Here is a 144,179-nt window from a genome sequence, read left to right as displayed (position 1 = left end):
CAAGAGGGACTGCAAAGTAATTTATCAAAAATAAGGGTACCGTGCACCCGGGGCACCGTAGCTTCGTCGGAGAGGCATCATTTTTAAAATTTTATTTTCGTACTTCTTGTGTTTTAAAAAGTTCCTGCCTTTTAATTAATTTTCTTTTTCTCTTTCATTTGTGACAAACAATAATAAATTAGAAGTATGTTTAGAGTTGGAGTGACAATCATCCTTTCTCGATTTTAGCACCAGGTAGTAGGGTTGCTTTTTTTTTATATATATATAATGGGTCTCTAAAAGGGTTAGGATAAAATTAGACGGGAATAAGCTACCCCATACATATCACGAGTGATAATTGAAGCCAAACTAGGAGGGGGGTTATAGAAAATATGAAAGCCCAAGGGAGCAGAGAGAGCATAATTCGCTAAGAAATCAATAGCATGATTTGTTTCACGAAAAACATGTCGAACGGTGATGTGCCAACTGTTGGGAAAATATGCTCTTTAAAAGCATATGTGTTTATTTAATTGTAATAAACTATTTTTCTGATTAATAAAATAAATGAGCTATTTTATTCAAATATCTTAATTGCATTAATACTTGTATTAAAGTCCATTTAATCATATTATATGTATTTATGTGATCACCATGTGGATTCACAGAAGACATAAATACAAGTTATCTTATGATTAAATAAATTTAGTTCGCAGTTGATAAATAAAGTTGGGCACTTTATTTAGGTATAGACTGTAATAAATTCATTGAATGATTTGTCTTAATCATGTATGAATTTATTGATGTAGTACAACTACATTGAACAGGATCACATATGAGATTTAATTAACTTTGTAATAACTGTCAGACTTATTAAATCTCATAGGCGTTGATTTTACTGTAATCTTAATCTTGAGTTAATTATGATTTCATGATTGTAATTGTTATTCCATTTGAGTTACCAATGGGCACGACACATCCTTGTGGTCAAGATTACCCGGTATCTTGGTGGGAGCAATTATGAGTATTGGAGTTATAGATTAACAATATAGAATTTGTACAACACATCTCTTGATGGGGTTTCGGCACTTGATCATAGAATTCTCTGGCCAGAGTGTGTCAACATATTTAGTATGTTGAAAATGATCATTAGAGAAAACCAGTAAGGATCAAGGAATAAGATGTTATTAAATTGATTGGACAGTTGAGATATCAATTTAATTAACGATGTGGTACAAAGGATTGTGCAGTAAAGAAATCAATGTGGCTTGGGACGAATTATTATTCGAGCATACAATTATGGAAGTCAGTTCCAATCTTTTAGTGGAGTAGATTTGGAATTAAATAATTGGGCTAGTTTAATTACATGCCTAATTATTGTAGCCACTATTGTATGTTCCCAAATGATCCCCGGGTTAGCTCATTTAATTGACTGCACCACTACTGGACTAATAAGTAAGATAACTAGCTATTTGGGTCAAAAGCCTAAATATATCATTTAGTGGGAGGCTCCATTTAATTAGCTTTTGTATAAGGGGCCTTATGTTATTTTACAAGGTGGGTCCCCTATTGAAAAAGCAAATAACGTGGGTTTTGGTTTTTGAATTATTTGGAGCCTAGGGTTTTCACTAAAGGGTGATATAAAAGGCTTATTTTTCTCTAAAGAAAAAGAGTGAAGCCACTTTATACAGATCGGAGAATAAGATTTTTCTCTCTATTGTTGAGAGAAAAATTTTCTCATGCTAGTTGCTTTGGTAGTGATAAAGGCGCCCACACGTCAAGTGCAGATCGAACCTGAGTCATAACCTGGAAGATCATTGGTGACAATTCGTGATCTAACAAGCGTGGTGGTGACGGATCGTGATCTAACAGGAGTGGTGGTGGGGGATCGTGATCTAGGAGCCTAAATCACTTCAGCGGAAAAAGCCAACTCGGATTTTCAAGGTACGATTTCTAGAATACGAATTCTTATATATTATATGAGAGCGATCTTCAAAAGGTTTTATATAAATTTAAAAACCTGATTTTTCCCCAACACCAACCTTGCTTGATGAGATCCTTTATGGCTTGAAGGAGAGGGGCATATTCATATGTGTGAGCCACTGGATTTGAGACTAGTTGTGTGACACAAGGCTATCCACTTCAACAGATATCCAACGACATCCTTGCTGCCAGGCCATGCACAGTCCTTGATAAAGACCCCAAAGTTCCGCCATTATAACTGAACACATGCCTATATTCATGCCAAAGCCAATAATCCATCTGCCATTCTGGTCTCGAAGTAGAGCACTCGCTGCTCCAGATTGCTTCCTAGTTCCATCGGTGTTTAGTTTGCACCAAGGCGAGGTAGGAGGAGTCCATCCAATCCATTTTTCAACACGTATGTTTCCCATAAGAAGAGGCATGGTAACAGTATGATGGATTTCCTCAGACCTTGTTTTAATATCATTAAAAATGGCTACATTGTCCCAAGCTCCATGATTAAAGAGGTAGTAGGGTTTCTTTTAAAAGCAATTTATGATATGATTTACCAGGATAATTGTAGTTGATGCATATTTTTATGTTCATTAACATATATATGTTCATTAACATATTCCTATGAATTATAAAGTTCAAAGAATTTTCAATTAGTGGTTTACTTTTTCATATTGTACAAATTTGAGTGTTAGAAAAATTTTAAAAAAAATGTGTGTGAGCAATTTATTCTTTGTTTCTTATGGTCATTATATCGCATCAAAACATTTTAATAACTAAATGCATACAAAGTGTTTTTGACGCTTATAGCACCTTTAACAATAAAATTAACCAAACTCCTAATTGTTGTATCGTATAATTGGTTATTTTTTCATCAGAGTATAAACAAATTATTCTTTAAATTACAGCAATTCCAAACATGCCCTCAATTTTCTTTATTTTAAAAGTATGTGTTGCAGAGTTCTAAGGCTAAGTACTAATTTTGGTACTTGATGCCAATATTATGCAATAGTTAAGGTAAGTGGTAAACACTAAACATACATTCTGTACTCCCAACAAAAAATTCTTTTCTTTTATTGTTTACGCACTGAATTTTTGCCAATGTGTGAAAAGGGCAAATATCCAAGGTCCTGTTTGGATTGAGGTGTTGTAACTTTTAAACCACAACTGTTATAAAAAAAAATTATAATTATGAAATAAAAGTTATTATTACGTAGTAAATATAATTTTTAAATAATAATTTTGGCAAATTTAGTAAAGATATAATAGATTTTTCACTATATAAATGTAAAATCAAATCAATTTAACTTTCAAATTAAGCAGCTAGTGTTTACCAAACAAACTACAAAAACCAATCATAAATAGCCGACAATACAACTATGTTAATTAAATTAAATTTTTAATTTTAGTCATTCTCATTAATTATACCCACCTCCCCTCACCGATTATTTACGCCATCCAATTTGTTCCAGCTTAAATAGATGATTTGACTTTGATTATCATCAAATCTCATGTTTTGCATGTTTCAGTTGATATTTCCACCCTCCTAACTCCTAAGGCTTCTCCTTTCAATTCAAAGTTTCTTAAAAATTAGAGTTTTTATTAAATTTTTTTTAATTATTTAGTTATCAAAGAGAATTTTTATTAAAAAATATAAAAAAATTATTTTCAATTGATAATTTTTCTAAAATTATATTATGAAATAAATGAAATAATATTGTGTAACAAATAAAGAATATTTTAGATAATTTAACTATTAAAAAATGCTTTTTAAGATCTACTTTCAAAAGCTCAGAATTTGAGTTGTTAATAGAGGTATAGTAGGTTATTTGGACTCTTTTTAGTATAACTTTTCAAATAAGGTTATTTAAAGCTTTTATAAATAAAGTTTTTACCAAAAAAGAAAAAAAAATTGGTTGTCAACAAGAGCTTTTATTGAAATTATAAAATTATTTTAATTGGTAAGCTTTTTTAAAAATATGTTATGAAAGGAATGAAATATGTTTGACAAATAAGTAAATGACATTTTAGGTATTTTAACATTTTAAAAAAGAGGCTGAACTATATGATATATAATTTAAAAATAAAATTAAACATCTAGTCTCAAAAACCTAAAATTCAAGCTCAATATAGCTCATTTAATCTTCAAAAGCTCTACTAAAAAAATAATTAAATAAGCGAAAAATTTAAAAAGAGCTTGTGGAATTACATAAGTATTTATGACCATTAGATAAATCATAGCAAATAGGTACTTAATCTCCAAAACTCCTCTCAAAGTACTGCTAGACAATACAAAAAAAATTTTAAAAAATTTAGAAATTACATAATCACTTATGATCATTAAATAAGTTATACTAAACCTGCATTTAATAAGAATCTTCTCTTGCAATTATGAGCAATAATAAATATACTTTCTCTAATATTATTAGAAGCATTTATATTTTCTTAAATATAAGGGTGAAGGCCTCATGTCCAGTAAATATAAATTTTCCAATTATACTCATATTTAATTTGTAGTAAAAGTACATGTATTTAAACTATTAGTAGACCGGTCTAACTACCCTACAACTGTTGTAAAATACCCCCAAATTTTTTTTTTTTTTGGTGTTTGTGTTGTCACCATTAGATTTTATGGAACAGTAGTTTTAGCAGGTGGATGCGTTAAATTGGTTATTAACATTGCAGCCCTTGTTGTGTACTGAAATTATAAATAATAAAACGTTTCAATAAATTTGGACTATTTCAAATTAATAAATAATTAGATAATTAAAAATTGGATGAGAGTATTTTCACCCTACAAAATACTCTGCAAACTAATATTTTATCAAAAATTTTAATTACAAAATACCCAAATGTGATTTGCAATTAAGGGCATTGCTTTTTTTTTTAAATGTTGACGCTAATTTCTAATCAACTAGAGAATTAAATAATGTGATGATATAAGAAAAAAAAACATAGAGAATTTATGTGGTTTAACACTTAGCTATATCTATGGGTATAGAAAGAGTAATGTTCACTATTAAATAAGAATTACAATGAAGCTCTTTTTTTTTTATTTTTTTTGGTCTAACTATTTACTCTTATACCTCTATGCATCATGGATTCTCTATTTATAATAAAATTTATATCTCGATTCCTCGATAATTCCTCTTGTTGATCATCTTTATCACTTAAACTTTTATCTAACATCAATATTTATCTCCTTCTTAGATTAAGTTTTATCTAATATCAATACTTATCTCCAACATCTATCTCCTTTTTTATCTCGCTTTGTGCTTCAAGAGCTTCTAATTTCTTTTACTAGGCTTTGATAATGTTTCCAACTATTGGTGCCTAGTTATTAGATTCACCAGCTGGGGTTTTTTAGTTAAACTCATTTCCCATGGTAGCGCTCTTGTGCTATTGGTGCCTAGTTTTCACAATGTTGTGTTGCAATCATTCTCTCTAACAGTTCTGCTCATTTGACTTTATGCTTTCATTTAATTGAGCTTAATTAACTTATTAAGCTTCTTACTGAGCTTGTATGCTCTTATGTAACTGTGTTTAATTGACTTATTAAGCTTCTTACTGAGTGTAGCTGTGCTTAATTGACTTATTAAACTTCCTACTGAGTGTAGTTGTACTTAATTGACTTATTAAGCTTTTTACTGAGCTTGTATGCTCTCATGCTCTGGTACATGCTCGCGTGCTCTCGTGATCCCATGGTCACATGCTCTCATGATCACGTGCTCTCATGGTCTCATGCTTTCATGTAACATGCTTAATTGATTTATTAGTTTCCTACTGAGCTTGCATGCTCTCATGCTAACATGTTTTTCATTATCTCATGATCATATACTCTCATGCTCGTATATAGTTATGTTTAATTGACTTATTAAACTTTCTACTGAACTAGCATGCTCACATGCTCTTCTGTTGTCATGCTTACATGCTCTCATTATCTCATGCTCACATACTCATATGCTCCCATGCTCACGTGCCCTCATGCTTACATGCTTAAATGTTCTCACGGTCTCATGCTCACATCCTTTCATGCTCTCATTATTTGACTTGCCACATTTTTCCTTACAATAGAAAAAATTCAACAAATTAATTATTTACCAAAAAAAGTAGTTTTGCAGTTAAAGTAGAAATAAAAGAAAATGAATAAAAAAAAGAAGCAACAATATCAGTGCAAGAAAATAGCATGGTGCAATTTAAAAAAAGAAGGAAATTAAGGGGCAAAATAAAAAAAATCAATCGATCATTAGAAGAATTGTGTTGTTGACTTTTTTTTGGGGGGGAGGGGTGGATGGGGGCAAAACATAAGTATGGGCAAATGGCTACCGGAGAAAAAAAAAACTGGAGAAAAATGGATTTGATTTAGAAAATTAAAACAAAAAATCATAATAGTTTTCGCAACTACTCTAAACGAAGGCATTTTGTAGACTAATAAATGTGTCAACATAGGAATTAGCTAAAGCCTAAATGTTTGATAAGTATTTTTATGGATGTTTGGAAAAAAAAAATAGTCTTATTTAGCTAATGCAATTTTGGTACTAACAGTGTTGTTAATAAATGTGTCGACATAAAAATTAGCTACATATGTTTAAATACTTTTATAGGTGTTAAAAGAAAAAAAAATAGTCTTATTTAGGTAAGGTCAATTTTGGCATTATCAATGTTGTACGGAGTAAAAATAAATGTTAATGATCAAGCTCTTGCAATTAAGGGAACGAACCAATAGTTGCAAAGAAGTTGGATGTTGTTAATTATAATTGGTTGATTAATACTGTTTTTTTAATCATAAGAGGTTCATCACTAGTGGTTGATTAATGATTAAACAGAGAAAATTGGGTAGAATATGGAGAAGAAGGGTAGAAGAATGGAAAAATAAAATTATCGTTGTCCTTATAAATAAATTAATAAGAAAGAAAATAAAGGGTTGAATCATAGAAAATAAAAGAGGATTACGATACCATGATTAGAACATAATTTTATCCTTAGTATACCCCATGTATTTTGAAAAAAAAAAAGAAATTTTTGCATTCCGTGATCAAAAAATTAAATTCAATCAAGAGTGGAGTTATTGTCACCCTTTAAAATCCCTTCTTTATATTTACTACTTAAGTCATGATTATAAGCATATAAAAGAATAACAATCATCTCTTTAATGCTGATTATGTTTTTTTGCAAAAACCAAGAACATCTAATAATTCATTATAAAATCTACAAGTTTACTTACTTCAATATTTAGTTTTAGTTAACTGGTTAATAAATTTTCTATAACCACTCCACTTTTATCATTAGGAAAATTACTCATAATAATTTGATAAAATAATTTTTTTTTAAAATCATATGGGTTTAAGTAGTGAAAAATATAGATAGACAAATTATAGATAATAATGTGGGTTTATTTTCAAATTTTAATGAAATTTTTTAATAAATAAAATTCAAAAGAAAGAAGACCATATTATGATATTGCACACTTATACAACGAAAAATGTGGGATTTTAGTAAAGAAGAAAATGAAAACAAGGGTATTTAAGTAATAAAAATAGGTGCAAACAAAAAGTTTAACTTATTCTAATTATTAAATGGGTGGCGTTAAGAAAAGAGTTTTAAGAAGTTATTAAAGAGGTGCCAATAGTTTCAAACTCTTCAATCAATTCAAATCTAACATTGGGAAATTAAGATTTTTTGGACGGCAGAAAAGAGCCAAATTAATTAAGAATTGATAATCTTTTATGACGAAAGAGGCATGTAACCTAATTGTTGGGGTGGGTCGTCAATGTGGGCAATGTGATAAGTCCTTCATATTTATACCGACACGCACTCACGCGTACGCGGAGAGATCATTCCAGAGTCACCGAGTTTTGCAAATTGCGGTCAATACATTCGCAATTGCTTATAGGTTTCCATATTCCAGCAAAAAATTTCTTAATAGAAAATTAGAAAACGGTTAATAACTTTAGATCTTTATTTTTTTTTTAAATTAGTCCACTAACTTCTCCATTTGAATGAATTTTAAGAATGTAAGACTATGCCAAAACTATTACAGAGTAAAGAGCATTTAGATACTTCTCAAATGGGGTTAGGGCCTTAATCTCCTTTTTTTTTCTTAAAAAATTAAGGGTCAAGAGAACCATCCAATAACCTAATAGTAAATTAATTCTCTTTCCACAAAGTTTGAGTTTACTTATGTGTATTTGTGAGGTTAATTTTCTTTTAATCATTCAAAAATAGGTTCCATTTATTCTAAATCCAAACAAAATATTTAAATTTTGCCATTATAGAATTGATTAAGAGATTGTGGTAATGTGATATTAAAAGAAGAAGAACAAAACAAAACTTGGGAGGAATCATGGACCTATTTGATGTAATTGGACGAGCTACATCCGTACTTGAAAAATAACATTGGAAACTACTGAACCGAAATGTTCTTATCCCAAAATTACTTCAATAAAAATTTCTCCTAAAAAAATTACATATTGTTTTTTTGATGATTGTATAAATAGCATGATTTTATTGAACGGTAGTAAAAATAAATATAAGCTTTATGTATACTCTCGGCAAGACATATATGTTCATATCCAATGAAATATTGTATCGTAGGAATAGTTAGATATAATGATAAAAGTTCTATTAAATGATCAACATATGCAAAATTGTCTGTGTACCAAAAGACTTTTCCATGCCAATGATTTGATGATTATGCATTAGCTAGGGCCAAGAGGCCCAAGCAGAACAATCTCTTTAACGAGTCAACCTACAGTGCAGCGCTGTATCTCATACAGCGCATGCACGCAACCAGTACAACCGGTTTTTAACCGGTTAACATAATAAATATTACATTTTAATTTGTTTTTAATGCGAAAAAAATATGAAAAAAATAGGGAAAAAAAGATAAAATTGTAATTAAATGAAGCAAAAGAATATAATAATTTTAAATTTATAAATAGTACAAGAAACTATACAAGTATTATAAACAAGTCACAAAATAACTATATTCCCACTTATTTTGTCACATTTCAATATTTATAGTGCATGTTTCGAGTTTACTTTTCAAATTCCTATTTTTTTGTTACGATTTATCTAAATTTTGGTAAGTTATTTCAACTCATTTTTCCACCAGTTTTTGGTTCTATATTTTCACTTTTTTCATTAAATTCCAACTTTTTACGTGGATATTTTAAGTTTACTTTCAACATTCCTACATTCCATTAGCCTTTATCTAATTTCTGGTAAGTTATTCCAACTCATTTTCCCACCACTTTTAAGTCCTAGATTCCAACTATTTTTATAGAGTTTCAACATTTTCGGTAGATATTTCTAGTTTACTTTTAGAGCCCTACTTCGTATTGGAATTTATCAAATTCTTAGTCCATTATTCCAATTTTTGAGTTGAGTTCATCAACTCTTGTTGCCACTACTTTTTGATTCTATATTCCTATTCTTTTTATTGAATTCTAATATTTTGGGTGAGAGTTTCAAGTTCACTTTTTAGATCCCCATTTCCTGTTAAAATTTATCAATTTCTTTGTTAGGTTATTCCGACTTTTAGGTTAAAGTTATCAACTGTTATTACCACCAGTTTTTCCTTTTATGTTTCTACTCTTTTTATGGAATTTCAATATTTTGGATGGATATTTTAAGTTCATTTTTAGATCCCTACTTCTCTTTAAAATATATCGATTTCTTGCTAAGTTATTCCAAGTTTTGGGTTAGGCTCTTCAATTCATATTCCCACTACTTTTTGGTTATTTATTCCTTCTCTTTTTATTAAATTTCAATATTTTGGGTGGATGTTTCAAGTTCACTTCTTATATCCCTACTTCCTGTTGAAATTTATCAAATTCCTGGTAAATTGTTCGTACTTTTCGGTTAAATTCATCAACTCTTTTTCCTACTAGTTTTTTGTTTTATATTTCTACTTTTTTTATTGAATTTTAAAATTTCGGGTGTATGTTTCAATTTCACTTTTTGGATCCCTACTTATAGTTGGAATTTATCAAATTGTGGGTGAGCCGTTTCCAATTTTGCGTTATGTTCTTCAACTCTTGTTCCCACCACTTTTTGGTTCTATATTTCTACTTTTTTTAATGAATTCCAATATTTTGAATAGAAGTTTCAAGTTTATTTTTTAGATTCCAACTTGTCATTAGAATTTATCAAATTGTTAATAAGTTATTCCAACTTTTGTGTTAAGTTCTTCAACTTTTATTTCCAGTACCTTTTAGTTATATATTCCAGGTTTTTTTTAATGAATTCCAACATTTTGGGTGAAAGTTTCAAATTCAATTCTTAGTCCCTATTTCCCATTGGAATTTATCAAATTATCGTTGTGTAATTCCAACTTTCAGGTTAACTCTCCCACTTTTTTCCCACTATTTTTTGGTTCTATATACCAAGACTTTTTATTGAATTCCAACATGTAGGTGTGTGTTTCAAGTTTATTTTTCATGTCTCTAATTCCCATTGAAATTTACCAAATCATCAGTAAGTCGTTCCAATTTATGGGTTCAGCTCTTTAATAGTTACTTCCACCATTTTTTTGGTTTTATATTCCAAATGTTTTTACGTATGCCAACATTTTAGGTGGTTGTTACGAGTCGCATTTTATTATAGTAAAACATTAAAATATTGAGGTAAATTACGTTTGACCCCGCTTTTTTTTAATAAATATCAACTTACAATATAATTTTGAAAAATCATTGTTGCAACCCTCAATTTTTTTCAACACTATGAATTTGTATAAGTCCACTCCCCTCCCCCCCGGCTCCCAACGGTCTTTGTTACTTCATGGTATTTCTTGAATTTAATCGTATGTATACTTTAAACTTTTGATCTTTTACATATTAATGCTCATTTTATTATTTTACATAATTGTGCTTAGATTTTTTTAAAAACAATTGTGCAACATATAATTTTCATCATTATATTTAGTTTTAAAAATTATTTCTTTAATCTCTCATCAATCTTTAGCTTAAGATTGACAAAGTAACATTGACTTAAATCCAGTTCTATTAAGTCGCCATTAATTTATCTTTACCAAGTACATTAAACACAATAAAAGTAACTCAAATTAAACAATAATTTTATAAACACATTAGAAAATCATTGCAATCAAGGAAAAAGAAAATATATTAAATATTAAAATTAATTTTCTCTAATAGAAAAATTCAATGCTATAATTTTTAAGAGAAATTATTTCTACACCATCTTTCTTTTGGAGAACAAATTAAAAAAAAAGTTCATTTACAACCAATGCCAATTCTTGTTCACTACTCAACTATGCACCATTAGAGAAAAAAAGATAAAATAATCCCAAGGGATTATAGAAAACTAATTTTATTATTTCTATTTCCCCTTTGATCTGGAGACAGCCAGCTGAAGCTTGGGCTGCTCACCAGCCTTACTTGGATTCAACCACTTGAGAGGATGCCAATAGCAGTTTCTGCGTCAAATGCTTTGCAATATTTTCCCTTGCCAATCATTCTATATTGGAAGCATAAAACATTAAAAAAAAAGACTTATAAAAAAATGAAATGACAATTCAAAATGTTATACAATTTAAGTTAATTACAAAACTTTAACAAGACAAGAAAAAAATTAAGAACATTAATCATGAAAAAAATTAATAATGATTAAAAAATATATATTTTAATGTATGAAGCGACAAACGAAACCTTAGGCCTAAAGGATATGTTTTTTGATGAAATTTTAAAAAATAAATTTTATATTTTCTTTTTAGGTTTCTGAACAATAAATAAAGTTATTTTGAAAAAAAAGTATCAAGAATAATAATATAAAATATGAAAATTTAAATAATATACAAAAATTATTAGAATTAAAAATTGTGAAAATGGGTAAATATGTTTTCATTTAGGCAGTAGTTTTCCTGCCTAGATGAAGCAAAATTCTTTTAGTGTTATATCAAAATAAAAAAAATTAATTGAATACTATTTAGAGTAATATATTATATAATATTTTTAAATTTACAATTTATATGTACATTATAAACTATAATTTAATGGTATTTGATAATCTGTATACATGCACTTTATGGTAAAGTCCAACGATCCACCGAATATTAACTCAAAAACCTACTCCCATAAATATACAAAGAGATACATACTTTATTTTAAATAACAATGTAATATTATAGTTACATTATTAATTATTTAGCTTTTATAATATAATGTCGACAATAATTTACAATGATAATTAGCAACATTTCTCAATAAATTATTAAAAAGTTTATTACGATAAAATGTTGTTATATTTAGAACATACGCTCATTTTGATTAAAAGAAAAGTGATATTGATAAAATTATCATATATGTGTTCAATTTACCAATAATAATAGTAAGGCTAACAAAGATACTTATTAACAACATTAGTAATGGATATTAAGAGTTATAGTATCATTAATCATAATACTAGTAATAAAACAATATCATTAAATATTAACATTACATGTAATCATGTATAAGCTCCTATAACAATTCATAGAATTTTTTGTGACTTCAAATTAGTGAGTAAATGAGACCATAAAAAGTAATTTAATGAATTTCTTAGAAATTTGTGTGAAATATTTTTAATAAGATTTTTCATCTTATAGTTACCCATATCCAGAACTAAATTGTACTATTTATATTAGTCACTAGTACAAATAATATTGAAAACAAAAATATTTTGAGTAATGACAATACTTGGTACTATCAATAATATAGAGTTGACCAAATAGGCAAAAATTTGCAAAAGAAAAAAAATTAAAGAGGTCTCACTAATTTTTATATTGCAAAACATTTGTAGATTTATAATGTCATAATAAACAATGATATAAGTTGTTTATGATCAATTTCATTATTAAAAATGATTGCATTGATTTATAATTAATATAGTTTACACTAATATAAATATTATTCACGTTATTTACAACATTACATGTTTTAAAATATATTATTATGTTAGGGGGTCTTTGATAGTCGTCTAAATTAAATGAAGTCTTTAATATTTAGTTAAAAGATGAGGGAGCAAAGTGATAATTACCAGGATATTTGCCGATTCCAGTGTTCCACCATCTGTTTCGGTGACCTATTTTATGCCTAAAATTACGAAGCCGTTGGATTGCTTATAAAGTAATCTAACGGCCAATAAATTTAGAATAAAAAATTAAACTTCCGCTGTATCTTATGCAGCGCTTTATTACAGGCGGACCCCTCTTGAACATGAATAATAAAAACTTTCAAGGGCGAACATTGTGGAATTTGATGGTGGCAATAAATGTTGAAGAAGGTGAAGTGGAGATAATAAATGCAGGACACGTGAATGAATGAATTGGATGAGTTTCATGGCCCCATACCTTATTGCATCAATGGTCAATGTATTATTGCACGGGCAGTGGGTACTGGGGATGGCAAAATTCGGATACAGGTATATCCGGATTGATATTTTTATATTTGGATTTGGATTCGTATCCGGAAATTTTTTTTTGCGGATCCAGATGTGGGTAATATTCGTCTGGATTGCAGGCGGATATACCGAATATCCGGATCAACAAAAATTAAATTTAATAATTTAAATATAATTTAAAAATTCAACACTTTTTTCAAATTAAAACCTAATCGAGGCGTGTAGCACGCAGCGAGGCGAGGCGCAGTAGCAACTAACTCAGGTCGAGCGTGTAGCGGCAACAACTAACTCAGATCGAGCATGTAGTGGCAGCAACTGACTCAGATCGAGGCGTGCAGCACGTAGCGACAGCAACCGACTCAGATCGAGGCTTGGACACGAGGCTTAGGCGAGGCCGTGAGGCAGACGACGACATCCTACGGAATTTGGGGGATTTGGGTGTTAGGGATTTGTGGGTTGTGGCTGCTGGTAAAGTGTTGTGAGCGTGTGTGTGAATGTGAGAGTTGGGTTAAATTTGTTTTTAAGTAAGTTAATATATATTTTTTAATTTAATATAAAAATTAATCGGATCCGGATATCCGACTTTCCAGATGCACTTGTATCTCAATCCGGATCCGAATTCGTGCAGATTTTAATTTCTTACATCCGGATCCGCATTTTTTAACATGGGATCCGAATTTTTTTGGATCCGGATCTTCCGGATCCTTGCGGATGCGGGCCGAATCCGAATTTTATTGTCATCCCTAGTGGGTGCCATACTACCATTACAAAAATCATTATTGGTTACGAATTATGTTGAAAATCATCAATCATGCGGTGGGTATTTAATGCTATTGATAACCTTATTTCAATTTTCAATTACAGCAACTGCCACAACGAGCGGCAAAGCAACATGACGTAGAAAATAAATACAATTAAGATAAACTGCTGCAGCAAATACAGATTACCACGAATATGTCAGTCAAACACCCATTAAGATCATTCATAACTCAACTACAATCAAATTTATTTCATGATTTGCGAAAGAAAAATAAATAAAAGAGTTTTAGCCACGAAATACATCCCCGTGAATAAATAAAAACAAGAAAAGAACAAGAATGACTGATTTTCAATGGATCTATGTGTTTTCTTCGCTAGTGCAGCCTTCAATCTCTCTCTTGAATTATGTTTTTCTTTTGTTTCTTTGCGGTTTTTCTCCTTGGGTGACGACTCTCTTCTTTTCTTTGAGTGTGGCTCCTTCTATATCTTAGAATTAGAGCAACCAAAAGTCTAGGGCGCATATCTTCCATTTTAGGAAACTCCATATCGCAATCTTCTAAGTATTTTGCGTGAAATCTTCTTTATCAATGCTCCAGAATTACTATAGCAACAGTGTTATAGTAATGGCTTCAGCACCTGCACTATTTTAGACTTGTTTCAATTCTTCTATAACCATGTTCTTTCTTTATTTTTGCAAGCCTATTGTAGCAGCATTCCTCCCTTGAAATTTGAGTTTCCGATCACCTACAATTATACATACGATCTAAGCACACAAATTATTATAAAACAACGTAATTTATTAAAAATAAACTAAAATGGATATTCATGCTAAATATAACTAAAATGCAATTAAAAAAATATCACTTACTCTCTAAGTAATCTTGATTTAAGTCTAATAGTGTCAGGATAACTCTCATTTTATAGAGTTATCAGCAAGATATTTTTGATATATTCTAAAATTTCTCTAGTGCTGAAGGCTCATAAGTTCGTACCAATTCGTTACAGCTAATTTACAGACATGAGTATCATGTGCACAATGCAATCTAGGTGTTATTGATAAGAGCAAAACTTTTGCAAGTAAATACAAGCAAATGCACATTCAATGCAACGTTTGCTAACTGCTTAATGTTTGGTGCATTGGAAAAGGAAAGTACTATGTTTATTCTAGCACGGTGTGGGAAGCGAACTTTTGTTAATCTCCCGCGGCCTTCCAATACATATTCGTTGGTTCCCGAAGTTATGGCTGGTTAATTAATTATAACTACGCATTTCGATTTCTATGTACTTCGTTTCCTCAACATTCTAGTTGTCTATTTGATAAGATTATGTTGACTCATAGGTCTATCGATAATAATTCATTCCAGTAATATGTTAGGGTCTCAGTATTTAAGTCTTAACTCTTATGCGGAGTCTAAACTCTTGAATTTCAATTTATGTGACAACCGATGTGATTAATAAATAATTTAGTGCGATTTCTACAATTACTCTTAAGATACTTTTTTTAGATTTTGCGGGATATGATACGAGAAAAGTATAAATACATTATAACCTCATAAATTGAGTAAATATTAATATATCGATAAATTAATAATATTTTAATATTTAAAGATAATATCAGGCTCATAATATAAGCTTTTATCAAGTATGATAGTATAATTAAATAATACAGTGATTCTGTCAAACTATATGATATGATTTTGATTTTATCTTAATTGAAAGAAACAATCATATGATATTCTTTTCACTAGATTGCTGAAATATAAGTGTGCAACCCAAGAGGGGGGGTGAATTGGAAATTTAAAAATTATTTTAGCAAATCCACACACAAACAATCTAATGTCTTAATAAAAATTGAAAGCAATAAGTTTAATAAAGGCACAATAATTAAAGAGTAAGAGAGAAGAGAAACAAACACACAGATTTTTACGTGGTTCGGCAATCCCCGCCTACGTCCACGCCTCCAAGCAATCCAAGCTTGAGGATTTCACTATTCAAGCCTTTCCGAGGCTTCAACCGATTACAATTGACTTTGAGGTGTCAATAAACCTTTACAACGAACAAATTATCTCCCAATCTCTTCACTCAAGTGTCTCACACACTCCAATTCTTACAATTGAAATAAAGAAATGAAAGTTACAATAAAACTTACTCAATGAGTAGATATTCAAAGATGAAGAACAATGAATGATTCAATGTATGTAGTTTGCAAGTTTGAAGGCTCAAGATATCTCGTGTGCTTTTTGTTTTTGCTTGTTGGAGAGCTTCAAATTGAGTTGGATTTGAGTTCAAAAACTAGCTGTTACTCACGTTCCAGGCGTATTCGATTTGCCGTTTATGGAATCCGGTAAGCCGGATTTATGTTACCGTTAAGGCAAAAATTTGAATTTTGCCTATCCGGCTTGCAGGTTACGGAATCCAATAAGCCGTTTTCGTTCTAAACGCTTACTGCCCGTATCCGGATTTTCAGTTTTCAGAATCCGGATAGCCGCTTGCTACAGTAACCTGCTACAATGAAATATTTCTCAAATTTTCAATTTGACCCCAAAACTTTATAAAATTATAGTATGGCCCAAAACGTTATGAAACTTTATAAATAAGTCCAATTTCAGAATTTCTAAGTAATGCTTCGTTAATCCCAAAACTTTTTGAAATTATGATTTCGCCCAAATTATGATTTCTCCTAATCTCTTCACTCAAGTGTCTCACACACTCAAATTCTTACAATTGAAATAAAGAAATGAAAGTTACAATAAAACTCACTCAATTAGTAGATATTCAAAGATGAAGAACAATGAATGATTCAATGTATGTAGTTTGCAAGTTTGAAGGCTCAAGATATCTCGTGTGCTTTTTGTTTTTGCTTGTTGGAGAGCTTCAAAATGAGTTGGATTTGAGTTCTTATAGTTTGAGCTCAAAAACTAGCTGTTACTCACGTTCCAGGCGTATTCGGTTTGCCGTTTATGAAATCCGATAGGCCGGATTTATGTTACCGTTAAGGCAAAAATTTGAATTTTGCCTATCCGGCTTGCCGGTTACGGAATCCGGTAAGCCGTTTGCGTTCTGGATGCTTACTGCCCGTATCCAGATTTTCAGTTTTCAGAATCCGGATAGCCGCTTGCTACAGTAACCTGCTACAATGAAATATTTCTCAAATTTTTAGTTTGACCCCAAAACTTTATAAAACTGTAGTATGGCCCAAAACGTTATGAAACTTTACAAATAAGTCCAATTTCAGAATTTCTAAGTAATGCTTCGTTAATCCCAAAACTTTTTAAAATTATGATTTTGCCTAAACTTTGTGAAATTATAGAATGACCCAAAAATATTTAAATAGTTTCAAATAGGTCCAAATCCGAAATTTAAAACACTATCAAAGATTTTGAAATTACTTTCATTTTAGTCCAAAATGCTTTAATTCCATAACATCATTTTCTTATTATAAAAGCACAATTCATAAATCTTTACTTAATAAATACATGTGGTTTGTTATCATCAAAATCAATATTTATAGCCATATAGGCTAACAATCTCCTCATTTTTTATGATGACAAAACACATTAAAAACTTTAATCTTGTTATGAAAAAGCTCCCCCTTAATCAATGCAAGTTAAAAAAAATGATTTGAAAATTGTTTAACAAAAACTCCCCCTGCATACATGTTCCCCCTAAATACATGCATATTTTCATAACACATATTAAATCATTCTCCCCCTTCATTATCAAAAAGAATAAAGGCTCCCCCTATCAATCATCAAAATCGCAACATAAGCACATTAGTAAAAAAAATATCCATAAGCATAAGAAAATCCATATAATCCATAATGATCAATCAAAACAAATCCATAACATCCAACATAAATAGTCACAACAAATCCATATCATCCAAAACAAATGCATAAACCAAAAAGCATAATAACCATCCATAGAGTTGAAAATAAAAGAACACACAATGCAGTAAATGAAATGTATGTGTGTCCAAGTACAAGCATAAGATACTACTCAGGTGGTGAGGATGGAGGTGACGGAGGTGGAAACGAATATGGAATGCCGAAGTGCTAAAAGAGGAGGCGTTGTCCATGAATGAGCTACTGCTGCTGCTGCTCCTGCTGAAGCTCAGTCTGCCGCACCGAAAGTATCCGCACCTCATCCATAAGCTGCTGAAGAGTAACATCTCCAGAGATAGGAGGCCGTGGAGGTGATGAAACGGATGCAGATGCACTAGGAGCCGAAGCAACCGTAGAAGAAACTTGGCGTCTACGTTGCCCTCGAAAAGAGAGTGAGAATACTGGAAGCTGATCAGTTGGAATCACAGCATTAAGTGGCCGATCATCACTTGGGGCTAGAAAGGTAAACTTGTTATCGTTGTATTTGACCCAAGTGCCATCCTTCCACTCAAAGCCTAATCCAACAATAACCTCATCCCCAATACCCTTGGACGGCCTACAAGATAGTTCTAGAATCGGCACTTCAAAGAATTTAAGAATTCGGGTAATAAAGTGACCATAAGGAAGAGAGCGGGTAATCAAGGCAGGAATGCTCAACATGGTGCGGATAATTGAATAGCCCAAGTCAACCGGGCGACCTCTAAGAATACAGTCAATCATGGCCACATCCATATGAGAAACCTCATCCAAATGTCCTGATCTAAGAAGTACAATGGACCGGATGGTACGAAGTAAAAAATAAGTTTGAAGACAAAGACACTGAGTACGGAAATGAATGGTACAGTCTTTAACAGAAAGATCATTACACCGATAAATATTACGAATGGCATCAACATGAACATAGTCATCAATATCAGGAGGTTTCCTAAGAGAAAAAATGTCCAGTCCATCATCGGAAGATCCTAGGATGGAGTTCAACTCCGAATCATCAAATTCAATCAAAACTCCTCCAACTGTGGTGATTACTCGATTTTCTTTCTCCGCGGAACAATCCATATTCGAGTAAAATACTTTCACCAAGTCGGGATACACATTCTCCTCAATCAACAATGCATCAATCCAACCAACATCTCCCAACAATTGAAATAGATTTCTATGACTAATCTGGAGAGTATGCAAAACATCCGGTAAAATAAAGAAAGTGTTGAGTACTTTACAAGTCCGAAAGTTTTGTTGGAACCTTTTGATCAAGTGTTGCTTGTTCTGAAAATGAATGGACTTAAAGGTGGATTGACTGGAGGTGCCCCTTGCTTCTCGTGGCCGTGTGGATGGTTGAACCGGTTCTTTGCCTTTTCTTCAAACCGACCGAGAGCTTGACATTTAGATTTGGTTGATTTTGAGTTAAAAAGGATAAGGAGAATGATGATGATGAAGATTGAGAGTGATTTGGAGAAGAAAATTGGATCAAAAACGACTTGAGAGAGAGAAATCTAGAGAGAGAAAAAAATGGCTCAAAACTTAGGTTAAAAATGGGATCTAAAGATTTAGATGTTCAAAATGAATTCCAAGGATGGTTTTGAGTTCTTAATGAGATGGAGAATGATTTTTTAGATTCAATTTGATGTGAAAAGGATAGAAAATGAAGGATTTTGGAGTGAAAAAGAGAGAGAATGAGAATGGTTTTTAGAGAGATAAAGAACTGGTTTTCCGAATGCATGAGGAAGAGGATGAACAACTTAAAAGGGTCACGTATCCGGCTTGCTGGATTTTCTAACCGGTAAGCCGGTTAGCGAGTAGAATTGGAGAAATCCGAAACCGGCTTTCCGAATTTGAAATCTGGTAAACCGGATATAGACCCGAGAGCCGCAAGAGGCAATTCGGCTTGCCGGTTTCCTTAACCGACTGGCCGGTTTCGAGAGCCTCCAAAAATCCGGTTTTCCGGATTGTCTTGAACCGGAAATCCGGTGTTGTTCCAGAAAGCATGCACGCGAATTCGGCTTTCCGGTTTTGCTAACCGGTAGACCGGTTGTGAGGCAGAGAGTTGGCTTCCAAATTCGGTTTTCCAGATTGAAGATCCTGTAGACCAGTTATGAGGCAGAGATGAAGCTTAGCAAATCCGGTTGTCCGAATATTGTCTCGAGAGCAACCAAAGCTAATTCGATTTTTCGGATTGAGAATCCGGTTATCCGAAATTTGTCCCGAGAGAGATCAATAAAAAAAAATGTTTTTCCAGATGAATGGAAATGGAATATTTACTAGCTCTTATACTTGTACTACACACACTATTTCATTTCCGGCCTTAAAAATTGATTAATTTTAAATCATTTTGAGACTTAAAATTTTTCAATAAAGTCATTTAATACATGAAAAACAAATCATAAAATCATAAATTTACAAGCATATCAAGTTGTCTAATTCATAAAGCATAAATCCATATGATAACAAACATATCAAGCCATGTAGTAAAACATGAATTAAGATTCAATATTCATCATTCCAAGCTCATGTCTTATCTTTATAAAATGCTCTTCGCTAAGAGGTTTTGTAAATATATCCGCAAGTTGATTTTTCAGTGGAAACAAATTTAATTACCACATCTCCTTTTTGAACAAAATCTCTAAGGAAATGATGTCTAATTTCTATATGCTTAGTCCTAGAATGTTGAATAGGATTCTTATAGAGATTTATAGCACTAGTATTGTCACATAAGATATGAATTTGATCAAGCTTAATACCATAATCTCTAAGAGTTTGTTTCATCCATAGAATTTGTGCACAACAACTACCTGCGGCAATATATTCTACCTCGGTGGTTGAAAGCGCAACCGAGTTTTGTTTCTTACTAAACCAAGAGACAAGAGAATGGCTTAGGAAGTGACATGTTCCACTAGTACTTTTTCTATCAACCTTATACCCAGCAAAATTGGCATCCGAATAACAAGTTAAATCAATATGAATTCCTTTAGGATACCAAAGGCCAAGATTAATAGTGCCAATTAAATATCGAAAAATGCGTTTGACAGCAAGCATGTGAGACTCTTTAGGACAAGATTGAAATCTAGCACACAAGTAAACACTAAACATAATATCAGGCCTACTAGCAGTCAAGTAGAGTAAGGATCTGATCATACCTCGATATGTCTTGATATCAACTTCCTTACCTTTCTCATCTTTGTCCAGCTTGATAGTAGTACTCATAGGAGTGCTTTTTGCCATTCCATTATCATAGCCAAATCTTTTGAGTGGATCTTTCACGTACTTGGCTTGGTTTATGAAAATTCCTTCCTCATTTTGTTTGATTTGAAGTCCAAGGAAGTAATTCAACTCTCCCATCATACTCATCTCAAATTCTTGGCTCATACATGATAAAAAATCGTTACACAACAACTCATTAGTAGAACCAAAAATAATGTCATCAACATAAATTTGAACAATAAGTATGTCTTGGTTCTTATGCTTAACAAAAAGAGTAGTGTCCACTTTTCCCATTGAAAAATCGTTATCTAACAAGAAATTTTTAAGCCTATCATACCAAGCTCTAGGTGCTTGTTTTAAACCATACAAAGGCTTGGATAACTTATACATATGATCTGAAAATTTTTCATTTTCAAAACTATGAGGTTGTTTCACATAGACTTCCTCCATAATATATCCATTTAAGAAAGCACTCTTGACATCCATTTGATATAAAATAAAATCCTTATGACATGCATATGCTAACAACATCCTAATGGATTCTAACCTTACTACAAGTGCAAAAGTTTCATAAAAATCAATTCATTCTTCTTGGTTGTAACCTTAAGCCACTAACCTAGCTTTATTTTTTACAACCACACCGGATTCATCCATTTTGTTTCTAAATACCAATTTAGTACCTATAATGGATTGATGTTCCGGATTAGGAACTAACTCCCACACATTGTTTCTCTCAAATTGATTCAACTCCTCTTGCACTGCCATAATCTAAGATTCATCGTTTTCCACATCCGCTAAGGATTTTGCTTCAATTTGATAAATAAATGCAGCATGCTCACATGTGTTTCTAAGGGATGACCTAGTGGTAACACCTCGTGAGAGATCTCCTAAAATTACATCCTTAGGGTGAGAGGATACATACCTCCACTCTTGGTTGTAACATTGAGCCACTAATCTAGCTTTATTTTTTACAACCACACCGGATTCATCCATTTTGTTTCTAAATACCCATTTAGTACCTATAATGGATTGATGTTCCGGATTAGGAACTAACTCCCACATATTGTTTCTCTCAAATTGATTCAACTCCTCTTGCATTGCCATAATCCAAGATTTATCGTTTTCTGCATCCGCAAAGGATTTTGGTTTAATTTGAGAAATAAATGCAGCATGCTCACATGTGTTTCTAAGGGATGACCTAGTGGTAACACCTCATGAGGGATCTTCTAAAATTACATCTTTAGGGTGAGAGGATATATACCTCCACTCCTTGGGGAGTGTTTGTGAAGTACCTTCATTTTGCACTGCATTTGTTTCTTCATGATGTTCCTCTTCAATTCCACGGGGCGCATCTTCTTGGTTGTCATTCAATGCTTCTTCTTGTTGTTCTTCTTCTGCATTATCATCAACAACAACTTTCTCCGTAGAGGAGGGGTTAGACTCATCAAATGTAACATGCATAGATTCTTCCACAACTAAAGTTTTTTTTATTATAAACTCTATAAGCTTTGTTTGAATTTGAATAACCAAGAAAAATGCCAACATCAGATTTTGGATCAAATTTACCAAGATTATCTTTTGTGTTCAAAACAAAACATTTGCATCAAAAAACTTTAAAATAACCAATGTTGGGTTTTCTATCTTTCCAAAGCTCATATGGAGTTTTATTAAGATTAGGTCTAATCAACACCCGATTTAAAACATAACAAGCGGTGTTGACGGCTTCAGCCAAAAAATACTTAGGCAAAGAGTTTTCATTCAACATGGTCCTAGCCATTTCTTGAATAGACCTATTCTTTCTCTCTACTACATTTTGTTGTGGAGTCCTAGGTGATGAAAATTAATGTTCAATGCCAAAATCATTACAAAAATTTTCAAATGCATGATTTTTAAATTCTCCACCATGATCACTTCTAATACAAGAAATATAATAACTTTTTTCATTTTGAACCTTTTTATAGAAAATTCAAAATGCATCAATGGCATCATCCTTATTAGCCAAGAACAATACCCATGTGTATCTAGAATAATCATCCACAATTACAAATGCATAAAATTTGCAACTTAAACTAGCATATCTAGAAGGTCCAAATAAATTTATATGAAGCAATTGAAGTGGTTTTGAAGTGGAGACACGATTCTTGCTTTTAAAGGAAGTTTTGATTTGTTTTCCAAATTGGCATGCTTCACAAGTTCTATCTTTTTTAAAATTGATTTTTGGAAGACCTTTTACTAAATCATTTTTCACGATTTTGAAATTAAATCCATGCTTGCATGACCTAATCTTCTATGCCACAACCAACCATCATTATGCAATGCGGAGAGACATTTCTTATTTGTTGATGCACAATCTATATTAATGGTATAAACATTAACACATCTATTTCCTACAAACAAGACTTTCCCATCACATGCATTCTCAATAACACACTTTGATTCATAAAAAATAACTCTATATCTTTTATCACATAATTGACTAATACTAGGCAAATTGTGTTTCAAGTTTTCAACCAAACACATATTTTCAATGAGAGTAGAGGATACATTACCTACATTTCCAATCCCAATGATTTTTCCTTTTGAATTATCCCCAAATGAAACATCTCCACCATTTTCGATCTTAGTAAAGCTTGAAAACCAAGAATAATTCCCTATCATGTGTCTTGAACAACCGCTGACTAAGTACAACTTATTCTTCTTCTTTTTTGAGCCCTGTAGAAAAAATCTCAAGTTTTAGGTACTCAAACCTTTTTGGGTCCTTGAGAGTTAGCAAGGGTTCCTTTCGGAACCCAAACACATTTCATACCATAATATGCATTTCTCTTCACTGCACATCTATTTTTCATATGGCCATCTTGATTGCAATAATGACATACAATTTTACTGTTAATAAATGTATTCTTCATAAAATAACTCTTGTAAAATTTTTGTTTCAAATTCGGTTTATAACCTATGCCACTTTTGTCAAATATACACTTTTGTGAGTTTAGCAAATTGTCCAACATCTTTTGCCCATTTGTGAATTTTAGCACAATTTCATTTAGTTCATTGCTCTTCTTTCTAAGCATTTCATTCTCATTTTTCAAGTCATTCATGTGTGACTCTAAGTGCTCATGTGAGGTGCTAGAATTCTCAAATAATGCAATACTATCACGCAATGTTTTATTTTATAATTCTAGGCATGTAATCTTTGCACTAAATGAATCATTTTCATTCTTAAGCTCTATCATCTTCTTTTTAAGACATATATTCTTTTTACCAATCTTCATTAGCTCATCATGGAAATCCTTAAAAGCATCATGCAATTCATCATATGTAGGAAGAACACTTACCTCATCAAGTTCATCACATGATTCTTTCCCAATAGCCATAAGAGCTAAGTTTGTCATTTCTTATTGCTCATCATCGTCACTTGTTTCCTCATCACTATCATCCCATGTGGCCACCATAGCCTTTTTCTTGAATTTGTTGAGAAGAGGACATTCCGGTCGTATGTGTCCGGGCTTCTTGCATTCATAACAAATGATTGGCTCATTCTATTCCTTCTTATTCTTGTAGCCTCTGAACTTTCTCTACTCATTGTTCTTTTTGTAAAATTTTCTGAATCTTCTAGCCAACATAGCCAGCTCCTCATCATTTATTTCGCTTTCCTCATCACTCTCATGTTTTGAAGCCTTCAGAGCAATGTTTTTCTTCTTTTCCTCATGCACTTTTTCAGCTGCCAAATCTTCTTCATATGAAATAAGAGAGCCAATTAAATCATCAATAGGTAATATATTTAAATCATTGGCTTCCTCAATGGCAGTCCTTTTTTGTCTCCATTCCTTAGGTAGTGACCTAATGATTTTCTTGACTTTTTCGCTATTTGAAAAAGTCTTTCCTAGGGCTCCTAGAGTGTTCACTATGTCCGTGAATCTAGTATACATAGAGTACACATTTTCATTTTGTTCATTTAGAACAATTCGTATTGTCGAGTGTACCTACTTATTTTAGATTCTTTCACTTGGTTCGTGCCTTCATAGACAACCTCAAGTTTGTGCCAAATCTCATTAGCACTTTCGCAACTAGACACTCTATGAAACTCTTTCTTATCTAAAGCACAAAACAAGGTATTCATAGCCTTGGAATTTAGAGAAGCTTTTCTCTTTTCGAAATCATTCCAATCCCGTGAAGGTTTTGGAATATCTTCTTCTACTTCATTTTTAGTCAAAGGCATGAAAGGACCATCATTAACGATTTCTCAAATCTCATAATCTAAGGCTTACAAGTAAATTCTCATCCTAGTTTTCCAATATGGGTAATCGTTTCCATCAAAGTAAGGTGGTTTAGTAGTGGACTGCCCTTCCCTAAATGTGGAATCATTTTGAGTTGCCATTGATCTTTAGCTCTAGATTGTTAAATCTAAATAAGAGCACCTTGCTCTGATACCAAATGAAATATAAGCGTGCAACCTAAGAGGGGGGGTGAATTGGAAATTTAAAAATTATCCTAGCAAATCCACACAACAAACAATCTAATGCCTTAATAAAAATTGAAAGTAATAAGTTTAATAAAGGCACAATAATTAAAGAGTAAAGGAGAAGAGAAACAAACACATGGATTTTTACGTGGTTCGGTAATCTCCGCCTACGTCCACGCCTCCAAGCAATCCAAGCTTGAGGATTTCACTATCCAAGCCTTTTCGAGACTTCAACCGATTACAATTGACTTCAAGGTGTCAATAAACCTTTACAACGAAGAAATTATCTCCCAATCTCTTCACTCAAGTGTCTCACACACTCAAATTCTTACAATTGAAATGAAGAAATGAAAGTTACAATGAAACTCACTCAATGAGTAGATATTCAAAGATGAAGAACAATGAATGATTCAATGTATGTAGTTTGCAAGTTTGAAGGCTCAAGATATCTCGTGTGCTTTTTGTTTTTACTTGTTGGAGAGCTTCAAAATGAGTTGGATTTGAGTTCTTATAGTTTGAGCTCAAAAACTAGTCGTTACTCACATTCCAGGCGTATCCGGTTTACCGTTTATGGAATCCGGTAAGCCGAATTTATGTTACCGTTAAGGCAAAAATTTGAATTTTGCCTATCCGGCTTGCCGGTTACGGAATCCGATAAGCTGTTTTCGTTCTGGACGCTTACTGCCCGTATCCGGATTTCCGGTTTTCAAAATCCGGATAGCCGCTTGCTACAGTAACCTACTACAGTGAAATATTTCTCAAATTTTCAGTTTGACCCTAAAACTTTATAAAACTATAGTATGACCCAAAATGTTATGAAACTTTGCAAATAAGTCCAATTTCAGAACTTCTAAGTAATGCTTCGTTAATCCCAAAACTTTCTGAAATTATGATTTCTCCCAAACTTTGTGAAATTATAGAATGACCCAAAAACATTTAAATAGTTTCAAATAGGTCCAAATCCGAAATTTAAACACTATCAAAGATTTTGAAATTACTTTCATTTTAATCCAAAATGCTTTAATTCCATAACATCATTTTCTTATTATAAAAGCACAATTCATAAATCTTCACTTAATAAATACATGTGGTTTGTTATCATCAAAATCAATATTTATAGCCATATAGGCTAACAATTGCATGGCTGGATAGCAATTATTCAGTAACTCATCGGAGAAGACTATTTGGAGGTGACATATTAACTAATCTCTCTCTTATTTTTCTTAACATGGCATATAGAATACAACAATAACCAATGTAGCACATAGAATATAACAATAACCAATGAAATATGTGAAGCATTATGTCATTATAACAAAGAAAATCATAAACATATCATACGTATTTATTTTTAAATTAATTCGTTATTAATTTTTATATTAGTTGGGTCTTATAGAAAAATAAAAAATTTTTTAAAATTTTATTATATAATAAATTTATCAAATTATTAATTACCATATTAGCTTGGGATCGATAAAATTATTATTTATATCGAGATTATCAATTTATTGAGCTTTAATTTATTAAAATTCTACCGTACTATAATTTCAGACAGGGACACAGGGTGTGACTCCGGGGGGAACCTCAAGAAGATGTGAAAATGTTTAACATTGGGTTGGGTAAGGGCCCAATAACTCACAGTGGATGCAGGGGTTAGTTGGACCCAAATATTGGGCCCCGAAGATTAAACTGTCCAAAATAGTTAAACCATCGCCCCTGGAAACAAACGTAGCGTTTTGGTTGGTAGGCTTTTAAAACACTGCTAACGACGTCGTTGGCATCTCCTCAGCCGCCTAAGTTAAGGATTCAGGGTTGGTTTATGCAATTGGCAGAAAACCGCCCGGAAACGAAACGACCTTCAAGGGAAAAAAAAAAAAAAGAAAAAAAGAAAAAGGAAAATCCAGTTGTTTTCACTCCAGCTGCAGCTCACTAGCTCATTCCTGAAAGAAAGAAACTTTCTTTTCCAAATTTTCATGTTCAATCTCCGTCAAATCCCCTGAAATGTCACTCTCTTCGTGTCTCAAGAGTCACCCTTGGCCTCTCCCACGACAATCCCTCCTCCCTTTATCTTCCAAACCCACCACCATTTCTTTTGCCTCCACACAACACCATGACCATCAGCAACTCACCTCACTATCATCTTCATCTTCCACTTTCTCTCGTCAACTCCCTTCCAATTTCACTTCAACTCAACTCCTCGACGCTCTCCGTCGCCAACGCGACGAGTCCTCAGCACTCCGCTTGTTCACTTGGGCCTCTAAGCAGCCCAATTTCGCACCCAATTCCTCTCTCTACGAAGAACTACTGACCAAACTCGGAAAGGTCGGCGCTTTTGATTCCATGAGACGCATTTTAGAAGATATGAAACTCTCCGGCTGTCAAATTCGTACAGGTACTTTCTTGATTTTCGTAGAAAGTTATGCTAAATTTGACATGTACAATGAGATTTTAGAAGTAACCCAGTTGATGAAGGACGATTTTGGATTGGAACCCAACACCCACTTTTATAATCACTTGTTGAATGTTCTTGTTGATGGGAATAAGTTAAAACTAGTTGAAACTGCTCATGCTGATATGGTTAGTAGAGGGATTAAGCCTGATGTTTCTACATTTAATATATTGATTAAGGCTTTATGTAAGGCTCATCAAATTAGGCCTGCTATTTTGATGATGGAAGAGATGCCTGGCTATGGTTTGGCCCCAGATGAGAGAACGTTTACGACGTTAATGCAAGGGTTGATTGAGGAAGGTAACTTGGATGGTGCGTTGAGGATTAGAGAGCAAATGGTGGAGCACGGATGCCTGGTTACTAATGTGACTGTTAATGTTTTAGTTCATGGGTTTTGTAAAGAGGGAAGGATTGAGGATGCGTTAAGTTTTATACAAGAGATGGTGAGTGAAGGATTTAATCCTGATCAGTTTACGTACAATACTTTGGTGAATGGTTTATGCAAAGTGGGACATGTCAAGCAAGCGTTGGAGGTCATGGACATGATGCTTCAAGAGGGGTTTGATCCTGATGTTTTTACATATAATTCTTTGATTTCTGGATTGTGTAAATTGGGTGAAGTTGAGGAGGCTGTGGAGATTCTCAATCAGATGATTTTGAGGGATTGTTCGCCTAATACCATTACTTATAATACTCTGATTAGCACCTTGTGCAAGGAGAACCAAGTTGAAGAAGCTACGGAACTTGCTCGTGTCCTCACAAGCAAGGGAATTTTGCCTGATGTTTGTACATTCAATTCTCTGATACAAGGTCTCTGCTTGACTAGTAATTTTGATTTAGCAATGGAATTGTTTCAGGAGATGAAGACTAAAGGGTGCCAACCTGATGAATTTACTTACAATATGTTGATAGACAGCCTTTGTTCTAGAGGGATGCTGGAGGAAGCTCTAAAACTGTTAAAAGAAATGGAATCAAGTGGCTGCGCAAGGAATGTGGTGACATATAATACTTTGATTGATGGGTTTTGCAAACTCAAAAGAATTGAAGAAGCAGAGGAGATCTTTGATGAGATGGAAATCCAAGGGATTTCACGAAATTCTGTGACCTACAACACCCTTATCGATGGTCTTTGTAAGAGCAGGAGGGTGGAAGATGCTGCTCAGCTTATGGACCAGATGATAATGGAAGGGTTAAAACCTGATAAATTTACCTACAATTCCCTTCTTACCTACTACTGTCGGGCGGGCGACATAAAAAGGGCTGCAGATATTGTCCAAAATATGACTTCAAATGGGTGTGAACCAGATATTGTTACGTATGGAACCTTAATTGGGGGGCTGTGTAAGGCTGGTAGAGTTGAGGTTGCAAGTAAACTCTTGAGGTCAATTCAGATGAAAGGAATTGTTTTGACTCCACAAGCTTATAACCCTGTGATTCAAGCTCTCTTTAGACGAAAAAGAACAACCGAAGCTATGAGGCTTTTCCGAGAAATGATGGAGAAGGCTGATCCTCCTGATGCTCTTACCTACAAGCATGTTTTCCGTGGGCTCTGTAATGGTGGAGGACCAATTGGAGAAGCCGTTGATTTTGTGATAGAGATGTTAGGGAGAGGATTTCTCCCAGAGTTCTCATCATTCTACATGTTGGCTGAAGGACTTGTTTCTTTAGGGAAGGAGGAAACTTTGGTTGAGCTTATTGATATGGTCATGGATAAAGCAAAATTCTCAGACCGAGAAACTTCAATGGTAAGGGGATTTCTCAAAATCCGGAAGTTTCAAGATGCATTGGCCACTTTCGGTGACATCTTGGATAGTCGGATGCCCAGAAAAACTTTCCGGTCAAGATCAAAATATTTTTAGTGTTGACTGACTTACTAGTGGAATGGACAGAAGCCACATATTTTCCTCCCTCGTTGCTTATATGAAGTTTGGTATTGAACGTTTTCTCAAAGAGAACTCTCGGGATGTTGATGCAGAGCAGACATAATGAAAGAAATGAAAAAAATTTTGAGTTTGCTCAATTGGTGCTCGGGGCATGACCTGCACACCGTGGTAGTGTTGGTGTTGTTTATATTTCTGGCTTTAAGCTCAGAACGGTATTTACTTCTGTATCCAATTTCTGTTACTGATGTCAATTTTCCAATCTCTAGAAATGTAAGATCGGCTATTTGGCTTATTAGATTTATTGATATAATTGGCAGGCTTGACCATGAATCATAGCTTTTAAATCACCATTCTTGATTAGGTAAAAAATCCTGAAATCAGGGAGGCATCATGTTCTTTTTAAATTAAATTTTATTTCAGTAAAAGTCAAATTTATGTCTGTACTAATTTGACCCTTCAAAAAATGGGGGAAAAAAAATGTAACCACATAATTTGATAGGAGATACCCTCATCATATGCACTCATTCATATTCATTCACATTTTTCATTTAGAAAATTATTTTTATACCACTTCTATTTTATCATATATACATTTAATTATCATAAAATTTTAACATTTTTTACATTATTTTTGTTTTTAAACTTGTATCAATTAATTACTTTAACACCAATAATCTAAATAAAATAATCATTTTATTCTTAAATGAATTAAAAAGTATTTATCCTATAAAATTTTGAAAATAAAAAATTATAACTACCATTTAATTAGTTGATAAAATATCTTGAAAAACTGGGTGTGTGAGTACCATTTAATTATTGATAATATATATATATATATATTTTTAATCCTTTTGACTTTAAAAACGCGTGATACTCATCTCAAATATTTTTCTTTTTTTCTTTTTAATCAATCATACAATTACAATTATCAATCGATTTTCATTGTTTAAATTAATCACCAAAGTAATAATAGTCTAAACCAACTTTGATTAATAAAAAAATTATTTCAAAAGTTATCATTTAAAAATTATAATTATAAAAATTAACATCATGAATTTTTTATATTTATCTTAAATTTAAAGGTATTCTTGTTATTATAATTTTTTATTTTTAAAAATTTTGTAGGATAAAATATTTTTAAAGGTATTCTTGTTATTATATTAAAATTTTATAGTGGTTAAATATACATATAATAAAATAAAAATAATATATATATATATATGGGGTCAACATTGTCAGGTTGGCCTTCACCAAATAATGAAATAAAATAACTTCGAACTTGGAAATTAAACTATTATTATTATTATATGATCATAGAACGGCCATAAATCGTTGAAAATGACCAAAAATATATATATATATCAAAGGAATCAATTGCGTAGCGCTTGGTTTCAACGAGGGCCAAATCAGATTCCAGAATCAAGAGATTCAAGAAAATATCATGGCTACCAAAAGAAACAATAATTCATAATTTATTTTAATATAAATATTTACATTTAAAAAATTAAAAAAACGACCGTCCATTGTGCCGTCGTTTTCTTAACCGTCGGTTGTTACTCTTAAAAAGGCTTTCCACGCTTCGATTATTTCAAAGCGTCCCTCCCTCCGTTTGATTCCCAAATAATCCTTCCAAATTTCAAAAACAACGACATTTAAAAATCCGATGAACTTATTTTATCGCTGAACCGATTTAATCAGTCATTTAAAAATCCGATGAACTTATTTAATTTCTGAACCAAAACTCTTTTACATGTCTTGTAGTACACAAGATTCTAGCCGGCACTCGCCGTGTTTTTGGTCCCACTCGTTTGTACTACCTTCACTCGCTTCTCGTATATATTATGTAGCGATTTCACCATCAGATTGATCTCGAAACTCCAAGCGAAAAAAAAGGGGGGGAAAAAAGAAAAAAAATGGAGTCCGTAGATTCTCGCGATGAAGAAGCACCTCTTGTTGCTGATAGCTTGCAAGTTCTTACTCCAAAGAACTACACGCGTGATGTTCACATCCTCAGCTGCGCGTTTCTTTTGATTTTTCTCGCTTATGGGGCTGCTCAGAATTTAGAAACTACTGTTAATACCGTTGAGTAGCTGCCCCTGCCCCTGCCCCTGGACGCTTTCTAGTTTTTGAGCTTACAAATTGATTTTTTATTTGTTGCAGGAGGGGAACTTGGGAACGATTTCGCTTGGGATATTGTACACGTCGTTCACGTGTTTCTCTCTAGTTGCTTCATTGGTGGTTCGAGTGTTGGGTTCCAAGAACGCTCTGATCCTTGGGACTACTGGGTATTGGCTATTCGTGGCTGCCAATTTGTTCCCTTCGTGGTACTGTGCACTCACCTCACGTCTATGTTTCAATTTAGAATTTGGATCTAATACTGAGCTGACCTCTGCCCTACCGAGCAATGAATCCTAATCGTTTGATTAAATTTTGTAGTAGTTAAAATGTTATTTAGGACAATGTTCGTAACTGTTGTGCTTCTGCTTAACTTTGAAACCACACCAGCTAATAAGTTTAGTAAACACTCACTTTTACTTCCCAGTCCCCCCCAAAAAAAAAACACTAAAACTTTATTTATTTATTTATTTTTTCTGAAGGTACACTATGGTGCCGGCATCGTTGTATCTTGGATTTGCTGCTTCTATAATATGGGTTGGAGAGGTGTGGATGGTGTTTTTGGATTCTCTTCTTTAATAATATTCTCAAATGGGAATTTTCTATGAAGTAACTAAAGTGATAGAAATCTGTTATGATCTATTAGGGAACATATCTCACTTCCGCTGCACTCAGTCATGCAAGCAATCACAAGTTGCATGAAGGAACGGTGATTGGCAGCTTCAATGGAGAATTTTGGGGAATGTTTGCCAGCCACCAGGTGCTCTTTCAGTCTAAATGCATTTTCTTTAATTGATGATTTTTTATTTTGTCGTCGCTGTTCTTAATGTTGAATACCATTTTCCTCCCAATTTTGGCAGTTTGTTGGAAATCTTATCACACTTGCGGTGCTCAAAGACGATAAGGCATGTGCTGCCCTTCTAGTTAAGCTTTTGGTTTTGGACAATAAGAAGATGATATTCTGATTAACATAGAGGAAATTCATGTTAGCATTTGAACATAATTGTGTACGGCTGTGATGTTTGTTACAGATCTGACCTTCTCAATCAAGACTGATTCAGGAACATGTTTAATTTAGACAGACATTCTGGCACATAATTTGCTAGATGATTAACTTTTTAAGCCTGACATTGCAACTTATTTTATTTCCTTTGTAAACTGCTTCCTATTAATTTTCCATTACATACTGCAGGGTGGAAGTACCAGTGGCACCACTTTATTGTTCATTGTGTTTCTTGGCGTTATCACATTGGGCACCATACTCATGTGCTTCTTACGTAAAGAGGAAGATAAAGGAGAAAAGGAAACAGCAGATGCTTCTGTAAATTTCTATTCGTACTTAGTGTCTTTATCGAAGTCAATTACCACTCTTCTGGCTGATGTACGGATGCTACTGATCATTCCCCTTTTTGCATATTCAGGATTACAACAAGCATTTGTATGGTAATAATCAGTTAAACTTCATATCTGTTCTTTGTATTGCCTTTTCATTAACATTTTTATTCTTTATAGTTCAATTATCTAATTTAGTTTCTCCAATAATCGCACTATGTCTTCTTCTGTAGGGCTGAATTTACAAAGGAGATTGTAACTCCAGCACTTGGTGTTTCTGGTGTAGGTGGTGCAATGGCAGTTTATGGAGCTTTTGATGCAATAGTAAGTATGAGACTGCAGAAATTCACAATTTCATGCAATGAACAGCTTGGCAATTTTTGTGTTCCAAAGGAATCTTTTTCTCATTGCCAATTGTTTATGCCTTGCGCTGTGCTATATGCTCTTGTTTTGGTCATCGTGTCTTCAGAACAATGTCTTGAGTGCTCTTGCAATCACAAACCTTTACCTGCAACCAATTGACTCACTGTGAATATATATTTTAAACACAAAATATAGCTCCTTGATGCTCGAAGCAATTGTTCCAAGATTCTGTTTTCGGTAAAGCTGAGTATTGTCATACTTCCATTTGCTGTATATTGGAAGTAATTTAATGTTTATGCTGAAGTACTGTTTGCATTTCTGTTTGAGTCAATTTGGCAAATAAATATCCATTAATTGGATTCAGTCTCTGCTTGGTTTCGCCACTTTTTTCAGTGTTCACTTGCTGCTGGTCGACTTACCACTGGTCTTCCATCTATCACTTTTATAGTTTCTGGTGGAGCTATTGCTCAGGTGGTTGTATTTCTCTGGATTCTGATAAATTACAGGTTAGTGTTGTGTACTCCTGTTACACTGTGTTGTGTACTCCTGTTACATTGAAGTTTTTCAGAACTTGAAGGTTGTTTTGTAGTAGTGTGAGCTTGAATGTATTAATATTTTTCCATCTCCTTGATTCACTGTCTTCCTATAGGGTAACTAGTGGAGTACTTGGCACTCTATATCCACTTATCATGGCAGCTTTGTTGGGCATTGGTGATGGAGTGCTCAATACACAGCTTAGTGCTTTGCTTGGGATACTCTTTAAGCACGATACGGTAACAGCTAATCCTACTTTAATAAGACAAATACTTGTTTGGTAGGTGACTATGAATATGAATTTCCTTTTAGTCAGTCAGTCTACCTCATAATCTTCAGGAACACCCAAGGATACGATGGCAATGATGAAACTAGTCATATCAGCAATATTCTGCATCAAACTTGCTTATTTTATTTTACCTGGCAAATCATATTCTATTAGGTTCATATTTTTCCATATCCAATCATAAAGGAAAAGAAAATGTAAAAAAATGAAAATTCCACCTACTGTATTAGATGGTTGCTTTGTATATAGGTCTAGAATTCTTGCAAGATGGAGGAGAGACTTTTCTTTTGTGTTATAAATTAGCCAATTAGCTACTATGTTGGTTGGCGTCCTCATTTAACAGATTACGGATAAGTTTATACATGATTCGTTTTTATGCTGATTAGTAAAAGAAGCCTAAATTAGGTCATTGTTTTCTTTTTATTTAATTTGTAATCTCTCCTATAAGTTCTTGTTATTGTGATTTCAATATCTAATTATGAGAGAGATTGCTTCTGGGAACAGGAAGGAGCATTTGCACAGCTCAAGGTCTGGCAGTGTGCTTCAATTGCGGTTGTTTTCTTTATCGGTCCATATATCTCATTGCAGGCGATGCTGATTGTTATGGTTGTGGGTATCTGTGTCTCATTGGTTGGCATTCTGTTTCTTACCATTCAGGTAGAGAAAGCATTCTACTCCTCCAGATCGTGATAATTTAGCAAGCCGATATGAAATTATGAAATCAATGTTGCCGTGAGAATTCATGTGATACCTTGTTTGTTTTTCTGTGCTGTTGTATCTCTGGCTCTGTGTGTAAAATCAGTTCAATCACAAATCTGGTTTCTGTAAAATTTTCATCAAGTAAATTACAGCTTGAAAATCCATGGTGATTTGATCATCCATATGGGAAATATGCTTTCATCAAATTGCAGTGGCTAGCTGAAACCTGTTTCTCCAATCACCAATGTGAATATCTCTTCCTTTTGTAGGCATCAAATTCAAGTCCCCGAATATCCCTGAGGTTTCAACTGAAGTCTGGCTGGACTGCACCTGAATTCCTTTTCAGAATTAGGAAAACAGAATATTAAAAAAAGAAAAGAATATCTGAAAACATAGAAAAGGAACTCACGAGTCTTTTTGTAACGGTTGTGTTTCGGTATCATTTCAAAGAGTAATTTGGCATTTTTCTAGTATCGCAGCTACCGTTACAATCATAACATTTAAAAAAAGAAAAAAGGAACAACATTAATTGCACATGTGACCCTTCAATTCAAATCATAAATCGTCATTTCATTGAGATTAAAGTTCCATTTGAGATTGAGCTTAAAATTTATATCGTGCGGCAGAGCCATTCAGTTGTTCGAGCCCCACGATGTTTAATTCATTCCTCAATTATGGAAAATAACTAAATGAAAATAATTTTTTTAAAAAAAAAATGTAAGTGAAGTAAATGTCTCTTGAATATTAAAGAAGGTTAAGATATGGAAGTACTATATAATATTTAATAATGTAAAACTAGCCATAGTAATTATCTAATTATAAATATATTAGCATTATTCTCATGTAATATGAGTCATAATCTGAGCAATAATCTCATGTAATTAAGCTCCATTTGGGATTAAGGTTAAAATTCAATAAGCGGTTTTTTTTATAATTTTTGTAACAAATAGTATTTGATAGACTTTGTAAAGACTACTTATTTCATGATTTTCTTTATTTTGACAACAACTTTTAAAAACAGATAAAAAGTTGCTTTTCATAAGCAACTTATTAAATTAAAAATTTGAGTATTATTATTGTGACAAGTTTAGGGTGAACGTAATGCATATTACTTTATATTTTATTTTGATTTTGTATTAGTATGATTTTTTTCATATTTTATGTAATAAATTATGAAATTCATTAGATTCTATTTAATTGAGTTTTTCACTTTATGTAATTTTATGTGTTTTTTCACTTTATTAATTTTATGTGTTTTAAAAAGAAAAAGGGCATTTTGACTCAATTTATTAAACATGCTCTGAAAAATAAGAGGCAATTTAAACTTATGTTTATTTTGGTTATTATATAATAAAACAAATCTTTCGAATAAAACTTACCAAATACATGTACTTTGTTTTTTTTAAACTCATAACACCATAGCTTATCAAATACTAAATTAATTTTTTAATCGATTGTCTTTTTCATCCGTACAGTAAAAATAGTTTATTTCACCAACCACCGCTATCTGAGATTGGCCCTATATTTTATCCATGTTGCTATATTTACCAATCATTAAAATAATGATAATGACATCAGATAAATTTTGAAACAATCTCATTAGAGAGAGTTCTGTATTTTATAGTACATTATCTAGCATAAAATTTATATGCTTGTAATTAGTCCATTAATTAATGCATATAAAAACGTTAGTTAATTTGTAATCTGATTTGTTGTATATATCTTAAAATTTTCTCTCCATATTTATTGTACGGTGGAATAATATAATTAATTTACTTAAAGATTATTAAAAAATTAATTTACTACATGCCAGCTAAAGTTTTCCAATGTGTGTTTATCATTAGATTCATTACTCTTTGCAATCTACCACGTAGGCTGTAACTCCCCTAACAGTTATCTGAAACGCCAACTGTTAAAAAACGACACGTGTCCCAATGCCCCCTGCTACCGGTCATAGAGTCGTTGAAGCAACTAGCAGGTGAGCAACGACACTCACGTCATTCCACGGCTCATCGGTCAAGCCACATTATATCACTCAACCAGTAGTTGAAGATTAGGTCCCCTTCCACTCCCCTTTGTTTTTCATTTAAAGCCGCCCCCCTTAACGTTTTGGTTTTTCTCGGATTGGACAACAAATGACGATGTCTCTATCTTTCTTTACTTCCCTGTTTCACAAGATCACATCACGGTGGCCCCTCTTCCTCTACGCTGCCGTGTGGACGGCTCTCCTGACCGCAACCGTCGCCGCGGCGTCGTTTTGGCCAGAGGTCACGTTTGTCTGGTCGATATCTCCCTCCTCTTCATTTTCGAAAGAGTGCGAGGGCGCTGCCGGTGATGCGTCCGTTGCCGTCAGGGTTCCGTTGGACCTGCCGGGAGAGATACTCTGCCTGCCGGCCCACCTGTTTAGGAGATCCAAAATTGACTTGCTTGTCCCTCCGGTTTTTGCGGCCGTTGTCGTGGCTGGGTCCGCCTGGGCGGTCCGAGCGTTAGGCTTGTTTGAGAACGACGACTCCTCTTGACTCTTTCATGAGTAAGTTTTAGGTTCTTTTTTTTTTTTTATAAATTTAATTTCCACCTTCGATAGCAGCCACGTGCAATTTCGTCGTAAACAATTAATTTTGTTGAAAGAAAACAAATAAAAGAAAAAAAGAAGCCTGTACATGATACATCATTTCTTACGACATGAATTTGATTTTATTATAACGAAATAGGACGTTGCTACAAAATAATCAAACACTTGCATTTTACGTTATAAAGGGTATGTCTGGAATCATAAAATAAGTGATTTGATAAACAGAAGCTGATTTAACGTCGTGACCACGCCATTCCGACGGCCTGTATTTGCTTGCACCGTCAGATAATTATTTTATTGACTTTTCTGATTATCAGTACACGCTATGGGTACCGTAGAGGAGAAGCAAAATGTGGGTACATGGACTGTGACTATCGTCGATTACAAGCAACACGTTTATGCGATTGACATCAATCAATTTCTCAAAGCCACTTATGCTTCCATACATAACTAAGCAATTCATTCACACGACACCCCCTTCCATTTCAATCGGTTCCATATATAAACATTAGAATTAACCAGCACTTGAGTCTCTAATTTCACTCGTAGTAAGTCTGTAGTATTGCAATAACCTTATGCTGAGGTTTTTGAAGCCGAGTTAATCATTTTGTTGCTGAAGTCCCACAGTTTTTTTGCCAGCGTTTCATCTCTAGCAAGTGCACTTGGCGGCATCTCATTGCAGTCCAGGAAATATTTTCCGGTTACGCCTTTCAGATTTGGATGTAGAGCTACATAGCACGTTGTGGCTGCCCCCTAGAGCCATTAGTTTCAAAAGGTAACGTTAGTTAGTTAATAATCAGCTGATAAATTTCAATGAGCTCTTAGGAAATTAAGTACCTGAGGTACGTTTTTCCACAGGAAGAATGAGAAAAATTTCAAAAATCCTGCACAAATAAAGATAGTAAGAAAACAAACATCTTAACGCTGCTTGTTTTTACTTTCTGGGATTATATATGATAGAACATACTCATCACAACAGCAGAATGCTTGAAAAGATTCGTCATTATTAGCCCCGGATGAACTGAATTTGCTGTGATATTCACTCCCTCTTCCTGTAACCAAGTTAGTAAAATTATCATGTGACGATATTCATGGGCTACTAAGTTCCTAGTGGTATTGAAATACTGTAACTTATAAGATAAAACTACAACTGTGAAATAAAAGTTAATGGTGTGTAGTGAATGTGACTTTTAAATAATAACTTTGATGGATCAAATTATTTTAGCTTCCAAACCCAACTTCAAAACCAAGCAGGGCCCAACTCAGGAAACAAAAATGATCATCAAATCATTTACTGCGATTACCTGAAATCGTCGCGAGAGCTCATTGGCGTGTAATATGTTAGCTAATTTAGATTGCCCATAAGCCTTTTTGTCAGAGTAACTGAATCAAAATTTATGACGTACATGAGAAGAAATTTTTAGTTGATTAATTATTATTATATGATCAAAACATACCCGGCCCTGTCATTGATCTTCTGAAACCGAATGCCACCTTTGTATGTGTATTGGTGGGCTATTGATGATAGATTCACTATCCTGCCCTCAATACCCGTTTCTTTAGCCGTGCGATTCATTGTGTCCAGAAGCAAATTTGTTAAAAGAAAATGCCCTGCAAAAGTAATATTTAAAGTTGAATACTAATTTAGCTAGTTAATTAATAACAACCAATACAGCTTCAAATTAAAGTATTCACCAATATGATTTGTTGCAAATTGCATCTCTATTCCATCTTCAGAAATCTGGTAGGGACAGAACATGATTCCAGCATTGTTTCTGCATTAAATTAATTTTTGCATGTTATAGTATGCTTTTATTGTTTCTCAGAAACATCAGTAGATAGTTATGTAATATTTCGAGAAAGAGGGGCGAGTAAAATTACATTAAGATGTTGAGGGGAAGATTAAGAGCAATGAAGTTCTGAGCAAAATCTTTAATAGAAGCAATAGAGGAAAGATCAAGTTTCAGAGTATCAACACGAGCAGTGTCATCTTCTTTTAGAATAAGCTGTCTTGCTTCATTTGCAGCTGCCATGTTTCTTGCAGCAATAATAACATGAGCTTTACGTAGAGCCAAGACCCTTGCTGTCTCCAAGCCAATTCCACTTGCCCCTCCTGCAAGCATTTTCCTTCGTCAATTAATTATCCCCAAATATATATCTTAATTGTGTTCAAATATTTTTATCTGAGTTATTATCTTTTTACTGCTTAGGTACGGTAATGACTATACTATAACACTTTACTACTAAATAATTATAAATTTAATTATAACGATTAGTTAACTGTTAATTGATCGCATACATCATGTTGATGTAATAGGGGTAAAGTAAAATCAAAATAACAATTTCATTGAATATGAAGAGTAAAATTATTATTAGAAACATATTACGATTGGTATTGATAAAAAAAAAATGTTAATATACTTTGTATTAATGTTTTTTAAATTCATCAATATTCTTTGTATGTTTTTTCAAGTAAGGGTAAAATTAATATTTTAAAGGTGTTATAACCAACGATTAAGTAACAGTTTTAACAGAAAAATAATAAAATTTAAGATTTTACAATTCTTTAGTAGTAAAATGTTATGCAACAATACTTGTTACACTTATATCTTATATTTCCCAATAACTTAAGCAATAAAAAGATAATAACTTTTTTTTATTTATACATAAATTCTTTTTTATATAAAAAAAGATTCTAGTGCTTTCATTCTTGAGAGAGAGAAAATCAGAGCAATTCTTAAAGCAGAGATCAATATGAAGAACTAAAGAAGATTTACAAAAGCATGCTATTAATATATATTATGAACATTAAAAACATGAGAGTATTTAAAAGAAAGAGAGGACAAAAAGCATAACCAGGTCCATTTTTCGCTCTCTCTCTCTTTTTGTTTTGTTTTGTTTTTTTGTTTTTTTCCTCCCTCTTTTTCTAAGTGTCTACAGTTAAGACACGCTTTGCATACAATAGTTCTTTATTTTTGGAAAAAAAATACAAAAAGAATAATTTAGAAATCACATTGGGTTTAATTATTTTCAAATTGAGTTTTTATAAAACGTTTATTATATTTTGGTTAATTTCTGATCAAACCTGTACTAATGGAAAAATGTCATTTCCCCCCTCATTATAAATCAAACTGGTCAACATATTTTCAATTTAAAAAATGTCACATTAAGAATGTCATTTTCTTTTTTCTAAAAGTAGTATATAAAACACCAATTAAAAAATAATACCAAACACACCCAATTTTTAAAAATTATTTTTGAATCATAAATATGATTGGTAAGTTAAGGGTGCATTTGGTATTATTTTTCAAATGGTGTTTTTGTATTTTTTAATAATAAAAAATTATTAGTTTTGGGTGAATATAAAAACACGATTAGTAACTTATTTTAAAAGTAGTGTTTAAAACAAAAATTGTAAAATTATACTTGGTAGTATTTATGAAGCAATTATATTAAATAAAAGATATTTGGGACCCTTTTTTTTTCTAATTGCTGTGAAATTTTAAATAAAAAAGGAAGACATATGGGGTCATAGTAATTACGATGAAGTAAAACAAAAAAGTTTGTGGAGCCTTTGTGCAATTTCCGATGCAGTGAAATTGAAACGACAATTAATCCTTGTCTGCTTTTCTAAACAAAAAGTAGAAAATGGATACCATCAATTTCTATCAAATGAAAAACGATGTTAAAAAGTGTTCTACAGAAAATGTTTTTCATTTTATTATTTTCGCAAAACAGAAAATGTGACGAAACAAGCCTAATACTTCTCCCACTGTTTTATTATTTACTTGTTAATGGGTTAGATTTTGGTTGGGAGGCATGAGACAAACGTCAGTGGGATATGGATCCAAATTTGCATGATCGGCCGAAAGCCCAGGCAAGTAAGTGCCTCAACGGATGCAATTAAAGACCCCATTTTCTTATATTTGAAAAATTCAATCAAAATACTAAAACTTATATTAATAAACTTTTTCTTACATAAATTCTTAAATTATACTTTTTTTAATAAATTCCTAAATAAATATGAAAAGGAGACATTCTCTCTGTGAATGATACATAGTTTTGAATATGAGAACGTAATGTGGACGATTATATATTTTTATTTTTAGCACATAACGATTGATTTTTCATATGAAGAAGCAAGAAAGGAAAGCTCTAAACTACAATTTCAATTTAAAAAAAAAAATTATTTTGACAAATAAATAAATAAAACCCTAATGTGTAGTTTCCCCAAAGGCCTCAAGTAACGTGGTAGAGCCGGCATTACAAATAGTTGAATAAAAGTTCCATATTCTTCACCACAAAAAAAGATTTAACAATAAAGAAAGCAATAAGTTGATCGAAAGATTCACAAAAAGAGTCACATACATCAAAGAAACCATCAAGTACCATAATGTTGAACTTTTGAATATTAAAGCTATAAGCGAAGCTAACCTGTGATGACAGCAGTGAGGTTGGTTGCGTCAATCCCATCAGTAACCTGCTCAGCAGTGGAAGCTGAACCAAACCCACTTGATCCAGGCCTTCCTGTTATCAAAGAGACGATACCCATCTGCTTAGATCACTCAGATACAACCAAAAGGAAAAATATATTTAATAAATATAACCTCAAACTTCCTCGAAAGCTAACTACAAAGGAAAAAAGAATAATCCGTGTTTGTTTTGTTTCGTTCTGCCAAAGATGGTGTAAGGTTAATAAATAGGAGGGGGATGCATTAGGGATTTATGAGTGTTTGGAGGTTTGTAGGTGGGGACTTGGGGAAAATAGAAAGCTTCATGTGCAATGAGGAGGTGGCTGCATTAATTAATTCTCGCTGGTGAAGAGCTGTTAATAGCTTCAACGACCTTTCAACTAGTCACACTTGTACCATTATTGTGGGGTTATCTCAGAGAATGTATGGATATTGGTTATGAAATGATATGTATGGGAATACTATTCCCCGCTCTGTTTTGTCCTAATCTTTACTAGGCTCCATTATATAAAAAAAAAAAAATCTCAGAGAATGTAAACACTGTTACTTTGATGATGCCGAGTTATTAGACTTTTATAGTGCATAATACAGCTGCCTTTTACACACACACACACATTCCTATTTTCTAATTCAATAGAGTTTTGATATGGTGGTGCGAGGAGGTTCTTATAGACCTATGGCCGTGGTTTTTGCGTAGGCTCTTTAACGAAATATTTTCTAGGAACGACTTCTATATGGTTTATTGTGTTTTGTGTTCATTTTATTATGAGTTTTTTTTTTGTAATTTTGTTTTAGTACTTTTCTTCTGTAAAATAAAGTCATTGGGTTTTTGACTTCTATATTTTACTCTCCTATAATTATGCTTATTTAACTTAGGAAAATTATCAGTCATATATCATTAAATGACACCAGTATTAAACGTGTTACAACATTTTTCAAATATATCACTCGTATACCCTAAGTTGACAAAACACTTCTGCCGTCCACCAATCCGTTAACTGCCGTTTGCAAGCGCTGACATCATAAGGGTAATTTAGTCTTTTTAAAAAAAAAGACATGTCATCTCATTTACCTAATAAAAAATAACATGTCATATGATATATATTAATAAAAATAACATGTCATCCCATTTATCGAATAATTATTAATAATTGCTAAAAAAAAGCTACTTTACAACCGAATCTACTCCTTCAAAATTTAACCTAAATTTTTGAAGATCTACTCCTTCAAGCTCCAACTGGAATTTTTTATAGTATAATATCTATAATTGTAAATAATATGTTGTTAATATTTTTTTATGTTATAATATGAATATTTTTTACAGATAATTGTTAATAATATGTACCATTAATAATTCATATTTTTTCAATAAAAAATGTATTGTTAATAACAAAATAAAAGAAATTGTGTATTGAAAATTTAAGTTAATTTTTAGGGTAAATTCATATTTTTACCTTATTTTGAGTTTCAAGGGCAAAATAGTCAATTTGCCATAATTATGTTAACTTTTCTAACGGAAGTTAACGGATTGGTGGACGGCAGAAGTGTTTTATCAACTTACGGTATACGAGTGATACACTTGAAAAGTGTTGTAGCATGTTTGATACGGATGTCATTTAAGGGTATATAACTGATAATTTTCCTTTAACTTATTAAACTTTTAGGTACTAAACTCTCATGCTATCATGCTCTCTTGTAGTTGTGCTCTCTTGCAGTCATGCTTATTTGGCTTATTAAGCTTCCAGCTATAGATCTCTCATGCTATTGTGCTCCTCTATAGTTGTGCTCTCCTGCTGTCATGCTTATTTAACTAAGCTCTCCTGTAGCTGTCTTGATTTATTCAAATTTCTAGTTGTTGAGCTCTCTTGCTATCGTGCTTTCTTGTAGGTGTGCTCTCCTACAGTTGTACTTATTTAACTTATTCAAACTTCCAACTACTGAGCTCTCTTATAGCTGTGCTATCTTATAGTCATGTTTTTTTTATTTATTCAAGTTTCTAGTTATTGAATTCTCTTGCTATCGTGCTCTCTTCTTGATGTGCTCTTCTACAGTCATGCTTATTGTGACTTTTCACATTTCTTATTACAACAATTATAACCATTAAATTATCAATTACATGATATATCCATATATATGTTCATTAAAATATTTCTATGAATTATAAAGTTCAAAGAATTTTCAATTAGTGGTTTAATTTTTCATATGGTGCAAAATTGAGTGTTAGAAATTTTTTTTTTAAATGTGTGTGAGCAATTTATTCTTTGTTTCTTATGGTCATTATATCATATCAAAACACTTTAATACGTAAATGCATGCAAAATGTTTTTGACATTTATAGCACCTTTAACAATAAAATTACCAAACTGCTAATTGTTGTATGGTATAATTGTTTATTTTTCTCAGCAGAGCATAATCATATTATTCTTTAAATTACAACAAATTCCAAACATGCCCTCAATCTTCTTTATTTTAAAAGTATGTGATGCAGAGTTATAAGGCTAAGTACTAATTTTGGCACTTGGTGCCAATATTATACATTTTGTACTCCCAAATTTTTTTGTCTTTTCTTTTATTGTTTACGCATTGAATTTTTGCCAATGTGCGAAAAGGGCAAATATCCAAGGTCACGTTTGGGATTGAGGTGGTATAACTTTTAACCTACAACTGTTGTGGAAAAAAAATTATAATTATGAAATAAAAGTTAATCATACGTAGTAAATACAATTTTTAAATAATAATTTTGACAAAATTAGTAAAGATATAATAATTTTTTTATTATATAAATGTAAAATCAAATCAACTTAATTTGAAAACTAAGTAGCTAGTGTTTACTAAACACTTTAGTACTGTAATTTTTACAGTTGTCTAACTTCAATTCCAAATAGACTACAAAAAACCAATCATAGATATCCGACAATACAAACTAAGCAGCTAGTATTTACCAAACACTTAGTACTGTAATTTTTAAGTTACAATTGTCTAACTTCAATCCCAAATAGACTACAAAAAGCCAATCATAAATATCCGACAATACAACTGTGTTAATTAAAATTAATTTTTTAATATTATTCGTTCTCATTAATCATACCCACTTCCCCTCACCGATTATTTACCCCATCCAATTTGTTCCAGCTTAAATATATTATTTGACTTTTATTGTCATCAAACATCATGTTTTGCATGTTTCAATTAATATTTCCACACTACTAAGGCTTCCCCTTTCAGTTCAAAGTCTCTTAAAAATTAGAGTTTTTATTAAAAAAATTAATTATTTAGTTATCATTGAGAATTTTTATTAAAAATTATAAAAGACTATTTTCAATTGATAAATTTTCTAAAGTTATATTATAAAATAAATGAAATAATATTGTGTAACAAATAAAGAATATATTAGACAATTTAACTATTAAAAATGCTCTTTAACATCTATTTTCAAAAGCTCAAAATTTTAGTTGTTAATAGAGGTAGAATAGCTTGTTTGGGCTCTTTTTAGTATAACTTTTTATTTATAGGTTATTTAAAGCTTTTATAAATAAAGTTTTTACCAATTGTTTTTTGGGTTGTCAACAAGAGCTTTCATTGAAATTATAAAATTATTTTGAAGGAATGAAATATGATTGACAAATAAGTAAATGACATTTTAGGTATTCTAACATTTTAAAAAAGAGGCTGAACTATATTACATATAAGTTAAAAAGAAAATTTAACATCTACTCTCAAAAACCTAAAATTTAAGCTCAATATAGCTCATTTAATCTTCAAAATCTCTACTAAAAAAATAATCAAATAATAATGAAAATTTTAAAAAGAGCTTGTGGAATTACATAAGTAGTTATGACCATTAGATAAATTATAGCAAACAAGTACTTAATCTCCAAAACTCCTCTCAAAGTACAGCTAGACAATGCAAAAAAATAAAATAAAATAAAGAAGAGCTTTAGGAATTACATAATCACTTATAATCATTAAATAAGTCATACCAAACATGCACTTAATAAGAATCTTCTCTAGCAATTATGAGCAATGGTAAATATACTTTCTCAAATATTATTAAAAGCATTTATATTTTCTTAAATAAAAGGGTGAAGCCTCGTGTCCAGTAAACATAAATTTTCCAATTATACTCATATTTAATTTGTAATAAAAGTACATGTATTTAACTTGTTAATAGACTAGTCTAACTACCCTACAACTGTTGTGTAATACCCTCATTGTTTTTTTTGTGTTTGTGTTATCACCATCAGATTTTACGGAAGAGTAGCTTTAATGGGTGGATGTGTTAAATTGGTTATTAACACTGCAACCCTTGTTGTGTACTGAAATTATAAATAATAAAACGTTTCAAAATTTTGTCACATAAGTCTAGATTGTTTCAAATTAGTAAATAATTAGATAATTAAAAATAGGATGAGACTATTTGCACCCTACAAAATACTCTACAAACTGATATTTATCAAAAATTTTAATTGCAAAATACTGAAATATTATTTGCAATTAAGGGCATTGCATTTTTTTTTAAAAAATTGACGGAATTTCTAATCAACTAGAGAATTAAATAATGGGACGATATAAGAAAAAAATAGTGAATTTACGTGGTTAACACTTGGTTATATCCATGGGTATAGAAAAAGTAATGCTCACAATTAAATGAGAATTACAATGAAGCTCTTTTTTTTTTGTTTAACCATTTGCTCCTATATCTCTATGCATCAAGGATTCTCTATTTATAATAAAATTTATATCCCAAGTCCTCGATAATTTCTCGTGTTGATCATCTTTATCACTAAGACTTTTATCTGATGTCAATATTTATCTCTTTCTTAAATTGAGTTTTGTCTAATATCAACGCTTATCTCCAGCATTTATCTCCTTCTTTATCTTGCTTTGTGCTTCAAGAGCTTCTAGATTCTTTTACTGTCTTTGATAATGTTTCCAATTATTGGTGCCTCGTTATTAGATTCAGCAGGTGGGCTTTTTTAGTTAAACCCATCTGCCATGGTAGCGCTCTCGTGCTATTATACTCTCTTACAGCCACAATCTCCCGCAATCATACTTTTTTTACTTATTAAGTGTTACCACAATGCTCGGTTGCAATCATGCTCTTTAACAATTGTGCTCATTTGACTTTATGCTCTCATTTAACTTAGCCTAATTGACTTATTAAGTTTCTTAATGGAGCTTGCATACTCTAATGTAATTGTGTTTAATTGACTTCTTAAGCTTTCTTCTGAGCTTGCATGCTCTCATTTAACTGTACTTAATTGACTTATTAAGCTTTTTACTGAGCTTGTATGCTCTCATTCTCCTCTACATACTCACGCGCTTACATGGTCTCGTGGTCCCATGGTCACAAGCTTTCATGTAACGTGGCCTCATGCTCACATGTTCTCATACCTTCATGTAAGGTGCTTAATTGATTTATTAAGTTTCCTACTAAGCTTGCATTCTCTCATACTAACATGTTCTCATTATCTCATAATCACAAGTTCTAATGCACTTACATAGCTATGCTTAATTGACTTATTAAACTTTCTACTGAACTAGTATGATCTCATGCTTGCATGTTCACATGCTCACATGCTGTCATACTGACATGCTCTCATGCTCATATGCTCCTATACTCACGTGCCCTCATGCTCACATGCTCATATGCTTAAATGTTCTCAAGGTCTCATGCTCACATGTTTTCATGCTCTGGTTATTTGACTTGCCACATTTTTCCTTACAATAAAAAAAAAAATCAACAAATTAATTATTTGCAAAAAAAAGTATGTTTTGCAGTTAAGGTAGAATAAAAGAAAAAGAATATAAAAAAGAAGCAACAATATCACTGAAAGAAAATAGCATTGTGCAATTAAAAAAAAAGGAAATTAAGGAGCAGAATAAAAAATCAATCGATCGTTAGAAGAATTGTGTGGTGGGCCTTTTTATTTTTTGGGTGGGTGGGGTCAAAACATAAGTATGAGCGAATGGCTATTAGAGAAAAAGACTGGAGAAAAATGGGTTTGATTTGGAAAACTAAAACAAAAAATCATAATAGTTTTCTCAACTACTCTAAACGAAGACATTTTGTAGATTAATAAATGGGTCAACATAGAAATACTTGATAAGAATTTTTATGAATGTTTGAAAAAAAAAAAACCTTATTTAGCTAAGGTCAATTTTGGTATTAACAGTATTGTTAATAAATGTGTCAACATAAAAATTAGCTTGATATGTTTAAATACTTTTACAGGTGTTAAAAGAAAAAAAAACAAAATTAAAAGTCTTATTTAGCTAAGGTCAATTTTGGCACTAACAATGTTGTACGGAGTAAAAATAAATTTTAATGATCAAGCTTTTGCAATTGAGGAAACGAACCAATAGTTGCAAAGAAGTTGGCTGTTGTTAATTATAATTGGTTGATTAATATTTTTTTTTTTTAATCATAAGAGGTTCATCACTAGCAGTTGATTAATTATTAAACAGAGAAAATTAGATCACATGGAGAAGAAGGGAAGAAGAATAGAAAATAAAATTATCGTTGTACTTATAAGAAAGAAAATAAAGGGTTGAATCATAGAAAATGAAAGAGGATTACAATACGATGATTATAGCATAATTTTATCGTTAGTATACCCCATGTATTTTGAAAAAAAGAAGAAGAAATTTTTGCATTCCGTGATAAAAAAATTGAATTCAATCAAGAGTGGAGTTGCTGTCACCCTTCAAAATCCCTTCTCTATATTTACTACTTAAGTCATGATTAAAAGCATATAAAAGAATAACAATCATCTCTTTAATGCTGATTATGTTTTTTTGCAAAAACCAAGAACATCTAATAATTCATTATAAAATCAACAAGTTTACTTTCTTCGATATTTAGTTCCTAGTTAACCGGTTAATAATTTTTCTATAACCACTCCACCTTCTATCATTAAGAAAATTACTCATAATATTTTCATAAAATAATTTTTTTTTTTAAAAATCATATGGGTTTAAGTAGTGAAAAAAATATAGACAGACAAATTATTGATGATAATGTGGGTTTATTTTCAAATTTTAATGAATTTTTTTAATAAATAAAATTCCAAAGAAAGAAGACCATATTTGGTATTCTACACTTATACAACGAAAATGTGGGATTTTATTAAAGAAGAAAATGAAAATAAGGGTATTTAAGAAATAAAAATAGGTGTAAACAAAAAGTTTAATTTATTCTAATTATTAAATGGGTGCCGTTAAGAAAGAGTTTTAAGAAGTTATTAAAGGGGTGCCAATAGTTTCAAACTCTTCAATCAATTCGAATCTAACTTTTGAAAATTTGAATTTGGAAGACAGAAAAGAGTCAAATTTATGAAGAATTGATAATCTTTTATGATGAAAGAGGCATACAAGTAACCAGATTGTCGGGGGGGGGGGGGGGGTCATCAATGTGGGCAATGTGACAAGTCCTTCGTATTTATACCGACACGCACTCACGCGTACGCGGAGAGACCATTCAAGAGTCAATGAGTTTTGCCATCATAGAATTGCTTTAAATTTGGTGAATCATTGCTTTAAATTTGGTGCCAAAGACTACAGCGTTAAGGGAAAAATTGTGGTGTAATTGTGGTACCGTATTATAGTTGTCCACAATTACATCCAGTCGTTAGATCTTAATGGATCCCACCCATTTAAGTGGATCCAACGGCTGGATGCAACTATGGCATGGTACCACAGTTACACCGTAGCCGAACCCCAACATTAATACTTGGTGATTCACCATGACCATCTAATAACCTAACAATTAATTCTAGGGATGACAAAAATCCCCACAGGGACGGGTAGCCTCAGGGATTTTCCCCATTCGGGAAGAGTATGTGGATAATTTTATACTCAATTTTTTATTCGGGGAAGGAACGAGGAATTTTTACTCAATTTCTTATTCGGAGAGGGGACGGGGATGAAGTGGAATCCCCATCCCCTACCCATTTCCCCATTTTAATTTTTAATTTATTTTTATTTTTAAAATTACTAGTAAATAAATAATAAAATTTGAATTATAAAATTATAAATATTGGTAAAAATAAAAAATATCAAAATATTTATATTATTGAACTTTTAGGCCTAATTAACTAATTAAAGTCATAAATTTTTATTTAGGACATTAAAAAGATCGGATAGATTCTATTAACCCAAAAATTTTGTTTTAATTTTAATATTCATTAAATATTTTAAATTTAAATCTATTTATTTATTTATTTTTAGATGTTATAATTGCCCACAGCGAATCACAATTTTAAAATCTAATATAATATAATCTAATATTTGCTTTTGTTTTGCTCCGACTTAACTATTGTGCTGTAAAGGGAATAGTCCACATTTATAAAGTGCCCACGAAACCATTGAAAAAGTTAATTTTGAATTTAAATTCGATTTTATTTGTAACAATTTTGTATTAGACTATTAATTTGTTCACGATAGTTTGTAAAAGAAGTTTGTATCCCTTGCATGCTGCGGTACTTATTAATTTAATATATGTGACTTTTGTAATGGATATTAATGTAAGAAATATTCTAAACTTTACTTTTATTTGAATTTTTTATTTTAATATGATTAACTCAAAATCGAAAACAAAAAAATGTATTAGTTATTTGGAGATCGGGGACCCTCGGGGATCCCCTGTTATTATTCGGGGAGGAGATGAAAATTCTCTCAAGTAATTCTGACGGGGACGATGAGAGAACAGAGACATACACAAAATATCGGGAATGGGTACGGGAAGATTGGTCCCCTCCCCTCCCCTACCCATTGCCATCCCTAATTAATTCTCCTTCTACGAAATTTGAGTTTACTTACGTGTATTTATCAGGTCCTTTAATCGTTCAAAAATAGGTCCCATTCATTCTAGATCCAAAATAAATATCTAAATTTTGCCATCATAGAATTGATTTAAGAGAATATGGCGATGTGATATTAAAAGAAGAAGAACAAAACAAAACTTGGGAGGAATCATGGACCCATTTGATATAATTGCACGAGCTACGTCCGTACTTGAAAAATAACATTGGAAACCACTGAACCGAAATGTTGTTATCCCAAAATTACTTCAGTAAAATTTTCTTTTAAAAAAATTACATATTGTTTTTTTTTTTATGATTGTATAAATAGCATGATTTTATTGAACGGTAGTAAAAATAAATAGAAGCTTTATGTACACTCTCGGCAAGACATTAATGTTCATACCTTAAGAAATATTGTATCGCAGGAATAGTTAGATATAATGATAAAAGTTCCATTAAACGATCAACATATGCAAAATTGTGTGTACCAAAAGACTTCTCCATGCCAATGATTTGATGATGATGCACTAGCTAGGGCCTCGGAACAATACCTTTAACATGAATAATAAAAACTTTCAAGGGTGAACGTTGTGGAATTTGGTGGTGACAATAAATGTTGAAGAGGGTGAAGTGGAAATGATAAATGCAGGACATGTGAATGAATGAGTTGGATGGGCTTCATGCCCCCATACCTTATAGCATCGACGGCCAATGTGTTATTGCATGGGCCGTGGGTACCATACTACCATTACAAAATATCATTATTGGTATCATTAATCATGCGGTGCGTATTTAATGCCATATTGCCATTGATAACCTTCTTTCAATTTTCAATTTGACCAACTGCTGGAGCAAAGCAACACAACATAGAAATTACGATTATATTTTCATTTTGATGCAACAAAATACCGCAATGGGGTCCATAGCTCAGTGGTAGAGCATTTGACTGCAGATCAAGAGGTCATCGGTTCGAACCCGGTTGGGCCCTTCCAAAATTTATTTTTCCCATAAATTTTTGGTGATGCATATGTTGCGAGACCCATGGGAGGAGAGTTCTCTACAATTAACATATTATTATATAATGCAGATGCAATTGTATTTTTTTTAAGTGGTACTATTCTGGAGGATTGTAGGTCAATGTGTGTGTAGGAACTTGAGGGAGAGCAGCAATTTTGCAGGCAAGTTTTGGGGTACATTTATTAAGGGGAGAGAGCACATTCTTGAGACTCTGCGGCACCACACTAGATATTTGAACCAATCGATTTTATAACATACAAATATTGATTATAAATATTTAGTTAGTGAGTTCATCATATTAAGTTCAATTTTGTGTGTGTGTATTTTCTTTTAAAAAAAAAGTTGAAATACAAATTTAAAGACAATTATCATCGTTTAGCTTTAATACATTATTATACAAGTAGAACCTTAATAAATTAACAAATTTAGGACTATGAAAAATTTATTGATTTAATGAACATTAATTTATTAATTATTATTGATTTATTGATAAACTAATAATTATTAATTTATAAAGATGATATTACATGCATAATATGATTTTTTATAAAGTATAAAGGCAGTACAATTTAAAGAAAATAGTGATTTTGTCAAGGTATGTAATATAGTTCTTATTTGATCTTAATTTAGTGAATCAATCACTTAATAATTCTTTAATTGGATTGTATTAGCTGGATTGTGGTTACATGATAGATCATTAGAAAAGACTTTTTAGAGATAATATATTAAGTCAATCTCTCTTTTATTTCTCAAAATATAGCATATAAAATATAACAACGGTTGATGAAATAAGTAAATCTTTAATTGGATTCGTTAGAACCTACCCTTGCTAATTAGATTGAAATAAATAATTTGAAAGTGAATATGGTTAACTACTGCCCACAAAGCGAGGGGCGTTTATCGTCAATCATTTCGATTTTTCTTTCAAGAACGCATGCAAAGCACCTCGCCGCTAAATTGATGCAGTCCTTTTGATAAATAAGGATGATTAGGGTCCACAAGGTTCACTCAAGTTTCACCAATCAAGGCCCACAAGCGTTCGGCTATGAACTTCAAAATCCATGGGCCGTACAAGCACCTAAGCAAAAATGGACCTCAGCAATTGGGCCTTCGTGATATATACGACGCATGCTCAAGTTCATGCACACCGGGGGTACCGACATATTTTTCATAAGCTTTTGAATGCCACAAATAGATTACTTCTAAATTCTATTAAATATTTTTACCCTAACATTATTTATCCAGCAGCCCACCTTTTTTTTTTTGAATTGTAATTATAAATAATTATAGTATGACACTCCTATGTAAGGATAATGTAAATTGCCACTAATAAGAGTATTTGACCATGTAGTTTTCAAATAACTTTATTTAATTAGTTAATTGAGTTCAAGTTAAAAAAAAAAATAGGGGAATAAAAAATAATTGATATGCACTTTGTGCACTCCCTTATTTTTTAAAAAATAAAAATAAATGCAAAGACTCAAAATCACTCTATCTCTTATGCACTACAGGGAGTGAGTTTTACCACTAGCTATGATGCTTGTGTAGGGATGGTAAAATCCGAATCTGGATCCGCATTGAACATCTGGCATCTGGATCTACAAAAAAATATGCGGATCTGGATGCGGGTAATATCCGTACGAATTGCGAGCGAATTTTTTAGATATTTGGATTTGCATAATAATAAATTAAAATTAATTTTAAATTTAACAATTTACCTAATAATATCAAATAAAATTCAATTATAATTTAACAATCAACAATTCAACATAAATAACATACAACAACACCATAAATTCCCAAATGATAATTTCACAACATAAATCAAACATAAAAAAAAAAAAAATTAAGGTAAACCGATTCATTACAATATTCTCTAATTATTATTATTTATTATTTTTAATATATTTTTCATAGTCAATAAAGATTATAGAGTTAATTATGCTTGTACATTTAAATAAATAATTTAATTTATATATTTTTCAATTGAAATTTAATTAAATAAATAATTTAATTATAAAATAATTTGAATTCGGATACCTAATTTTTCGAATGCACTTGCATTCAAATCCGAATTTTTTAACATGCGGATTCAGATTTTTCTGGATCCAGATCTTCCGAATCTTCATGGATCTGGAGTTTATTGCCACCCCTATGCTCGTGGCTGTCCAATCCTCATTAGTCTTGGAAGAGTTACAAAATTCACGAGTTTCTAAGCTATTTGTTGTACGGGGTATTTTCCTCTTATTATCTAAGTGCAACTAGTGTTGTTTTCTAATATTTTACTATTAAATAATTCCAAAATTTGACATTTTATTATTTTTTTCATTGATCAAACATATGAAATGCTAAGGGTGCGTTTGAGATTGATGATGGACAACGGTAACTTTTAATCTATAACATTAAAGTGTTTGTTAAACACTAATTACTGTAGTTTAAAAATATATAATAAAAAATTATTATTTAAAATTTATACTTACTACATGTTATTAACTTTGATTTTATAATTATAACTTTTTTTCATAACAGATATAACTTATAAGTTACTTATAAGTTACAACACCTCAATTTTAAACAGACATAAATTATCAATAAAAAATTAAAAATTAATCCACCTCTTAAAAGTTATTTTAATGACAGTTATTGGACTCGTGGAGTTTACTCGTTCTTTTATTCCCTTCCAGACTTCCAGTCCAGCATATGACATGCCAAGAGAATAATGACTCAAGTAATTTATTTGTGGAAATTCCTATGTTACAATTAATGTAACATACACACTCAACAACAACCACACAAATAATAGGCCCACACAATTTATGTGGTTATTGTTGAATGTGTATGTTACATTAATTGTAACATAACATTTGCCTTTATTTGTTATGTTATTTTCCAGAAATGGAAAGATCCGCGTAAGCACAGAGATGCAAAGTGCTGGGTCTTAACTGGCAGAAAGCACACGCGCCACATCATCAGCTGGTACTGCAAAGTGCAAACAAACAGAAAAACTGGACCCCAAACAGAGTACCCACTGTACCTTTCTTTCAAACGACGTCGGTGATCCCTTTACATTCCCTCAATTCCCTTAAAAAAATAAAAAATAGTAAAAAATATTATCACATTTTTCTTTTTCTTTTTTCCCTCTAATTTTTATATCTTATTATCATCCATTTGCCTTTCGCTCTAATCACATACAACTCATTTTTCTTCCCCGTCGATTCGATTTTGAGTGAATCCGATACAGATCGATCGGATCGGACCGTAAAAAATGGCGGCAACGAGGCGGTTACGAGATCTCCAATCACAGCCAGGTAACAAGATCTGCGTCGATTGCGCCCAAAAGAATCCTCAATGGGCCTCTGTTTCCTACGGCGTCTTCATGTGCTTAGAGTGCTCCGGCAAGCACCGCGGCCTCGGTGTCCACATCTCCTTTGTCCGATCCGTTACCATGGACTCCTGGTCCGAGATCCAGATCAAGAAAATGGAAGCTGGCGGCAACGAACGCCTCAACACGTTCCTCTCCCAATACGGGATCCCTAAAGAAACGGATATCGTGACCAAATACAACACAAATGCCGCCAGCATTTATCGCGACAGAATCCAAGCTATAGCCGAGGGCCGCCCCTGGCGGGACCCACCCGTGGTCAAAGAAACTTTGAACGCTGGGAAAAGTAGTAGTAGGCCTCCGCTGGCACAGAGTGCTTCTGTCGGTGGCGTTGGCAGGAATGGTAATTATGGCAATCATGGAGGGTGGGATAGTTGGGACAACGACGATTTTAGATCGTCGAATGATATGAGAAGGAACCAATCGGTTTCCGATTTTAGAGGCGGGAGTGGTGGCATGGGAGGCATGCCCGCTTCCAGATCAAAATCGACTGAAGATATTTACACACGTGCGGAATTGGAGGCGTCTGCTGCTAATAAGGAGGGCTTTTTCTCGCGAAAAATTGCTGAGAATGAGGCTCGGCCCGAGGGGCTCCCGCCTTCCCAAGGGGGGAAATATGTCGGGTTTGGATCCACACCCCCGCCTACACAGAGGAATACAAATTCGCAGGGAGATGTTCTCTCTGCTGTTTCTCAGGTCATCGATGGGTTTTAGTGATTGATTCAGTTTCATTTGTTTTATTTGATTTTGGTTGACTGATTGATTGATTGATTATGTATATTTGTATGTGATTGTTTAGGGGTTTGGTAGGATATCTTTGGTGGCGGCATCTGCAGCTCAGTCTGCTGCGACTGTTGTTCAAGCGGGCACAAGGGAGTTCACTTCTAAGGTAATTTTGGGTTTTGATTATGAATGCTGATAAATTTATTTTTTGCATTGCAACTTTGTGATTTCTAGTTTGTGGTATTGTCCTTGTTTTGATTGCAGCATTGAGATTTATGTTATTGCACTTATTTTGCTAGCTAATGCATTCGGCTAATATGTGAATGGTTGTATTTATTCTATCATTAGAAATTCATTGCGTAAGATATTTGTTTGTGAAATATTATGACTAACGCTTGGGAAGGTAGTCTGTTTCACATGCAATAATGCTGTATTGTTGAATTTCTCATTTCAACCATCATAGAAAGGACTTATATTTAGGCAGAGGTAGCCTATATCTCAGCTTTATAGAGTGATGTTAGAACTGCTCTCCAAATTTAGTCATCGTGAATCCCATATCTCAGTTTTATAAAGTGATATAGAATTACCCTCCAAATTTAATCATTGTGATTATTGAACTGGCAAAGTTTTGTTTTTGGATGGAGAAATTTTCTCATAGTTAACTTGTCTATTGGATTCATGGTTTTTAGTTGTTTTTATCGGAAGAAGATTGTTTTTATTGGAAGAAGAATCCACCTGGTTGACTGGCTAGGGCAAGCTACTATTTTCAGAAACAAGCTATTTCTGTTGTCGCTGAAGCTGTGGCATTGAACACGAATGCTATTCTTGTATGTCACGCCCCAAATCCAAAAGGTGTCCAAGGGTGATCATTTTATCGAACAATATCTCAAAAGTGTGGAAAACAATTTATTAATGAGACAACTTAAACAATTACCCAACACTTTTTGTACTTCAATGATAAAAGCCACCTAAAAAGCTTTGGCCGCCGCTGTTAATTTCCTAATGGCCGACCAAGAGGAGGTAAAAAAAAGAAAAAAAGTATTCTTTTCTCTTCAATTTCTAGTTTCATATGTAAGGTAAATTTAGCTAACGGGCTTGATTTAGGGAAAAAAGACTCAAATGGGCTTGAATTTAAACATGGCATTAAGCCCAATGGCATATTCTGGGACCAAAAAATTAATAAAATGAAACTAAGCCCAATGACCTCCCAATAATAAAAAAATAATGACATAAAAAAAATATCAATTAAGAAAATAACCGATAATCATAGCAACTAAAAAATACTAAGTAGTCACTTGATTCATATGCATTACAACCCTCTCCTCTCAAAAGAATTTCATCCTCGAAATTCAATAATTTATCTCTCAAACAATTGGGGGTAGTTCAAACACATTTCCTCCTCTCTTTCCCAAGTTGCCTCTTCATTCGAATGATTCCGTCATAGAATCTTCAACTCTTCATTCGAATGATTCCGTCATAGAATCTTCAACAAAGATATCTCCCTAGTAGGCAAAGCTTGTTCCTTCCGATTGTATAGGCATCTTCTCATAAGTGTGATCATCACTAAGTTGGAGTGGCTGAGAACTTAGCTCATGAGATGAGTTAGGAACATACTTGAGTGGCATAGATACATGAAATACTCCATGAACTCCAGATAATGATAGAGGAATCCGGGAAAGGGAAAGCCGAGAAGACCTTATTCATGTGCGACTGATTCAATAGGACCGGTTATGAACCCAAGAGCGGATAGGTAAGAGCAAGTTGAAATGCCACATCTACTACCCTCTGAAGAATCTCAAAAAGGCCAACAAACCTCGGGAACTTTGCCTTCTATTTCTACTTAAAAATAGAAATTGAAGAGAAAAGAAGATTTAGTTTTTCTACCTCCTCTTGGTTGGCCATTAGAGCATCAAGAGAGGTGGCCAAAGCTTTTTAGGTGACTTTTATCATTGAAGTATAGAGGTGTTGAATAATTGTCTAAATTGTCTCATCAGCAAATTGTTTTCTTCACTTTCGAGACATTGTGTGATAGAAAGATCACCCTGGACCCTTTTGAGGTTTGGGGCCTGACACTGACTTACCAAAGCCCTCTCTTTAGAAGTCTTTATTATTGCAGTTCTTTCATCAAATGTTACAGTGGGACATAGGAAGGGGGAGGGGTAGGGGTGAGTGAGATTGTTAATTTATAGTTCTGTTATTTTGATTGCTTAGAAGGCCCAAAAATTGGTTTCGTTTTTGGTATCAATGGCGGAAAATGTTAGTATTAGCAAGTTGGGATTGCTAAAATTCAAGAAGGACGTGGCTTCAAAAATTGATTATCAACAACTTTGATAAATTGTGGTGGTTATGATTTGGTGAAGGGGTTCGTAATTGGTTTTGGGTGGTAGATGATAACTGCAGTTGCAGAAATATTATTAGCATTGTTGAGGTAATTGTTGATGGGGAATTTTTAGGTACGCCAAGCCTTAATTGTCGTGAAAGTGTCTTATTAGGGATTTTTCAGTGGGCTCATTGTTATTTCTAATGGTTTTGAGTGGTTGGGAAGTCAGAATCGCTACAGAAGTAGGAAATTCAAGTGATCAGTTGGTTGACGGGCAAGTTTCATCTGTATAGGTTTCTATTTTCGATATTTTGGCTTGAAGTTTTGAATGAATGTGGTGGTTTTTGATGATCTGCAGATTGAGAGTAGTCTATTGTAAACCTACGATTCTAGTGCTTGGAAGGGAATGATGCTTATTTTTGTGATTTTGGCAGGGTTTTATTCGACATTCAGAATATGTGGGTTGGTTAAGATTGAATTTAATGGCTTGTTTGATGCAACAATTCTTGTCGGCCCCCCTGTCAAAGCTTGGAGCCATTAGTAGCTCAAGTAATATATACAATGTTGAAGCCCCTTTGCTCTGGCATGCTTGTCTCTCTCTTGATTCCTGTTATCTTGATTACCTAATGGGAAGGTTCTGCTTATCCTGAGATATGCATCTGTGTCGGTTGTCCATCTTGGGATCTAGATCCATTAGTGTGTTTAGATATTGGGTCTTTTGTGTGATTCACATTCTTGTATTCTCAGCAACAAGAGCTTCCATTATCTTATTCATTTTTAGCTATTCCATCAACCTTTTTCAGCTGCTGCTCATGTTCAGTTTCCGCACGCGTAACCTTTTTAGCTTTCTGGTATTTCTTGCATTGATCTGTTATTGGAAAGACATCAGTATCTATTAAAAGTGACTTCGTGGAACATAACAATAGCTGGTATCTAACAATGAATTTGAAATGGATATGTTAATTCTCGAGAACTCTCAGAACTTTTGTTAAAAGAGAAGGTTAGACTTTATGTTTTAACATCTGCAAAGACAAGTATTCTTTATGCCTTGAGGAGGCAAAAATATCTTTCTTGAATGAATGAAGACAGGTTTTTAAAATTTGAGTTACTTTAATCAGTGGAAGTACATTATCATATGTTTTTGTGAGTTTGTTTTAGTTTCATTTCTTCTCTCGATGACTCTTTTAATTAGCAAGTGAATGTTTTACTCTCACATGCAATGAACATTTCACGTCTCTGTTTATTTTTGGTTCTTGAGTTTCTGTCATTGTGTTTGGGCTTAAGTTTTTATAGTTTGGTCTTTACAATTTGTAAATTTTGTCTCTGTTGCATAACTGTGTGAAATGTATTAACAGGAAGCTTTCATTATGGTGGATATAATTGCGTGATTCTTATCTTTGATACTGCTTGATTATTAGAATTGCCATAATTTGAAATTATATAAGATGCATGAAATAACCTTTATTGCAGGTGAGGGAAGGCGGCTATGATCACAAGGTTAATGAAACCGTCAATGTTGTCACTGCAAAGACATCAGAGATCGGACAAAGGACGTGGGGCATCATGAAGGGAGTCATGGCAATGGCTTCGCAGAAGGTTGAGGAGTACACTAAAGAAGGCTGGAACAATGATAACTGGCAACGAAATGAAAGTGAGAGTAATGGATATTATCAGGAGTTTAACCATGGTAACAAAGGTCAGGATTCTCCTGCTGGTGGTGGGCAGTACTCGGCTGGGCATCATAATTCTTATGGCTCAAGTTCTTGGGATGATTGGGACCAAAAAGACAAGAAGGAAGATACTCCCAAAGGAACAGGGTCCGGTAACAATGACGCCTGGGCTGGCTGGGATGATGCCAAAGACGATGGATACGATAATTTCTACCAAAGCGCATCTGATAAGAAAGCCTTGGGTCACAATGGGAAGTCAGATGCCACATGGACAGGAGGAGGCTTTCTCTAGTGTGAGTATATATATTGTGCAACTCTAGGCTTCTAATACCTTGACATGTTTAGCCTTGCATTTGATTTTCTTTTCAAATTAGTTTAAATTATTGTTTTAATATTGGATGCTTCATTTTGATTTTTATCATTATGTTCAGTTGTTTGTCTCATTTGTTTGATTTGTAGTTTCTAAATTGTATGATTTGTAAGTGGCTGGGTTAGAATGACATTCACTCTTGCAAAACCTTTCTTATTGCAGAAGTGGTGATTAGTTTCATGAATTGGTGGCTGGCTGGGATGCTGAAGATGGTGGTTATGACAAAATCTACCATAGTACAAATGATAAGAAAGTTGTTTGGATAAAATTGGACCCGCATACACTTTTGTGAAGGTTAGTCTATGTTTAGTCCTTTCTCTCTTTTCTTGTTTCAAAACTTTACATGACCACTTCGTGAGGTCTTTGTGTCTTGAAGTAGTTTATATATGTACACAACTATTAAGCGGGGTAGATTGCCCCATCCAAAGAAGGACCGCTGTTTCGTGTGAGGAAACATTATTTGTGACTTTGAAAATTCAAAGTTGTTTCGGATCTGCAAGGGCTTGTTCAATTATTATTCATTCATGTTTCGTTTTTTGCCTCACATTAATTTCCCCATTATAATCTCTTATTTCCCAATTAGTTCTTGAAATTAATCATGTATTCTTCTTGTATAGATCTGTACGATCTCTCAATCTATTATTTATGCTGCTGGCCTCTCTCTCTCTCTCTTGTTTTTTTTTTTTAAATTTTAAATTTCTGCTATGGGCTTAAGTTTTTACAATCATCAGTAAAATTGTTTTCGAATGCAGACCAAGATAATTAAATTAAGTTATGTCTTCAAACATTTTTGCTCTTGAGCCAATTAAGCTGGACCACTCTAGTGAAAATCAATGAATTTATCTTTTGAAGGAAAAATTGTGTATTACACTTAAAATCTATTTGAAAATTTTAAGTCAAAAGTTTAAGTTAAACTTTATTGCTATGGGCATATTATTTATGCTGTATAATTATGTACGAGAACGTATATAGTGTTTCTCCGACTCTCCTGTTGATGTTTATGTTTATAACAAAATGCAAATATCCAATTTCAGCCGTTGGATTCAATAAAGGATCACTCTATGTTATGTTAAACGTACACACACTTACAGCAATAATAACAGGCCTCACCATTAAAATTGTTGCTGTGAGTGCATGTGTTACGTTTAACGTAACTAATCACTGGTCTTCAATAAATACTATAAGTTTCTGACAAACTTCTGCCGTGCAACCCACTTGTAAGTTGAAAAAATTAATAAATACTTTCCTTTTGACTAAAGATGGTGTAGACCGGGTTCAACCGGCCCGCGTGTAGACCATATGAGGAATCCGGCATCCATGGGTTTCAAAAACCCGGGCCCGGAAGTTTCAATTTTAGAACATATCAATAAACAATTAATTTTTATTTTAAATTATAATTATAAAAGAAAAAAATAATAATAATAAAGAAAATCCGAGCTTCGTTCCTTTTTCTTTCCCACCAGCAGCGGTCTCAAACATAAAATACCCTTAGATAAAATAAATATATAAACATTTTAAAAGAAATATGTGCATGTTTGTTATGATTAGGGGTGGGCATGGGTTGGTTTGGGTTAGATTTTAAGTCAACCCAAACCAAACCATAAAAATTTAGATCCAATCTAAACCAATCTAAATATTTTTAACCCAATCCAAACCAAACTATTTGGGTTTGGTTTGAATTTTATTATCAAAATAATTTTTATTTTAATAAAATTTAATTATATCAAAATTATAATAATTATTAATTGTTATTAATTATTAAATTGATATTAAAATATAAAAAAATATAGTGGATAAAAATTATAAATTTTACAATAACTTAATCCTTAAATTAAAGAATACTAGAAAACGAAAATAAAGTTTAATCACAAAAAATATTATTTCTCAAAAAATAAGAACATACACTTTAATAATAAACTTTCACAAATATGACATTAACAATCTAATAATAAATTTTGCCACTTGTTATTTATTTAATTATGCAATATTTATTTTTATTTATCGTTTTGGTAGTTTTGAGTTATGTTATCTACTTATATGCTTAATTTTATTTACATTATGATATTATATAGTGTGTATGTTTTATGTTCTAATTTCATTATATGGTAAGTAAAATTTTGTACAGGGCCTAATATGGGCATTTCATTCAATTATTGACAATCAATTAGCCGCCATCTAGCATATCGGACCCAATCCAAACCGAGTTATTATTGATCACTAGTAGAGTCTTCTGCTCTTTTTATGATGATCCTTCCATGTGGGAGGAATTATTTTTGTAAATAAGAAAAAAAATTATGTTATTTACAACAATATTTATTTAATTTAAATTTATTTTTACATGTTATTTTTATTTTCTAACTGTTGATAATTTATCACACCGTAAAAAATTTAATGGTGGCCTTTCACTTATTTGTGTTCATTTATTTTATTTGAAAAATTTGAGTGTTGGGGTTTTGTCCATGACTCATGGGTAAACCATACCCAACCCATAATGAAATGATTTTCTATATAAAACCCACATCTAACCTATTTTCATGATTTACCCAACCCAAACCATTTAATTTAGTTTGGGTTTGGGTAAATCCATGGGTTGTGGGTTTATGCCCACCCCTAGTTATGATATTAAACGTAATACTATGTACGAGTCATCATCAACTCATCCTCAAGCATCGGATAATTGCTAAACAGTGACAAAGCGTTTCTCCTCCATTTGTAATTCATCCCTCTTTTAAAGAAAAACAACTACTGTAGATGGAGCGTGACGAATCATTTCTTAGGTCCACTAGCTTTTCCCTTTCTGCTGCTCCCGCTGCGCCGCTTATGGTACGTTAAAGCTTTTTTTTTTTTTTCCTTCTCTCTTTTTAGGATATGTTTAGTTGAAAGAAAGGGAAGGAGAGAAGAAGAGGAGAAAAAAGAAAAAAACGAAAAAAATATAAGATAAAGAAATACATTTTATATTAAACTAAATAATGAAATTGAGATCAACTATTTTTTTCCTCCGGTCTCTTTTTATTTATTCTTATCCTTTCATTTCATTTCTTTCAACTAAACATGGGGTTAGGGTTTTTGTAAGTTGATGTTATTATTGAGGTTTTTACAAATGGTTATGGATTAGCTCTTCAAGATACCGGTATGGAGTGAGGCTTGGGACATGGTTGTGAGTGCAAATCTCTTCATTTTAGGGACGGGGAAAAAAAAATTTCGGTTTAAGATGTTTTTCCTTTTAAAATTAGACATATATAATACATTATCGAGTTAAACCATGTTGATGGATTTGGGTATAAATGTGATTTTTATTTGTTTATTTGTAAAATTACTTTGAGAGAAGTGAAATTTAGTAAAAAATAATTGAGATTCCAGGAAATAAGAGATAAAGATTTCGGTTTTACAAATTAAGTGGAGTCCCTCCTCACTCTCCATGTGTATTGAGAGAGAGAGTATTTTAATGTGTATTATGAGAGAGAGTGTTCACAATTTGATAAAGGAAACACATAATCTTTTTACATAAACTCTAATTGAAGGGTCCTTATAATTAATACATGTATTACCAAACAAAAAGTAAAGCAAAGATTACACGTGTTATGATATGAGACTGGGGGCTATCCAAGTAAAATATTTTAGAAGAATGTGCACAATATGATAAAGATACACACAGTATTTTTTAGTGAACTCTAATTTAAGGGCACTCATAATTAGTACATGTGTTGCCAAACAGAAAAGCAAATAAAGATTACACGTGTCAAGACATATTACTAGCGACTATCCAAGTAAAATATTTTTTAAAATTACACATACATATGAATACACATATTTTTTTTATATAAACTCTAACCGAAGGGGCTCATATAGTTTGATTTTAGGAATCCTCGTCCCCCATTCGATGCATGCGCATAGTATGATTCTTCGCCGAAAACATATTTCACACGGTAGCCTCATTTATGTCAGCTGCATTATGTTGTTGGATCACAAGCACAGATGCCAAAATGCCGTGGTCTGATGAAGCCAGAATGTTTCCGATTGGTCCCAAACCCACATTTTCAGGCTGATGGTCTGCAAGTTCTGCTTCTGCAGTTGATGGGAACCTTCCTTTCCCAGCTACAACAAGCTCATATTCCCGGCTTTGCCCTATCTTTAGCACTTCGTTTTTCACGGTGCCCATCACCTTCTCTTCATACTCCACTGACCCATCGCACTTCCTCATGAAGTCGTCCACCGCAGCCTCATCCGGGCTAATGCCATTCTCTGTACTTATGTCTGATGTTGCCCTTTCAGCAATGCCGCCCGTTGCCGCCTCACTAGCTTGGTGGACGAACCTTACGAAAGTCACCTTAACACCTGAATTTTCCGCCATCCTTCCACCTAAATCCAGAGCTCTGCGATCATCTGGTCCCCCCAAGAACACAATGCATACCCTTTTCGGCACGGTAGCAGCTGGTTCTGCCACAGTCAGATGAGCCCCACAACCGAATCCACGGTCCACAAGCACAGCCACCGAGCATGGTGCATTCAGTAGCACCGTCCGATTGACCTCTCTCCAGCCGTGGCTAACACTATCTATCTCCTCTTCACCCTCTCCTCTCCGTTGTTTATGGAAGGGTAAGACGATCATTGCCACCCTCTTCTCCTCCGCGACATGAAAGATATCCTCATGCATGGTTGACAGCGCCGAGATTGCTGTTGAATGACGAACAGTGACTCTTCGCAGCTGGTTGTATGCTTCTAATGAGGCGACAATTTGATCATGTGACATGCCAGCTCGGCGGAACCGATTAACGAATGGAAGGCCATTCTTTCGAGTTTTTTGAACCGTAAGGATGGAAGACGAGCGATCAGTGAGTTCAACAAGTCGCATGACATAAAGTTTGAGTGTCGATCCCTCGGTAGTCCTGATTAATTCCGTGAGGTTGATGAGTGCAGGCACATTTTCAGGACCATGTACGCATGCTTGGATTTTAAATTCATCCTTTGGGTTCTTGGCAGAAGGCGATTGTCGCTCTAATCCTTGTTGATTTTGAGGAGTGAGTCGACGCAAGGGTTTGTAGATGGCCATGACCATTGGAGTTGTCATGAAAGTTGTGAAGAGCGCCATCAGGACCAAAATTGCAAACATCTCGTCGTTTAAAACCTGCAAGTCAAGCAAATGCAGTCACCTTAATTAAAATTTCCTGCCTTTAAATTCATTATTGATTCTTTATGTTCATCACCTTCGTTAGCACGCCTTTGGCATTTTACCTAAGCTTTAAATAAATATATATCTTCGTTACGGTTATTCTAGAAATCTATTTATTTTGTTTTCTCATCAAACTCCATATGCAAGTTCTCCCTCTCCGATTATTATATTTTATTTCTATTAAAGAGGAATGAAGATAAAATAACGTAAAATTCTATAATATTTCTAATGTATTATAACTAATAGATATATGCATATCATGTGTATTTAAATTTAATATAACCACAATTTACATGATAATTTTTTAAATTAAATGTACACGTATCATAACATCATTTAATTATTGCATAATTGATATGATTCTTGTAATGTATTCTAGAATTTCTTAGCTATTGATGACCTCGACTTTCACTACTATAAAATAATGTAAACTTCAATCAGTGAATGGCTGACTATTGAATCTGTAGCTTAATAGTAATGATGAAACTGACAGGAAACCGAAAGAATAATAATATAATGAGCCACAATATAAAGCAAATCTCAGCAGTCATAATGAAGATGAGCATCCCATGATATCCAAATCAGAATATGTGCGCTGGCATTATTTTTTACCTGCCCCAAATGTTTTGGCATTTTGTGCTGTGAATCCAAATGTTCTGACTCGCCGCATCATGCACTCTAAACCGTTAGTTTGGCCGTTAACTCAATCAATAAAAGGAAAATTCAGAAGTTCATGTGTTAAATTATTTGAAAAAAGTTTTGTCATTAATTTCTCTCTCTCTCCCTCTTTTTTTTTTTTTTTTTTTTTTCAAATTCTCTTCCTCATGTTTGAAATTTAGAATTGATCTGATTTTGATTTTGGCAAAAAGAGAATTGGAGTCGCTCGCGCTATGGTCTTGTGGTAAGTGTGGAATAAAAGGAGTAAGGAGTATTTTTGTTACTTATAATAGTTCTATTAAAAATAACTTCTGAATTAAAGGAAATGAGAGTGAAACATCAGGGTGCATGATAGAATATATCAAATCATTTGGGAGAGGTAAAATATTAACTAATGTTCATAGATAGATTCGAATGAGCAAACTTCACCGATCTTTAACTGTGTAGAAATAATTTTGAAATCCTAATTCTTGATTACCCCTTTTTAACTTAATATACAAACACTTGGCAATGCTGCTATTATTATTATTATAATATGTAAGTAGGCTCTAGCACTAATATTATCGTGTTTATTTAAACTCTCAAAAGGAGCTTATGTTATAATTGTGTCTATATAGACTTTGAAGGTGCTATCATTGTATTTGTCAAAACAATAATGCTAAGTTATAAAATTGAGATGTCAAGTTTGCATCTGTCCCTAAGAGCTTCTTCAAATAGTTTCTATTTGCTGGATATCCGTTTCTGAATTTTAGGTAGGAGCTAAAAAATTAATTTAAGATTTTGTCCACTACTCTTCTTTTTAAATAAATAAAATATAAAAGAATATACAAAATACATATATTAAATGATGAGTTATAAACTAACGAAAGAAACATATTGTTAGTTAACCTTTCATGTCATCATTAATATGATAATCATAACATCAAACACATTAAATATCACATCATTTTTTATATAAATTTTATATTCTAAGTACAAACATTACTATGTATTTAAATCAAACAATCTAATTTTTTTTTCACACACAAATAAGCAGATTTAAAGAATAATAGAATAGTAAGGACAATGAGTTATAAATAAATTTAGTGTTAAAAAAATGAGTAGCTAGCTATTTCCTTTGAAATTTTTTTAAAAAAATTAGCAAGATATATGCCAAGAAATTTACCTTAAAACTCCCTAAAGAAAAATAAGTGATAAAAAGTAATAGAAGGGCAGAACAGAAACTCACCTTCTTCTCCCTGCCAATGTTAAGAACAATGAGCTCCACCAAGCCCTTAGTATTCATCAAAACTCCAAGCGCTAAAGACTCTCTCACTGGAATCATACACAGCAGTGCCATTACAAAAGTTCCCAAAATCTTCCCAGCACACGCCGTTGATATAACCAAAACCAATAGCCCCCAAGCCTCGACGCCCCGGATCTTCGCCACGTCAGTTTTTAGCCCGCTTGATGCAAAGTAAAGCGGCAGGAGCAAACCTGACACAAAATCCTGAATCTTCTTCATTAGTCTCACCGCAAAGTCGCCACCTTTTGGAATCGTCAGCCCGAAAACGAAAGCACCAAATATTGCATGGATCCCTATGAGGTCAGTTAAAAATCCTGACACCATAACACCAACTAGAGTTAAGCAAATGTACGCATCATCAACTAAATCGTTATCAGATGAGCATTGGCGGGCAACCCAGTCCATAATAGGACGTACGACAATTAGCATGAAAGCTACAAAGGCAACTCCGGAAATGAGAACCCAGATGGATATTAATGAGCTCGGATGATGGGATTCTGTACCAGAGGCTTTGCCGGCCAGGGAAACGGCCAGGGCTAAAAGAATCCATGCAGCAATATCGTTGAAGGCAGCTGCTGCCATGGCGGTTTGACCCACTTGGGTGGTTAAGAGTTTGAGGTCAGCTAAAATGCGGGCGAGTACAGGGAAAGCTGTGATGGAAAGAGAGACGCCTATAAAGATGATGAATTGGCCATAGCCTACTTTGCTCTCTCCATCGACGGCTTTTTGGAGAAATAAAGAGACTCCAGCTCCGAGGAGGAAGGGCAGTGTGATTCCCGCAAGTGCTATTTTAAAAGCGCTTTTGCCGTTCCGGCGGATTGAGCTCAAGTCGAGCTCAAGGCCTACGAGGAAAAGAAAGAAGAGTAGGCCAATGCTTGCTACTGATTCAAGTATGGGAGTGCTCCATGAAGGAAACATTAGGTGCAAATATTCTTTGTTTCTTCCAAGAGCTGATGGGCCAAGCAAAATTCCACCCTAAAAAAAAAAGAGAACAAATCAAGAACACAAAAATAATATATGACTGAAGATCCCAGTCCAAATTTTAGATCGAGAACTCTCTAAAACAAAAGAAAATCTTTTGTACATCGGATATATATGCAACCAACCTATAAATAATATGACTATTAACTTACATATCTGTTAGCCTTTTAATGTAAAGGCACACATAATATATTGTTATTGGGTAGTAGTAAAAGTTGATGCGGTATTTTAATGAAGCTTATAAGATTTTCTTAAACTTCTAGCAATTTAGCAAATTTTAAGTTTTCCAGTAATTCTTTGTACAAAGAGTTATTGATCCGATGTCTGCAAGTAGAAATACTCTATATGATGACGACTATTATGATGAATAGAGAACGAAACGTACAAGAATTTCAGCAATGACTTTGGGTTGTCTAAGGGGTTTAATCAGAAAGGCAAGACAGTGGCTGGTGAGTAGAACTAAAGCGGTTTGTATGATCAGTAATGGGACGGCGAAATTGAGAGGATTATCGCCTTGCCATGCACCGTCTGATGAGGTATTGATGCTAGTTATGTTGGGAGGCAACATGATTGCTTACAACCTGGATTTTGTTTTTGAAGGTTAAATGAAGGAAATGTCTAGGGCTTTATAGAGGAAAGGTTTGGTGGTGTCTTGCCATAATTTGGGTAAATTTTCTTTTCTAAATGGACTCCATTTTTAGTGGATGTCTTTATTTAAAGAGCCATTATGTAATATGATATTATTTTTGCAAGCGCATACATATATGTATATTATTTGATTAAACCCTAAGAGCTATCTAACAAACTTAAACAAGTTTATTAATCATCTTTTTGGGAGGCACTTAGTGCTTCCATGCATCAAAGTCAAACTCGAATCTGTGCTCTGTACATGCGAACAAAAACTGATCCACAGAAATGCAAGATAATTGCTTCTTCCACAATGGATTCATAAATCTTCAGTATTTAATTTGATCATAAACAGTTTATTTGAATTAATTTTAAGGAAAAAAACATGCATGGATGAGATTGCAGGCAAGGTCTCAAGTGTCAAATTTAAGTTGGCTGAAGCAAACTTTGCGGTCATGATTACGGAAGGTATCAATGTTAATGCTCTAATATTGGCGAATGAAGAATGGTGCTCTAGTTATTCTGAGGGAGGCTTAAACAATGCAACAGTTCAAATCAATATTGCATTGGAGAATTTTGTTTAAAGACTTTTTGAAATGAAATTATAAGATTATATATTTGTGGTTATATACAAGTAGCCATTATTCCCAAAAAAGAGATATTTAACCAAAGCAATTTGTCTTTCAGGGCTTGAAATCAATTTGATACGAATATTATATTATTCAAAGAATTTTGGGATTCTAAATTAATTTTAGGGTAATTTTTAAAAACCACCCCTGAGGTTTGGGCTTGTTGCAAGTAGATGGTGAGAATTTGTTTATTTGTAAAAAAACCCCCTACCGTCAGTTAACTTTAACATTGACCGTTAGTTGACTATACAAAGACATTATTACCCTTAACAATAATTTGTAGACGGAAATAACAAAAAAAAATTAAAATTGTTGGCTATTTTACTCTCTTTAAATTATTGATATTTTCTTAAAGTTCCTACAAGAAAGATAAAATTAAAAATTTAAAAAATCCTCTTTAAATTATTGATATTTTCTTAAAGTTTCTACAAAAAAGATAAAATTAAAAACTTGAAAATGAAATAGTTATAATTTTTACCTATGATATTGTAAATCTTTAGAATTGACAAAGATAAAATTGTCAAAAAATAGGGTTTGTGCTTTTCGTGCCAACAATTTTAATTTTTTTTTAGTTATTTCCATTTACAAATTGTTGTTAAGGGTAATATTGTATTTGCACAGTCAACTAACGGTCAATGTTAAAGTTAACTGACGGTAGGGGATTTTTTACAAATAAATAAATTCTCGCCATCTACTTGCAACAAGCCCAAACTTCAAGGGAGTTTTTTAAAAATTACCCTTAATTTTATTGATGAAACCCATCCTGTTTTTAGCTTCGTTGTGTGAGATACAGATCGACGAATAAATTGCTTTCAGTACTAAGATCTTGGAAATGATTTAATTAAGGAGCAATTTTATTATGTTAAAATCAAGCTACGATTCTTTGTTATGTTGATCATAATAGAATATGTAACTTCATGTGATTAATTCCTCTTTATTCATACGCTCCTTTAGAATTTATTCTTCTTTGGGAATGCATTCAAATTCTTCTTAATGGGATGCTTGTTTCACTTTTGAATGTGCGAATCGCCAGGCTAATCGATATACATGTATGCTAAGAAGGTAATAAAAGAAGAAACAATGACTTGACTGTACTAGAAGAAGCTATTGAAACCATCAGAAATCAAGCTCTGATACTATATTAAGATTTATAAAATTCTTTGTAATCTGAACAAATTTTGTGTGGGAAATAATTAAAGTTTTATGAAGTTAACTGCCTCTAATAAGCAACTTGCTGGGTAATTAGCCCAAAAAAAAAAAGAAAAAAAGAAAAAAAACTGCTTAGTTAGCTTCCATGTCATCAAGACTAAATAACTACCTTAATATCTACCCTTGAGCGAAGAGTCTTGGCAGAATATTGAGCTTGAATCCGAGGTATATATGCAAACTATCAAAAGAGAGAGGCTTGGTAAGGATATCTAGCAAATTGATCATGACTGGACACATGCTGAACTACAAGTTCCTTGCGTTCTAGGTGTTTTCTAACAAAATGAATATCAAATTCAATGTGTTTAGTTCTCGAATGATAACGAGAACCTCTTCTCTTTGATAATCAAATTGAGAAAAGGAGCATGGAATAATAATTAAACCTAAGATGTTGCCAATGCAAGAGCCCTATACTCTGATCCTGCTTTTGAATTAGAGACTATTTGCTGCCCTTTGAGGATCAGGACACCAAATTATTGTCCAGATAACACAAGTCTCCCACTAATTATCTATCATCAAGATCAAGATCCCAGTCAAGCAAATGAGAATGTTGTAATAGGTGTGAAAGATCCAGCTGTGTTGAAAAATTGAACACCACAATTTGTTGTGCACTGCAGATACCTCAGCACTCTTACAAGAAATTGACTGAACTTGTCAATAGAGAAAGTCAATAATTCAGATCTTGTTAATATAATATAGGTTAAATTTTAGATTATCACTTTATGAATTGGTTATTTTAAAATTATCTCCTTATTTTTTTTAAAATTTCAAGTTATCTCTATTTTTGTTTAAAAGATGAGGAAAAAAATGGAGGTGGGTTGATGAAATTCTTTTGTCTTTTCAATAAAAATGGAGGTAAATTAAAATTTCTAAAAGTAAGAGAGGTGATTTAAAAATTATCAACTTACAAAGGAATAATTTGAAATTAATTAACCCTATAATATATTGCAAAGATCCCATTATCTTCATTACGAAGATGGATTCTCAAAAGCTTCTCCTTAGATGAATTCTCAAAAGCTTCACCTTTTATCTTTGACCAACTTCTTTGTACTTTTCCAATAATAATAATGAAACAAAAAAAGAAAAGAAAAGAAAGCTAGCTTCTTTCTGCTACTCACAGTACAAGACATCCTCTGCTATCTATCGGCTTAGCTTTATTTGCCTATAAACTTTGTTACGCAAATTCATGGAAGAGTAATGCTATACTTTCCAATGACCCAACTTCATAATCCTAAGTAAAATGACATCTATTTTTTGGAGGATGGGATGAAGTAATAAATAATTTTATAAATATAAATTAAACTTTCATTTATTCAACTTTGTGATTATGTCTTTAATTTCAACTATAAAACAATTTCATTTCTCATTGAAGCTAGGTTGGTAGAAAAAACTAAATCCCGATTGAGATTCAATACAAATTTTCAAAAATTAATTTGAAATCGGTCGGAATTTGAGACAAATTTGATTCTAATTATTATTTAGGAGGGGATTCAAGATATTTAAAAATCCTATAAGGATCTTGAATGTCCCAATTGTCCCAACTATTATTTTAATTCTTAATTAATAATAGATAAGATTGGAATAATGGAAAAGAAAAACATTTGGAGATCGAAGAGACAACATCACATTACACATTATAATTAACATGCATTCCACTTTCTTTTAGAAGTAGAATTACTATTCTAATTACTATATTCTAACTCACTATAAGAAGATTCGAATCCTTTTGTCTCAGATCGGGTAGAATAAAATTTTCAATTTCCTTTTAAATAATCAGGTCCAAGTCCAAGAGGTTCACTACTTTGCAATCACTTTTAAAGTTTAATTGAACTAAGCAAATGAAAAAAAAATAGTTTAACTAAACAAGTGAAAAACAAAATTGGTTGGTAATTCACACATTAAATTTAGGGTTATTTACACCGAACCCCCAAATCTTTCAACATTTTCCACTGCGCACCTAAACTTTTCGACATTTTTCACCGCGCACCCAATTCCGTTAATTTGACCGTTATTTTTAACGGAACTATTTGAAAGTTAATGAAATGTCTGAAATACCCCTTATCTTAAATTAGAAAAGAATTAAATGAGATAAAATGTTAATCCAATAATTAATATTTACATTAAAATTTCTTAATTAAAAATAATTAATAATAATTCCATCAATTAACTTATTAAATAAATTTAATTTATCATTATCAAATAATATTTAGGGCATGAACTTCCAAAATTGCTCTTTGACTGTTGGAATAAACGGTCAAATTAACGGATTTGAGTGTAGATTGAGCATTGTTGAAATATTTGGGTGCGCGGTGGAATATATTGAAATATTTGGAGGCAGGACGAAATTAACCCTTAAATTTAGATACTTAATGGATAAAATTGGAACAATCCAAATTTCAATCAAGATTTAAAATTTCAATCGATTGGGGCTCGGAACAAATTTTGGTCTTGATTTACTATTTGTGATGGGAGTGAAATCGGTTAATCCCGATCACCAACCCTACCGAAAACCAACTTAGCCAAGGAATGGTATGCTATTATCGGGTCGGTCTGTTAAGGATAGGCCCAGCTGTACCATGAAGCCCGGCACGGCCCATGAGTTGTGGGCAATGCCAACCCAGCCTGCAATGTGGGCTATGCCTGTGCCAGCTCGGAGGCCTCAACTTCAATTTAAAAAATAATTTTTTTGTTAAGGCGCTAGAACATGAGAATTCAAGCTAACTAATTTGCTCATACCCATTAGGCCAATCAAACTTTAAAATTAAACGTCTAATAACGATATTTAAAGATAACTGAACGAGGGTGCTTTCAACGCAAATAAAAAATAAATCCAATTTTAATTTTGCTTTGACAAATTACTATTAGGTTTAGAATTACTAAATTTAATTACAATTTAAATAAGTCAACAACAATAGTAAATATTTATGTTTGATCAGCAATAAACAATAACTTATGAATTATATTACTTTTTTTTAAAAATTTTTATCAACTAAACACACATGCACACTAAAAGAGACTTAACCCAACACCTATGCGGCTAAGGAGATGACAACTTCGAATATAGGGACCGTTACGATTGATGATGGTGATTGTTATGCAAAATTTTAATATATTTATAAGTGCATTAATCTTTACAATATAATAGTGATAACGAGGTCGAATAGGGATTTGTAAAAATGGTAAAGTCTAATTTAAATCTAATCAATATTAACCATAACCTAGTTGAATAAATTGAGTTTTAAGGGAATTAAACTAAGCAAATAATTAAAGAAAGGAAATTATAATAAGAAAAAGGTTATCATGATTTCAGAAATCACTACTATTCAATTAGTAATTATTTAATTATCAATTAATTCTCAATCTTAGAATGACAACCTGAAATCAATCTATGCCATCTCATGACATAAAAATTATGCTCAAGTAATTAAACCTAATGTTGGTTCTTTTTTTGCTTCAAGGTAGAATTTTTAAGCATTATATGTATTCTATTGAAAAACAAAGAATCAAAGTTTCTTAAGTATTATTCTATGTATCCAATTTATTAAAAAATACATAATCAAAGAGAATCATATTAATCATTATTTTACCAAGCTTGGATTTAATCAAATAACCTCTTAACTCTCAAGAATAAATGATATTAAAGATTAAAAGACAATTATTTAATTAATCTTGTTAACAAGAACAATAATCATCAAAGAACATATGTAGGGAAGTAATTAAATAAAAAGATAATTGAATATGGTTCATTCTTAATCTCAATATTAACCTCAATATAAGAAAATTAACTAGATATACTTGAGTGAAGAGTAACAAAATAAATAAAATCAGTCATAGAAAGCTTTGGAGAATATTGTTGTTGCTCATTCTTCTTTTCTGTCTTCTACATCTGGCTCCTTCCCTTCTTAGGTCTCATTTTTGGCTTCTTTTATAATAATGCCCATTACCATAAGTTATGATAGGATTCCATATGCACTGAATCCAATTTGGATTCTAATTTAATGTGGCATTTACTTTTTGGATTGGATCAGGAATCATGAGGAGTGGGAATCTTGGGATTGAGACTGTAGAGTATGAGTATGAGTAGGTTGTTTACTTACAATAGAATGAGAGTGTGGAATAAGAATCAAAACTCCATTTATGTGTTTACTTTGTCTTGGATTAAGAGTGAATTGTGGCAAATTATAATTTTATGCTTAATAAAGAATTGTAATTCTTAATTATAAAGTGAATAAAAAGATATATTTCTACGATAAACTATCGATTATTTTATTAATTTTAATCATATAAGTTAATAATTATTATTAATATTCTAAATTATGTAAATCACAAGTTTTTTATTAATTTTAATTTTAATTATGTAAGCAAAAAATTATTGATAAGAGCAATATAAATGAAACATTATTATAAATAATATAGTAGAAAATTAATATTTTCTTAGAGTAAACTGCTTATTACTATTAATTATATTATTCAATGAATATGATAATATTATATTTTTAAATAAAGATATTATATTTTAATATTATTAATTCTATGTGAATATAATAATATTATTTTAAAGCAATTTGAACTTAGAATTAATGTAAATTGTTATTTTTAATAGATAAATTAATATAATATTATTAAATAATATAATAATATTATTTAAATAAAGATTTCTTTATGATGTTGTATGTGTTTTTATAGCATTGACAGTGAGATTAGTGTGGACTCTTGGTTTAAGTGTCTTAATTTCAATCATTTATTTAACATAATAGATGATTAAATAATTAATTAAAAAATAGAAGGTAACTTATAGGTTGCTAGTAAATATTTGTTTTTTAATTTGAAATTAAAATTAATCTGAGAAAAAAGTCACCCACATCCCCAATATTTGCTTAAATGTCATATAAATCTCTCAGTTTCATAAATGAATGGTAACACAGACCCCATATATTTCATAAATAACTGTTATACCTTTTGATTAAAACAACCTAAATAAATATAAATATACTAATAGGATAAAAATAATAAATAAATATCGTATGATACAAATAAAATATTACAATTAGTATAATTAATAAAATAGTGTGTACAATGAAATTTTTTTAATATTAAATTATTATTAGTCTATCTCGACAGATTTACTATAAGAAAGACAATATAAATTTTATAAAAAATTGTAAATGTTAGGTATAATTATTTCAATGTTCTATATCATACATCACACTTAAAATGCTAATTTTGTTGAAGTGTGATGCTACTAAAAATTAAACTTATCATTTATAATGTACTGCAATTTTAATGTAAAATATAATAAAAAAATCTAAATGCATATTTGAGTAGTCAATTGTAGGAAATACTATTCAAGAAAGACAATTCAATCCACACACACACACACACACACACACACACACACACACACACCCCACACACACAGGGATTGCGTACTTCTATTTACCTCTATTTATTAATAGAAGGGCAATTAAAGTCATAATTACCCAATCTATTATAAATTGATATATGTAATATAAATATTAGAAAAAATTAATTTTGTAGGTTAATGAAGTAATCCATATTTTATGGGCATTTAATACATTAATCTAAGGTCAAATGAGAGATATCACATGATATTTTATACAGTTGTCTAATTTTTAGCATTTGTATATAGTTTTGTAAGCTAGTAAGCCAATGAAATATACCACATGAGAAATTGAAAGGCTATTATTTATATTTCACCATTGGGCAAATATATATCTTCTGATACTCTTCCATGGCCATACATTAGAATAAAAAAACTCATATCAGAGACTATATCTGTTTACATGCTTTCAAAATAGATTTTGAAATTAGTTTTGCATGCTTTCATAATAGATTTTGTAAGTTAGTTTGATTACATGATAATCAAATTATCTTATAACACTAAGGATATAATTTAAGTACTATTTTATCAATCTTGAGTTTCTCAATAAATCTTCAAATTAATTAAAATTAACACTCTTTTCCTGTTTAGCTTGAAATTACTACTTAATAAAATTGAGAAAAGCCAATAATGAATGATTTAGGACACATAGATAAAATATGCTTTAAAGTCTAATTAAACATTCCCATGAATGTGTGTTTCCTATACGTGTTTATATATTTTATTGAAATAGTATATTTTATTGAATTTTGTGATAATAAATGAAATATGTTATTCAAGTGAAAATGTGAGAATGTTTGAACTTGTAGAGGTGGCCATTGAAATTTCCCATACTTAAACCAACTCCACTATCCAAACAATTTATTCTAAGTAGGGGTGGCAAAACGAATAATCAAAATGAATTCAAATCAAATTCTAAATGAACTGGGTCAAAATTCTGCTTATTTGGATTCGATTCGTTTATTAAATGAATATTCGGTTTGATTCATTTATTTCGTTTAATAGAATTAATAAACAAATTGGATCAAATCTGAATTCATTTATTATTCATTTATCGTATAATAAATGAATGCATAACGAATTGAATTGAATATGAATCCGTTTACAAGAATTAAATAAATAGTCCAAATCCTAAGATTAAAATGTTTTCAAAAACTAAGTAAATAATCCATTATAGATAGAGACAAACTGAGAAACCATCATAGATAGAAACAAAGCATAAAAGTTTCAAAAAAGAGGAAAATGAATTGATGATGAGAACGTGATCATCAGTGGGAGATGGAGATTTATGCAGGAGGGTCGTCAGCGAGAGATAAAGATTTGTGCAGCGGGATCTTTAGCGATTATAAGCATCAGGATTGTTAGTAGGTAAAGCGGATGATGATAGGAATTGGATCAGATGGAGATAGAACAGCAATGGGATCATCGACGGTTATCAACATCGAGATTGTCATCGCAAATCAACAACGGATCGTAGATGATGACTGGGCTTGGATGGCAGTGGCTTGATGTTGGTGATGGAGGGTTCGGTTTAGAACCACAAATAAAGGTGCAAAAAAACTTCAATACTATCTTGATTTTGGTTGTGATCCAAATAACAATAACAGTTGAACTAATATAGCTTAGGAGCAACAGAAACTGCATAAAGAAATTTCCATGAGAATTGAGAAGACTGAAAAGTGAAAAGCGGGTTGAGAGAACTCAAAGAGAAAGAAATTGGGGCCAGCTGCCCTAATTTTTCATCTCATTTATATATTGTCTTATTATTACTTATAATTACTAAATTAACCTTCAAATATATTTTCTTCTATAATTAAGGATAAATAAGTGATTTAATTAAACGAATACTAAACGAATAGACTGTATTTGATTCATTTATAACCCATTTATTAAACGAATTCTAAATGAATTAGTGAATCAATTTCTATAAACTCGGATTCAATTTGTTTAATTAACGAATCGAATCAAATATCTCATTTATTAAACAAATCAATTTTTTCAAACCCAAACTCATTTAATTCATTTCAAATCAAATCGAATAAACAAATCTTGACTCAATTTGTTACCCTTAATTCTAAGAATTCTCAATATTTTAGCCACTTTGAGTGTATAAATTCTATCAGCAATGAAACACAATTCAAACTCACATTTCTAAACAACAAACAATATTTCATCAAAGATCAAATTTGAGTGGAGCATTTCTTCATCAATTCGATAATTTTGAGTAGAGTTTTTTGTCAATTAATTAAATTTTTTCGTTTTGAAAATGTTTATGTTTAGGATAAATCTGGGAGCTATCACTACAAGAAAGCCATGAATATTGATTAACAAGGCTACTACTGTGTAGATTCTTTATAATTTGATGTTTAGAATTATTATGTTTATTTTATTGTTGAGTGAAGAGATGGTTATGAGGAGATTTGGGCTATGTAATCATGTAATGATCATATGATATCAGCCAGTTGCATTCCTTGAGGAGAAAGGTTGAAAGAAAGAACTAATACATATTCTAAGTTGCTTAGCTTTAATACTTCTGAGCGGTCAATATTTTTTAAGTCATATCTTAACGTACGAAAATTCAAATTGAACATTGTAAAATTATTTGAACTCCTAACAAATAGACCTTTGTGGGATATATAGCTTGTAATTTTATTCCTGAAGAATTGTTATCAGTTAATTCAAAATTTTTTGGCCCGTGTAGTTTCGCGATAACTATGACCTTTTGGCACTAAATCCTAAATATCTCTAAGAAATGAAGTCTGAACTTGATTTTGTAAAATATTATGCAAATTTTATTGAACTCGCAAGTGCGCGAATCTATTGTAGAATAAATCAATGATGACGAGTATCGATCCCATGAGGAGATGGATTTTAATTGCATGTAGAGTTAATTTTCTAAGTGGGTGGTTGGATTTGTGGTAGAAGTGATTTACATTATCTTAAAATTTAAATGAAAATGATAAGAATCAATTAAAGTGAAAACTATTAAAATGAAGCGCTTGGGTCTCTGGATCTGCACTCAACATGCACCATAGACTTAATATTCTTTATTAGTGCCAATTAAATCATGAGGAGGGGCTCTACTCCTCATGAATGACACTCTAATCAATATGATGCTAAGAGCTTATCGTGTCAAATAGTAATAACCTTGCACTAGGTAGACGGTTACCAGTGCGATACCTAGGCAAGATTATTACTATCTATGAATGAAAAGTTAAAACATCCACATAAATCAGAGGGAAAGAGAAATAAATTTACCAAATTAAGTCCATGAAATATGTTGAGACTTTACCTTCAACTCAAGATTCAAAGAAAATTAGCTACTCATAATTGAAATAAGGATAAAATGAAAATTTATTAAAATATATAGAAAATACAAGATGGAGAAGGAATTGTAAAAAATAGATCTCAAAAATGAATTCAGGGGTGCCAAATTAGGAGAGGGAGCCCCCTATTTATAGATACAATGAGTAAATCATGACCATCGAATTAAAATAGTTTGGACGCTCAGGATTGCGCCACGTGGCAAGTTATGATTGGATAACACATCATCAGGGTTATCATTATGTGTAATGCATATATCGTACGCACGTTTTTCAGTCCACTAACATATTGTCACGTCACCGGTCAACTCAACATAATCATTTTAGTCGAATAGGATCGTGACACATCATCGGTCAACGCCAACTCATCAGTCAACGCAACATAAGCAGTCAATGCCACATCATTCGTCTAATCGAATGCTGCCACATCATCGGTCATTGTCACGCCATCGGTCCGTATATGTAAATAGTGTCGTGAACAGTGTCGTAAACAGTATCCTATATATGAACAGTGTCGTACACGTGAACAAGGCCATACACGTGAACAATGTCGTACACGTGAACAATGTCGTTTACCTTTTTATTCTACTCCTAAGGTTTTCAACTATCATGAGTTCAAAATTGTTGTTCGTTTTGCTTTCAAAGTGAGGATGAATAAAAAGCTTGATATTTGAGTTGTTAATCAGTTTATTCGTAAACATTTGCATGAGTTGGCAAAGGATTATGAGGTTAAATTCCTTCAATCTCATCGATCAATTAAAGATTGTGACATGACTTAAGCTATTTCAATGAAAGCTATTGGTATTAAAACTAGTCAAATTATGGACCTTTTAGTCAACCAAGCTGCAATCATGATAATATGAGCTTCATACTAAAGGATTTGTATTAGATGTTGAAGTTGATCTATGATTCTTGAAATAGATTCAAAATTTGCACTTGCATACTTAAAAGTAAAGGCTCACATAAATATGAATTTCTTCTATGAATATATTACAGACGAGGTGAATATAATTACAAATTTGTTTTTGGCTAATTCTATTGCTCATTTAGATTATTGCCACTTCGGGGACGTATTAGCTTTTGATAATATGTACAGGACAAATGAGTATAGTGTTGAGTATTAGAGAATGCATATTTTATAAAGGGTAAAAGTGTCATTTTGTGCTTCGAGTCTCACTAACATTTCTACTTTTGTGTTTAAATCTTCTAAACTTCATTTTGAGTGTTTTGTATAATTTTAGTATTTCAGGGGTATTTTGGTCATTTCACGATTAATTAGAAGTCGAATGGCAAAACAAATGACATTTTTTACTCGAAATGGATTAAAACCTTAGAAAGAACTTGAAGGGGTATGCGATACTATTTACATATACGATACTATTCACATATACGGTATGATGATGTGGCATTGACAGATGATGTGACATTGACCGATGACATGACAATATCCGATTGGACCAATGATGTGATATTGATTTATTCTATGCCATTGACTAATCATGTGGCAGGAGTTTATTGGACAAAATGCTGATGAGGCGTTGATCGATGACATGACAACATATTTTTGGACTAAAATGCTGATGTGACATTAATTGATGATATTTTCCATCCAATCAAAGCTTACCAACTGGCGCAATCTTGAGCATTTGAATTGTTTTCATCCAATAGTCATGATTTACATATTGTATCTATAAATAGACGCTCCCCTTAATTTAGCACTTTTAAATATATTTTTAAGCTCTATTTTTTTTGTAATTTTCTCTCCAACTTATATTTTTTAAGAATTGAGAAAAAATAAAATTCCAATTTTAACCTTAATTAAAAAATGAGTAGCTAATTTAGTTTCAAACTTGAGTTGAAGGTGAAGCCTCAACATGATCCATGAGCTTAGTTGGTAAGTTTATTTTCTTTTTCTAATTGATTTATGTGGTTGTTTTAACTCATTATCAATAGACAATGTATTTTGTCTAGATTTTGTATGATATACTGCCACCCAAGTGAAAGATCGTTATTGTTTGGCACAATGAGTGATTTACACCCTATTTATAATAGAGAAGTTCTCCTCTAATATTTTGTAAGTCGTCTTGACTCAGTGTTAACAGAGAGTGCATCTAAGGTATTTAATGGATGGTATTGCTATGTTGTTGACAGTAGGATAATTATCATCTGGCACAACATGTTCTTGACACAAAACTTAGTAGAAGATCATTATCCTCTAGCACATTAAGCACTTGATACCATATTTATTAGAGTGAGAATTATGAAGAGTGGTGAAGAGTGGAAATACCTCCTCATAAATTAATTGAACTAAAAAAGAAATATTAAGCTCATAATGAAATATTAAGTGTGAATCTAGAGACTCAAGCACCTCATTTATATTGTTTCATTTATAATTCATTCTCGCCATTTTATTTTAAATTTTAAGATAAAAAAATTTGCTTTCAACCAACCCATATACACACTTAGAAAATTAACCATATACATAATTAAATCTATCTCCTCGTGGGATCGACAATTGTTGCGATAAATCTATTCTACAATAGAGTCTTGTGTAGTAAGTGTAATAAAATTTGCACAACATATGATAAGCCATTAGTCATGTTAGTGGAAAATAATTGATACATGCATGTTTTTTTGGATGTGGCTTACATGTGGATGAGACAATTGATACATCCATGTGGGTATTAGAAACATTTTTGTATGTTATGAATAATAAAAAGCTTATTTTTGTGATGACTGATCGAGATCGAGTAATGAGAAAATCGATTAAAAAAGTGATTCATAAAGCTCGACATCATTTGTGTGTTTAACATCTACAAAAGAATGCACAATCTAATGTACGTAATAAACTTAATTTCACAAAAGTATTGACGAAGTGTATTTTTGAATTTGTTACACCTTAGAGTTTGATAAATTGTGGTAGAATATGATGGTGGCAGAAGTTTTCAAAATAATGATTAGGTCAACAAAATTTATAGACAATGAGATAAATGGGCAGAAACATTCTTAAAAGGTCATTTCTTTGTTGACATGCGTACTCCACAATGGTATGAAAGAATGAATGCGTAAATGAATAGATTTCTTCAACAGAAGTTAAAGCTGCAAGAATTTGTTTGACAACTTGATCGATCCTTGTCGCATAGAAGATACAAAGAATTACAACAGGTATTTAAAACAAAACATTCTAGTTCTTTGGTCAATACTTATCTTGAAAGCTTGGAAAAGCATGCTAAAAGCATTTACACTCAAAATTTATTTTCCATGGTTCGTGATCAGATTTGCAAGGAAGCTCAGTTCATGGTGTCAACTTGTGTGACTTTATGGAGGGGCAAGTGTACTTATTGACTAGGTTCCAACAAGCAGATAAGAGGTGGATTGTGGTGTACCATCTAAAGGGTCAAAATTGTAAGTGTAAATGCATAGAGTTTCAATCATTTGACATTTCATGTTCTCATTTATTTTGTGACAAAGTCTTTACATTTTTCTAAAATACGTCATTTGTTGTTTAACAGAAGATGGAGGCAAGATGCAAAAGTAGTTGAATGTCCGCTGAAGTCATTGAATGATCAATCTAGGGATATTATTAAAATGATGAGGTATGGGTCACTAAGTATCGAAATCAATGAGATTTGTTACAATGCCCTGATCATAGATGCTGGATGCGTGAAATTAAAGGGTCATATCACTCAAGTTAAGTTTGAGATGATAAAGTTGAGTGAAAATTTTGAAGAGAAAAGAGGTAGATGGTCCACTGAGAAGAGAAATGCTACTATCATAAAAGTTCCATTAACTGTAACGATGAAATGTGCTGATAGTGTAAGAGTTAATAAAGGTGTGAACTTGAAAAAATGTGGGTGTTGTAAATTACCTGAATACAATAGACATAAATGTCTTAACACTTAATGAGATATTCTTTATATTAGCATAATTCTTACAAATGTTGAATATTTTAGTTGTTATCGGAATAATATTAAGAAGCGAATAACAATATGTCACTTTGTCATTACAACTTTTTCTCGATATCAATTATACAGTGACATTAATAGTAAATTAAAACAAATAAGAACATCAAAATACAAACATATCAAATATGATCATATTTAAATACTTCCATGCCTTATATTTACTTGTTCATGAAAAATCTATTGTAAAATATACCATTCTTCTTTCGAAAAAGAAGCTCCATGTTTGGATGAACCAAACTCTTTATTACGGAGGCCTTTTTTTTCTTTGGTAAAATTTTCATAAGGAGATTTTTTGCAGTGGGCTTTTAAGGATGATATTTTTACTCTCAATTATATTTAGTTTCACTGATGATACCAAATCCACAAAATCAACCGATCAATGGTTTTATTCTACATACATAAGAAGATGGATTTTATTATTATTATTTTTAATGAAAGTACTAGTACAAATAATTTTTGAAAAAAATGAACAGTAGTAGTTTATTATTATACATTTTTAACAACATCATGGAAGATTTGGTTTTGTTTCATTTCTTACATGTGAATAAGTTTTCCAATGACAAGTTTTCACCACATGCATCTTCAATCTTCTCGATAACTTCTGCTTTCTTCACCCCCCAAAACTTATCTCCTTTTCCCACGAAAATTTGACTACTTGATTCATTCTTGCTAATTTGAACATCTTTACCATAAGTGGTCATCTTGTCCTTCTATAGATGTAATTATGTATTAGATATGTTGTGTTTGAGTATTTTAACTACACTATACAAGGAAAAGAAAAGAATTGACTACAAAAGTGATAAGTAGGAAAATTGGGAAAATTAGCTCAAGAAAGTATCATCGTGTAGCTTAACACAATTACAAGGTGCTAAGAAGAGAAAATGAAGGCCAAAGGTTACAACTTGTTAAGTTTATGGAAAATGAAAAAAATGGACATTCATTAAAAAATTATATTTTAAAAGACACTTAAATGAAAGCAAATAAAATTACCACCAGACAACTGAGGTAGAATTTTACCATGTTTAGACAAATATTGTTTACATGTTGGTGAGATTTTCATAGATGGGATTTTGATTTCATGTAGATTATTCATAATTTTCTTCATTACTGATAATTACTATTTAACCTGAACATCAAGGAGAGAGCATTTCAATTAAAAGATACAAAAAATCCACAACTTAGTGCATAAAAGTGGAACATCAAATTACAAAACAATGATGTAAAGCAGCTTATGATAACATAGATAAGAATCAAGTTTAACTAGTGATAATGTACAAAAAGCTACAATATCATTAAGATTCTCATTTTCTATAAATTAGAACTTAAGAGTGGATAAGTAAATTGTGTAGGTTAAATGTTCAAAAGGACATGGGGAGGATATATACACATATCTATGGCACTTAATGGTATAACAATAAGAGCTTTAGTAGTAAGAAACGTAAATTTATATAAACCTAGACACATCAATTGAAGCATTCAAAAAAATGTAGTGGATTAATATATTTTAACAGAAATCTAACAACTCATATATCACCTTTCAACTTAGAATCTTCAAACTCTTAAATAAGAAAAACGAACTTGAAAATAAATATAGATAACAATCGGATTCATACCTCTAAACTAGGCATTCGTGTTGGAATCCCTTCTCCTTTACTAACTCCTTTGAGAAAGAAATAAAATCAATCTACACAAACTTAAAAGTAACCAAACTATACATTTAACCAACAATAACATAAATAAGAAAAAAAATTCAAGCTCAAAAAATAAAGTTTACCAGCATATTCTACTTCAATAATTGTTTACAACTTTCACCAGTGCCATAATCCACAAGAACCACATCAATGCCAAAATTGACTGGCTCCTCACCTTCTTTGACTGTTTCAATATGCAAAGCAAGAGGGTTCCCAATATCCAACTTCCTGTTGATCAAATTCACTGCAAAAGTCTTTTTTTTTTCCTATTGCATAGCAAGTCTTTTTTTACTGGAACTTTTGTAACCACCAAAAACTAGTTCAATTAATAAATTAACATCACCATGAAATCAATAGAAAATCCCACTAGCTATATTCATATTGGTATTAGTTCAAAAATAAAAATTAACAAAGTGACCCATATATGATTAAAAATAAATCAATAACAAATAATGCAAGAGTACAAACACACAATTTTATGTCCTTCTAAGAAAATAAAGAGATAAAGATTTAGGGGGAATTATAGGTGGGCTTAGAAGATTGACTTTCGATGACTCTTCATCTGTCATTACAAAATAGTTGCAACCGAATTATGTTTTTCACTTCAATTATTATTATTACAACTAATAATTAGGATTTCTTCATCAACATCGATCATTCACTCAAATTCAATAGTCGAAGTTGCAGGTGGGTTGTGCTTGGCGGATAATGGTGATAATAATAAGTAGGTTTTAGCCTTAGATATAAGTTTAAGTATATGGAAAGTAATCATTGATAACGCCTTGCACACTCACCTTCTCCATTACGTTTTCTTTCACTTTTTAAAAAGTAATCCAATTTGACAATTGGACTCAAATTTACAAGGATTCACTATTAGATCGATTAAAATGACAACAATAATTTAGATTAGCAAAGAAGTATTATAGAAAAAAAAACAATACTTGTGAAGAACCCAATTTCAAATACAAGAATTTTAGATATTGTATTTATCATATTTGATTTTACTTTTTTTTTTAAATTTAAAATTTAAAATATTTAAAATAACCCTTTTAACTGGTTTGTTAACTGGTTATATTATTTTAAAAATAATTAATTTTTTTATTATAAATATAATGTGCGTCTTTGATTAAATCTAGTGGTTCATATTTCTTACAATATTGATACTGTAAAAAAATTACAGCATCATAAAGGGGACCCTTCAACTAAATATGATATTATTATTTTTAAGTAAATGTAAAATTATTTTATTTTAATAAATACAATTATATGATATTTAATATTTTATTTTAATAAATATAATTATGTTATTTTTAAAGGGAAAGATAAAAAAAGAATAAGTGGGAGTAGGTCTTATAGGAGTGGGAATTCCACTCCTCACTCCAAAAGTGGGTGGAATTCACAGAATTGATTCCCATTTCCATCCTAAAATAAGCATATGAATACTGAAATAGAAGAACTCTACACTTTCCATTCCCGCTCTAGTAAGTAAACACATCTTAAATCCTTTTCCAATTCTAAAGTCAATTTTCCTAATTTATGCCACCATTACTTGTCAACACCATAAACGTTTAACCCTCATGACTTTCTCGCCACTTCTAATTGCTTAGTATGGGCTCTCCTCAAAACTTTATGGAATTGACTTCCAATTTCAGTCTTCACATGCTTGCTGGCTATGGGTTATTCTAATTCTTGGCTTTATTTTCTTTTGTCTTCTAATTTATTTCCAATTTACTCTTCATTGCTTCCCAAATTGAACTTCTTCATGCATTTTTTATCCATAAACTCCAATTGAATTGCTATTCAACAAAATAGATAAATTAATTTAAAATAACAAATAATAATTATATAATCAACGATAAAATAAGTATATATTATATACTTATCAGTGATTCAAATGTTGATGATGATGACAATGATGATGTTCATGTTGAAGTTGATGATAGGGGTGTTCGATTGTTCAAATCAAATGGATTTTGTTAAATCCAAGTCCAATCCATCATATATTAAATTTTATATTTTGCATCCAATCTGATCCAATCGTTAATTAAAATCGAATATAATCCAAACCAATAAAAAATTAAATCCAATTCAATCTAATCCAATTAATCCGGTCAATCCTATGAAAATAAAAATCATCATTTGGTCTCGAATGTTCCACTAACAATTGAGAAAAAAAAACCAACTCCTTTAATACTTCATTATTTATGGAGTTTGTTATCATATGTATGCATCAATTCTCTATAAACGAAAAAGAAAGTGGCTACTTTAAATTTTGAATATTGAAAGAAAATATTGGTAATGGCTTGCAATTTGCTATGTATTATTATCATATACTTATAATTATACAAAATTAAGTTTTTTAAGGAAAATTAGGTTTTATATTTTAGAAAGTTAAAAATAAAAGTGACTTACTAACATGAGCTTTCATAAAAAAAATTAATTAGTTGGATTTGTTTATATTGAATTTGAACACATAGATCCATAAATCAATCCAATAATATTAAATTTTCCATATTGCAATCCAATCCAATCCAATCTAATCAAAAGGTCGATCTAATAAAAATTGGATTAGTTTCAATTGGATTGATTGGATTGGATCGATTTTTGAATACCCGTAGTTGGTGATAATGATGACAATGACAACGAAGATTAAAATTTAGGAATGCTTTTAGTGTTATAGTTTAGTGGGTATATTAACTTGGTTGGGATGTCACTAATTTATTTTAATGATGCAAATTACGCCAAATTTTATTTTATTCGTAATTTGCAGTTTTTCATTTCATGAAAATAAATTTTATTTTATTTATCTCTCAAGGCTAGAAAAGGAGAGCTCCAGTGGCTGTATTCAACGAAGTAATATTCTCGTTCCCTCTCCTATTTACTCATCAAAATAACAAATACATGAATTTATTTCTATGTTTTACAAGTTGTTCTTCAGCAGCAGTATCTTCGAGTACGCTATTACAAATAAAACGACATTAAATCCTAGAATATCAGGCTGATTTCAATTCTCTTTCTGTATCTGGATATTATCTGAGAAGAGGTGGAATTTGTTCTTTAAGGACCACTATTAGAAAAATTGACTATCATGACAAAGAATATCTGTCATCCGAACTCATTTATGATAGAGATTCTATTTGTTATTGTAGCTGTTGTGCAAATTTTATTGAACTCGCAAGTGCACGAATCTATTGTAGAATAGATCAATGGTGACGAGTGTCGATCCCACGAGGAGGTGGATTTTAATTGTGAGTAAAATTAATTTTTCTAAATGGATGTTTGGATTTGTAGTGAAAGTGACTTTAGATTATCTTAAAATTGGATTTTAAATGGCGAGAATAAATTGAATAGAAATTTATTGAAATGACGTACTTGGGTATCTGGATCCGTATCAACATGCACCATGGGCTAAATATTCCTTATTAATACCAATTAAATCATGAGGGGGGAATCCACACCTCATGAACCACACTCTAATCAATATGGTGCTAAGGGCTTATCGTGCCAAATAATAATAACCTTGTCCTAGGGAGCCGATGAAACCAGGGCGGTATCTAGACAAGCTTATTATTATTTGTCGACGAGAAGTCAAAAAATCAATAAAAACTAGAGGGGAAGAGAAAATAAATTTACCAAATAAAGCCCATGACATATGTTGAGACTTCACCTACAACCCAAGCTTGAAAGAAAATTAGCTATTTATAATTGAACTAGGGACAAAATGAAAATTTATTAAAATATGTGGAAATTAGAAGATGGAGAAGGAATTACAGAAAATGGAGTCCAAAAATGGATTCAGAGATATCAAATTAAGGGGGGAGAGCCCCCTTTTTATAGATACATTGAGTAAATCATGGCCATCGGATTAAAAACATTTCGGACGCTCAGGATTGCGCCACCTCATCAGTCAACAATATGTGGTTTGACCACACGGTTTGAACATTAACACGGTTTGACCTGGCTTGAACAGTGACGCGGTTTGGTTGAAAATAATCCTGTGTAATGTGTTGTGAAAATTTTAATATACTCGCAAGCGCACAAATCTAGAAATAGAATAGTGGTAACGAGGTCGATCCCACAGGGATTGTTATAAATTAAAAAGTCTAATTTAAATATAAAATTAATATTAATTCTAACCTAGTTGAGCAAATTGAGTTTTTAAGAAAATTAAACCAATTAAACTAAGGAAGCAATTAAAATAAAGGAGAATTCAATAAGATAAGAATCCACCACTATTCAACTAGTAATTATCTAATTATTAATTAATCCCCAATTTTAGAGTGACAACTCGAAATCAATCTATGTCATCTCATGAATATAACAATTAAGCCCAAGTAATTAAATCTAATGTAGGTTCTTTTTCTACTTAATAATATGACATCTAAGAATCTCATGTAAACATATTGAATAACAAAGGGTCAAAGTTTCCTAAGCACTCCATGTAAACAATTTAATGAAAGACATAAAATCAAAGATAATCATGTATAAACTTTATAGATCCAAGCATAGAATTAATCGAATATTAATCCTAACAATCAATAATGCATGACAGAATTGATGAAAAGATTTTATTAACATCTAATTAATCATGTGAAATAAAAACCATAATCATCAAAGAACATATATAGGGAATTAATTAAATAAAAAGATAATTATTTTATTGAATAGGGTTTCATCCTTAACCTCAGTGTAAGAAAATTAGCTAGACATACTTGAATTGAGAGCAACAAAAGAAATAAAATCAGCCATGGGAAGCCGAAATATTGCTGCTGCGGATTGCTCTCTTCCAAAGCCGAATTCTCCTCCACTGGCGGCTCTTATTGCCTTTATATAATGTTACTGACTTGCTTAATCCTTATTGGATTCTAATTGCATTAATTTTTCTCCACCGACTTATAAAGCCCGCTCACCAAGGCCTTTTAAAATTATTTCCTTACTAAACTTTGAAAGCAAAGCACACGTTTGACCACAAAAGCAAAAGGCCAATTAATGATTTCTTCTTTTAATGCCCAGCACATGCATTCCAAATTGCCAAATCTTTGCTTTCCAAATGCATGCCCACCGTTCATCCTTTGAAGAGATTGACTTCCAATTTTGGTCTTCTTGACTTCCATTAATTCTTGGTTGCATTTTTGTCTTCCAATTTAATCTTTATTCCTTCTCAATTTGAAGTGTTTTCATCCCCTTTTTATCAACAATCTCTAATTAATTCCCTATTCAATAAAACAATTCAATTAATTAAAAATAACAAATAAATGTAACTAGCAATTATATTATTAAGGGTAAAATATGTATATAACTTATGCTCATCATAATGCATGTACCGTACGCGAGATTTTTGGTCCACTGATATGCTGCCACGTCATCGATCAAAAGTGCATAAGAATTTTAGTCCAACATGATTGTGACACCTCATCAATTAATGCCACGTCATCGATCCGTCTATGTGAACAGTGTCGTAAATAGTAACATAGACAGTACCGTACATGTGAATAGTACCGTACATGTGAACAGTGCCATTTTTCCTTTTATGCTCATCCTAAGGTTTTCGACCGTCCTGAGTTCAAAAGTGATGTTCGTTTTGCCATCTGATCTCTCGTTCATTGTGAAATGACTATGATGCCCCTAAAATACATAAAATACTTAATTATAATACAACACACATAATTAAATGACAAGAAGTTTAAACACATAAAAATAAGGGTGTTAGTAAAACTTGAAGTGTAAAATGACGATTTTCTCTTTTATAAATATACATTTTCTAACACTCAATAGTAGCCCTTGTAATAAATCCGTGACAATGTTTTATCTATCACATGATCCTATGACAACTTATATATATCACACATGTGTCACGAATCAAGCATCATTTTAGGTTAGTGTTAGGGCGGTTATTATTATTATTTTTAAATTAGTGGGTATTATGAATTCGGTTTTAAATTATGACAAGTCATTATTTGTCCCTTGTTTATGTTCTTTATATATATATATATTATTTTTAAATTAGAAATTATTTTAATATTTTATAAGTTCCATTGAAATTTGAAAGTTAAAATATGTATCAAATCAACACATCTTAAACAACAATATCATCAAAACATCATCTGAAATAACTATAATATTATCAAAGTATCATCTATGACCAATTATCACAACAACATCATCACCATATTATCATATGGATCACTATTAGTTAGTCTGATCATCATCTTAGTTTTGCAACAAAACAATATCATTTTCTAGCAACAAGAAATTTGAAATTCCATAAAAACTTTATTAAATTAAAATTATATTTTTATTTATTAAAATAATTTAAAATCAAAATTTTTAGTTACTATCTATAAAGGGTGTTATAGTTAAAAAAGAATTTTGATTTCTTTTATTATAAACTTAGAGATTCATTTAATTATTTTTTTAAACTTTGGAGTGTAAGTATTTTTTTTCCTTGTATCTTATTAAAGAGGGATGAAGATAAAACATTTTTTCTTGGATCAATGTAATAGCTTCTCCGAAAAAAAACAAAAATTTTATAGCTATTGACCTGGACTTTCACTACTATAAAACTATGGAAACTTAAATCATTATCTGGTTGATTATTGAATTTATAGCTTAATAGCAATGATGAAACATTGAAACTAACAGGACACCCACGAACAATAATATAATGGGCCACTATAAAAAGCAACAATCATAATAAACATGCGCATTTAATCATATTCGACTCTGAATTTGTGTATGGATAGATTTGTAAGAGCACCTTCAGGGGCGGACTCAGGAATTTGTATTACCCCGGGTTAAATTAAACAATTTATATTTTAAAGTAAGCATAAAAATTTATAAGTAGAAAAAATTGCATCAAATAAGGGGGGCACGAAAAATCTTATCGCTATAAGTTATAAACAAAAATAGTTATATAAAAAGAGTAGAAAACAAAAGTAATTAAAAAAATAAAATACTATTTTACAATTATGAAATCTGACTCTAATAAAATGTAATTATACAAGAATTATATCAGGATTAATATATTAATTAAGGATTTTAAGCTGAAATAAATGAATACATGTAATTACAATCAATTAAAAATTGAAGTAAAACTTTAATGTTTGAAGTCAAGTACTTAATTACCAGGTTTCAATAAATTAAACAATTCAAATTTATTCCTCTTTTTAAATTATAAAAATATTATTAGTCAAAAGTTTCAATTATAAACTAAATTCAACCTAACAAAAATGTATTTTGGTGTTATTGTTTCTTTGCCAAACGCTCTGACTCTCTTTAAAGAACCAGTTGCTGATGATTTTTCTATCAAATTAAAGCTCCTCAAAATATTCAAATTTTATCTTAGTTAATATAACTAATAAATAAAATCTCAAAATTTACATAAAAAGTTTATGAAAATGTTGATAATTGTTACTACATGTTTTTTTAAAGTAGTTTAATACTAGTGACAATTTTATATTAGATTGACATACTTTTTTTCAATTAGAATTTTTTTTAAATAAATTAAAGTAATAACATTTTACCCCCTAATGTTTTTTTATCTATATAGTAAATATATAATTTACTCATTTTATAAAATAAGTCACTAATTTCAATTGGAAAAAAATATAATTGAATTAAGGACATATTTAAAAATAAAATAAAACTCTATTATAGTATAAAATTAATGAAAATATTAGGATGATTATATTAGGGACATGTATGAAAACAAAATAAAATCTCTATTATTGTCTATAATTGATAGTAAAATAAGGGGTATAAATGATTTTTTACTAAGTTTGACCGGGCTACAGCCCGGTCTAGCCTTGCTGCAGGTCCGCCACTGAGCAACTTCATCCACCATCTTAGTTGTCTAGAAATAAATTTTTTGATTGACCACTTGTTGACTTAAAATATAGTCCCTCGGCAATGCTATTATTATTGTTCCTGTTTAGGATCCAGCACTGATTTTCTTGTATGAATTCAAACTCTCAAAAGATAGTTATGCCATAATCATATCTATCTAAGACTTCGTAAGTTGCTATTATTGTTAATTATCAAAATATTAATGCTAAATTGAGATGTAAAGTTTGTATCTGTTACTAAGAGCTTGATTAAATAATTTTCAATTAGTTTTTTCTTTGGTTGTTTACCCTTGTCTGGATCTTGAGGGAGGAGCTAAAAAATTTAATTTGCGTTTGGGCCATTTTTTTATTTAATAAATAAAATATACAGGAATATACTAAGTTTGTATCTCAAATGATGAGTTATTAAATAATGACAACTGCTCACTATTGAGAAGTTCTTGGGTACTTATGGAGCATTGCTTCTCTATTATTCACTTCTTGTCATCTATACACTTCAACTAATCATGATAATATGTATGATCATGTGCTAAATAGTGAATGGATAAGAAGCATTATTCTAAGAGCACTCAAGGCTTTCTCCATATTTATTAATTAACCTTTTATTTTCTTATTAATGTGATATTATAGTTATAACATCGAACACATTGAGTGACACATCATTTATGATACAGATTTTATGCCGTAACTTTATAACACTGGATATATACCCTGAAAATGAGCCCTGCTTAAATGCCACGAAGGCCAACAAAAAATGTAAAAAAAATGAAAAATAAAAAAAATAAATTACAGTTTGGTCAGGTTCAGTCGTAAAATACCTTAGCATCTTTATGAGTTGATCCAATAAATCATTATTTATTTATTTATCTAGCCAAACAGCAATCTAAATTCTTCCCCACCCAAACAAGCAGTTTCAAAGGAAAGTAAGAATAATGAGCTCTTTCTTCTATAAAAAAAAGGAATAATGAGCTCTTATAAATGATTTAGTACCTATCACAAAAAGACAATATGCTTCGATTGGGTCTTGCAGGCAGACAGGCTAATTGATGAGTGGGTTGAAAAAAAGAAAAGAAAAGACAAGATGCCAAGAAATTTACCGTTAATACTCTCAAAAGAAAGATAAGTAATAAAACTAATAGAAGGTCAGAACAGAAACTCACCTTCTTCCCCCTACAAATATCAGGAACAATGAGCACCACCAAGCCCTTAGTATTCATCAAAACTCCAAGTGCTAAGGCTGTGTTGGGTAGTAAGAAAGGAGGGAAAGAGAGAGGAGAGGGAAAGAGAAAGAAAAAGAGAAAAATGGAGAGTTCAAAATTTTCTTTTTTTACTGCAATAATAAACAGTAATGCACGTAAGATACGTGGGACACGCATGTAAGAATATACACATACACGTACACATACATACATGTACACACACACACATACATATGTGTGTATTATTCTCAAAATTAATCAAATCCTTTACTTAGTTCTAACTTCCAAATATAGTCTTAAAAAAATTAAGAATTGCATACGGATGAAAATGTTCGTCCAAGTTGGTGGTGAATTATATACAGAGTCAGGCGGAGTTGTGAGGAATCAGTGGGACCAAGGCCTTCGTAAAATTTTTAACTTTTCACAGTAATTTTGTCCTCCAGGTTATGCATGAGTGATCGGAGGATGGATTAATAAAGGCTTGATGCTATTAAAATGGCCAATGAAGGAGTAAAATGGTAGATAAGGCACTAATTAATGGTCGTAATAATTAATAATTAAAAAGTAGTGACAGCCTCTCTATTAATTAATATTTTTTGCTTTTATACGTACGCTCTGCGTATCAATTTGATACTGACTTTTGCATGCTTTGCCCTTAGGCTTTTCTTCCTTGAGGGACACTTTGGACGCTCAATTGCTTATTGTGTACGTCTTTTGGGTAAACTTTATTTTTCTTCTACTTACAAAGACAACTTGTAATTTACTCCTCAACAGCATAAAAGATGGATTATCAGTAACATTAAGTCTTATTATGTGAATTCTAACTGCGTTAGAGCAGTTTCGCCTTCCAATTATAATGTTAGCGGGGGAAGAATACTAAAGCATTTGCACCGGGCATCGGTTCCACACTTCTTCAATACAAATTGTTCACAACTTCTCAGCAGGAGATGTTTTCAGGCTTGTAAATGCTTCTTTGATAATCAACTTTAATAATGCAAAGGATCATCATCTTAAACTCACATGTGCGACAATATTCTACGGTAACACCAAATCCGACTCTAAAAAATTGGATAGATTCTATCCCGTTCTTACTAACACATGCTTGATAAAAATGCAAGAAGCATTTATTCCAAGTCCAAATCATTGATGAGAGCGACAACAAGCATTTTACCGTGACAATGAATGCATATTGAAAAGCAACAAGTGTCTTAAAACTGTTGAAATATTAATTTTTAAATATTCAATTATTCGTTTCTAAAATGTCCATTTGTGAACATATGGATGCTAGAAAATTAAGTATTTAGAAAATGTGTTCGATAACATCTCTAACTAAGGGCACATTTGAGATTGTTTTTTAAAAATTCAAATGTGATTTTGAAAAGATAAAAGATAATTTTCGTGTTTGATAAATTTTTTAAAAATCATTTTGGTAAAATTAAACATATTCTAGAGTAGATTTCAAAAAGTAAAGAAGGAGTCATTTTTCAAAATTTGATTTTGAAAATTAATTTTATACTTAAAACAATTCTAAATATTTCATCACATATATTATAAAGATCTAAAATCATACTTATTAGTTAGGAAATAAAATCATTAAATATAAAGAGATTATTATTATTACTAATTATATTGAGATAATAAAATAAAAAATAAAATTAAGAATATAAAATAATTTAATTTAGTTATCAATTATTTTATATATATGTACATACACACACAATATATATATATATATATATATATTTATAAATGTGTAAATAAATTTTATTCGACATTATGTCTAATTTAGTTATTTATATTCCTACAGTAGTTTAAACAGTAAGATTTACAAAAAACACACGACTGTTTTTAAAATTCACAGTACTTTTAAAAATATATTTTATTAATTATTTAACTGATTCTCTTGACCGTAGGGTCATTTTTTCAGCACAACTACTAATAATTATTTTAAAAGTTATAACATTACCAAATGGACTTTAAGTGTTAAATATCTTCAGAGGTAGTTGTGGTTAAAAATTAGCAATATTGAAAAACCTAAGTGTTAGTTAGAATGTGTGGTGAAAAGTAAGTTTAATTGAGTGGTTAAAAAGGTGGTTAGATATAATATTTGGCTTGCATGCATTGCATTGCCGGTGGCATGCTTTGTAATTCTAAGCATTTGCTCAATTGTAAAAAAGTGAAAAGTAACATCAACAAATAAATGTTGCTTAATAATAAATTGAGAGGAATATAACCCCCCCCCCCCCCCCCCCCCCAAGAGTAACCATAAATTCATAAAGGCATATATGAAGCACTGTCTTTACAATCAATTTCTATATGTCAATCAAAGATTTTTTTAATAAAAAAAGGACTAGTAAGGTAGTTTGATCTCTATGATTCAATGATGATTACTGCGAGAGGTGCACGCCAAACACAATATTCTGAATAAAAAAAAATCAATGAAGAAAAATATGAGATAGAAATAGAGAGAATTAATTAGAACAATGGAATCGTTCTTTTTTTTTTTTTGGGTCCATAAATATTTTGTATATCTTCCTTATGTAAAAATCTCCTTATATGCCTCTTTCTAGTTCAATTTGAATCAATTATTTACTTTCCTTATTTAATTTGAATTATTCATTCATGTGCCTTACAATTTAATTCAACTTCAATAATCCAAATAAAATATCAGATTTGACTTATTCAACTCTAATTCATAATTAAATCAAACATATGACTAATTTTAAATTAAACATAAAATAACTACTCTAACGTCCCTCCAATGTGAGATATTAATATTTTGAAATATTCTTATAATTCACCAACAAAAGAAATTGGCTTAATTATAAATAAGATGAAAAAAAATGACTTAATTGTCAATATTAAAATCTAAATTCAATCTTAACTACTTTCACTAGAAGAGATTAGAAGAGAAAAACATTAGGAGAAGAGCCGTGTACAATAAAAACCAAAGTGTCCTCTCTCTTGTACCAATTACTTCAACTTCAACCAAATAGTTTCAACCAAAATACTTTCTGCTTTAATACTACAGCCCACTAGGTTCCCCTGCTCCAACAAAAAACAGCAACTCAACTTCTTAGTTATCTCATAAATCTTATGGAAAGTCTCCTTAGCTTTCTTCCGATTAATTCAAAATAGTTTCTTAGATGGAGCTGTTCATCAAGTTTGTGAGTAAGATAGTCTCATTGATCCGTGGGGTATGTTGTCCTGAGACTCGACGATTAGCAGCTGCAGCGATGGTGGATGGAGCTCCCTCTGCCTTAGCCATTAGGGTACAGGTCACTTTTAGTGTGGCATATCAAGATGAGTGTCAACCGCAGGCGCAGACCCAGCACATGACCAATGGGAACTAAAGACCTCGGTGGAGAAAACAAATTCTAAAAATCAAAGAAAAAATTACCTGAGTTTCTAATTAGCCCCCTTAAATCTCCCCTTAAACTTATAAATTATTAAATAGAAACTTTAATTTTAAGAATTATAAAATGTCATGCTTTAATTGAAAACATAAAAATCCATAGTATTGTGATTCTGCAATTATTTAATATAGCCCATTCAATTTACTAAAATAATATTCATAAACTCATAAATCCATAAAATTTCAATTTTTGTATCTTTTTGATATATAATTTAGTCTCCAGTAAATTATTTTTTTAAAATTTTTCATTGTTGTCAACCCACTTGATGCATGCCATTTCATATGGTACAATATTAGTAGACCAGATTTTTATCATTATAATTTCCAATTAACATATCCTCGATTAACATGTTTCATATTATATTGATCGCTAAGTTAGGTATCTAATGTATTTGATGTGCAAATCCATTTGTCACACCCAATGGTGGCTATTGTTGCTTTCCATGATTAGGCTATGCGATAATCATAACTTACAGAAAATACTAGGTGTTTTAGCAAGTTGAATTATGAGTCAGATTCAATCCAATTAAAAAGTGACAGCTCTTTTAATCCACTAATTAGATTAAGGAAATGAGTGTGCGTGCTTTATCTATCATTTGTCGAAATTATTAAAGACAAGGGATATGCAGTCTTTCTATAATGTACATTACTCTTCGTATCCAATGTCAGCCTCATATGAGAGATATTATTTAAATCGGAAAGTTAAATAGAAGGAAGATACAATTTATGGTGTAAGCGGAAAAAGATAAAGTAATCAATTAATATTATAACATTGTGTTTTGTCATCTTTCTGTCATCCGTTTCTTTAGCATTTTTCGTCTCAAATATGCAATTAGCAAAATTGCTTTTACCCAAAACCAATCACTTTGCCTTTTCATTTTGTGCTTTGTTCTTGGCTTTAATTGCACATTACGAGTATATGTATTCATTCACGAAGACAGAAATTAAATCCAGCGGGGCAAATTTAATTTATATAAAGAATTAAATTTTCTTTAAGTGTTATTATTTAGTTTTCAATTTAATATGCTCATTTAAAGTGAATTTGGTGATAAAATTATAATTTCAAACCTATTTTTTGTACATTGTTTAAAGCCAATGGGGGAAATTAAAATTTTTATTAGGGAAAATAAAATTTTTACTTAAAATTACAAAATAATTTTTAAAAAAATTTAGGACGTAAGGCCATATTTGGTATTAATGTTGGATAGTTGTGGCATGCTATATGCTAAATTACTAAAGTTTTTAGTAAAGATTTACTGCTTTGACTTAGAATCTATTTATATAATGAAAAGCTATAATATTTTCTCAGTTTTTTTTTTCAAAAGTATAATTAAAAATTTATATTTACTACAAATTATCAACTTAGTTACATTTTTTTTATTGAATTCTTAAAAGTTACAACATAAACTCAATATTAAATAAGACCTTAATAATTTAGGCAGATAAGTGCAGAACACGTAAGAAGCGTCAATAACAGTTCATATGCCACTAAATTTGTCGTTTTAGGGTAAAATGGCTGTAATTTTGCATTAAAAGCATTTAAATTAGTGCCGTTTATGTCAACCAGAGACTACCAAGATGGTATATTCATATTGCAATGCCGTATCATGGTGCACGAGTTCATTTCTATTATTCCAGAAAAGACAGCACTTTAACATACAAGCATTATACTCCCATTCGCTTTTTCTTGTGTAAGAAAAGGAGTAATCTTCTTGGTAGATGTTCTTTGAAATCCATTAAAAAGAATACAAATTAGCAATTTACATGCACACATAAATTAAAATGTGGTTCATCAAGGCCTCGAGAGGTTAACATGCACCGGCCATTACCTAATTAGTCGTCCCCACTTTTAAGCCACCATTTAAGGGGGAAAAAAAAAGAATAGGAACTTTTTAGTGCATTAAAACAGTACTACAGTATTTCATATTTTATTATGAGCTGCAATATAAGTATATTGTTATGCATATAGTTCCAATTTAGTGTGCAATTGCACGTGTGGTTGGTGTTCATTGGCGGAACTATAAGTCAACGTTGTTAAAATTACATTTGAAAAGTCAAAAGAAAACCATGCCACTATATGCGGCACTAATCCTGCAATAAGCTCCATAAATATTAGTATGTATATGCCGTGTCATCTAAACTTTTTGCTGATGATTGTTATTAAATGTACACGTGACAAAATTTTATCAAATTCTATCACAAGATTCAAATTCCAGCAGAAGTGTTTGAATCAATCAAGATGATGGTGCTCAGTGTGAAACCTGTAGTTAAAGATTTAAAGAATTTCCCAACGCGGAATAAATTTGCTGCTTAATTATATAATTTCCAAGATCTCAGCACCGAAAGCAACTTATTCATCGATCAGTATCTCACATAACGAATCTACAAACAGGATAGGATTGATCAATAAAACAAATTTAGAATCCCAAAACTCTTTGACTACTATAATATTTGTTTGAAATTGATTTCATGACCTGAAAGGCAAATTGCTTTCATTATATTTCTCTTCTTTAGTAATAAAGGCTACTCATATATAACCACAAATATATAATCTTATAACTTAATTTCAAAAAGTCTTTAAACAAAATTCCCCAATACCATATTCATTGAACTGTTGCATATATATATATATATATGGGGATTGGTTTGAGTTCAAGAAAGCTATTAAGCCATATGGTTTAATAGTTTTTCTAGATTTTAATAAAGTTTAGGATTCTAGACTCGATTAGTACTCATATATATAAATGTGTGTGCGCGCACCTGCGCTTGCAATATTATATGTAAAAATGAATATCTATAGCCCATGTTATGACCTCAGAAAAGTACACTACTCATCATGTGCAACCATCCTACATCAGTCTTCCCACTTGGAAAAGAACTCACCCTTGAGTTAGGCTGATATAACTTCTCATCATCCAGATGATACTAAAATAGATTAACCATTTTGAAACTGTGAGAGATGTTCTAGTTGTCTGATAGTAGTAGCATATAGGCATTATTGTTAATTATTCTTCCTTGCCACACAAAATAGACCATATTTCTGCTTCTCCAACTTAGTGTGAATCCCAGCAAAACAATTATGCTGCAAATATGTCATCACTAAGTTGCCCTCCTAAAGCACTTTCCTGTATCAGTGCTTGTTCGTATCAATTTTATACTTAGCATTAATAACTTCTAAGTAAACTTGCACCTCGGCATGAATCTACATAGCTTTGTCTGTTATATTATTCGCTGCTTTGCTTTCTCTAGTTACTATTGGTATGATAGCTAGATCATGGACGTGGAGTGGGGAAAAAGTATAAATAATCTTAAAATGATCATTGCTTGTAGATCGGTTTACCATGCTATTGTAACTAATCTTGACCTAAGGCAAAGCAATTTCCAAGTTTGTGGCTTGTCACTATAAACACAGCACAACATATTGCCCAAAGTTTAGTCGACCACTTCCATTTGCATATCCGTTTGAAGATTAAAAGCACTACTAAACCGCAATTATGTATCGAACATGTCCCATAAATGACGCCAAAATTTGCTAATGAGCTTCACATCTCCATCAGAAGTAATAGTCTTTAGAACACCATACAAATGCACCACTTCTCAAAATAACAAATGCGCCAATGATGAAGCATCTTTAGTCTTCTTGCAGGAAATAAAATGCGTTATCTTAGAAAACTGTTGATAACCACGAGTCTCGACCAGTCCTTGTATGAGGTAATCCTAACATAAAATTCATGGACAAATCTAACCAGATGTACTCTAAAACATGTAATGATGTGTATAATCTTGTGTTCTACGATTTTTCCTTGCCTTCTTGACAAATTCAGCACCTTTATATAATCTTAGCACATCTCTATTTAGTTATGGCCAATAATATCGCTCCTCAACAAGCATCTTGATTTAATCTCAACTATCATGACCATTTAAACCACGTCCATGCAATTCACAAGTAGTCTGCTCTTTTAAAGAACTATGAGGCACACATACTTGATTGACATTAAATAGAGGTCCATCTTAAATAAGGAAGTCTTTTGTATTTTGTTGATTGATACACAGATCTCAAATGTGTGTAAAGTCTGTATCTTTAGCATTTAAAACCAATAACTTTATTCACTAGAGTCACTAGCAATGTTGCTTACCTACTTAGTGTATATGCCACCTTATTCTACTACCCAAACTTGTGTTTCAGAAAAAAAGTAAATTTTTGTATATAACTCATCCATCTCACATGTGTTTTACTCAGATTTTACTGTTGATGAAAGTACTTAGATACTTGATGGTCACTGCATAACATGAATCCTTTCTGAATCAAGTAATGCTCCCATGACTTCAATACTCTAAGGATCGTATAGAATTATTGGTCGTAGGTACACTACTTTTGTCGTGCTTCATTCAATTTCTCACTCATGTACCTAATTGGTTGGTCCTCTTAATAAAGAACAACCCTTATACCATTACTAGAGGCATCACACTCAACCTCAACCAACTTATCAAAATTTGGTAAGGCTAACATAAAAGTAGTAGATAACTTCTCTTTTAATAAAGAAAAACTCATCTCTTGTTCTTCTACCCCGTTGAACTTCTTTTTCTTTAAGCATTTAGTAATTGATGTAACTACAGTGCTAAAGCTCTGAACAAATCTCATATAAAATATCAACAGTTCATAAAAACTTTTAACTTCACCCATATTCTCGGGCATAAGTGATTCTCTAATGGCTTGTATTTTCGACTCAACAATTCTTTTCCCATCTACAACTAATTATAAAACCCAAGGAATCCACATTACTCCGCAGAATGATATACTATTACTTTGTAGAATTCTATACTTTTTTTAGATTGATGTAAAGTTATTTTTTTGCAATACCTACATAATTATCCTTAAATGCCTTAGATTAGTCCCTATATCAACAGAATCAGTCAAAGTATCTTTAAAATACACTACAACAAATATGCAAGAGAAAGGATTAAAGACTTGATTTATCAAACCCATAATGCTATTTGGCGCGTTTGGTAACCTGAATGGCAACATAGCCATTCATACAACCCTTCTATTGTCTTGAATGTTGTCTTTCACCCATCTCCAGGCCAAATTCTAATCTAATGATACCCACTTCATATGTCTATCTTTGAGAAAATCGAAGCACCGTATAATTAATCTAACAAATCTAGAAACTTTAAAATTAGAAATTGATACTTTTTGATTATTTGATTAATCCGCTTGTTGTTGATACACTTACATTAGCTTTTATCTTTTTTGGGCACCATAAAGCTGGTATATCACATGGGCTCATACTCTCACGAATAAATCCTTTCCATAATAGCCCATCAAATTGTTTTTATAAAATTACATACTCTTGAGGACTCATAGGCAATTTAGGTAAACTCGCACCAGAACTAGGTCTATATAATGTTATATATGTCGTATAAGTGGTAAGCAATTTGGCATCTCAGAGGGTGTAATATCAGTAAACTCGACTAATGGTTGCTTTACCGTATTAGGAATAGTCTTTACCTCGAATTCCCTTTTTTTTTCTAGCTTCTTACGACTATCGTAATCTTCCTCTAAATGACTCTTGACAATAGTCAAAAGTTTCTTTCCTTCATTTTTTAAATTATTCTTTTAGTTTGTTAAAAGCATTAAATAAACTTTCTTACTATTCGACCAAAATTTGTATATGGTGTCCTTTCTTCTATGAATTTTATTAATATTAAACTGTTAAGGTTTACCTACCAAAAGATGACAAGCATCTATATCCACCATATCACTTTTATAAATTTTTTCAATAGAAAGAAACATGACAAACCTCTCATAGTCGCATTTTTGCCCTTTTCTTTATCCACTCTGTCCTGTAAGGTGCTGATTTTTTTTTTTTTTTTGGGTTCAAAATCCTATAAAACTATAAAAGGAGCACACATCATAAGGAATGGAGAGAGCTGTCACCCAAGGAGAAAAACACAAAGAAACAAAAGAAAAACAAGATTCAAGAGAGAGATTAAGGGCTGCACAAGAGGAGAATTTGCGGAAATCAATTAGGAGCTCCATCATTCTTATTCTTCTCTTGTTTTCTCGTTTTCTATTTATTTATGGGGATGTGTTTCATGGCTGAAACTTTGTTCTTTATTTTTCTTTTACAAACCATGAACTAAATTTATTTGTGGTTGAGTGATAAACAATCTTGATGGTTTATTGACTGAATATATGTGTTCCTGCATGTTTGTTGTAGCAGTTTGTTTTGATATTATTTATTTTATTCATTATTTCGGTTGATCACCCATTTAATGATACAAGTTAGGAGAGAGCCGCAAAAGGGTCTATCTTAGTGGAACATATCAGAGCAATACTTGGTTTCAGATTAAGTTTCATGGATTGAGTTTAACTTATCCAAAAGGGTCATGCTTAATCTAAAATTAGTGATGAACTAGACATAGGGATTCACTTTGTAGGGTAAATAAAACTTAAGCGTGTAATGCTATATCTTATGTTGGCATAACAACTGATCACTGTTAGGTTGCATATAGATATAAGATATTCAACATGCGACGGCTGAGGATACATAAGAATTCTGCCCAGTGCTGTAGCAAATACTGCAGCAACCGAGCCAACCATTAAAAAATAGTCAAGATCATTAGGAGAGTTTATTCACTCAACTACTTTATATTCTCATTGATTTTATCCTTGAGATTGACGTGATAATTTACTTTGTTGCATTTTATTTATTACGTTTTTATTTTAATTAGTATATTAGTTTCATTAATTGTTTATTTTAATTTAGAACAAAATTTGCACTGTTAAGATTGTTGTAGCAAATATGATAACATCAATCCCTGTGGAGACGATCTTGAATACTCATCACTTTATTACTTGTTGTGTACACTTGCACATTGACACCAATAGCATTAGTATTTATACCCAACAATATTCATTGATGCTATGATTTCCTCGCCTATAGTTCTAATATTGCAAATAAAATTGTTGCTTGTAATTTGACAAAAGGAAATATTCTTTCACTATTCTCTGCATTTTAACCCATGATCTGACAGTTTGGCTTTCTTGTAATTTTTCTTCAATTCTGTATCAATTGCCACTATGCGATGCTGCGCCCTTCAATTTAAACACCAGTAGCTTAACCCACTTCTCTTGAGGAATCTCCATATACCTGAAGAAATTCTCTACTTGTGATATTACATCCATAAATCCTTCAATATGGCTCCCACCATAGAAGTTTGGAAGATCCACGTTAATCTTGTACTCTAAATTTCTTCCATACTTTCATAATCCACCAATTTGTCCTCCACTGAATCGCTTACTAAGACCTAATGCATGCGCATAGGCATTCATCTCGCAGGCTTAGGATAATGAGGTATTCCATCATGATTGGTGCCCTGAGGAACTACTTCACGATTAACTCCCTAGGTACTTCCTCACGGTCCATTCTTTGAAGTACTTTCTTGTGATGAACTCCTTGCCCTTGATCAATCTCCCAATTCATATTGTCGAGATTAAGCCTAATACTATTGAGTGATTGCTCTATTGCCTTTATTCTTAGGTTACTAGCTTCCTCATTGACTTGCTAAGTTGTTTCTCTGGCTATCTATATGACAACATCCATAATCAATGCGTGCAACCCTTGATCATTGCCATTGAGATGGTTGCTCCTTTAATTGTTTAGTCTTACCATGGTGACAGTTGAAGTTGTTCTGATACCAATTGATGATGAGAAAGCGTCAAAGATTGATAAATAAGAGAAGCAAGGTTTTTAAATTATGAAAATATTATTGAGAAATTTGAATGGACAAAACTAGGAGTTTGAGGCATTTTTACACTAACCTTAATCACTAGGAATTTACCAAAATAGTCAATCAAAAATATTATTCTATAGTAAAATTCTCCTAATCTAAATAAGGAAAACAAAACAAATAACACCCACATCTGATATCTAAAAAAAAAAAAATCCCGAAAGCAATAGGAAAAATAGAAAAATAACTTAAAACTACAAATGACCAAGAAAGAAATAAATTTTTTTGACTTGACCACAAGGCAACATGGTAATAAGTTTTAGTTCATCTCATCGCACGTTTCGAAACAATATATTACACACAAAAAATAAACATTTATAGCCCAAATTACCACCTCTAGAAAATGCATTGCCCATCCTACTCAACCATCCTACATTAAATAAAGATATTCACTAAAAATCATTTAATGGATCTTTAAATAAAGATATCCACTAAAAGTGGACTCCATTAAGAAAAGGAAAAATCACCAAACTTATGGCAACCTACCACCAAACCTTTTCCTCTATAAAGCCTTAGACATCTTCAGCTTTTAACTTCAAAAGGAAAATCCAGGTTTTAAGCAATCATGTTGCCTCCCAACATAACTAGCATCAAAACCTCGTCAGACGGTGTATGGCAAGGCGATAATCCTCTCAATTTCGCCTTCCCATTACTGATCATACAAACCACTTTAGTTCTACTCACCAGCCACTGTCTTGCCGTTCTCATCAAACCCCTTAGACAACCCAAAGTCATTGCTGAAATTCTTGTACGTTTCCATCTCCGTTCATCACAATAGTCATTATATAGAGTATTTCCGTTTGCAGACATCTGGTCAATAACTCTTTCTACAAAGAAATACTGGAAAACTTAAAATTTGATAAATTGTCAAAGAATTGCATAACAATACAATAAAGTTATTTTTTTCTTTTTTGGGTCTTCTAACCATATTAGAAGTTTAAGAAAATCTTATGTGCTTCATTAAAAATACTGCATCAACTTGTACTACTACCCAATAACATTATATTATGTGTAATTTATGTTACAAAGCTAACAGATATATAAGTTAGTAGTCATATTATTATAGGTTGGTTGTATGTATATCCAATGTACAAAAGATCTTTTCTATTTTAGAGAGTTCTCGCTAAAATTTGGACTTGAATTTTCTATCATATACTATTTTCGTGTTCTTGATTTGTGATTTTTTTTTTCAGGGTGGAATTTTGCTTGGCCCATCAGCTCTAGGAAGAAACAAAGAGTATTTGCACCTAGTGTTTCCTTCATGGAGCACTCCCATACTTGAATCATTAGCAAGCGTTGGCCTACTCTTCTTTCTTTTCCTTGTAGGCCTTGAGCTCGACTTGAGCTCAATCCGCCAGAACGGCAAAAGCGCTTTTAAAATAGCACTTGCAGGAATCACACTCCCCTTCCTCTTCGGAGCTGGAGTCTCTTTATTTCTCCAAAAAGCCGTCCACGGAGAGAACAAAGTAGGCTACGGTCAATTCATCATCTTCATGGGCGTATCCCTTTCCATCACAGCTTTCCCTGTACTTGCCCGCATTTTAGCAGATCTCAAACTCCTAACCACCCAAGTGGGTCAAACCGCCATGGCCTCAGCAGCCTTCAACGACGTTGCTGCATGGATTCTTTTAGCCCTAGCGGTTGCCCTGGCCGGCAAAGGCTCTGGCGCAGAATCCCATCATCAGAGCTCATTAATATCCATCTGGGTTCTCATTTCCGGAGTCGCCTTTGTAGCTTTCATGCTAATTGTTGTACGTCCTATTATGGACTGGGTTGCTCGCCAATGCTCATCTGATAATGTTTTAGTTGATGATGTGTACATTTGTTTAACTCTAGTTGGTGTTATGGTGTCAGGGTTTTTAACTGACCTTATAGGGATCCATGCAATATTTGGTGCTTTTGTTTTCGGGCTGACGATTCCGAAAGGTAGCGAATTTGCTGTGAGACTGATGAAGAAGATTCAGGATTTTGTGTCAGGTTTGCTCTTGCCGCTTTACTTTGCATCAAGCGGGCTAAAAACTGACGTGGCGAAGATCCGGGGCATCGAGGCGTGGGGACTATTGGTTTTGGTTATATCAATGGCGTGTGCTGGGAAGATTTTGGGAACTTTTGTAATGGCTCTGCTGTGTATGATTCCAGTGAGAGAGTCTTTAGCGCTTGGAGTTTTAATGAATACTAAGGGCTTGGTGGAGCTTATTGTTCTTAACATTGGCAGGGAGAAGAAGGTGAGATTCTCTTCTAATCTCGTGATAGTTTTATCACTTATTTTCTCAATTTATTAACCACTAATCACATAAATAAAATTTATTTAAAAGAAAATCATATTATGAGAGGATCCAGATATAAGTTTATTGGCATATGTCTCGCTATTTTCTTTAAAGAAAATAGCGACTGCACCTTTTTTGCGCACTATTTTTTGAATTTTAATAAATAGTAATGTTATAAAGTTAGAACATAAAATTCATATCATAAATGATGTGGCACTTAATGTGTTTGATGCTATAACTATCACATTAATAATAACATAAATAGTTAACTAATAACATCCAGCCGTAATTAATTAATAACTCATTATTCAACATACAAACTTTATATTTTTTCATATTTTATTAATTATCTAAAAGGAAGAGGAGTGGGCAAAACCACAAATTAACTTTTTTCGCTTCACTCTCAAGATCCGAACAAGAGTACATAGCCAAAGAGGAAAGAATTGAAAACTTTTTAGTCAAACACTTGAGGTTAGATTCTTCTTTTATACCTCAATTTTGTAATGTTAGTATTATTGTTTTGATAAAAACAATAGTAGCATATCCTATACAATTATAGTATAATTGTCTTTTGAGAGTTTAAATAAATACAATAATATCAGAGCTAGAGCCTAAATACGTACAATAACAATAGCACTGCTGAGTGTCTATATGTTAAGTCAACAAGAGGTCAATTAAGAGCCACGTTGGATAACAAAACTATTTCTAGACACTTAAGATGGTGGTGAAGTTTGCTCTGACGATTCTATCCGTGCACATATTCAGAACTGAATATGATTGTATGCGCATATTTGTTATGAGGGCACGGCTGTTATGATTGCTGAGATTTGTGTTTTATAGTGGCTCATTAAAATATTGTTCTTTCGTGTCCTGTCAGTTTCATCATCACTGTTAGGCTATAAACTCAATAATCAGCCATAAAATGATTGAAGTCTCCATTATTTTATAGTGGTGAAAGTCGAGGTCAAAATAGCTATAATTAAAAGTTTTGGGTTTTTTCAGACAAGCTAAAACATTTTTCAAAGCAATGTTGTTTTATCTTCATCCCTATTTAGTAAAATAATAATAATAATAATAATTAAAAAAGTAAAACTTGCATATGGAGTCTGTGGAGAAAAAATAAATAGATTTATGGATTGACATAAAGCTTAGGTAAAATGCTATATGCGTACTTAATGGTTACACGGGAATCATATTCGAAGTTTTGGATAATACAAATGATAAACTGCTAACGAAGGTGATGAAAATAAAGAATCAACAATAAATTGAAAGTTGGAAAAGTTAATTAAGGCGACTGCTTTTGCTTTACTGCAGGTTTTAAACGATGAGATGTTTGCTATTTTGGTCCTGATGGCGCTCTTCACAACTTTCATGACAACTCCAATGGTAATGGCCATCTACAAAACCTTTCGTCCACTCACTCCTCAAAATCAACGAGGATTAGAGCGACAATTGCCTGCTGCCAAGGACTCAAAAGATGAATTTCGAATCCAAGCATGCGTACATGGTCCTGAAAATGTGCCTTCACTCATCAAGCTCACAGAATTAATGAGGACTACCGAGAAATCGACACTCAAACTTTATGTCATGCGACTTGTTGAACTCACTGATCGCTCGTCTTCCATCCTTATGGTTCAAAAAACTCGAAAGAATGGCGTTCCATTCATTAATCGGTTCCGCCAAGGCATGTCACATGATCAAATTGTCACCTCATTTGAAGCATACAAACAGCTGCGAAGAGTGACTATTCGTCATTCAACAGCAATCTCGGCACTGTCCACCATGCATGAGGATATATTTCATGTCGCGGAGGCGAAGAGGGTGGCAATGATTGTCTTACCCTTCCATAAACAATGGAGAAGGGAGGGTGAAGAGGAGATAGCTAGGGTTTGCCACGGCTGGAGAGAGGTCAATCGGACGGTGCTACAGAATGCACCATGCTCGGTGGCTGTGCTTGTGGACCGTGGATTCGGCTTTGGATCTGATCAGACGGTGGCAGAACCAGCTGCTACCGCGCTGAAAAGGGTATGCATTATATTCTTCGGGGGACCAGATGATCGCAGAGCTCTGGATTTAGGTGGAAGGATGGCAGAAAACCCAGGAGGTAAGGTGACTCTCGTAAGGTTCATCGGTCAAGCTAGTAGGGCGGCAACCAGCAGCATTGCTGAGAGGCCAACATCAGACATAAGTACAGAGAATGGCAATAGCTTCTCAAGAGAGAGGGAGCTGGATGAGGCTGCGGTGGACGACTTCATGAGGAAGTGGGGTGGATCGGTGGAGTATGAAGAGAAGGTGATGGCCAACGTGAAAGACGAAGTGCTAAAGATAGGGCAAATTAGGGATTATGAGCTTGTTGTAGTTGGGAAAGGAAGGTTCCCATCAACTATCGAGGCAGAGCTTGCAGACCATCAGCCTGAAAATGTGGGTTTGGGACTGATCGGAAACATTTTGGCTTCATCAGATCATGGCATTTTTGCATCTGTGCTTGTGATCCAACAACATAATGCAGCTGACATAAATGAGGCTATTGTGTAAAATACGTTTCCCGACAAGAATTATAGTACACTAAAATCTCCATAATATCTCTCTATTATGATACTTTATATCAGGATAACTTATACATATATATATATATATATACTGATGCACACACACATTTATATATACATGTATGTATATATATGTTAGACCGAAGAGATATCTAATATACTTAAACAAGTTTATAAATCATCATTTTGGGCCACTTAATGCTTGAATTGCATATATCAATGTCAAACTCAAATCTTTCTCTGTGCATACGAATAAAAATTGATCCACAGAAATGCAAGATAATTGCTGTTAAGTTTGAGGATGAAGCTGAACTTGGATCAGCTCACTTGGGAGTGCCAGCTGGAGCTTACTTGATTACCAAGAATGATGCTCACACAAGTAAGGTGATGCAACACACACGTGAAGAAGAAAGATATCCAAGTTGGCAGAACAATTACACAGAGATTCCTCAACCATTATGTGTGTAACAATCTAGTTATAGATGAGCGGCTGAGATTTAAATAGATAACACACGCATTACTTGTTTTTAGTAATTGTAAATCTGAGTTGTTGAGCTGTATGATAAATCTGATCAGCTATATAAGTCAGCAGCATTGTACATTGCAAAATAATAAAACAGTTACAAATTCATTACTCAAAATTCTCACATGGTATCAGAGCTCTGAGAAGCAACAATGGCGAGTAATGAAAATCAGATCAACAGTAATGGAGCTTCGAGCTCAACCATAAACACTAATCATCTTTCAAACGTTAGCACCTCTGTTCTTAACTCACTTGTCTTCAACACGCCAATAAAGCTTACCAATAACAATTACTTGTTGTGGCGATCTCAAGTGATAGCTACGATCAATACAAATGATCTGGAGGATCTGATCGATAGCTCAAAGAGTCCACCTAGTCGATTTGCGATCAACATTGACAGTGATCAAACTGTGATCACAACTCCAAATCCACAGTTCCAGATCTGGAGAAGAAATGATCAGCAGCTGATGAGCTGGTTACTCTCAACTTTAAGTGAAGAAGTTCTTAGTGCTGTAGTTGGAGCAAGGTCTTCTCTGGAGGTGTGGCAAATTCTTGCAGCTCAGTTTGGAGCTAGATCCAGAGCCAGAGTTCTGCATTTGAGAACTCAAATTCAGACCACAAGGAAATGATCTACCTCTATTCATGAGTACTACACAAAGATGAAAACAAATCTTGATGCTCTGAGAGCTGCTGGAAATAATATGACTGATGAAGATTTTGTGCTGTGCTTGCTTGCTGGCCTTGGATCTGAATATGATTCAATTGTTACAACTATTAATGCACAACCTGAAGGCACATCTCCCTCTGATGTGTATGGCATGTTGCTGAGTCATGAACATAGAATCGAATATCAACACTCTGTTAGTCATATGGATTATCAAGCTAACTTAGCTTATCACAGAGGAAATCAAAGGAGGAGCTGGCAGCCGAACAACAACTATGGTGGAAGGCCAGCTGGAAGCTCAAATGGAAAACAACCTGGTGGATACAATTTCAATCAGAATATGAATTCACCAGACAAGTTCAAAGGCAAGAATCCTGCTGATGAAGAAGAACCTAAGGGACCATGCCAGATCTGTTTCAGAAAAAATCACACTGCTACCAACTGCTGGTACAGGTTTAAGAAGAATTATGTACCTAATCAAGCACTTAACAGGAGGAGTGCATATATTGCTGAAAATGGAGGTCACAGGGATGGAGCCTAGTATCTTGACAGTGGTGCAACCAACCACATCTCAAATGACTTTAACAATCTCAACATCAGCTCTGAGTACAAGGGAAGTGATCAGCTGGTAGTAGGTAATGGTACTAAACTCAAAATAGTTTCTGTTGGTCACTCACTGCTCAGCACACTTGATTCACACACATAAACTCATATCAAACTTAACCACATTCTTTATGTTCCAGAAATAACCAAAAACTTGATTAGTATTTCACAATTATTGCATGATAATGATGTCTCTATTGAATTTCATAAAACTTGCTGTGTTGTCAAGGACAAGAGAAGGGGGAGTGTTCTTTTGAAAGGAATAGCTAAAGGTGGATTGTACAAACTGCTGAGTTTGCCTCATGATTCCAGTCAATTCAAATCCATTCTATTGTCTTCAATTACTACTCCTAGTCTACTTACAGTAAATAAAACATCTTGTCCTGAGTCTATGTTGTCTGTCGGTTGTAATGACAATTATACAAGCAATAAATTGCTTGATCTTTGGCATATGAGATTAGGCCATCCTAGTGTCAGTGCTCTTGTGAAAACTTTATCTGCTTGTAATATTCAATTTGGAAATAAAACATCTGGTTTATCATTCTGCAAAGCCTGTCAGTATGGAAAACAACACAGATTATCTTTCAAACATAGTGAAACAAAAACCTCAAAAGCCCTTGAGATCATCCATAGTGATCTTTGGGGTCCTACACCCACTGAATCCCATCAAAGTTTCAGATATTATATATCCTTCATTGATGATAAAACCAGATACACATGGATTTATGGATTAACTCACAAGTCTCAAGCACTCACAACATTCATATCTTTCAAAAATCACGTTGAGAAAAGTCTTGAACTGAAAATTAAAACCTTACAGTGTGACATGAGGGGGGGGGGAATACAAAATCTTTGAACCATACCTGAAACATGAAGGTATTTCTTTGAGATACTCATGCCCATACACTCATCACCAAAATGGGAAAGCTGAAAGGAAACACAGACACTTGGTAGAAACTGGATTGACTCTTCTTGCTCAATCTGGATTACCCTTGAAATTCTGGTGGGAAGCCTTCTCAAATGCCACATTTCTCATAAACAGAACCAGCACACCTACCTTAAATGACAAGACTCCTTTTGAATTCCTTTACTCAAAGAAACCAGATTACTCTCTCATCAAAACATTTGGTTGTGAGTGCTATCCTTTCATGAGACCTTACAATAAACATAAACTTGATTTTCATACCTCCACTTGTGTAAATCTAGGATTCAGCCAATATCACAAAGGTTATATGTGTCTAAGTTCAACTGGAAGAATATACATAGCAGCACATGTAAACTTCAATGAGAATTCTTTTCCTCTCAAAACAGATCCAAAATTCATAAAGTCAAACCAGAACAAACCATCTGAGTCTTTAAATTCCTTTAGCAAATTCATCACAGTGGCTTTTCCTTCTGACAGTCACAATCATGAGGCACCAGCAGTAAGTACAAGTTCATCTGAAAAAGAAATTCATGATCTCACTCTCCCTAATGATCAAAATTCTAACAACAATCACAACCAAATTCTTCCAGAGCAAAATATTTCTTCAAACCTACACACAGAAATTCAAGATACCCCAGAGTGTTCTTGTGCCCCTAAACACAATGAAGCTCAAAACCAAAACACTGAAATAACTCAAACCACTTCTAAAATTAACCCTTCACATCCCATGATTACTAGAGCCAAAGCTGGCATCTTTAAGCCTAAAGCTTACAACACTGAAAAAGCTTTGTCCTTGGAAACACCATCAAGTGTTGCTGAAGCTTTAAGTGATAACAACTGGAAACTAGCTATGCAGGATGAGTTCAGTGCCTTGGTTAGAAATCAGACCTGGTGTTTGGTTCCACCAGAACAACATATGAAACTTGTGGGAAACAAGTGGATATTTAGAGTAAAACAAAACTCAGATGGAACAATAAACAGATACAAAGCCAGATTAGTTGCAAAAGGTTTCCTACAAACTGAAGGTGTAGATTATCAGAAGACTTTCAGCCCTGTGGTGAAAGCAGCCACAATAAGAATTGTTCTAAGCATGGCTGTGATCAATAACTGGAAGTTGAGACAAGTTGACATTAATAATGCCTTTCTAAATAGGGAGTTAACTGAAATTGTTTATATGCCTCAGCCTGAAGGCTTTGTGGATACAGATCACCCAAGATATGTTTGTAAGCTAAAGAAGGCCCTCTATGGTTTGAAACAGGCACCAAGAGCCTGGTTTGATAAGTTAAGATCAGTACTTGAATCATGGAATTTCTGTCGAGCAAAATCAAACACTTCACTGTTCTTCAAACAAAATGAAAATGAGCTGATCATCCTACTAGTTTATGTGGATGATATCATAATCACTGGAAGCAATAATGTTGAAATAGAGCAACTTATTTGTAATCTGGGAAATGCTTTTGCTCTAAAAGATTTGGGTCAGCTTAACTTCTTTCTAGGCATTGAAGTCACAAGGAATGAAGATACTCTGTTTTTGTCACAATCAAAATATTTGAAGGAACTACTTACTAAGTTTGATTTAAAGAACTGTAATGGCTCAGACACTCCACTAGCAACTACAGAGAAGTTGAGCAAAAATATGGGGGAAATACATGCTGACTCAACTCAATACAGGAGAGCCATTGGAGGACTGCAGTATGCTGTATTAACCAGGCCTGAAATTGCTTATGCAGTCAACAAGTTAAGTCAATTTATGTCCAATCCTCTGCAGCCACATTGGTCAGCTTGCAAACGGGTACTCAGGTATCTAAAGGAAACAATTGACTATGGCTTGACATTCAAGAAGTCTGACTCCTTTGATCTTATAGCATATTCAGATGCTGATTGGGGAAGTGACCCTGATGATAGAAGGTCCACTAGTGGGTATTGTGTTTTCTTAAGTGACAATTTGATTAGCTGGAGTTCTAAGAAGCAAAGTGTGGTATCTAAGTCCTCAGTTGAATCTGAATATAGAGCCATGGCATTAGCTAGTGCAGAAGTAACTTGGATATGTTCATTACTGCAAGAATTGGGATTAAAACTCAACTGTACTCCTCTGTTGTTAAGTGACAGTACAAGTGCAGCTGCAATTGCTACAAATCCAGTTCTCCATTCTAAGACTAAACACATAGAGATAGATGTTCATTTTATCAGAGACAAAGTTGAGAAGAAAGAGATCGAAATTGCTTTTGTGTCCAGCAATGATCAAACTGCAGATGTGTTAACTAAATCACTCACTTATTCCAAGTTCAGCTTCTTCAGAAACAAACTTAAAGTCTCTCCTAGAGACTTAAGTTTGAGAAGGGATGTTAAGTTTGAGGATGAAGCTGAACTTGGATCAGCTCACTTGGGAGTGCCAGCTGGAGCTTACTTGATTACCAAGGATGATGCTCACACAAGTAAGGTGATGCAACACACACGTGAAGAAGAAAGATATCCAAGTTGGCAGAACAATTACACAGAGATTCCTCAACCATTATGTGTGTAACAATCTAGTTATAGATGAGCGGCTGAGATTTAAATAGATAACACACGCATTACTTGTTTTTAGTAATTGTAAATCTGAGTTGCTGAGCTGTATGATAAATCTGATCAGCTATATAAGTCAGCAGCATTGTACATTGCAAAATAATAAAATAGTTACAAATTCATTACTCAAAATTCTCACAATTGCTTCTTCCACAATGGACTCGTAAAATCTTCAGTATTTAATTTGATCATAAACAGTTTATTTGAATTATTTTAAGACAAAAAAAATACAAGGATGAGATTGCAGGCGAGGTCTCAAATTTAATTTGGTTGCGGTCAAGGGAGTAAAAATTACTCAAGGTATTAATATTAACGCTCTAATATTAGGGTATGAAGAATGATGCAACAGTTCAATAAATGTGGCATTGGAGAGTTTTGCTTAAGTACTTTTTGAAATGAAGTTATATATAATTAGTCATTATTACAACCGATAAACAGATATATAATGAAAGCAATTTAAGGGCTTGAGATCAATTTGATACGACAATTATACTAGTCAAAGAATTTTCGAAATATAAGTCCCATCCTGTTTGCTAGATCCGTCACGTGATCAGATACTGATCGATGAATAAATTGCTTTTGAGTACTGAGACCTTGGAAATTATATAATTTTTTTTTATTCTCTTAAAATCATCAATAATTCTTTTGCATGTCGATCATGATAGAATATGTAACTTTATATGATTAATTCCTCTCTTTATACATACGCCCCTTTAGCATCTATTCTCCTTTGGCGTGCATTTAAATCTTAATGGGATTTTGTTTCACTTTTGATGTACGAATCGCTTTGTTAATGTCGTGCACCTGCTTGTGCATTAAGAAGCCACACGTGGCTTATTAAATTGAAAACAGTCAGCGACCTTGTTGCGCTAAGGTCTTATGTATGCTTCACTTATCTTAATGGGATTTTGTTTCACTTTTGAATGTGCGAATCGCTTTGTTAATGTCATGCACCTGCTTGTGCATTAAGAAGCCACACGTGGCTTATTAAATTGAAAACAGTCAGCAACCTTGTTTCACTAAGGTCTCATGTATGCTTCACTTATATGCTTCTCCTGCTTCGCTTGCCAACTCATGCTTGCCGCCTCCTACTTGGTTCATTCGGTGTGGCATGTAAAGTTGAAATAAATTGCAAGCTGCTTCATATTTCTTAATTTGGAGAATCCAAAATCGATAGCAAACAAAAGAAAAATACAAGAGAAATAGAAAAGCGAATAAGCAAACCGAGAGAGAAAGAAAGAAAGAAATTAAAGAAAATAAGAAAAGTGTGAAGCCAAAGTTGAAAAGTCATAGGAAATGGAATTGGACAATTAGATTTATAAATGGTAAATCAGTTGGAGAAGTCTAAGTACCTAGGAATTTATAGGAGCCTAAACGAACCCGCCAATGAGCAAGGATATGTTTTTGCAGGATTTTCACTTAGTTCAGTTTTTAATTAGTTGAGACTAGGCCCGCGACACATATTGCTTCATGGTTTGCATTTTGAGCATATTTATGTTTATATATGTATATATTTAAGACGCATGCATTTATAGTGAGATTTGAAGTGTGCAACTTTCGAATATGTTTGCAAATGAGACACATATGTGATTATATGTTTATACTCTATAGTAGAGACTTAAGGCCAATTTTATATACTTATGGATTTAATTTTTGTTACGAGCTTTAAATATGAGCATGAAATAAGTAGTATGGTGAGTTTTTACGTGGTCCGTTACTGATCCGACAAATGGGTTAGGTCGGTCAGGTCATGTCAATTTGGTATTAGAGCCTGGTTATAGATTCTGTACACTATAACATGACACATGCAGGTTTCATATATCATTAATGATATCATGATGACACAACATGTGAATACATGGCCAACCTCGCAGGAAATCTATAACAGAACTGGGTTCAGTTTTGCAAAAGAGGATAAAAAGAAACCTTAATAAATGAGATGTGCGAGTCCATTCCATATGTATTCTTATACATGTGATCACACAGATTCAGCTCCCGATAAAATTATATGTTAATCAGAAGCCAATAGTCAGATCTACTCTAGATCGATTTTTAGAAAGATTAACAGTATATTACTCTTATTGCTCATATTAAAGTTGAAATTCATACAGTCACAGAAATTATGATCGAATGTATAGTAATTTATAGATTAAAACCATTTAGAGCATTAAAGATTTAGCGAGTTCAGAGTTTTAATTAATCCAACTGAGGAGGGTCTTCGATGTGATGAAATATAACAATGAGAAGAAGTTATCCTCCATTGGATTTTTACACTAGGGATCAATGCGTATCACTGGTAGATGTCTGTGTTACATTGATGTGACAGACATGGAACTATTACCTGGATAGATTTTCAAAAAGAATTCACTGATAAATTCCTTCATATTATTTATTAGGAGGACAAGATGAATGAGCTTGTGATAGTTGTACAAGGATCTATGACAATAGAGAAGCACGAGTATAAATTTTCTAAGTTATTGATATTTTTGTCTTATTTACTGTACCAAGTGAGAGAGAGAAATGTATAAGACTTGAATGAGGATCTTCGAAAGGACATACAAACTATAGTAATCAAATTAGAATGTACAGATTTTGACACACTGGTTAGAACTATTACGAGAATCTAGAGGCATGTAGGGTTGAGTCATAACAGCACAAATGAGGCCTTATCTGGCCAATTTGTGAACCCAATAGTAAAACTCAAAGGAAAGAGATGAAGCATGGAGATTTCTTAGCTAACCAGTAGTACAATTGATGACTAAAGTTTTCTCGGGGGAAGAGACCCTTTAGTAGCAGTGACAAAGTCCATTAGAGCCATAGTGCTAATAGAAGTAATTGCTGTCAATGTAATATTTATGGCAGATATCATAGGGGACAATGCATAAGTGGTTCGTCGTGTTACTTTTATTGTGGACAGCAGGAACACTTAAAAAAGAATTGTTCGATCTTAACATTGAGCAGTAGTTTTATGCCAGATCAGGACTCTTGTCACTTTCAGAGTAGCAGTAGTCAGTTTCAAGAGCAAAGAGGTTGCTAGAGAGGAGCATCCATACTTACCAGTAGGCCTGAGTCTAGTACAAGAGAGACTAGTGACAGTCAACAGAGGAGTCAGCAAGGCAGACCATATACATAGGCACTTGTATTTACTTTGAATTAACAGGAGGCCTATGCCATTTTGAATTTTGTGATAGAGAAATGAGGCCACTAGATTATACTTTATTAATAGCTATATTGGTTAGTGATTCTTTGTTGACTGAAAGTATACTTCGAGATTATATAGTAAGAGTGGGTCATAATGACATGGTATTAGGCTTGATTCCCTTAGACATTTATGATTTTAACGAAAGAATAAGAATATAAAGGCTTGCAAACCATCATACTACAGTGGTCTGTTTTAAAAAAAAAGTGGCTTTCAGGTAATTTGGAGAATCTAATATCATTTTCTGTAAAAAGCAACAGACCATTCTTCTTATTTAATTAATATATGTTATTTCTTCTAAACGATTACTCATAAAAAGTTGTTTCACTTAGTTAGCTCATGTTATTGATACTCGAGTCAGTGATGTGAAATTAAAAAATATTCCTTTAGTTAAAGAGTATTTAAATGTCTTTCGTAAAACCCTTCTTGGTTTGCCACTGACAGAGATGTAGAGTAGAGTTTACTATCGATTTGATTTCAAGTATGACCCCTCACTACAAAAAAAGTGATCTATTGTGATGGAAAAAAAATATCTGTATATATATAAAATCTGTCACAAAATAAATTTAGTGACAGACTATATGTCGTTGTTTATGTGTAACATTTGCCACCGTCACTAAAACATATAGTGGCAATTAGTAAATAGTCGCAAGTATTATGTGTCACTAATACACATCTTATAGTGACAAATATAAGTTTATGACAAGTTAGGACAGAAGCAAAAATTTGTCACTAAAATCATATTTTTAGACATATAAATCTGTCACTATTTCTATGGCCTCATATAGGATGACTTTATTAGAGCTATGAAATTTAAAGTTACAGTTATAAGAATTAAATAATAAGGGCTTCATCAAACATAATATATCTCTGTGGGAACCAGCATTATTTATGAAGAAAAAGGAAAAGACTATGAGATTGTTTATAGATTACAGACAATTGAATAAATTCAATATTTATAACAAATATCCAATTTCTCATATTGATGATCTATTCAATTAGTTATAGGGTGCAACAATTTTCTCGAAGATAGATTTATGCTCAGGTTTATCATCAATTAAATATTAGAGATGCCGATGTACTTAAAACCATATTCAGGAATCCTTATGGGCATTATGAGTTTCTAATGATGCAATTTGGGGTAGCTAATACCCCATCATTATTTATAGATTTTGTGAATCATCAGTTGTTTTATTCCTATTTAGATTGGTTTATTATTGTATTTATTGATTACATCTTGACATTTTCAAGTAATAAAGAGGAACAAGTAGAGCACTTGAGGATTTTTTTACAAATCTTGAGACATTGGTAGCTTTATGCTAAATTTAGTAAATGTCAATTCTGGCTAAATAGAGTTGTACTCTTAGGCCATTTGATTTTGGTTGAGGGTATTTATGTGATCCTTAAAAATAGAAGTTGTAGTGAATTAGGATTGCTCGACTAATATTGTAGAGATCAAGAGTTTTCTTGATTTGGCAGGGTATTACCGAAGATTTGTTAAATGCTTTTCTAAGATAGCTTTACCTTTAACGAAGCTGACAATAACGAAAGTGAAATTTGAGCAAACTTATGAACAGTGTTTCCAAGAACTCAAAATAAGATTGACTTGAGCTCTAATTCTTACACTTCCATTACGTATTAAGGGATTCATTAATTTACAGTGATGCGTCCAGATAGGAATTAGGTTGTGTATTAATTTAGCTTAGAAATGAAACTATCTAAACTTTTTGATTGTTTAGACATTAGAACTGAATTGTTTGACACACGATCTAGAGCTCACAATAGTGGTGTTTGTATTAAAGACATATAAGCATACTTATATGGAGTTACTTATGAGATTTACATATATCACAAGAGCTTGAAGTACTTATATTCACAAAAGGTATTCGATCTGAGATAACAAATGTGGGTTGAGCTGATTGCATATTATAATTGTATTGTTGATTACTATCCAGGTAAGGCAAATCAGATAGTTGATGCTGTCAGTAGGAAGTTTTCGAGTTTAATATCCCATTTAAAAGTGTTGTATCTTTCGTTTCATTAATTTGAGAATCTTTAGGAGCAGACTTAGTAGTGGTTTATTCTGGAGCACTTTTACCTCATTTATAAGTTTTGGCCTTGTTTACGATAAGCTATGGGTATTACATTAAATTTTACTAAAGCTTTTCATCCACAGACTAATAGACAATCAGAGAGGGTTATTCAGATTTTAGAAGATCCACTTCAGCATGTAAAAGTAATTTGGATACATACTTGCCCTTGATATAGTTTACTTATAATAATAGTTATCAAACTAGTAATCAAATGCAGGATTCCAATCTGTTTGGATGATTCCAAGAAAGGCAGTTGTTAGATCCACAAATTGTTTAGAATACTAATAACAAGATTATATTCATTAGAAAAAAAAATTAAATATAGCACAAGACATATAAAAGAATTATGCAGAATAGTGTCAGAAACCACTTGAGTTTTATAGAGGGTAATAGGATTTTCTTACAAATTTCTCCCTGAAAAGGTGTGCATCTATTTGCAAAACTTAGGAAGTTGAGCCCGATATATAGGCACATATGAAATTATTCAGGATGTTGGTCGAGTTGCTTACTAAACTCTAGAGTTATCACGAGTTTATAATGATTTTCATATTTTGATGCTATAGAAGTATATTTATGATCATTTTTATGTTTTAGATATAGAATCAGCCCAGATGGCAGTGGATTTTAATTATGAAATGGAGCCAATTCATATCCTTGATTGGAAACAACATGTGTTGAGCAGTAAGACAATTTCATTGGTTAAGTGATGTGGAAGAGTCATACTACAAAGGAGGCCATTTGGGAGCATGAGGAATAAATGCAGTTACAATACCCATATTTATTTCAGTTACATAAATTTTCAAGGATACAATTTTTATAAGTTGGGAGAAATTGTCATGCACCTACTTCTGCCTTAATAAGCCACATGTGGATTATTAGATTGAAAGCAGCCAGCTGCCTACTACATTAAAGTCTCATGCATGCTTCACTTTTATATTTCCCCTACTTCACTTACCACCTCATGCTTGTTGCCTCTATTTGTTTCATTTATGTGGTATATAAAGTTTAAATAAATTGGAAGTTGCCTTATTTTTCTTAATTTGGAGAATCTAAAACTGAGAGCGAATAAAAGAAAAATAGAAAAGAAATAGAAAAGCAGATAAGGAAACCAAAAAAGAGAAAAAAAAAAGAAAGAAGTTAAAGAAAATAAGGAAAGTAAGAAGCCAAAGTGGAAAAATTATGAGAAATGGAATTAAGAAGTTAGTTTGAATCCAATGAATCAATGGGAAAAGCATAAGTAAGAAGGAATTCAGAAGAGCCTTAACGAACCTACTAGTAAACCATGATCGGTTTCCGTGAGATTTTCATGCAATTCAGTTTCTAATCAATTGAGGTGAGCTCATGATACGTATTACTGCATGACTTGCATTTTGAGCACATTCATGTATATATATTTAAGTTGTTTGTATGTATAGAGATATTTGAAGTGTGCAAGATTCTAATTTGTTTTCGAATAAGGCACAAATGCTATTATATGTCTATAATACAAGCTCGAGGCCAGTTTTATATATTCATGGGTTAAATTTATGTTATGAGCTTTAGATATGAGCATGAGATAAATAAGAGAGTGAGTTTTCACGCGATCTGCCTCTTACCTGACAAACGAATTTGGTTGAGATGTGTCAATTAATTTGATAGTTACACGTTAAAAGGGTAAGAGAGGAAACAATGACTTCACTATTACTTGAACAAGCTATTGAAACAATTAGATATTAAGCTCTAATACTAAATTGAGATTTATAAGATAATTTGTAATCTTTAAAAATTTTGTGTAAGAAATAGATATAATTTTATCAAATTAACTTTAAGCTCTAATTAACAACTTGTTGAGTTATCAAAAAAAAAAGAAGAAGAAAAAACTGAGATCACAATGAACATATATCGTGGAGACGTGGCCAATGGTTTAAGCGAGAGTGTGGCCAAAGTTTATTCTTGGCATTTATCATTTAAGTGCAAAAGTTATTCGTTAATTGTAAAGATGCTTAAGTGATTAGTTTACTAGTTAATTTTATTGTTGCAGCTACTAAGAAATAAGTAAATTATACGTTAAGCTAATATCACTATGAACATGTATATTTGTGTGGATTTTGGAAAGATTAGCAATGGAAAAACACAAAGTAATCTGTCCAACCAAATGAGCTCATCATCTCAATGTAAACTTTAAATAGGAAAGCCATTTTGCTTCTTTAGATAAAGTGCTGCGAATTACATTATTCATAGATTATAAAGAAAATTGAATGATAAGATGAACATATTTTTATTCATTGAGATGTGAATATTTATATACAGTCAATCTTGGAGATATAATTACAAGAATTGATACAATCACAATCCTAAATTGGTGTCATTATATTTGATATGGCTTGATTTGTGGGATGAGAATCTAGAGAAAAATTAAAAAATGTGATTAATCCATTATGCCCCCTCAAGATGGTACTCCCATTGAAGATAACAATCTTGTTTCGAAGAGTAATAATGAGTTAGTGATATAGTGGTTTAGTAAGGGCAAGCTAATCCTTGACAGATATATAAGAGACACCAAAGTTAGTTATAGTTACATGATCACGATCAAAATCATGCTATATGCTTCATTTTTTAATGAAAAATGGGATTGACCGAAAGATATGTCGTGCAAATATTATCGCAATAAGTGGTGGGGTAGTGGAAGAGAGATATGTAAATTTTTAGCCAAATACTTCTATCGCAGTGGATATAAGAGCACAATACTCAACCTTTGTTGAAGATCGAGCAACTGATTTTTGTTTATAGGAGCACCAAGATATTGCATTTCCACCAAGGTTAATGATGTAAGCTGTTGTAGAACTATAATAATCTTTATTACTAGCCCAGTTAACATTAAAGAAGGCAATGAAATGTAAAGGTTGATTGTGTTTAAGAAGGAGCCCATGATGAGTGGTATACTTTAAATATCAAAGGAGCCGCTTGACTGTAGACCAATGAATTTCTGAAGGTTGATGCAAGAACTGAGCAAGTTTATCCATTGCAAAGGAAATATGTAAATGTGTAAGTGCAAGATATTAGAGTCTAAAAAAAGATATTAGAGTCTAAAACTAAATTGTTGGTATTGAGTAATGTTGTGCAAATTTTATTGAACTCGCAAATGCACGAATCTATTGTAGAATAGATTAATGAGGACGAGTGTCGATCCCACAAGGAGGTTGATTCTAATTGTGTGCAGAATTAATTTTTCTAAATGGATGTTTGGATTTGTGGTGAAAGTGACATAGATTATCCTAAAATTGGAATTGAAATGGTGAGAATAAATTGAAGAGAAATCTATTGAAATGACGTACTTAGGTATCTGGATTCATATCAACATGCACCATAGGCTAAATATTTCTTATTAATGCCAATTAAATCATGAGAGGGGATTCCACACCTCATGAACTACACTCTAATCAATATGGTGCTAAGGGTTTATCGTGCCAAATAATAATAACCTTGTACTAGGGAGCCGATGAAACTAGGGCGGTATCTAGATAAGATTATTATTATTTGTCGACGAGAAGTTAAAACATCCACAAAAACTAGAGGGGAAGAGAAAATAAATTTACCAGATAAAGCCCATGACACATGTTGAGACTTCACCTTCAACCCAAGTTTGAAAGAAAGTTAGCTACTCATAATTGAACTAGGGGCAAAATGGAAATGTATTAAAATACGTAGAAAATATAAGATATAAAAGGAATTACAGAAAATAGAGCCCAAAAATGGATTCAGAGATATCAAATTAGGGGAGAGAGGTCCTTTTTTTATAGATACATTGAGTAGATCATGACCATCGGATTAAAAACAATTTGGATGCTTAGGATTGCGCCACGTCATCAGTCAACAGTATTCGTCAACAGTACGCAGTTTGACCACGTGGTTTGAACATTGACACGGTTTGACCACGCGGTTTGAACAGTCAATCGGTTTGAACAGTGACGCGGTTTGGTTGAAAATAATCATGTGTAATGCATGTATCGTACGCGAGATTTTTGGTCCATTGATATGCTGCCATGTCATCGATCAACAGTACATAAGAATTTTAGTGCAACAGGATCGTGACACCTCATCGGTCAATGCCATGTCATCGATCCGTCTATATGAACAGTGTCGTGAACAGTAACGTAGACAATACCGTACATGTGAACAATGACCTTTTTCCTTTTATGCTCCTTCTAAGGTTTTCGACTGTCCTGAGTTCAAAAGTGATATTCGTTTTGCCGTCTGATTTCTCGTTCATTGTGAAATGACCATGATGCCCTTAAAATACATAAAATACTTAATTAAAATAAAACACACGTAATTAAATTAAAAGAATGTTAAATACATAAAAGTAAGGGTGTTAGTAAAACTTGAATTGTAAAATGACGATTTTCTCTTTTATAAATATACATTTTCTAACACTCAACACACCCCTTAATTAGCTTATTGCTAGTCCCTAGCAAATAAAGCGAAAACAAAATTCAAATCCAAAAAATATATATTTTTTAACAATCATGTTTATTCAATCAGATAAATGATAGTAATCAAATAAAAGTATAAGCATTATCTCCAGTCTAAAGAAACATCACACCCACATCAACCATCCACATGAATCAGCCTAGTAGACTTTGTCACAGCTACTTTTAAGAATGACATGTTAAACCCCAAAATCTCATTAGAAATAGTGACACTCTTTTTTTAAAGAAATTAAACCCAATAAAAATAGTCACTCTAATGAATGGTAATTGAGAGAGAAAATAATAAAAAAGTGATATCACATGCTCTCACCAAGATGAAAGAAATATGCCATCAGCTTAAAAATAATATGATCTCAAGTCAAACAAAAATGCTAGTCAACCCAATTTATTTATTTATTTTTTTATTATGCACCACTACATCTTTTTAGCCCATATAACTAGCTTCTACTTCAGATAATAGTTCCCTAAAATCAAGAAGGACTTTTATTATGACGTAACGTAGGCTAGGGACATGGGACACGGCTAACAAAAGAGGGGAAATAAGGAAAATAAAGTGTGTGTTTGAGAAAATTGCAGAGAATTTTTTTTTTTGGAATTTGCAAGGTGGATTTCACCTATTATTGTTTTTTTTCTTTTTTGAAACAACAATTTTTGTTTTTTACTTTTGTTTGGCACAACGTCACTGAACAAAATAATTATTTATATTTTTCTCAAACATAAATAGGTGATGAAACTTATAAGATATCGGGTAATACTCCAAATCGGAGTGGGTCAAAATGATAAGTTTGACAAAGAAAATATATATATATATATTTTAAGGCTCAAAAGGGTTAACTATGGATATTTCACAAAAGGGATGGCTAGAAAGGTTCAAACATATCAAAGATGGTCTTTCCATCGTCTTTTAGGGCTCTAAATAATCTTCCATATCTACTAGTTAGATGGGCCTCTAGATGTAGCAACACACATTTTTTTTTTAATTTTACAATTTTTTTTAAGGGTTAACTCAAAAGAAATCTAGAGATCGTGTATAAAATAATAAACTGCTAAGCTGTATGAAGAATGGGCAAAATGGTTACTCTCCAAGAAAAATGATAGGCTCAAAAACTCACTTGGTACTTATTATGACATGTTCATTCCTTCAAGCAGCTTATATTTGTCTCCGACATCAACATGTAGAGTAGCAAACATAGCGTAACCCGACTTAAGACCAAAGATAATACAAATACTAAAATTTGAAATTAATCATGTCATCCAATGTTAAAACAAATCACACAATTTTTTTTAAACAACATCCTACCCCCCAACCTATTCTAAACATGAAAGGAAAATATGTATGCAGAAATGTGAAAATGATGCCGAAAAACTAATTAGAAAAGTTACACTTAAAATGATAAAAATAGAAAACGCTTTTTTTTTGTTTAACTAAGAAGATACGTTTCTAGAGGCACTACACTCCATATTCCGCCATCTTCGGCTCAAAAATTTAAAAATATATATTTATAAAGGAGAAATTAAAAAGAGGAAGAAAAATGAATATCAAAGCTTAATAAAGAAAAAGAAAATGTCTGATTTTTTTTTATTTTTTTTTCAAACGATGAAGATGCTTTTCTAGAGTCACTATACTCCATATTCAGCCATCTTCAATACAAAAAGTTAGCAACAGTTAGTTTCTACAATAAAAAATAAGTAAAAAGTTAACCAAGATTCCACAATTGTCGACTATTCCTTCCCCTCAACCAGAATGAAACATTGTCCTTAATGTTTTAAAGGAAAGAAGTAGAGTTTAAAAGACATTACCTGGGTAGTGCAACACAGAAGAAAATATTTACAAGCGGAGAGTTAAATCTAATTTGTACTTCTTACTGCAGCTACTGGTACTATCATTATTTGGACGCTCCAACACAAAGGTCAATGGGTCTGGCTCTGGTCTATAAGCTTGTAACATATCAAGTAGCTCATTAGCAATGTGAGCACAAATAAAAAACTTTTTCACATTGGAATGAATGAAATAGTTTTTTATTGCATGGTTAAGAAATGTGATGAAGTCATCATAAAAGTTATTGACATTTAACAAACCGATAGGTTTTTGGTGAATGTGCAGATGGGCCTAAGATGCTAGTGTGATAAGTGCCTCTAGTGTTGCAAGATCTCCTGGAAGGAAAATAAAAGCATCAATATGATTAAGTATTTAAGTTATTCTTTCTTGCATACTTGAGATGACTAATTCTTCTCTAGTTGGTGAGTCAGACAAACTATCCAAAGGTTTTAGGGCTCTTGGGATGATGCCTAACACTTGGCTTCCTCTGACAAAAGCAGCTTCTGAGACCAATTTTGATAACCCTCAATTACCTCCTCCATACACCAAGTGTAATTTTCTCTCTACTATACTTCAACCAAGATCTATGGCCGCCTCAACGAACTCTTTATATTTGCCATAGTTAAATCCAGAGAGCACACAAATATTTTTGAATTGTCTATTGGGAGTAGCTGCCATTGGGATACTTCTCAAAAATAATTTGTGAGTGCTTGACCAAAAATCATATTTAATAATCTTGGTGACAGTGGGTCACATCTGTGTATGAGGTAGCATGTCAGTGTCAAATAACGCGTAAAGCACATGGCTTAAGAGTAAAAAAGGAAACAGTAAAAAAGAAAAAGTAAATAGTGATAAAATTATTAAAGACAAGAATGCAAACAATAAAACAAGAATGAAATAAGACAACAGTAAAGTAAAAGGGTATTTATAGGTAGTTGTGACTGTGGCTCACATCTTCCTTTGGTTTTACGTCCAGAAACGACTTGAACGCCCTTTATGGGTCGAGGATAGGCTTCCCATCCAGTTTTCTTATAAACTGGCAAACAGGGTCGTTTATAGTCAGATTCCCGAGACTATATCGTGCATGCTCTTTCTGGAATAATAGCCATAATTGGAGAATCGCTCCTTGCACATATCCACTGGGATGCATTTCAAGAGATAAAAGGATATCATCCAATGACTCTTTATTCAAGCCATCTCTAATGAATTGAATCTTATTTTTCCTGTTATCAGACACCATTCCTAAAGAACATAGGTTTTTATTGCATCTCATTCTAGCACATTTTTTACAAGCAACAGAAATTCTTCGAGCTCTTCGTTTTCTTGCATAATTTTCTTTACCAAAACCAGGCATGTATGCAATAAATTTTGGAGGTCACTCACCTGCCAATCTTACTTTAGCCTCGATCAACCAACGGACGTCAGCAGATATGTTATTCCTCATGAGCAATCGCATGCGTTCGGACCGAGCTTTATAGATTGTAAGGAGGGCATTCTGAGGAAGTGAAGGAAATCGATTGTAAAGCTTTACTAGAATCTCATTTTTGTCCATACCTTCGCCTCAAAATATCAATTATTATAGGAAACTGAAGTAACTGACTTGATTGTCACGGAGTACCGTTATCCACCACTTCACCGGGGTAACAAACTAAAGCACACAAACAGAAAAATAAATTAAAACAAACAAAGAAAATTAAAATCGTCCTTTTATTGAATTTACCTCAAGCTCTAACTGGATGTTGTAGACACTTCTCTCAATGTCTCTGAGTTGGCTTTCTAAATCTTCAACATAGGATACTAACTCTGGTGATTGCAGAGCCCAAATACGATGTGTTTTGCAAAATCGAATCTGCTTTTTGAGATGAGATTTTACACGTTGAAGTGGTTTAAGAATGTCCAGGAGGAACTGCTTAGCTATGACACTCATGATTAACAATGATAAGAGAAAACTTAATGGTTAAACAAACACACTTATGCAAAAATAATTTTAATTAGCAAAATAATAATAAAAAGAAAGAAAAAAAATCAAATCACCGAAAAGAAAGAAAAAACTCAATTCAAATGTGGTGGGTCATTCAAATTTATTTCGGTGTCCTCTCCATGTGGTTGGTACTCTAGATATGACTTTAATCTTTGACCATTAACTTTAAACGTGACACCGTTCTTTGAGTCCTTAATTTCAATTGCCCCATGTGGAAAAACAGTATGAACAATAAAGGGGTCAGACCAACGAGAGCGTAACTTACCTGAGAATAGGTGCAAACGAGAATTGAATAAAAGTATTTTCTGACCTGGAGTGAAAGATTTTCTCATAATTTGCTTGTCATGGAAGACTTTCATTCGTTGCTTGTAAATTTTGGCATTTTCGTATGCATCATTACGAATTTCTTCAAGTTCTGTCAGTTGTAATCTTCTTTTTGAGCTAGCTTGCTGCATGTCAAAGTTGAATTTCTTGATGGCCCAATATGCACGATGCTCGAGTTCCACATGTAGGTGGCAAGCTTTTCCATATAATAACCTGTAGGGTGACATCCCAATTGGGGTCTTGAAAGCCGTTCTATATGCCCATAATGCATTATCAAGTCTTAATGACCAATCTTTTATGTCTGGCCTCATTGTCTTTTTTAATATGTGCTTTATTTCTCGATTGCAGATCTCAACTTGGCCACTAGTTTGCGAATGATATGAGGTCGCCATTTTGTGAGTGATTGAATACTTTGACAAAGAACTTTGAATGCTTTGTTATAAAAGTGGGCACCAACATCACTGATTATTGCTCGAGGGAATCCAAAGCATAAAACAATGTTGCTTTTCAAAAATCCTATCACCACCTTGTGATCATTGGTTCTACATAGAATTGCTTCTACCCATTTTGATACATAGTCAACAGCAACCAATATGTATTGATGGCCAAAAGAAGGGGGAAAGGGTCCCATGAAGTCGATACCCTATACATAAAAAATCTCAACCACTAAAATTGGATTTAATGGCATCATGTTCCTTTGTGTAATGCTCCCCATTCGTTGACTCCTATCACATGAAGAACAGAAAGTGTAAGCGTCTCGAAATATAGTTGGCCAATAAAAACCACATTGTAAAACTTTAGTAGCTGTTTTCTTAGCACTGAAATGGTCTCCACAAGCTTATTATGGCAGAATGAAAGAATATTCCGAATTTCTCTTTTTGGGACACATCGTCTAACAATTTGATCTGAACAATACTTGAACAAATAGGGTCATCCCAAAAGAAATTCTTTATTTCCGCAAAAAATTTGGCCTTGCATTGCTTGGTCCAATGCTCTGGAAGTTGACCTATAACAAGATAATTAACTATATCATCATACCAAGGTAATACTTCCACACTCATTAATTGTTCATCTGAAAATGATTCATTCAATGTTAATGGCTCTGTAATTGTGTCAAAATATAGGCGAGAGAGATGGTCTGCCACAATATTTTCTGTGCGTTTGTTATCTTTAAATTCCAAGTCAAATTCCTGCAAAAGTAACACCTAACGAATTAGTCTAGCTTTTGCATTTTTCTTTGTAAGAAGATATTTAAGAGCATCATGATCTGTGAATATAATTATTTTACAACCAATGAGATAAGATCAAAATTTTTCCAATGCAAATACTACTGCTAATATTTCTTTTTCAGTAGTTGAATAGTTCAACTGTGCATCATTCAATGTCATACTAACATAATAAATAACATAGGGAATTCAATTAACTCTTTGTCCTAATATTGCTCCTACTGCATAATCAGATGCTTCACACATGAGCTCAAATGGTAAGCTCCAGTTTGGGGGCTGAATGATGAGTGATGTTGTCAACAATTGTTTTAATTTTTCAAAAACCACAAGACATGAACTAAATGGATAATTAAGTTAAAATATAGGAATTAAATAAGCATTCAATTATTTGAAGGCTAATTTTGAGTTAGATATCTATTGAGGAAATATTCTTGCGTGAATGATTCATAATCTCCTTCGTGAGATCTTTAGGACGAATAATAGAAAATTCAAATTAGTGCTTATCACCCATTGGTTTGGAAAAGATTAAAGGTATTTTTTATCCTCTATTTTTCTTTTTATTGCACTATAATTGCATTGAATTAAAACTAAAACTGTAAAGGGTAAAAGCAATATCAATATTTGATATTGATATTGATCTTAATAGCAAGAGATTAAAGTGCTGTTAAGTGGGGTAGGATGTTGATCTTAATAGCAAGAGATTAAAGTGCTGTTAAGTGGGGTAGCAATATCAATATTTGATATTGATATGGCTAATTTTGAAGGAAACTATGGAGCTGAACATTTTTAATATTGCCAAACAACCTCATAATGGAGATAATGGAATTGTTGATGTGGATTTAATTGAAGCATTAGTTGATGATACTTTTCTTTTAAACCTTAGTGATGACTCTTTACAAACATGTTTAACTCACTTTGGTTTGGATTTTGATATTGACAGATCAGTAGATGAGGTCAACGCCCTACTTGACTCAGCACCATCCATGGATACCAATAAATGGAAGTCAAGAGTTGAACAACTAGCACCATCAGAGAAGAAACTCATCCCATCATCAGAATCACCACCGAAACTTGAGTTTAAACCATTACCCAATACTTAGGAATATGTATTTTTGGGACACGAAAGTACTATGCCGGTAATCATCTCATCATCCCTAAATGACGAACAAAAAGGTAAGTTGTTGGATATTTTAAAAGAGCACAAAGGAGCATTATGATGGACCATAGCGGACGTAAAAGGTATAAACCCAGTAAACTGTATGCATTACATTCACCTTGATGAAAATGTTAAACATATTAGGGAAATGCAACGTCAGTTAAATCCTAACATGAAAGAAGTTGTTAGAACTAAAGTCCTTAAGCTATTAGATGCAGGTATTATTTACCCCATTTCTGATAGTTCATGGGTCAGTCTTGTGCAAGTTGTCCCTAAAAAGTCAAAAGTCACAGTAGTTACGAATGCCGATAATGAATTGATATCCACTAGAGTGACTACAAGATGGCGTGCATGCATTGATTATAGAAAGTTGAATTCTGTCACACGTAAAGACTATTTTCATGTACCATTTATCAATCAAATGCTTGATAGATTAGCAGGCCATGAATTTTATTGCTTTCTAGATGGCTACTTAGGATATAATCAGATTTTCATAGCACCAAAAGATCAAGAGAATACCACTTTCACTTGCCCTTTTGGCACTTTTGCATATAGGAGGATGCCATTTGGATTATGTAATGCACCTGCTATATTTCAACGATGCATATTAAGCATTTTTTCTGATATGGTTGAACTATTCCTTGAAGTCTTTATGGATGACTTTGCTGTCTTTGGTGATTCATTTGATCAATGTTTACATCATCTAACACTAGTTTTGCAGAGATGTATCAAGAAAAACTTAGTCTTAAATTGAGAGAAATGTTATTTTATGGTAAAACAATGTATTGTTCTCGGTCACATCATTTCGAGCAAAGGTATTGAGGTTAACAAAGCCAAGGTGGATCTCATTTCTAATTTTCCTCCACCCAAAACAGTCAGAGAAGTAAGATTTTTCATTGGGCATACTGGTTTTTATAGATGTTTCATTAAAGATTTTAGCAAAGTTTCTAGACCCTTATGCAATCTACTTGCTAAGGATGCACCTTTTATCTTTAATGAAGGACAACTGCATATTTCTAGTCCTGCATTGAATGTGAGCATCCGCAGTTGCCAAGAAAGGTCAGCTTAGAATAATGGAGATGTGCTTCCTTGAATCTTGTATTGGTTGAGTGTCAATTACAATGAAATTAACAGAAAAATAAAACTTGTCTACCTGGATAAGCACGTCCTCCACAATACTACGAGGTATTTTCGTGGACCGATCTACAAGCTGTAATACTACTGGAGTTGGGTGTAATTCTCCAAGTCCAAGTTTCACAAATACTGAATAAGGCAACAGATTTATACTAGCTCCTAAATCCAACAAAGCATTCTCAATTATGTGGTTCTCTATACTACATGAGATAGTAGGGGAGCCTGGGTCTTTGTATTTTAGAGGAATTTTGTGTTGGAGTATAGAACTAACGTTTTTTGTTAAAAATGCCTTATTTTGAACATGAATGTTTCTTTTTTTAGTACAAAGTTGTAACTTATTTTATAGCATCAAGTAAAAGGATGTTAACACTTACATGTTTGAAGATTTCAAGAATCTCACATATGGATTTTTCCTTCTTTCCTTTAGCTAACCTCTGAGGAAATGGAGTTTTGGGAATATATTCTCGTAGGTTGGTTTCTTCTTTCTCTTCCGATGGTGAGTCCTCAACATTCACAGGCACAATTTGATTTTCTTTTGTCACTGGCATCTCCACTTTGTTGTCGACTTCTTTTCATTTTCGCAAGGTCATGACTACTTTGACCTCTCCATGCTGCCGTGGTGAACTGATACTTGCTTCATGTACTCCTTTAGGATTAGGCACTGGTTGACTTGGAAATTTACCTTTCTCAACAGTTATTGCGAAGGTCTGAACTGAAGAAGCAAGTTGTCCCACCATCTTCTCGAGGCTTGAAACTGATTGGGCTTGTGAGTTAAAGCCTGCTCTCATCTCATTTTGTAGTCCATCAATGATACAGTTCTGCTGCTTAATCGTGGAGTGAGTAAGATTCTTGAGATTCTGGAATGAATCCTCCTATGGTCTGGGTTGAGAGTAGTTCTGGTTCTAATTGTATGGTCTAAATGGTGGCTGAGAGGCTTGAGGAATTTGAAGAATTTGTTGCATTGGTGGAGCTGGAGCTGTTGGTCCATTTTTTGAGACCATGAAAAATTGGGGTGGTCTCTCTATCCAGGGTTATATGTGTTGGAGTATGGGTTGTAATTTGATGGTTTTCTCATTACACCTATGGCATTGGCTTGATCTAAGTATGAGTCATGGTCATGGGGCTCTGTTGATTTAGCAGTCGATAACGATGTTATTTGTCGAGAGAGACCTTCAACCATCTCCTTGACTTTTTTAACTTCTGAAATTAACTCGCCAATGTGAACCTCATTCACTCCTTTAAATCTTTTTGTATTCTTGAGTGACCGACTCCGTTGTTGGGAATTATCCGCTTGTCGCTGGAAGAATTCCCAAATCTCTTGTGTACTTTTTGACAGTAGCTCTCCTCCACTTGTTGCCATTAGCCATTCTTGCACATTCGGCAATAATCCCTCCAAAAAGTATTGGCATTGGTGTCATTTCTCGTACCCATGATGTGGACACTTCAAGAGTAGCCCATTGAATCGCTCCCATGTTTCAAAAAACTGCACGTCTTCTCTCTGAGTAAACTCTGAAATTTCCCTGCGAATAACATTGGTTTTATGCACTGGAAAATATTTATTCAAAAATTTTGTTACCATTTATTCCCATGATGTAATGCTATTAGCAGACAATGTATTGAGCCATGAACAAGCTCTATCCTTTAAAGAAAATGAGAATAGTATAAGTTTAACATCATCATTTGAAAAATTCTCATATCTAAATGTTTGAAAAACAGCATGAAAATAATCCAAATGATTATATGGGTCCTCATTTTCTAGGCCATAGAATGTTGGGAGACAATTTACCACACTAGGTTTTAGTTCAAAACTCCTAGTAGCTACATTTGAGTATCTTATGCATGATGTGCTCAAATTAGCTAAGGGACTAAAGTAGTCCTTAAATGGCCTCTCATGTGGTGGTGCTTGTTGTTGCAAATCTATTTTATTTTTAATGTGTTTGTGTGTGCGCAGTGGTTTTTTTAATTCAAGGTCTATAAGCTCAAGATTAGGTAATAATGACATTCGACCATGCATGCAAAGAACATAAATAAATGGGAACAACATAAATAAAAATAAAGAAGAAGAAGAAACTACGGTAAAGCCACCCCTGAATCTGATAAGGATTAACGGTGATCCGACTTTGTGCAGAAAGTTAATAACAACTAGTTTTCAGCTCCAACTATAAAAAGACTGCATTAGATCGAAATCAATGTGAATCCAACGAATACAAAAGAGCATATTATAAAAATACAATATTTCTTGAGCTTTAATTTGTTCATTCATTATTTAAATCACACCTTGGGTATACATTTGTAAACGCATAGATTGTGTGTGAGAAAAATCTTGTATTTGAGAAAGTGTGAGTGTGGGAAACACTTGGGTTAAGAAATTTGGAATAATATTTTATTGTAAAGGTTGATTGACATTTGTGAAGTCAATTGTAAGAGTTCTTGAAGCCTTGGAGGCATGATTAGTGAAATCTTCAAGCCCGGCGAGATTGGAGGCGTGGACATAGGCAGGGTTGGCTGAACCACGTAAAAATCTCTTTGTTTGATTATCTCTTCCCTTCTCTCTTTATATTTTGATTGCTTTATTTATTAGTTATTGTTTTTGAATTTATTTTATATTTGTATTAATTTTTATTCAAGCACTTCATAATTTTTAAAAACCCAATTCATCCCCCTCTTGGATTGCATAGCTAGTATTTCAATTTGCACACATATAATTAATTTAGAAGAAAATGCTAAAACATGTCAACAACCTCAAAGAAGATTAAACCCGCACATGAAAGAGGTAGTCAAAACAAAAGTCCTTAAAATGCTTGATGTGGGAATTATCTATCCTATTTTTGATAGCAAATGGGTAAGTCCTACACAAGTTGTGCCTAAAAAATCTGAAAGCATTATTGTTAAAAATGAAAAAGGTGAATTAATTCTAACACGAATTGTATCTATTTGGTGCATGTGCATTGATTATAGAAAGTTAAATGAAGCCACTAGAAAAGATCATTTTCCATTACTATTTCTTGATCAAATCTTAGAAAGAGTAGCTGGACATCCTTGCTACTGCTTTTTAGATGGATATTCAGATTATTGTCAAATTCCTATAACACTTGAGTACCAAGAAAAGACTATATTTATGGCTTTTTGGAACATTTGCATTTAAAAGAATGTCATTTGGGCTTTGTAATGCTCCTGCAACATTTTAAAGGTGTATGCTAAGTATTTTATGTGATATGGTTGAACATTGTTTAGAGGTCTTTATGGATGATTTGACTGTATTTGGTAATTCTTTTGATGATTGCCTTGATAATTTTGAGAAAATTTTAAAAAAATGTGTTGAAAAAGAATTCGTGTTGAATTGGAAAAAATGTCACTACATGGTTACTTTCAGAATTATTTGGGGTCATGTTGTATCTATTAAAGTGATTAAAGTTAACAAAGCAAAAATAGAAGTCATATCTAAATTGCCACGACCAAAAACAGTTAGAGATGTGCAATCATTTTTAAGACATGCAGGATTTTATAGGAGGTTTATAAAAAACTTCAGTTCTATATCTAAACCACTTTGTAATCTTTTATCAAAAGTTGCATCATTTGAATTGACTGACGATTGCAAAAAACCTTTTGAGAAAATAATTTTTCTTTTAACATCTGTACTTATTATGCAATATCTTTATTGGTCTTTGCCTTTTGAGTTAATGTGTAATGCAAGTGATTTTTTTGTTGGTGTTGTTTTAGGACAAAGAAGGGATGGCAAGCCCTTTGTGCTTTATTACACGAGTAAGATTTTTGATAGTGCTCAAATGAATTATTCTACAACTGAAAAAGAATTACTTGCTGTAGTATTTACATTAAACAAATTTCATTCATATTTGCTTAGCTCTAAATCTATTATTTTTATTGACCACGCTATTGTGAGATATTTAATGAGTAAACGCAATGTCAAACCAAGATTAATCCGTTGGATTTTGTTACTTCAAAAAGTTGACCTTATCATCAAAGATAAAAAAGGTACCGAAAATGTCGTTGTTGATAATTTATCAAGACTCACGTTTGAATTCTGTACTGACATAATGTTGCGTAAATTTTAATGTACTCGCAAGCGAACGAATCTATTGTGGTATAGATCAATGGTGACGAGTGTCGATCCCACGAGGAGGTGGATTTTAATTGTATAGAATTAATTTTATGAATGGGTGATTGGATTTATGGTAGAAATGATTTGGAATACGCTAAAACTTAAATTAAAATGGCGAGAATAAATTAAAGAGAATTCTAATGAAATGACGTACTTGGGTATCTGGATCCGTATCAACATGCATCATGGGCTAAATAATCCGTATTAATGCCAATTAAATCATGAGGGGGGAATCCACACCTCATGAACCACGCTCTAATCAATATGGTGCTAAGGGCTTATCGTGCCAAATAATAATAACCTTGTACTAGAGAGCCGGTGTAACCAAGGCGGTATCTAGACAAGACTATTATTATTTGTCGACGAGAAGTCAAAACATCCACAAAATTTAGAGGGGAAGAGAAAATAAATTTACCAAATAAAGCCCACGACACATGTTGAGACTTCACCTTCAACCCAAGCTTGAAAGAAAATTAGCCACTCATAATTGAACTAGGGGCAAAATGGGAATTTATTAAAATACGAAGAAAATACAAGATGGAGAAGGAATTACAGAAAATAGATCCCAAAAATGGATTCAGAGATATCAAATTAGGGGGGGAGGCCCCCTTTTTATAGATACATGGAGTAAATCATGGCCATCGGATTAAAAACAGCTTGGACGCTCAAGATTGCGCCACGTCATCAGTCAACAGTCAACAGTCCACGGTTTGACCACGCGGATGAACAGTAACACGGTTTGGTTGAAAATAATCTTGTGTGATGCATGTACCGTACGCGAGATTTTTCATCCACTGATATGCTGCCACGTCACCATCAACAGTACATAAGAATTTTAGCCCAACAGGATCGTGACACCTCATCAGTTAATGCCACATCATCGATCCGTCTATGTGAACAGTGTTGTGAACAGTAACGTAGTTAGTACTGTACACGTGAATAGTACCGTACATATGAATAGTGCCATTTTTCCTTTTATGCTCCTCCTAAGGTTTTCGACCGTCCTGAGTTCAAAAGTGATGTCCGTTTTGCCATCTAATCTCTCCTTTATTGTGAAATGACTATAATGCCCCTAAAATACATAAAATACTTAATTAAAATAAAACACATGTAATTAAATCACAAGAAGGTTAAATACATAAAAGTAAGGGTTGTTAGTAAGACTTGAAATGTAAAATGACGGTTTTCTCCTTTATAAATATGCATTTTCTAACACTCAACACACCCCCCAACCAGCTTATTGCTAGTCTCTAGCAAATAAAGCGAAAACAAAATTCAAATTCAAAAAATATATATTTTTTTAAATAGAAACACTCGTATTTATTCCGTCAGATTAATGATAGCAATCAAATAAAAGTATAAGCATTATCTCCAGTCTAAAGCAACATCACACCCACATCAACCATCCATATGAATCAGTCCAGTAGACTTTGTCATAGCTACTTTCAAGAATGACATGTCAAACCCCAAAATCTCACTGGAAGTAGTGACACTCTCACAAAGAAATTAAAACCAATAAAAATAGTCACTCCAATGAATGGTAATTGAGAGAGAAAATAATAAAGAAGTGATCTCACATGCTCTGACCAAAATGAAATAAATATGCCCTCAGCTTATAAATAATACGAACTCAAGTCAAACAAAAATGCTAGTCAACCCACTTTATTTATCTTTTTTTTTTATTATTATGCATCACTACATCTTTTTAGCCCATATAACTAGCTTCTACTTCAAACTATAGTTCCCTAAAATCAAGAAGGACTTTTATTAGGACGTAACATAGGCTAGGGACATGGTTAACAAAGAAGGGAAATAAGGAAAACAAAGTGTATGTTTGAGAAAAATGCAGAGATTTTTTTTTTTTAAGTTGCAAGGTGGATTTCACCTATTATTTTATTTTTATTCTTTTGAAACAACAACTATTGTTTTTTTTTCTCTTTTTTTTTTGTCATAACTTCACTGAACAAAATAATTATTTACATTTTTCTCAAACATAAATAGGTGATGGAACTTATAAGACATCGGGTAATACTCCAAATCGGAGTGGGTCAAGATATAAGTTGACAAAGAAAATGTTTTTTTTTTTTTAAAGGCTCAAAAGGGTTAACTATGGATATTTACTAAAAGGGATGGCTAGAAAGGCTCAAACGGATCAAAGATGGCATTTCCATCGTCTTTTAGGGCTCTAAATAATCATCCATATCTACTAGTTAGATGGGCCTCCCAATGTAACAACACACATTTTTTTCTTTTTTTTTTATTTTACAATTTTTTTAAGGGTTAACTCAAAAGCAATTTAGAGATCGTGTGTAAAATAATAAACTGCTAAGCTGTATAAAGAGTGGGCAAAAAAGTTATTCTCCAAGAAAAATAATAGGCTCAAAAACTCACTTGGTACTTATTATGGCATGTTCATTCCTTCAAGCAACTCATATTTGTCTCCGACATCAACATGTAGAGTAGCAAACATAATGTAACATCACTTAAGACCAAAGATAATACAAATACTAAAATTTGAAATTAATCATGTCATCCAATGTTAAAACAAATCACAAAAAAAAAAAATTTTTTTTTAAACAACATTCTACCCCCCAACCTATTCTAAACATGAAAGGAAAATATGCATGCAGAAATGTGAAAATGATGCATAAAAACTAATTAGAAAGTTACACGTAAAATGATAGAAAACGAAAATATTTTTTATTTTTTTAAAGAAGATGCGTTTCTAGAGGAACTACACTCCATATTCAGCCATCTTCGACTCACAAGTTGGAAAATGTATATTTATAGAGGAGAAATTAAAAAGAAGAAAAATAAACATAAAAACATAATAAAGAAAAAGAAAATGTCTGAATTTTTTTTTAGTTTTTTAATTTTTTTTAAACGATAAAGATGCGTTTCTAGAGTCACTACCCTCCATATTCAGCCATCTTCAACACAAAAAGTTAGCAATAGTTAGTTTCTACAACAAAAAATTAGTAAAAACTTAACCAAGATTCCACAATTGTCGACTATTCCCTCCCCCCAACCAAAATGAAACATTGTCCTTAATGTTTGAAAGAAAATAAGTAGAGTTTAGAAGACATCACCTGGGTGGTGTAACACAGAAGAAAATATTTACAAGCAGAGAGTTAAATCTAATTTGTACTTCTTACTGCGGCTACTGTTACCATCATTATTTGGATGCTCCAACACAAAGGTCCAGGGGTCTGGCTCCGGTCTATAAGCTTGTAACATATCAAGTAGCTCATTAGCAGTGTAAGCACAAATAAAGAGTTTTTTCGCATTAGAGGGAATGAAATAGTTTTTTATTGCATGGTTAAGAAATGCGATAAAGCCATCATAAAAGTTATTGACATTTAACAAACCGATGGGTTTCTGGTGGATGTGCAGATGGGCCCAAGATGCTAGTGTGATAAGTGCCTCTAGTGTTGCAAGATATCCTGGAAGGAAAATAAAAGCATCAGCATGGTTAAGCATTTCAGTTATTCTTTCTTGCATACCTGAGACGACTAACTCTTCTCCAGTTGATGAGTCAGACGAACTGCCCAATGGTTTTAAGACTCTTGGGATGATGCCTAACACTTGACTTCCTCTGATAAAAGCTACTTCTGAGACCATTTTTGATAACCCTCGATTACCTCCTCCATACACCAAGTGTAATTTTCTCGCTGCTATACTTCGACCAAGATCTATGGCTGCCTTAACGAACTCTTCATGTTTGCCATATGTAAATCCAGAAAGCACACAAATGTTCTTGAATTGTCGATTGGGAGTAGCTACCATTGGGATACTTTAAAAAAAAAACAATTTGTGAGTGCTTGACAAAAAAAAATCACATTTAAGAGTCTTGCTGACAGTGGATCACAGTTGTGTATGAGATAACATGTCAGTGTCAAATAACGCGTAAAGCACGTGGTTCGCAAGTAAAAAAGAAAACAGTAAAAAGGAAAAAGCAAACAGTAATAAAATTATTAAAGACAATGATGCAAACAATAAGACAATAGTGAAATAAAATAACAATAAAATAAAAGGATATTTACAGGTAGTTGCGACTGTGGCTCACATCTTCCTCTAGTTTTACGTCCAGAAACGGCTTGAACGCCCTCTATGGGTCGAGGATAGGCTTCCTATCCAGTTTTCTTATTAACTGGCAAACATGGTCGTTTATAGTCAGATTCCCGAGACTATATCGTGCATGCTCTTTCTGGAATAATGGTCATAACTGGAGAATCGCTCCTTGCACATATCCACTGGGATGCGTTTCAAGAGACAAAAGGATATCATCCAATGACTCCTTATTCAAGCCATCCCTAATGAATTGAATCTTATCTTCCCTGTTATCAGACATCATTCCTAAAGAACATGAGTTTTTATTGCAACTCATTCTGGCACACTTATGACAAGCAACAGAAATTCTTCGAGCTCGTCGTTTTCTTGCATAATTTCCTTTACTACAACCAGGCATGTATACAATAAATTTTGGAGGTAACTCACCTGCCGATCGTACTTTAGCCTCGATTAACCAACGGATGTCAGCAGGTTTGTTATTCCTCATGAGTAATCGCATGCGTTCGGACCGAGCTTTATAGATCGTAAGGAGGGCATTCTGAGGAAGTGAAGGGAATCGCTTGTGAAGCTTCGCTAGAATCTCGTTTCTGTCCATACCTTCGCCTCAGAATATCAGTTATTATGGGAAACTGAAGTAACCGACTTGATTGTCACGGAGTACCGTTATCCGCCACTTCACCGAGGTAACAAACTAAAGCACACAAACAGAAAAATAAATTAAAACACACAAAGAAAATTAAAATCGTCCTCTTATTGAATTTACCTCAAGCTCCAACTGGATGTCGTAAACACTTTTCTCAATGTCTCTGAGTTGGCTTTCTAAACCCTCAACATAGGCTACTAACTCTGGTGGTTGTAGAGCCCAAATGCGATGTGTTTTACAAAATTGAATCTGCCTTTTGAGATGAGTTTTGACACGTTGAAGTGGTTTAAGAATGTTCAGGAGGAACGGTCTAAGTAAGGTACTCATGATTAAAAACGATAAAAGAAAACTTAATAGTTAAGCAAACACACTTATGCAAAAATAATTTCAATTAGCAGAAGAATAATATAAAGAAAGAAGAAAAAAAAATCAAATCAATGAAAAGAAAAAAAAATCAATTCAAATCTGGTGGGTCACTCAAATTTATTTCGGTGTCTTCTCCATGTAGTTGGTATTCTAGATATGTCTTTAATCTTTGACCATTAACTTTAAATGTGACACCGTTCTTTGGGTCCTTAATTTCAATTGCCCCATGTGGAAAAACAGTATGAACAATAAAGGGACCAGACCAACGAGAGCGTAACTTACCTGGGAATATGTGCAAGCGAGAATTGAATAAAAGCTCTTTCTGACCTGGAGTGAACGATTTTTTTATAATTTGCTTATCATGGAAGACTTTCATTCATTGCTTGTAAATCTTGGCATTTTCGTATGCATCATTGCGAATTTCTTCAAGTTCTGCCAGCTGTAATCTTCTTTCTGAGCTGGCTTGCTGCATATCAAAATTGAATTTCTTGATGGCCTAATATGCACGATGTTCGAGTTCCACAGGTAGGTGGCAAGCTTTTCCATACACTAGCCTGTAGGGTGACATCCCAATCAGGGTCTTGAAAGCCGTTCTATATGCCCATAATGCATCATCAAGTCTTAATGACCAATCTTTTCTGTCTGGCCTCACCGTCTTTTCTAATATGTGCTTTATTTCTCGATTGGAAATCTCAACTTGGCCACTGGTTTGCGGATGATACGGAGTCGTCACTTTGTGTGTGATTGAATACTTTGTCAAAAGAGCTTTGAATGCTTTGTTACAAAAGTGGGCACCACCATCACTGATTATCGCTCGAGGGAATCCAAAGTGTGAGACAATATTGCTTTTTAAAAATCCTATCACCACCTTGTGATCATTGGTTCTACATGGAAGTGCTTCTACCCATTTCGATACGTAGTCAACAGCAACCAATATGTATTGATGGCCAAAAGACAGGGGAAAGGGTCCCATGAAGTCGATACCCCATACATCAAAAATCTCAACCACTAAAATTAGATTTAGTGGCATCATATTCCTTCGCGTAATGCTCCCCATTCGTTGACACCTATCACATGAAGAACAGAAAGTGTAAGCATCTCGAAATACAGTTGGCCAATAGAAACCACATTGTAAAACTTTAGTTGCTGTTTTCTTAGCACTGAAATGGCCTCCACAAGCTTGTTCATGGCAGAATGAAAGGATATTCGGAATTTCATTTTCTGGGACACATCGTCTAACAATTTGGTCTGCACAATACTTGAACAAATAAGGGTCATCTCAAAAGAAATTCTTTATCTCTGTAAAGAATTTAGCCTTATCTTGCTTGGTCCAATGCTCTGGAAGTTTACCTGTAACAAGGTAAGTAACGATATCAGCATACCAAGGTAATACTTCCACATTCATTAATTGTTCATCTGGAAATGACTCATTCAATGGTAATGATTCTGTAATTGTGTCAAAATGGAGACGAGAGAGATGATCCGCCACAACATTTTCTGTCTCTTTCTTATCTTTGAATTTCAAGTCAAATTCCTACAAAAGTAACACCCAACGAATTAATCTAGCTTTTGAATCTTTCTTTATGAGAAGATATTTAAGAGCAGCATGATCTGTGAATATAATTATTTTACAACCAATGAGATAAGATCAAAATTTCTC

General features: G+C 32.6%; 7 protein-coding genes and 2 non-coding genes across 10 annotated transcripts; 7 read left to right on the top strand and 2 right to left on the bottom strand.

Moving 5' to 3' along the window:
• Positions 1–27,442: 27,442 nt before the first annotated feature.
• LOC18038594 (pentatricopeptide repeat-containing protein At3g53700, chloroplastic) lies at positions 27,443–30,306 on the top strand. Its single transcript, XM_006428989.2, has one exon. It carries the CDS (start codon positions 27,646–27,648, stop codon positions 29,950–29,952), a length of 2,307 nt encoding a protein of 768 aa, XP_006429052.1. The 5' UTR covers positions 27,443–27,645; the 3' UTR covers positions 29,953–30,306.
• Positions 30,307–31,451: 1,145 nt separating this feature from the next.
• On the top strand, positions 31,452–35,673 carry LOC18038337 (UNC93-like protein 3). 2 transcript variants are annotated; one of them, XM_006428987.2, is made up of 11 exons: positions 31,452–32,057; positions 32,137–32,300; positions 32,574–32,637; positions 32,738–32,851; positions 32,952–32,996; positions 33,284–33,534; positions 33,657–33,747; positions 34,180–34,292; positions 34,436–34,559; positions 35,111–35,263; positions 35,575–35,673. In XM_006428987.2, the coding sequence occupies exons 1-11, from the start codon at positions 31,890–31,892 to the stop codon at positions 35,671–35,673; spliced, it is 1,386 nt and encodes a 461-aa protein (XP_006429050.2). In that variant the 5' UTR covers positions 31,452–31,889. The 2 variants fall into 2 exon arrangements, with proteins under 2 accessions (XP_006429050.2, XP_024038202.1); XM_024182434.1 differs by lacking the exon at positions 35,575–35,673 and having other exon boundaries at positions 31,455–32,057; positions 32,952–33,014; positions 35,111–35,558.
• A 1,446-nt stretch (positions 35,674–37,119) lies between these two features.
• On the top strand, positions 37,120–37,976 carry LOC18038336. The gene has a single exon (XM_006428985.2). The coding sequence runs from the start codon at positions 37,441–37,443 to the stop codon at positions 37,822–37,824; it is 384 nt and encodes a 127-aa protein (XP_006429048.1). The 5' UTR covers positions 37,120–37,440; the 3' UTR covers positions 37,825–37,976.
• An 80-nt stretch (positions 37,977–38,056) lies between these two features.
• LOC18038672 (short-chain dehydrogenase TIC 32, chloroplastic) lies at positions 38,057–42,819 on the bottom strand. The gene is made up of 8 exons (XM_006428984.2): positions 42,312–42,819; positions 39,759–39,990; positions 39,573–39,652; positions 39,335–39,488; positions 39,182–39,260; positions 38,845–38,929; positions 38,715–38,761; positions 38,057–38,630 (listed from the first exon to the last, which is right to left on the bottom strand). Exons 1-8 carry the CDS (start codon positions 42,427–42,429, stop codon positions 38,451–38,453), a joined length of 975 nt encoding a protein of 324 aa, XP_006429047.1. The 5' UTR covers positions 42,430–42,819; the 3' UTR covers positions 38,057–38,450.
• Positions 42,820–52,069: 9,250 nt separating this feature from the next.
• Positions 52,070–52,141, top strand: TRNAC-GCA. Its single transcript has one exon. It is a non-coding gene; the product is annotated as a tRNA-Cys (tRNA).
• Positions 52,142–55,273: 3,132 nt separating this feature from the next.
• On the top strand, positions 55,274–61,185 carry LOC18038818 (probable ADP-ribosylation factor GTPase-activating protein AGD6). The gene is made up of 4 exons (XM_024181613.1): positions 55,274–56,248; positions 56,352–56,441; positions 60,066–60,558; positions 60,799–61,185. The coding sequence occupies exons 1-3, from the start codon at positions 55,436–55,438 to the stop codon at positions 60,555–60,557; spliced, it is 1,395 nt and encodes a 464-aa protein (XP_024037381.1). The 5' UTR covers positions 55,274–55,435; the 3' UTR covers position 60,558; positions 60,799–61,185.
• A 3,369-nt stretch (positions 61,186–64,554) lies between these two features.
• Positions 64,555–69,296, bottom strand: LOC18038817 (cation/H(+) antiporter 20). Its single transcript, XM_006428980.2, has 3 exons — positions 69,114–69,296; positions 67,691–68,722; positions 64,555–65,760 (listed from the first exon to the last, which is right to left on the bottom strand). The coding sequence occupies exons 1-3, from the start codon at positions 69,294–69,296 to the stop codon at positions 64,555–64,557; spliced, it is 2,421 nt and encodes an 806-aa protein (XP_006429043.1).
• A 37,091-nt stretch (positions 69,297–106,387) lies between these two features.
• On the top strand, positions 106,388–110,624 carry LOC18038816 (cation/H(+) antiporter 20). Its single transcript, XM_006428979.1, has 3 exons — positions 106,388–106,570; positions 107,016–108,047; positions 109,404–110,624. The coding sequence occupies exons 1-3, from the start codon at positions 106,388–106,390 to the stop codon at positions 110,622–110,624; spliced, it is 2,436 nt and encodes an 811-aa protein (XP_006429042.1).
• A 24,119-nt stretch (positions 110,625–134,743) lies between these two features.
• On the top strand, positions 134,744–134,847 carry LOC112097473. The gene has a single exon (XR_002905005.1). It is a non-coding gene; the product is annotated as a small nucleolar RNA R71 (small nucleolar RNA).
• The last annotated feature ends 9,332 nt before the right edge of the window (positions 134,848–144,179 follow it).

Source organism: Citrus clementina, unplaced genomic scaffold (assembly GCF_000493195.1).
Source record: "Citrus clementina cultivar Clemenules unplaced genomic scaffold, Citrus_clementina_v1.0 scaffold_6, whole genome shotgun sequence".
Classification (NCBI taxonomy): domain Eukaryota; kingdom Viridiplantae; phylum Streptophyta; class Magnoliopsida; order Sapindales; family Rutaceae; genus Citrus; species Citrus x clementina.
The sequence above is the reverse complement of the archived record's forward strand: the minus strand, read 5'-3'. Positions and strand labels throughout refer to the sequence as shown.

What these genes read in the sequence shown, in the direction of transcription:
- LOC18038594 (XM_006428989.2), top strand. Translation starts at nt 27,646, where the DNA reads ATGTCACTCTCTTCGTGTCTCAAGAGTCACCCTTGGCCTCTCCCACGA.
- LOC18038337 (XM_006428987.2), top strand. Translation starts at nt 31,890, where the DNA reads ATGGAGTCCGTAGATTCTCGCGATGAAGAAGCACCTCTTGTTGCTGAT. An exon ending in TAGAAACTACTGTTAATACC is followed by an intron (nt 32,058 to 32,136) that starts GTTGAGTAGCTG and finishes TATTTGTTGCAG; the next exon opens with GAGGGGAACTTGGGAACGAT. An exon ending in TGGATTCTGATAAATTACAG is followed by an intron (nt 34,293 to 34,435) that starts GTTAGTGTTGTG and finishes GTCTTCCTATAG; the next exon opens with GGTAACTAGTGGAGTACTTG.
- LOC18038336 (XM_006428985.2), top strand. Translation starts at nt 37,441, where the DNA reads ATGACGATGTCTCTATCTTTCTTTACTTCCCTGTTTCACAAGATCACA.
- LOC18038672 (XM_006428984.2), bottom strand. Translation starts at nt 42,429, where the DNA reads ATGGGTATCGTCTCTTTGATAACAGGAAGGCCTGGATCAAGTGGGTTT. An exon ending in CCTCACTGCTGTCATCACAG is followed by an intron (nt 39,991 to 42,311) that starts GTTAGCTTCGCT and finishes AAATGCTTGCAG; the next exon opens with GAGGGGCAAGTGGAATTGGC. An exon ending in CTTCCCCTCAACATCTTAAT is followed by an intron (nt 39,653 to 39,758) that starts GTAATTTTACTC and finishes AATTTAATGCAG; the next exon opens with AAACAATGCTGGAATCATGT.
- LOC18038818 (XM_024181613.1), top strand. Translation starts at nt 55,436, where the DNA reads ATGGCGGCAACGAGGCGGTTACGAGATCTCCAATCACAGCCAGGTAAC. An exon ending in TTCTCTCTGCTGTTTCTCAG is followed by an intron (nt 56,249 to 56,351) that starts GTCATCGATGGG and finishes GTGATTGTTTAG; the next exon opens with GGGTTTGGTAGGATATCTTT. An exon ending in CAAGGGAGTTCACTTCTAAG is followed by an intron (nt 56,442 to 60,065) that starts GTAATTTTGGGT and finishes CCTTTATTGCAG; the next exon opens with GTGAGGGAAGGCGGCTATGA.
- LOC18038817 (XM_006428980.2), bottom strand. Translation starts at nt 69,296, where the DNA reads ATGTTGCCTCCCAACATAACTAGCATCAATACCTCATCAGACGGTGCA. An exon ending in AAGTCATTGCTGAAATTCTT is followed by an intron (nt 68,723 to 69,113) that starts GTACGTTTCGTT and finishes TTTTTTTTTTAG; the next exon opens with GGTGGAATTTTGCTTGGCCC. An exon ending in ACATTGGCAGGGAGAAGAAG is followed by an intron (nt 65,761 to 67,690) that starts GTGAGTTTCTGT and finishes CTTGACTTGCAG; the next exon opens with GTTTTAAACGACGAGATGTT.
- LOC18038816 (XM_006428979.1), top strand. Translation starts at nt 106,388, where the DNA reads ATGTTGCCTCCCAACATAACTAGCATCAAAACCTCGTCAGACGGTGTA. An exon ending in AAGTCATTGCTGAAATTCTT is followed by an intron (nt 106,571 to 107,015) that starts GTACGTTTCCAT and finishes TTTTTTTTTCAG; the next exon opens with GGTGGAATTTTGCTTGGCCC. An exon ending in ACATTGGCAGGGAGAAGAAG is followed by an intron (nt 108,048 to 109,403) that starts GTGAGATTCTCT and finishes GCTTTACTGCAG; the next exon opens with GTTTTAAACGATGAGATGTT.